Source organism: Oncorhynchus mykiss, chromosome 18, assembly GCF_057628025.1.
Source record: "Oncorhynchus mykiss isolate SJ-2025 chromosome 18, ASM5762802v1, whole genome shotgun sequence".
NCBI lineage: Eukaryota > Metazoa > Chordata > Actinopteri > Salmoniformes > Salmonidae > Oncorhynchus > Oncorhynchus mykiss.
This window is the reverse complement of record NC_143039.1, coordinates 46,600,196-46,724,530: the sequence shown is the minus strand read 5'-3', so window position 1 is coordinate 46,724,530 and position 124,335 is coordinate 46,600,196. Positions and strand designations below refer to the sequence as shown.

The 124,335-nt window shown below is 44.7% G+C and overlaps 3 protein-coding genes across 4 annotated transcripts in view; all 3 read right to left on the bottom strand.

Moving 5' to 3' along the window:
• Positions 1-14,532: 14,532 nt before the first annotated feature.
• LOC110496813 (uncharacterized) lies at positions 14,533-77,738 on the bottom strand. Its single transcript, XM_036952719.2, has 14 exons — positions 77,497-77,738; positions 61,495-62,113; positions 55,868-56,134; positions 50,884-51,215; positions 41,884-41,998; positions 39,931-40,139; positions 36,880-37,048; positions 36,215-36,368; positions 31,905-32,030; positions 31,364-31,593; positions 24,287-24,447; positions 23,584-23,771; positions 21,105-21,337; positions 14,533-20,160 (listed from the first exon to the last, which is right to left on the bottom strand). Exons 1-14 carry the CDS (start codon positions 77,550-77,552, stop codon positions 17,143-17,145), a joined length of 5,877 nt encoding a protein of 1,958 aa, XP_036808614.2. The 5' UTR covers positions 77,553-77,738; the 3' UTR covers positions 14,533-17,142.
• A 29,770-nt stretch (positions 77,739-107,508) lies between these two features.
• LOC110496179 (transcription factor HLF) lies at positions 107,509-119,458 on the bottom strand. Its single transcript, XM_036952718.2, has 4 exons — positions 118,081-119,458; positions 113,570-113,986; positions 110,153-110,421; positions 107,509-108,667 (listed from the first exon to the last, which is right to left on the bottom strand). The coding sequence occupies exons 1-4, from the start codon at positions 118,268-118,270 to the stop codon at positions 108,452-108,454; spliced, it is 1,092 nt and encodes a 363-aa protein (XP_036808613.1). The 5' UTR covers positions 118,271-119,458; the 3' UTR covers positions 107,509-108,451.
• Positions 119,459-121,665: 2,207 nt separating this feature from the next.
• The window catches only part of LOC110496178 (uncharacterized), a 19,660-nt gene continuing 16,990 nt past the window's right edge, over positions 121,666-124,335 (bottom strand). For both annotated transcript variants that reach the window (XM_021571926.3, XM_021571924.3), the window contains one exon: positions 121,666-124,335. This exon is cut by the window's right edge and continues 2,946 nt beyond it. In XM_021571926.3, coding sequence (XP_021427601.3) covers positions 122,836-124,335 — 1,500 coding nt within the window. In that variant the 3' untranslated portion in view covers positions 121,666-122,835.

Sequence of the window (124,335 nt, the reverse complement as noted above, 5' to 3'; positions counted from 1 at the left end):
TAGCCGCAGGCAGAACAGTTGAAACTGGAGCAGCAGCACGGCCAGGTGGACTGGGGACAGCAAGGAGTCATCATGCCAGGTAGTCCTGAGGCATGGTCCTAGGGCTCAGGTCCTCAGCGAGAGAGAGAAAGAAAGAAAGAGATAATTAGAGAGAGCACACTTAAATTCACACAGGACAATGGATAAGACAGGAGAAATACTCCAGATATAACAGACTGAGCCTAGCCCCCCGACACAAACTATTACAGCAAAAATACTGAAGGATGACACTGTATAATATGAGGCAAATTCCACCAAATATCACAGCATGAAAGCAACAACAGTGTTCATCCTCATAATTTGGTCCCACTGTAAAAGATACTGAGCAAGTGTTGATCTCATGTTTCACGAGCTGAAATAAAAGATCCCAGAAATGTTCCATATGCACAAAAAGCTCATTTTTCTCAAATTTGGTGACGTTCTGAGGGAGCGTGCAATTGGCATGCTGACTGCAGGAATGTTCACCAGAGCTGTTGCCAGAGAATTTAATGTTAATTTTCCTACCATAAGCCACCTTCAACGTCGTTTTAGAGAGTTTGGCAATATGTTCAACCGGTCTCATGACCTCAGACCACGAGTATGGTGTTGTGTGGGCGACAGGTTTGCTGATGTCAACGTTGTAAACAGAGTGCCCCATGGTGGCGGTGGGGTTATGGTATGGGTATTCATAAATTATGGACAATGAACACAATTGCATTTTATCGATGGCAATTTGAGTGCACAGAGATACCGTGACGAGATCCTGAGGCCCATTGTCGTGCCATTCATCTGCCGCCATCACCTCATGTTTCAGCATGATGATCCGTGTCGCAAGGATCCGTACACAAATCCTGAAAGTTGAAAATGTCCCAGTTCTTCCATTGACCCATTGAGCATGTTTGGGGTGCTCTGGATTGACTTGTACGACAGTGTGTTCCAGTTCCCGCCAATATCCAGCAACTTCTCACTGCCATTGAAGAGGAGCGGGACAACATTCCACAGGCGACGATCAACAGCCTGATCAACTCTATGCGAAGGAGATGTGTTACGCTGCATGAGGCAAATGGTGGTCACACCAGATACTGACTGGTTTTCTCATCCACGCCCCTCCTTTAAAAAAAAAAGATATCTGTGACCAACAAATGCGTATCTGTATTCCCAGTCATGTGAAATCCATAGATTAGGGCCAAATAAATGTATTTCAATGGACTGATTTCCTTATATGAACTGGAACTCAGTCAAATCTTTGAAATTGTTGCATGTTGCGTTTCTATTTTTGTGCAGTATATAATCACTACTTTGTCGCACATGCAAACTTTGCCAAGCCTTTGGATGACATAAGTAAAGAAATTATAATATGCCCTTCGCAGGAGAGAGAAAAAAACACAAGGGGCACATATACAATCTGGAAAAATGTGAGTTAGCTGTCATACATCTCATAATACTTACAGTACTGGAGATGCTGCACTAATGAATATGTGTATTAAAAAAAGAGAGAAAAAGGAGGTGCATAGTGAACATACACAATCTGTCATACATGACATAGTCATGCACGTACACTACCGGTCCAAAGTTTTAGAACGCCTAGTCATTCAAGGGTTTTTCTTTATTTTTAAAACTATTTTCTACATTGTAGAATAATAGTGAAGACATCAATGCAGCGCTCCATCGCTCTCCTTCTTGGTCAAATAGCCCTTACACAACCTGGAGGTGTGTTTTGGGTCATTGTCCTGTTGAAAAACAAATGATTGTCCCAATAAGCCCAACCCAGATGGGATGGGATTTCTGCAGAATGCTGTGGTAGCCATGTTGGTTAAGTGTGCCTTGAATTCTAAATAAATCACTGACAGTGTCACCAACAAAGCTCTCCCACATCATAACACCTCCTCCTCCATGCTTTACGGTGGGAAATACACATGTGGAGATCATCCGTTCACCCACACCGCGTCTCACAAAGACACGGCGGTTGGAACCAAAAATCGCCAATTTGGACTCATCAGAACAAAGGACAGATTTCCGCTGGTTTAATGTCCATTGCTCGTGTTTCTTGGACCAAGCAAGTCTCTTCTTCTGATTGGTGTCCTTTAGTAGTGGTTTCTTTGCAGCAATTTGACCATAAAGGCCTGATTCACACAGTCTCCTCTGAACAGTTGATGTTGAGATGCGTCTGTTATTGAACTCTGTGAAGCATTTATCTGGGATGCAATTTCTGATGCTGGTCATTCTAATGAACGTATCCTCTGCAGCAGAGGTAACTCTGGTTCTTCCTTTCCTGTGGCGGTCCTCATGAGAGCCAGTTTCATCATAGCACTTGATGGTTTTTGCGACTGCACTTGAAGAAACTTTCAAAGTTCAAATTTTCCGGACTGACTGACCTTCATGTCTTAAAGTAATGATGGACTGTCGTTTCTCTTTGCTTATTTGAGCTGTTCTTGCCATAATATGGACTTGGTATTTTACCAAATAGGGCTATCTTCTGTATACCCTACCTTGTCACAACACAACTGATTGGCTCAAACGTATTAAGAAGGAAAGAAATTCCACAAATTAACTTTTAAGAAGGCACACCTGTTAATTGAAATGTATTCCAGGTGACGACCTCATGAAGCTGGTTGTGTCACACCCTGATCTGTTTCACCTGTCCTTGTGCTTATCTCCGCCCCCTCCAGGTATCATCCATCTTCCCCATTTATCACCTGGGTATTTAAACCTGTGTTTTCTGTCTGCCTGTGGCCAGTTCGTCTTGTACGTTCCAAGTCAACCAACATGGTTTCCCCCGTGCTCCTACCTTTTCTATTCTCTTTTGCTAGTCCTCCCGGTTTTGACCCTTGCCTGTTTTCTGGACTCCGTACCCGTCTGCCTGACTATTCTGCCTGCCCTGACCTCGAGCCTTCCTCCCACTCTGTACCTCCTGCACTTTGAACTGGTTTTGACCTTTTGCCTGTCCACGGCCATTCTCTTGCCTACCCATTTTGGATGATTAATAAATATCAAAGACTCAAACCACCTGCCTCTCGTGTCTGCATCTGGGTCTCTCCTTGTGCCCGTATAGGTTGAGAGAATGCCAAGAGTGTGCAAAGCTGCCATCAAGGCAAAGGGTGGCTATTTGAAGAATCTCAAATATAAAATATATTTTGATTTGTTCAACACTTTTTTGCTTACTACATGATACCATACGTGTCATTTCATAGTTGTGATGTCTTCACTAACACAGTATTCCACAATGTAGAAAATAATACAAATCTAGAAAAACCCTTGATTGAGTAGGCGTGTCCAAACGTTTGACCAGTAGTGTACATACTGTCTAGCAGAAATGAACAGACAACGCACACATATTTATAAGCATATACATATCCACATGGGGACACACATGACTGAACACACAGATCACACACCCCACATTTCCATTAAAAACAGCAACTTCCTTCCCCCCGCGTTGGGCAGAAGCCACAGAAGCCATGTTCTATTGGCAGAAGGTGCAGGAGCCTACAGGGCATTGGCAGTGAACGTGACTGACTCCTCTCCATCTCTCTCTATCTAGAATATCCAGACACATCCACGTGTATCCGATTCTGATGTATTGCCTTAACGCACTTCCATGCACCTGGATTAATATGGATTCAATGACTACATACATTAGGGCTATTGAGGAATATTAAGTGGCTGTTAAGAGTGTTTTTTGGCCTATTGACCCAGTTAGGGACTCAAGTGAGAGGTACTCTGGGAAGCTGTGTTTTTAGCCGCTAGCTACTCAGCTCAGGCACATCTGTGACAGAAGCCTTTTGGACCTCCAACATGTGTTTATGAGGACTTAGAGGCTTGAGTCCTCACTTTGCCATGTGTGGGATTGTGAGGACATAGGGATCCCATGTCCTCATTTCTTGGCATCCTTACAGTGTGTCTTTGAGGACTCAATGACCCGTGTCCTCACTTTGCCATCTGTGGCAGTTTAGGTGTTTACGTTTACTGAAAGCCTTCGGTTACAGTGTGCTTGTGAGGACTCAATGACCCGTGTCTTCACTTTGCCATCTGTGGCTGTTTAGGTGTTTACGTTTACTGAAAGCCTTCGGTTACAGTGTGCTTGTGAGGACTCAATGACCCGTGTCTTCACTTTGATATCCAGTGTGTTTTTGAGGACTTACTGACCCGTGTCTTCACTTTGATATCCAGTGTGTTTGTGAGGACTTACTGACCCGTGTCTTCACTTTGATAGCCAGTGTGTTTGTGAGGACTTAATGACCCGTGTCTTCACTTTGATATCCAGTGTGTTTGTGAGGACTTACTGACCCGTGTCTTCACTTTGATATCCAGTGTGTTTGTGAGGACTTAATGACCCGTGTCTTCACTTTGATAGCCAGTGTGTTTGTGAGGACTTACTGACCCGTGTCTTCACTTTGATAGCCAGTGTGTTTGTGAGGACTTACTGACCCGTGTCTTCACTTTGATAGCCAGTGTGTTTGTGAGGACTTACTGACCCGTGTCTTCACTTTGATATCCAGTGTGTTTGTGAGGACTTACTGACCCGTGTCCTCATTTTTTCCCCAGTGTGTCTTTGAGGACTGAATGAGCCATGTCCTCACTTTGCCGCCTGTGGCTGTAGGTCTTTTTGAAGGTCTTTCATTTAGCTACTGCTCCAATGGTGTATGTGGCATTAAAAATGACCTAATAATTATTCCAACTTTGCAGTTCATTCAAATATTTGGTACGAGACAGTTTCCAATAGTTTACAATTCTTTAAAGGTTACGCCAAAAAGCAGTGCTTGCTACCACACCAGTCAAATACCAACTGAAAATGAACTATAATGAGCTGCAACAGGGACTCGAACCATTGCTCCTAAGGTGCAGAGGCATCTTGTGAACTGTGCCTCCGGGCCGAGGCAGTCAAATGTTACCAAGGTTTTTACCATTTAGATTTCAGGTTTCTGATTAATAGATTGATGTGTCAATGTCATCACATCACAGTGAGCATGAAGATATATTATGAATATGTAATGACAGAGGTGGCTCTAAGAAACGTGAGATGTAATCAATCGTTAGATAACTATCTCGCCATCACACACACGTATGCACGCACGCACACACACACGCTCGCTTTTACACTCACATATCCGACACACACATTATGTAACTCGCTTTAGGTCAAAATGCAAGAGCAATCTGTTCTTGTTAAACACCCCAGCGCATGACTGTTAATAATGGCCTTGTTAGGAGACGCAGGCTCCTTTTTAAAATGAACTTGGTTAATTAAAGCACTGAAGTGTGCCAGCGTTGAACATTAAAGGGGGTGAAACACCTATGAGACCAACGATTAAAAGGTACCCCTCGTTATCTGCCTGTTTACATATATTACCCAGACTACTGTCCCCATATTACGGGACAACAAGGGGTGATCAGTGTTCCCTTCTCTGCTTTCGTATATACATTGTCTCTCATTTCGTGTAGTGTAGTTTGACAAGCCTTTCGTAATGAGCCGTGTGTGTCCACACCCTCGCCATGACACTGACGATGAGTTGTCAATTGCACCTCTTCCACTTTTTAGGGCATCATGTCCTAAATAAATAAGATGGATTTTTGCATCTGAGCCTCCATTTTGGTTTTCTCCTTGTTTTTCGACAGTGTGTGGCTATCTATCCTTCCTACACTCTCAATTTCTCTGTCGTATACAGGACAGGACATACAGTGTGTGTGTAATGCTTGAGTTCCTTCCCAGGACTGCTGACCTGGGACATTAACTTTAAAGGTCAAATGCAGCCGTTTTGATCTCAATATCAAATCATTTTTGGGTAACAATTAAATACTTTCCTGTGATTGTTTTAAATTAAAATGGTTTAAAAAAAAACACAAAAATAACAGGCCTCCCGGGTGGCGCAGTGGTTAAGGGTGCTGTACTGCAGCGCCAGCTGCACCCCAGAGACTCTGGGTTTGTGCCCAGGCTCTGTTGTAACCAGCCGTGACCCGGAGGTCTGTGGGGCGATGCACAATTGGCCTAGCATCGTTTGGGTTAGGGAGGGTTTGGCCAGTAGGGATATCCTTGTCTCATCACGCACCAGTGATTCCTGTGGCGGACTGGGTGCAGTGCACGCTAACGTTGCACGGTGTTTCCTCTGACACATTGGTGCGGCTGGCTTACGGGTTGGATGTGCGCTGTGTTAAGAAGCAGTGTGTCTTTCTTATTGGTCTAATAACTAATTTACAACCCCAGGCAGGTCGAAATTCCATTTCAGGCTGAAATTTCAGGCAACCTTTTCAAACAGCTCTTACGCTAAAATGCCATTATCCTAATTTTCACAATTTCAGAGTATTATTCCAACCCCATAGTGTGGAAATGTATAGAAAACACCAGAAAATCACGTTTTTGACTGCAAAGGGCCTTTTTATTCTGCTAGGAGACATCTGCTACATAAGTATGTATGCTGAGTATTTTGCATACAGAACATATACACTTGGTTTCGGTTTCCGTTGTCTGTTATGTAAATATATCCTCACACACATGCACACACTCACGCACGTGCGCACGCACGCACGCACACACACACTTTCTTTACACACACTGAAGAGTACACACTATCCCTGCCTGTTAAAACACACACATATTTACTTCTCATCATCAATCAACCTCACTTTCCAGCAGCCTCATGCTCATGGCCAGAAACACACTGCACACACTCTCTCTAGCTTGAACACAAGCCCACAATGACTCTCTTCGCCTCTCTATCACATTCACTCTCCTCTGCATAAACACACTCTTTTCCCCCCTTGCCATGTGCACGCACGCACGCGCACACACACACACCAGTGGAGGCTGCTGAGGGGAGGACGGCTCATAATAATGGCTGGAATGGAGCAAATGGAATGGTATCAAACACATGGAAACCACTTGTTCAATAGATACAATTCCACTACTCCGCTCCAGCCATTACCACAAGCCACCAACCTTCTGTGACACACACATACTGTATGCACGCGCATGCATACAATATCCCCCTTTATCCCTCTGCCACATGCACACACACACGCACGTTCTGCGTAAACACACTCTTCCTTGCCAGAATGTGCACTCATTCACGCACTCTCCATATCTCTCATTGTCACATTTTCACACCCCACCATCGTCCTCATTGGTCCTCTGCATCTCATATTCTCAGTGTGGTGCAGTGAGACCCTATCCGGGGGCACAGCACTGGATCGTTCTGTGACTGTTACCATCTGACGCTGTAGTCTACTCTACCTCCTCTTTCCCCCATCCCTCCTGCATAGGAAAACATTTACCTAACTCCAAATGTGTGATCACTTCTGTATCTAAATCGATATAGACCTGGGCCTGAGTCGGCAGCATTTCAGTGGTGGCGTTGGCCAGATCCTTCGAAGGCGTCCAGGCGGCATGGGAATGGGGCTGAAATTAGCCTCATCGCCGTCGTGCGCGGGCAGTTCTCCAGGAATATGCGTATGGTGAGTGATTCATTCCACTGGCAACCGCCACGCTCTGCTGCAGAAGAGGACCCCACCTGCGCCATGGTGGCGGAAACAGAGTACTGCACCCTCCGCAGCGTTTTTCATACATACAAACTCCCAACACCAAATTAAATGTAATGTGTTCGGACAGCACAAGAGCTTTGACGTATCCGAGGTCGCTGGTGCTTGTGGGTCGTGAAGGCAGCCGAAGCCGCTCTGAGTAAAATCAGAGTTCAAAAGGAGAGAGGGCTAAGATAGTAATTACTAATTAGTGATTGAAACACTAATTTGATTTATTTCCGTTAGGTCAGTACAGTACGTGGGGATTCCCTGGTCCCATTCTGGTGGTTCTGCTGCCCTCTGGTGGAGTGAGGAGGACTGTGCTGCAGAACAGCAGACCACTATTATGACTCATACATAGTCAATGACCACCGGCTCGTCTGACCATCACATGTTAATTTCATGTAGTTTCTTTAATTACACTATAAATGATTTACAGTTCAGAGGCCTTGTTAAGGGACTGGATGTTATTCAATTGGTCCCAATTTTATCTCCTCGTATATATTAAAAGAAAGAGGTTAAAGGAGTATATTCAACAGAATATAACATTTTCGTGTGTGAAGTCTAGGTAGAAGAGGAGTAAAAATCTCCAACAGTGCAGTAATGCCTAGCAAGACAAAACAATACACACACAATCCAAAAAGTTAAATTAAGAAATATCAGAATAAACAATGTCAGTCTGGAATATGCACTGCATATAGTTTTTTTTTAACCTTTATTTAACTAGGCATGTCAGTTAAGAACAATTTATTATTTTCAATGACGGCCTAGGAACAGTGGGTTAACTGCCTGTTCAGGGGCAGAACGAAAGACTTGTACCTTGTCAGCTCGGGGAATTGAACTTGCAACCTTTCAGTTACTCGTCCAATGCTCTAACCACTAGGCTACCCTGGTGTGTATCGACAGCATGGACAATATATGAACAGCAAAAGGTGTGTACATTAGCACTTATATAGGATGAACCATGACTAGAATACACTATATACATTTAAAATGGGTTAAACAGTATGCAAACATTATTCAAGTGACCAGTGTTCAATGACTCTCTGTACCTAGGGCAGCAGTCTCAACAATGCAGAGTAGAGTAGAGTATCGGGTGATAGCCGGCTAGTAACAGTGGCTAAGGTTCAGGTCAGTGTACTGGGTGGAGGCCGGCTAGTGGTGACTAACAGTCTGATGACCTGGAGATATAAGCCGTCTCTATGTCCCAGCTTTGATGCACCTGTATGCTCTCTGCATTCTAGATGGTAGCGGGGTGAACAGGCCTTGGCTCGGGTAGCTGAGGTCCTTGATGATCGTCTTGACCTTCCTATGAAACCGGGTGCTGTAGGTGTCCTGGAGGGCAGGCAGTGTGCCCCCGGTGATGAGTCGGGCTAATCGCACCACCCTCTGGAGAGCCTTGCGGTTGCGGACGTTGCAATTGCTGTAGCAGGTGATACAGCAGTGATACAGCCCGACAGGATGCTCTTTACACCTCTCCACCCCCCCCGCCCTTCTCTCCCCCATGTCTCTGAACCCTCCTCTCTGTCTGTCAAAGTCCCCCTCTCCCTTCCTCTCCATGTCTTTCTTGGGTTCTAGCCTTCTCCTCCCCCCACCCTTTTCGTGTGTGTGACTCTCTCTCTCTTTTCCCCCTCTTCTCTTTGTGTGTGACCCTCTCTCTCTTTTCCCCCTCTCCTCTTCGTGTGTGTGACCCTCTCTCTCTTTTCCCCCTCTCCTCTTCATGTGTGTGACTCTCTCTTTTCCCCCTCTCCTCTTTGTGTGTGTGACTCTCTCTTTTCCCCTCTCCTCTTCGTGTCTGACTCTCTCTCTTTTCCCCCTCTCCTCTTCGTGTGTGACTCTCTCTCTCTTTTCCCCTCTCCTCTTAGTGTGTGACTCTCTCTCTCTTTTCCCCTCTCTCTGTGTGTGTGACTCTCTCTCTTTTCCCCTCTCCTATTCGTGTGTGTGACTCTCTTTCTCTTTTCCCCTCTCCTCTTCGTGTGTGTGACTCTCTTTTCCCCTCTCCTCTTCGTGTGTGACTCTCTCTCTCTCTTTTTCCCTGTTCTCTTTGTGTCTCTCTCTCCATTTTCCTCTCTGTCTCTCTCCTCTCCTCTTCATGTGCGTCTCTCTCTCCATTTTCCCCTCTTCGTCTCTCTCTCCTCTCCCCTAATGTGCGTCTCTCTCTCTGTTTTCCTGTCTCTCAACTCCTGTGCACTGTCAGGGTTTACTTTGGCCTGGTTTCTGTTCTAGTTTGTCTAGCAGGAACAGAAGAGTGAACAGGCTGTTCAGACAATATGACAGGTGTTCTGTCATCTATACATAGAATAGAATACATTAACATTCATGACATACATATGTTACACAATAAACACGCCGTGAATTAATTAAGTGTAGACTCCCTCAATAATAGCGGAATTAGTGATATCATTTTAAGTGGTGATATAATTTAAGTATTGCAATAAAGGACAATTGTATTGTATGGTGTAATTGCGGTGTGACAACAATTCTGAGAATTTTAAGGGGCGATTATGGTGAAAGGCAGAACACAAGCACTTCCTGAGACAGGCAACAATGGCAACTCAGGGCGAGAGCCTATCTTCTTGGCAGATCATCACGTCTGCCTCGCCTTGGATCGTGGCTCTCACACCAAGAGTGTCTGCCTGAATACCAAGTCTGTCAGGTGGTTGCATCAGAAAGTGAGGACCTTAGTAATGGAACAGAAATAGGCTACGTGCACATCCATCTCACGGGAGAAGACATTACTTCACGTACAGTGCATTCGGAAAGTATTCAGACCCCTTGACATTTCCCACGTTTTGTTACACTACAGCCTTGCTCTAAAATGGATCAAATAAAAACATGTTCCTCATCAATCTACACACAATACCCCATAATGACAACGCAAAAACAGGTTTGCAGACATTTTTGCAAATTTCAAAAGATTGTAAATAAAAAAAGTACCTTATTCACATAGGTATTTAGACCGTTGACTTGAAATTGAGCTCAGGTGCATCCTGTTTCCATTGATCATCCTTAATTGGAGTCCACCTGTGGTAAATTCTATTGATTGGACATGATTTGGAAAGGCACACATCTGTCTATTTAAAGGTCCCACAGTTGTATATCAGAGTTGTATATTTCAGAGCTACGAGACAGGGTTGTGTTGAGGCACAGATCTGGGGAAGGGTACCAAAAAATATCTGTAGCATTGAAGGTCCCCAAGAACACAGTGGCCTCCATCATTCCTAAATGGAAGAAGTTGGAACCATCAAGAGCTGGCCGCCCGGCCAAACTGAGCAATCGAGAGAGAAGGGCCTTGGTCAGGGAGGTGACCAAGAACCCAATGGTTACTCTGACAGAGCTCCAGAGTTCCTCTGTGGAGATGGGAGAACCTTCCAGAAGGACAACCATCTCTGCAGCACTCCACCAATCGGGTGGAAGCCACTCCTCAGTAAAAGGCACATGACAGCCAACCTGGAATTTGCCAAAAGGCACCTAAAGGACTCTCGGACAACGAGAAACAAGATTCTCTGGTCGGATGAAACCAAGATTGAACTCTTTGGCCTGAATGCCAAGCGTCACGTCTGGAAGAAAACCTGCTCCAGAGCATTCAGGACCTCAGACTGGGGCGAAGGTCACCTTCCAACAGGACAACGACCCTAAGCACACAGCCAAGACAACACAGAAGTGGCTTTGGGACAAGTCTCTGAAAGTCCTTGAGTGGCCCAGCCAGAGCCTGGAGTTGAACCCGATTGGACATCTCCGGAGAGACCTGAAAATAGCTGTGCAGCGACGCTCCCCATCCAACTTGACAGAGCTTGAGAGGATCTGCAGAGAAGAATGGAAGAAACTCCCCAAATACAGGTGTGCCGAGCTTGTAGCGTCATACCCAAGAAGACTCGAGGCTGTAATCGCTGCTAAAGGTGCTTCGACAAAGTACTGAGTTAAAGGGTCTGAATACTTATGTAGTGATGAAGGTATTTATTTTGAACACATTCGCAAAAATGTCTAAAAACCTGTTTTTCCTTTGTCATTAAAGGGCTATTGTGTGTTGATAGATTGGCGGGAAAACGATGTAATCAATTTTATAATAAGGCTATAACATAACAAAATGTGGAAAAAGTAAAGGGGTCTGAATACTTTGCCAGCAGCATACCACTGCTGGCTTGCTTCTGAAGCTAAGCAGGGTTGGTCCTGGTCAGTCCCTGGATGGGAGACCAGATGCTGCTGGAAGTGGTGTTGGAGGGCCAGTAGGAGGCACTCTTTCCTCTGGTCTAATAATATCCCAATGCCCCAGGGCAGTGATTGGGGACACTGCCCTGTGTAGGGGGATGTTAAACGGGTGTCCTGACTCTCTGGCGTCATTAAAGAGCCCATGGCACATATCTTAAGAGTAGGGATGTTGACCCCAGTGTCCTGGCTAAATTCCCAATCTGGCCCTCAAACCATCACAGTCACCTAATAATCCCCAGTTTACAATTGGCTCTCTCATCCCCCTCCTCTCCCCTGTAACTATTCCCCAGGCCGTTGCTGCAAATGAGAACGTGTTCTCAGTCAACTTACCTGGTAAAATAACGGATACATTTTTTAAAATTAAAAAACTTTCTGAATGCACTGTCAAAATGTGAATACAGTAGATATTAGATACGGACTGGAGCACCAAAACAACAAACTATAGATCAATATAAATATATTTGATATTCAGAGGAAATAATGTTTATAAAATATACACTGCCCAAAAAAATAAAGGGAACACTTAAACAACACAATGTAACTCCAAGTCAATCACACTTATGTGGAAGCAACACTGATTGACAATAAATTTCACATGCTTTTGTGCAAATGGAATAGACAACAGGTGGAAATTATAGGCAATTAGCAAGACACCCTCAATAAAGGAGTGGTTCTGCAGGTGATAACCACAGACCACTTCTCGCTTCCTGGTTGATGTTTTGGTCACTTTTGAATGCTGGCGGTGCTTTCACTCTAGTGGTAGCATGAGACGGAGTCTAGAACCCACACAAGTGGCTCAGGTAGTGCAGCTCATCCAGGATGGCACATCAATGCGAGCTGTGGCAAGAAGGTTTGCTGTGTCTGTCAGCGTAGTGTCCAGAGCATGGAGGCGCTACCAGGAGACAGGCCAGTACATCAGGAGACGTGGAGGAGGCCGTAAGAAGGCAACAACCCAGCAGCAGGACCGCTACCTCCGCCTTTGTGCAAGGAGGAGCAGGAGGAGCACTGCCAGAGCCCTGCAAAATGACCTCCAGCAGGCCACAAATGTGCATGTGTCTGCTCAAACGGTCAGAAACAGACTCCATGAGGGTGGTATGAGGGCCCGACGTCCACAGGTGGGGGTTGTGTTTACAGCCCAACACCGTGCAGGACGTTTGGCATTTGCCAGAGAACACCAAGATTGTCAAATTCGCCACTGGCACCCTGTGCTCTTCACAGATGAAAGCAGGTTCACACTGAGCACGTGACAGACGTGACAGTCTGGAGACGCCGTGGAGAATGTTCTGCTGCCTGCAACATCCTCCAACATGACCGGTTTGGCGGTTGGTCAGTCATGGTGTGGGGTGGCATTTCTTTGGGGGGCCGCACAGCCCTCCATGTGCTCGCCAGAGGTAGCCTGACTGCCATTAGGTACCGAGATGAGATCCTCAGACCCCTTGTGAGACCATATGCTGGTGCGGTTGGCCCTGGGTTCCTCCTAATGCAAAACAATGCTAGACCTCATGTGGCTGGAGTGTGTCAGCAGTTCCTGCAAGAGGAAGGCATTGATGCTATGGACTGGCCTGCCCGTTCCCCAGACCTGAATCCAATTGAGCACATCTGGGACATCATGTCTCACTCCATGCACCACAGACTGTCCAGGAGTTGACGGATGCTTTAGTCCAGGTCTGGGAGGAGATCCCTCAGGAGACCATCCGTCACCTCATCAGGAGCATGCCCACGCGTTGTAGGGAGGTCATACAGGCACGTGGAGGCCACACCCACTACTGAGCCTCATTTTGACTTGTTTTAAGGACATTACATCAAAGTTGGATCAGCCTGTAGTGTGGTTTTCCACTTTAATTTTGAGTGTGACTTCAAATCCAGACCTCCGTGGGTTGATAAATTTGATTTCCATTGATAATGTTTGTGTGATTTTGTTGTCAGCACATTCAACTATGTAAAGAAAAAAGTATTTAATAAGAATATTTCATTCATTCAGATCTAGGATGTGTTATTTTAGTGTTCCTTTTATTTTTTGGAGCAGTGTATTTTATATCAGTACCCCTTATAAAACAAAATCCCATTCCTTCTCTTACATTATCTTATACAGATCCATCTAATCCTTTTTCACTTGAACTGTGTGGGTGATAACTGACCTTCTCGCAGTGAGGGGTGATGGGAGAAAGGCACTCTGGCATAAAATGGCAGTCAACCAACATCCATGAAGGTGTTTATTAATGGCCCTAGCAAACTCGTAACAATGCACTGCTCTGTAAATGCTCCAATATCTGTTGAGGGGCTCCATCTCAATGAAATGTGTTATTGGCATTAATGAGCTTCCGTATTAATTGGTATGTGTGTGTGAGTGTTCCTAGTCCAGAGTTGGTACGTGGTAAAAACACATTTGAGTCAACACTTTGGACGTGAGCCTCGACGAACCCGCCTTTCTCTTCTTATTGCCGTTGCATTGTTGAGAGGTGAACCTGCAAGTAAGAATTGAATTGTGTACACAATGTGTTCCTGTGCAATATGACAAATGAACTTGACCTGTAAAATAATTGAACTGGACGTGGACCCTAACCACAGCTGTGTGTGTGAATGAGAACACCTCATTCTATTAGTCTCTCCACCACAGTGTCACTCGCTGTGATAAAACCGTTGCACTTTTCTCAGGACGGACTGTCTCCTGCACAACACGTCCCCATTGATATATGTGAAAAGATGTATCCCTCGCTCCACGTTTTCCCAATCATCCCTCTCGCACCCGCTTCTCTGAGGCCGACACAAAGAAAAAAATGGAAATGGACGGAAGAGGTTTTAATACGAAAATTATTTTTTATTCTGTTCTGCTTGCAGTACAGCACAGTATTGTCTTTCCAGTGGCGCGGCAGCCCAACGTAGCCACTGCGTTCTGCCCTAGTATGGCACATTGATTCTCACACAGTGACGCAGTGCAGGTCCGCCTGGACACAGTGTGGCGTAAAGACCGCGCAGGGTTAGCGGACGGAGACAGCGCTGGACGGGGCGCTACAGTGGGGATTGTTATGGAGGAACACAGTGTGTTTTTTGTTTGTTTAGTTCAGCACGACAGACACAGGTTTGCAGAGAGGGAACACACGACACCGTCCTGGTATGGCTCACCATGGATAGTATACTGCTGCATGACGCAACAAAAAGCCTGTTGCTGCCCGCTAGACCACATTGCGTTTTGGTGTTTAAAGAAGTTGAAATCCAGGCTCAGTTATCTCATTGGTGTTACTGAGCAGACTATGCCCTGGTAAAAAAAAATACCTAATATATTAGAACGGTTATTAATAATGTGTTACAGCCAAGGCCCAAACGTACACTACTACAGTGACACGGTCGTCAGACACACACCTCCATCACATGGCGAATATCATTGTTAACTAATCGTGGTGGATGGTCGGTAAGAACACAGTCAGGTACTGGTCTCTGATTTCACTGGGTTTTGAGACAAGGTAAGACAGACAAAAAGCCAGCTTCCTAGATAATACTGTAAATGTAGTAGACAAACTTAACAGATAAGATCTTATCTTTGAGATATATTATTATATATAGATATGCTATTATTCAGATGAAATAAATATTCACAGATACATCATAAAAAATAGGACGGTTTACAGTTGCAGACACTCACCAACACAACAAATAGACGAGGAGAAGGGACAGAGATTTCGGTTCAATTGTGGCACAAATACCTTAGCAGGTAACATTTCGCCCACGAAATGTTAGCCTCGTCATTGGATTCTTGCAAGCTGTTGATTGTAACAAGCAAAGCACTGCTTCCATTGTGTTCCTGTCGCTCTCGGGTCAACTAGGTTTTAAGAATAAAAACCTATACTTTTAGCAACAAAAAGCGCTCCCAATTTGCGGATGAAAAAAAAGGGAGATATTTCCTTCACATGGAATATTCATATCTTATCTAATGACACTGGAATGATAAACAATATCCCCATATCAAGATGCTAAACAACAATTACTCTAATGCTACCCAACTACACAAATATATATATATATATATGCGATATATATCTAGATATTCAAAGAAATGCAGACAAACTTTACACAACAATTTTGTGTTAACTAAGGTTACTCTTTTTTCTTCTTCAGCTGAAGTATGTCTCAGATGCAGTCACTGGCAGATGAATGAGCTAAACAGACTATATGGAGAAGATGAAACTACCCTTGTGGGTTACTGACAACACACACACAAAAAACTGGCTGATTGGAAAGTACATCTGACTGTGCAGGTATCAGCTTTACCGTCAAATTGCTACGAGCAAGCTAGCTCGTGATTACGGATTTTCAAGCGCAGCTCTGGTAGCATCATTTAGGCACCTATCATGTTGACATCATTACTGGGACACAGAATGAATCCTGGCCACCTGTGAGGCCACATGTCCAACAATTCCATCTAGTCCCCCCGCCCCCCCAAAAAAATGCTACAATCTTATAGTGTCTTCATAGTTGCAGCAGACTAGGTCAGACTAGGGGGGGGGGGGGAGGCTGCCAATGACGTTAGGTAGTTGAAAACATTTTGCTTGTACCCAGTATAGTACAGCACAGTGCTAACATGTTGTCAAAATGAAAACATTTGTCTCAGTTTATAATAACACTATAGTAAAATAACCTTTTAACATATAAAATGCATGAACTGTTGGTCTGCAGGTAATGTATTGCTCAAGAGGGTCATGAATGGGGGAGTACCTGTGGCATCAATGAAACAGCATTGTATGTGAGCTCCACTGAAGTTTGGCACAGTATAAGATCAGTCACAGTCGACTTACCCTGTTGTCAAGAATACAAACACGCTAAAACACAGACACAGAACATCAAATGTGAGTTTGAGAGGGTGAATGGAGAAAACCGAGAGAGCTAGCTACTATTCTATTCTCCCTAAACGTGAAACATAGAACGTACACAACTATGACCCTCAGATCTCACAGGCATGTGAGGTGTACACCGCTTGGTAAAGGAACGTTGGAGGTTCATGTTTCAGGGATGTGAGTCAAATGTTCCTGCATTGGAGCCCTCAGTAGGGAGGCCTATGAACGAGTACCTGAGCCCTCGTGAACAAATATAACTGAACAATGACAACCACTTCACTTCAAGACCCAAAGACGCGGCCGTGTCAGGAGGACGGCCCCATTTCGGAGATCCCACATCTGACACCAGTTTCAGTTCACCAACAATACATGTAGGTCTCACAGATACTCTGACCAGAATGAAGAGAGCCCCAGTAAACATGACATTACTGTGCACTCCCTTTGACTGGACAATGGGGGTTGTGCAAGAGTTACAGGGGGCTGAGATACAAAACTGCAGTGGCCAAACAGTCATGACCCAAGGTTGTCTGAATAGGTCGGTGTTTCCGACCCAGGTAGGTGTCTATGATTCGCCTCACACCTCGCTCTCAACACTGGAGAAGTGTGCAGACCCCCTCCGTGAGCAGAGGCTCTTGGCCTTGAGGGGCAGGTGAGGTGACTGTAACCTTTGGGGCGGAGGCACTGAGCGCAGTCTCTGGTACAGAAGTTTGGCACTAGCAGAAGCCATAAAAGACGGCTGGGGGGCGCCTGGGGTGGAGGATACTACAGAGGGAGACGAGACCGAAGAGGAGGAGTTCGGAGGAGGGATGTGGATGGGATGGGATGAGGAGGGAGGGGCAGGAAGGGCTGGGAGTGTTGGTGGAGGGAGGGAGGGGATGAGGACCTGCGATGTAGAAGGCTGCCGAATGCGGTCTGTCCGCTGGATGCTGAGGTTGGACTGGCTTCCCAATTTGGGTTGATTCTGGGTCCGGTCGGGTTTGAAGGAATGCCGTTTGGAATTGGCGCTGGTCACAAAGCTTTGACAGTGTAGAAATAGTTCCTCCTGGCTAGGAGAGCTCACCTTGGCCAATTTAGAGTGAGCGTGTTGATGTTCGAGGGCAGATTGGCAGTTGCAAGCCACATCACCTCGCCCTTTGTCCTTGTCCTTCCGTCTCTCTTTCTTCTCCTCCTTCACGGGAAGCTTGTCCACGGACCAGTATCTTCGAGGAGCTGGTGGTGTCAATGGAGGTGGAGGCCACTGTGTACCACCTATCCTCCCTGATCCCCAGCCACCTTCCCCTACTCCCTCTGCTCCGCCCCATCCCTCCCCACGGCCCAATAATGAGCCATCCCTACTGTTTATGCTGCCAGCTTTTTCTCTGGCGGGATAAGTGCCGAAAAACCAACCTCCCCCTCCTATTCCCCCAACCGCTCTACCCTCATGACCCTCCCAGTACCTTTCGAACTTTCCAAATTCTCCCGAGGAGCCGTCGTCGTCTGAGTAGATGCCCACCATCTTATCACTTTCCCTTTCGGACTCTGATGCGGTCCTTCGTCTTCTTTCATGTCTCTTCTCTTGCTCCACTTTTCTCCTTTCCTCCTCGGAATCTTCATCCTCATCTTCGGAGTCCCACTCGTGAAACGACAGACCTTCTTTGGAGTGAACCTCCACTCTTTCGTTCCTGCCCAACAGGGGGCGCGTCTCCCCTTCTTTCCCTAGGGCCGCTCTATCTGAACCCTTACTCCTGCGCCTGGACGAGAGAGGGATCAGTGGCAGAAATGCAGACGAAGGAATCTCTGACGATGGGTTTCCCGCTCCCCAGAACTTGACAGCGGTTGAGGGTTTTCTGGGGCTCTGGTACTGCTTGCTGGAACTGGAAGGCCTACCTGCATGCCTGTGGCGAGAGTAAGGACTTCTGTGCCTTTCCTTGCCTCTAGTGTCCTCTCCATCTCTTGCCTTGTCATCGCTGTCTCTCCTCTCTTCCTCCCTTGGAATATCCCATCCGTAACTTCTGATAGAACCTTCACTCTTTTTCCTCATAGAGTCACGCCTCAGAGCCGGGTAGGAGGAGTAGGCCTCTTGCATTATCGCTTTGAGCTGCCCTCTCTGCTCACCACCTCCCTCCTCGTGCTCTGACCGCTTGCCCCGGTCTCTTCTCTTCGCCTTGTCCTCTCTCTTCTTCTTCTTCTCCTTCACTTTACGCCGCTTGCGCTCCCGCTCCCTCTCCTTCTCCTCTCTCTTTTTTTTCTTCCGGCCTTTCTTCCTCCTCTTTCTCTCCCTTTCTCGCTCTTTGTGATGCCGTTTCTCCTCCTTCCCCTCGGCCCTGGTTCCTGTTCCTCTGCGTCTTTCTCTCTCGCCCCAGGAGGCCCACCACTCCTGCAGCTGGGCTAGCTGGCTCCCAGCCCTCTCTCTCTCATACTGCAGACGAGGCTTGCGGGGTGGTACAGGCGGAGGGGGCGGACTGCAAGGCAGTGAGCGAGAGGACATGCGTCGGGATTTGCCCTTTCTCCGTCCTAGCAGGAGGCTAGACTCCTCTGTCAGCTCATCAGAGTCATAGACGTCCTCAACATCCCTACTGCCAGCCCTGTACTTAAAACTCTGTGACGATGTGTATGTGATGGTGGAGGATGAGGGTGAGTTGGAGCGTGAGGGGGAGACGGAAGATGAAGACGAGGATGAACTGGATGAGGTGGAGGAGCAGGAGCTGGAGGTGTAGAGGGCGGAGTGAGAGGGAGTGGTAGGGGTAGTGAGGGCAGGGGACGCGACAGGGACAGGCAATGGGAGTGGGGGAGGGCGACGGCCTCGCCTGCCACCTCCATCCCTTACTCCGTACCGCCCTCCCCCTCTTCTCCCCAAGGGGAGGATGTTCTCATACAGAGGCCCCCCGGAGCCCTTTCTTTTCGGGAGGCTGCCTCTTCTCCAAAATGGCGGTGGATGTGGGGATGAGGGGAGCGGTAGAGGAGGCTTGGACATTAAGTGACCAGGGGGCGGTCCTTTAGAAGGTAGCCGTGGAATTCCTGAGGACTTTGTCCCCCTCTGGTTCATTTTGGGGGTTTGAGAGCCACCTGTTTGTGGGTCAGCATTTGCCCCTAAGCCCTCTGGATCGATCGGGCCATAGTATCGCTTGTATTCATCCAGACTCCCGTCCCCTCCACTGGCTCCCCCAGCCCAATGAGGGGGCAAGCCCTGTTGAAACTGTGCCATGTCTGGGATCCCACCGCTGCCACCAATAGGCTTGTCCGTGCCGGGCTTGGGACGGTTCCAGCGGTCTACCACAGCCAATCTGCGGTCATGGCGAGGCAGAAAAGTGGAGCACGGCATAGGACCCTCCAAAAGGGGACTGTTTGATGGCCCAAGGGCCATTGCAGAGTGCCCAGTAGTTGGAGGAGATCCAGCAGGAAGCATGCTGTATGCTTGCTGCTGCTCATGCTGCTGGTGATGATGCCTCTGCTGCTGCTGCACCATGGCAAGAGTGGTGTTACAGGTTACAGCCGCTGAGATGTGGGACTGGGGTGGAGGCGGCATTGTGGGAACACTCTGATATAGGGGAAGTGTGTTTCGGAGGCCTCCAGAGACGGTTTCATCTTCAAACTTGCAGCAACTGTACATACCCTGTGTAGACATAGAAGGGGAAGCTAGTTAGGATACAGCTAGAAAACTCCACATCCCAGTATCCCTAGACGAGAGCATGGACACTGAAAGTCACGCAAGTCTCGTAAAACTAGGTTACATAAGTTGTGGCAGAAATGTACCAGAAATGTGTCCCCGTAGAGGTCTGCATAGACTTACCTCAGTGTCTGCCATTACGGTGCACTCAAGCTTCAGTTCGACTGATCTTTCTAAATGACCACTCGGGAGCTCCTAGCGCAGTGGTCAAACAGTAAGTCAGAACTGACTCTTTAAAAGAGAATCATTTGTCCTCTCTTTCCTCTCTAGCATAAAACGTGACGTGCAATGAATGATGGCGGATGCCCCTCTATGCAATCTCTCTCTACTTTGTACTCTCGGAGAGGAGGCAACTGACCACAAAATACTAATGAGGGCGGAGGAGGAACTCGTGTTCTAAATGCAGGTCATTTACAGCCTTAAAAGACTGATAGGCTATTGGTTAAGTGTGTTGAATGGGCGGGGCCGTGTAAATCATAACAGCTTTATCACCTTTACTTGAAGAAGATTCATTCAATACCAATATGTCTTATTGAAAATCAAGAGTCATCCCACTGAATCGCAATTAACAGCGGGACAGAAATCCGATGGCCGTGAATCAACACTGCCCGTTGAGCACGTGAATCAACATTCGGTGAAATTGAAAGCGGGAGTAACAGTCGGAGATATCCCGGAACGTTGACGTAGAACGCAGCAGGAGGAGGAAGACACAATGTCATCTGATATCTTGGAGAAAACTAGGTCACTTTTAAAAACGAGGTACGAGGACCTACCTTTTGAACAGTACTGCCTAAACATAGCCTGTGATGTGTTGATGCACCAAGCCCTTTTTCCTTTCACCACCACCAGGGGGCATCGCTTCCATCACTATAACTCAGTCAGTAACTCACCCTGCTGAGAGCCAATAGGAAGTCCATGCCACCGGAACGGCCCAGGCAGTGCCTGATCTTCCAGTACACCAGGTGCTCCCAGGCGAAAACCAGCAGACTGAGCCCCATGGCCACCAGCAGCATGTAGAAGACCCCCGCCATGTTGTCGATGTCCAGCTTGGAGCTCATCACCTCAATCTTGTCGTTGTGACAGATCCCCGAGAGCCACAGGCGCTCGAGCATGTCGATCTCGTCTGACGGTGGGAGAAGAGGAGATGGGAGAGACATTTTTAAAAACAACAAGGAGGGATTATCTGCCGTTGTTATGGGACAGGCATTGTTCTATACCTTAAGGGGGAAGCTGGGAAGGTAACAGTTGAGAGGTCAGGAGGAAGAGGGGTGAAAGTGTGTCTGGCTCAGAGCTGTTGCATGATGGCAAAAAGAAAGCTGAAAATTGAGAAAATAGTGTGTGTGGGGGAAAGGGGAGGTGAGAATGTGAGAGAGTAAGCCTCTGTGTGTGTGTGTGTGTGAGAGAGAGGGGGGGTGGAGGAAAGGGGGAGAGAGAGAAGCCGCATAGCTTTGATGGATGTCGGAAATGGCCTGGATACAGAGTCTCCCGTGTTAAGAGTGACCTCGACAGATGAAAGGCAGTGGACACTAATAGGAGTCCCAACACAAACCATTAGTTCCATATATCAAAAACAATTGTTACACTGGAAAGGGAAAAAATGGAGGAAAACCCAGAGTTTGTGCTCAGCGAAGAGCAGACAACATGTATTGAAATGACAGCCACGTCTTGCGGCTAAAGCACCCTGCATTGTAAGAGTAGCTACTTAAAGTGCGTTTCAAAATCCCTGGTCATCAGAGTTAAAACAGTGAGACATTCAACTATATTAAACTTAGGTCAACTGCCCTGTGTTGGAAATTGTAAAGCCCAAACTACATGGATTAGAAAAACATGAATTAACCATGTTGACTGGAATGTCATAATCCACTCCAATAAAACAAAATAAAAAGGAATCTACCTAATAGAAATATTCTTCCCAGAAAGTGTAGCTAAGAGTCAGGAGCTAAAGTGATCTCTATGATTACATTTTAGTCATTTAGCAGATACTCTTATCCAGAGTGATTTACAGTTATTGCATTCATATTAAAATAGCGAGGTGGGACACCACAGTCATAGTAAGCCCCCCCCCCCCCCCCCCCCCAATGAAGTATCGATCCGCAAAGTCGGTGGAAAAATTCAAGAGCTAGATGACGAAAATCACCATACTTCACCGCCAATTATGTTGCTGTTGTTTTTTTAACAATATATGCTAATTTGCGTGATCATAAACTGTGACAGACTCCTAATCCCACTCATCTCACATTTCAATAAACCCCCCCCGCACCCTTTCACATTCAACCCTTACTCGTGACCAAACTCAGGGCCTCGTAGAGCTGCTTTGAGCTGAGACGGAGCTGCAACATCCTCAGCACAAGCCGAAGGAACAACGCCACCTTCTAATCACAGAACCGGAACAAATGAGAGTCAGTCACAAAAAGGTGTGTAACAAAGTAAGTCCCCGATTGTGAAATTAGCAACGCAACGTATGACACAGTGCTTGAGAACACATATATGGAACCTTTAAGACCTTTTAGGATGTAAGGATTTGTGAAACATTCTGGGGGGTGATTGCACAGAAGACATACAGGTAACTGCCAAAATAATGGAAACACTTGAGTAAATGAGGGACACAAAGAGTCTATTGAAAGCAAATGCTTCCACACAGGTGTGGTTCCTGAGTTAAGCAATTCACATCCCATCATGCTTAGGGCCATGCATAGAAATGCCGGGCAGACCATTATTGTTTGCCAATATTTTGGCCACCATGACTATAGGATGAAAATGCCCCCATCCACAGGGCACAAGTGAAAATCAAAATGAATGGTTTGTTCAGCATGAAAACGATGTAAACCATATGCCATACCCATCTCAGGCCAGATTTCAACCCAATTGAACACTTATGGGAGATTCTGGAGTGTCGCCTGATACAGTGTTTTCCACCACCATCAACAAAACACCAAATTATGGAATTTCTTGTGGAAGAATGGTGTCGTATCCCTCCAATAGAGTTCCAGACACTTGTAGAATCTATACCAAGGTGCATTGAAGCTGTTCTGCCTCGTGGTGCCCCAACACCCTATTAAGACACTTTATGTTGGTGTTTCCTTTAATTTGGCAGATACCTGTAGTATGTAGGTCTACTGTACAATGTACAGTATGCAGGACAAACCGTAAAACCGTGAATGTGAACAGCATTCAACTGAATTAAGCAGAAGGTACTGCAGGAAAGTGGTTCTCCCCCCCCCCCCCCCCACCTCACTTCAATCCACCACTAAAAGCAGAGACAGATTGATGCTGCCAGCCCGCCACCAACAAGCCAGAACATTTATCAACTTCTCCTGCCTGTCCCCAACCCCTCTCCCCCCCCCCCCACACTCCTTTCTCTCTCCTCACCGTCTCCCACCAGCTGCAGGAGGGCCAAGTCCACGGGGCGTTTCCAGCGGGTGTTCTTATGCAGGGCGATGCCGTAGCCCGTGGTGGCAAACACCTTGCCCGAGCCAATGGTCATCACCTTACAGCCCTCGTCTTTCCTCGCCATGTAGTTTAGCACAGCCGCGTCATAGATGAAGGCATCTAGTTTACTGACGGGGAGGGAGGGAGGGAGGGAGGGGAGGGGAGAAAGAGAAGAGGGGATGAGGGTGAGATGATAAGTGAGAATGTGAGGTTCAATAACACGGTACGTCAAGTCCGGGTGAGGACTAAGCTTCTGGTGGCCAAGTCGCACAATTTGTGACAACTACTCTAATAAGTGTGTGTGAGTTTTATCTAATGTAAGCATAATTCATACAGTAGTTTGCACTATAAACCCCGGCAGAGACATAAACACACATACAGTAGGACAGGACTGCATGAGGAGATAACTGTTACTAAGAGGCTGCTATGCTGGGTCATGTTCATTAGGGCACACAACAGAAAATGTATATAAAAATACGTTTTTTGCAACGGAAAACGAAAATGAGCGTTTCTTATTGGACAAGTCTAGGTAGTCCCTCCATGTTTCAGGCTGTTTTCCTCCGTTTGGTGCCTAATGAACATGGTCCTGGTGGAATGCAATGAAATGAACGGGGATGTCGTCTTCGGAAACACACAAACTGACCCAGTCTTGAGGTTGTCGATGGCCTCCTCCACGCCCTTCTGGTTGTTGCGGATCATGAAGTTGTGCATGTTGGCATAGTTGCTGCGGATGTTCTCCTCCGTGCTCCCGTTGGGGACGGTGCCAAATCGGAGCGGGGGGTACTGCTCAGTGGGCTGCTGGAACTGGGGGGATAGAGGGGGAACTAGAGGTTGATGTGGAGATTCAGGGTAAGTGTTGAGTGACAACAGTACATTACAACGTAAATAATGCATGCATCGTGATCTAAGGAAGTCGGACAGTTGGACAATACATCAAGCAACATGTCAAAAATCATAGAACTGCCAAAATGCAAGAACATTCGAAAATATTGGTGCTCAAATCTCCAAAACCAACTCAACAAGTTGAGCATCTATCTTTTGAGATGTTCTTGTGATTTTGGGCTGCATCTCGTGGTGCTGTCCGGTGTCCACCCAACTTCCTTAGATCTCATTTAAAAGACAGTTTCTTCTTCTCCCCCCAAAGAGAACAGAATTCTGCTCTCCTTGCATTTTTATTACAAAGATCTTTAGAAAGGGAGAGAAGTGAGAGGGATGAATATTAGGGATGGATCAATTGTCATGACAGAAGACATGAGATGGATGTTTCATAATACCACACAAATGACTAAAATAAGTGGCTACTCTGACTGACAAACTGAGGACAATCTGGTCTTGAATTCAAACAATCAATGGCCCAGGCCAATGAAGCGACACACAGATTGTACAATGTTAGGAGGAAATATGTATACAGTTAAAGTCGGAAGTTTACCTACACTTAGGTTGGAGTCATTAAAATACATATAGAAGTTTACCTACACTTAGGTTGGAGTCATTAAAATACATATAGAAGTTTACCTACACTTAGGTTGGAGTCATTAAAATACATATAGAAGTTTACCTACACTTAGGTTGGAGTCATTAAAATACATATAGAAGTTTACCTACACTTAGGTTGGAGTCATTAAAATACATATAGAAGTTTACCTACACTTAGGTTGGAGTCATTAAAATACATATAGAAGTTTACCTACACTTAGGTTGGAGTCATTAAAATACATATAGAAGTTTACCTACACTTAGGTTGGAGTCATTAAAACTCATTTTTCAACCACTCCACAAACGTATGGTTAACAAACTATAGTTTTGGCAAGTCGGTTAGGACATCTACTTTGTGCATGACAAAATAAATTTTTCAAACAATTGTTTACAGACAGATTATTTCACGTATGACGTGAAATACGTGAAATACGTTCACTGTCTCACAATTCCAGTGGGTCAGAAGTTTACATGCACTATGACTGTGTCTCTAAACAGCTTGGAAAATTCAGAAAATTATGTCATGGCTTTAGAAGCTTCTGATTGACTAAAATGATGTCAATTAGCCTATTGGAGGTGTACCTGTGGATGTATTTGAAGGCCTACCTTCAAACTCAGTGCCTTTTTCTTTGACATCATGGAAAAATCAAAAGAAATCAGCCAAGACTTCAGGAAAAAAATGTGTAGACCTCCACAAGTCTGTTTCATCCATGGGAGCAATTTCCAAACGCCTGAAGGTATCACGTTCATCTGTACAAACAATAGTGCGCAAGTATAAACACCATGGGATCCCGCAGCCGTCATACCGCTCAGGAAGGAGACGCGTTCTGTCTCCTAGAGATGAACGTACTTTGGTGCCAAAAGTGCAAATCAATCCCAGAACATCAGCAAAGGACCTTGTGAAGATGCTGGAGGAAACGGGTACAAATGTTTCTATATCCACAGTAAAACGAGTCCTACATTGACATAACCGGAAAGGCCACGCAGCAAGGAAGAAGCCACTGCTCCAAAACAGCCATAAAAAAGCCAGACTACCGTTTGCACCTGCACATGGGGACAAAGATCATACTTTTTGGAGAAATGTCTTCTGCTCTGATGAAACAAAAATAGAACTGTTTGACCATCGTTATGTTTGGAGGGAAAAGCTCACAAGCCGAAAAAACACCATCCCAATCGTGAAGCACGGGGGTGGCAGCATCATGTTGTGTGGGTGCTTTGCTGCAGGAGGGACTGGAGCACTTCACAAAATAGATGGCATTTTGGGGAGGGAAAATTATGTGGATATATTGAAGCAACATCTCAAGATATCAGTCAGGAAGTTAAAGCTTGGTTGCAAATGAGTCTTCCAAATGGACAATGACCCCAAGCATACTTCCAAAGTTGTGGCAAAATGGCTTAAGGACAACAAAGTCAAGGTATTGGAGTGGCCATCAAAAAGCCCTGACCTCAACCTATAGAAAATTTGTGGGCTGAACTGAAAAAGTGTGTGCGAGCAAGGAGGCCTACAAACCTGACTAAGTTACACCATCTCTGTCAGGAGGAATGGGCCAAAATTCACTCAACTTATTGTGGGAAGCTAGTGGAAGGCTACCCAAAATGTTTGACCCAAGTTAAACAATTTAAAGGCAATGCTACCAAATACTAATTGACTGTATGTAGACTTCTGACCCACTGGGAATGTGATGAAAGAAATAAAAGCTGAAATAAATCATTCTCTACTAATTCTGAAATTTCACATTTTAAAAATAAAATGGTGATCCTAACTGACCTAAGACAGGGAGTTTTTACTAGAATTAAATGTCAGGAATTGTGAAAAACTGAGTTTAAATGTATTTGGCGAAGGTGTATGTAAACTTCCGACTTCAACTGTACAGTGTATACACTACATGTCCAAAAGTACGTGGATGCTCATCAAACATCTCATTCCAAAATCATGGGCATTAATATAGAGTTGGTCCCCCCGTTTGCTGCTTTAACAGCCTCCACTCTTCTGGAAAGGTTTTCCACTTGATGTTGGAACAATGCTGCAGGGATTTGCTTCCATTCAGCCACAACAGCATTAGTGAGGCTGGACACTGATGTTGGGCCTGATTTAGGCCTGGCTCGCAGTCGGTGTTCCAATTCATCCCAAAGGTGTTCAATGGGGTTGAGGTCAGGGCTCTGCAGGCCATTCAAGTACTTCCACACCGATCTAAAAAAAAAACATTACTGAATGGACCCCGCTTTGTATATGGGGGCATTGTCATGCTGAAACAGGAAGGGGACATCCCCAAACTGTTGCCACAAAGTTGGAAGCACAGAATCGTTTAGAATGTCATTGTACGCTGTAGCGTTAAGATTTCCCTTCACTGGAATTAAGGGGCCTAGCCCAAATCATGAAAAACAGCCCCAGACCATTATTCATCATCCACCAAACTTTACAGTTGGTACTATGCATTTCAGCAGATAGCATTCTGCAGGCATCTGGCAAATCCAGATTCGTCCTGTCAGACTGCCATATGGTGAAGCGTGATTCACCACTCTTGAGAATGTGCTTCCACTGCTCCAGAGTACAGTGGCGGTGAGCTTTACACCAATCCAGCCGACGCTTGGCATTGCTCATGGTGATCTTAGGCTTGACCTGCGGCTGCTCGGTCATTGACACCCATTTCATGAAGCTCCCGACGAACACTTATTGTGCTGAGTTGCTTCCAGAGGCAGAAATTTGACAAACTTGTTGGAAATTTGACGACTTGTTGGAAAGGTGGCATCCTGTGACGGTGCCACGTTGAAAGTCACTGAGCTCTTCAGTAAGGCCATTCTACTGCCAAGGTTTGTCTATGGAGATTGCATGGTTGTGTGCTTGATTTTATACACCTGTCAGCAACAGGTATGGCTGATATAGCTGAATCCACTAATTTGAAGGGATGTCCACATACTTTTGTATATATAGTGTATATACCATTGCCTACAGTAGGCTACATAATAACATTTCCAGTGGGACAATGTCTCACCTAATGATAAAGATTAAGCCATAGGCTACTCACAGTGATGGCCGATGCGCTCATCGTGGCAATAGCCTATCTCATGATGAGCTACTTTGATAAACAGCGCTGCTGTTCGCAAAACAAAATGGGAGTTGTTGAGAAAAATGTGTTTCTATCGGTTTTACAGACAGATCAGACTTTTCAGAAGTAGGGATTTGCTTTCCAAACTGTACATTTTTCCCACAATTGTATTTTGAAATCTTCAAAAAGGCAAAACGACAACCGCAAACAACCATAGAAATATAATCCATAGATAGCAGTTCAAGTCTGGACAGGCATCCATTGCTAGAGTACCCATGAGTTTAACAGTCAATTTGCCAGGGTAAGAAGTTATAAAACCTTTCTATGGATTATATGTCTATGGCCACAACGCAACAAGCTGTATATTTGGCACGCATGCTGGCCAAAGAGCAGCATTCCTGACTGGAGGCATACCGGTAACTGCCAAAATAAAGGAAACACTTGAGTAAACGAGGGATACAAAGTATGTGAATTTTCCTGGCATGGTTTAGGTCCACTTGTAGAATTTATGCCAAGGAAGCTGTTCTGACAGCTCTTGGTGGCCCAACACCATTTTCATTAAGACACTTTATGTTGGTGTTTCCTTTATTTTGGCAGATACCTGCATGTGAGTGTGGTAAAAAATAAATCCACAATCATTTTTTAGAAACTATTGATCCTCTGTGGCAAAATGATGCTCTCTGGTGTGGTGTGATAAAACGATTCAATATTACAAAAAATAACGCAATTTTATATGTGTTTTTTTTTTTTTGCATCTTGGGCTTAGGCCCAAAATATATATACTAATACTGAACAAAAATATAAACGCAAAATACAAAATTTCAACTGAGTTATAGTTCATATAAGGAAATCAGTCAATTGAAATCAATTCATTAGGCCCAAATCTATAGTATTTCACATGAATGGGCAGGGGCACAGCCATGGGTGAGCCTGGAAGGGCATAGACCCACCCACTGGAGAGCCAGGCCCAGCCAATCCAAACAGAAATACTCCTCAGTTTCATCAGCTGTCCGGGTGGCTGGTTTCAGATGATCCCACCGGTGAAGAAATTGGATGTGAAGGTCCTGTGCTGGCGTGGCAAAAAAACCCCGTTGGAGGTGGCTTATGATAGTGAAATGAACATTCAATTCTCTGGCAACACCTCTGGTGATGATTCTTGCAGTCAGCATGCCAATTGCACGCTCCCTCAAAACTTGAGACTTCAGTGGCATTGTGTTGTGTGACAAAACTGCAAATTTGCCGTTTTATTGCCCCAACACAAGGTGCACCTGTGTAATGATCATGCTGTTTAATCAGCTTCTTGATATTACACACCTTTCAGGTGGATGGATTATCTTGGCAAAGGGGAAATGCTCAATAACAGGGATGTAAACAAATTTGTCCACGAAATTTGAGAGAAATAAGCTTTTTGTGCGTATGGAAAATTTCCAGGATCTCTTATTTCAGTTGATGAAACATGGGACAAACACTTTACATGTTGCGTCTATATTTCTGTTCTGTATACATATATACAGTTGAAGTCGGAAGTTTACATGCACCATAGCCAAATACATTTAAACATTTAATCCTAGTAAAAATTCCCTGTCTTAGGAATTAAGAATGTGAAATGTCAGAATAATAGTAAAGAGAATGATTTATTTCAGCTTTTATTTCATTCATGACATTCCCAGTGGGTCAGCAGTTTACATACACTCAATTAGTATTTGGTAGCATTGCCTTTAAATTGTTTAACTTGGGTCAAACGTTTCAAGTAGCCTTCCACAAGCTTCCCACAATAAATTGGGTGAATTTTGGCCCATTCCTCCTGACAGAGCTGGTGTAACTGAGTCAGGTTTGTAGGCCTCCTTGCTCGCACACGCTTTTTCAGTTCTGCCCAAAAATGTTCTATAGGATTGAGGTCAGGGCTTTGTGATGGCCACTCCAATACCTTGACTTTGTTGTCCTTAAGCCATTTTGCCACAACTTTGGAAGTATGCTTGGGGTCATTGTCCATTTGGAAGACCCATTTGTGACCAAGCTTTAACTTCTTGACTGATGTCTTGCTTCAAAGATGTTGCTTCAATATATCCACATAATTTTCCCTCCCCATGATGCCAACTATTTTGTGAAGTTCACTAGTCCCTCATGCAGCAAAGCACCCCCACAACATGATGCTGCCACCCCCGTGCTTCATGGTTGGGATGGTGTTCTCCCCATTTTTCCTCCAAACATAACAACGGTCATTATGGCCAAACAGTTCTATTTTTGTTTCATCAGACCAAAGGACATTTCTCCAAGAAGTACAATCTTTGTCCCCCTGTGCAGTTGCAAACCGTAGTCTGGCTTTTTGATGGCAGTTTTGGAGCAGTGGCTTCTTCCTTGCTGAACAGCCTTTCAGGTTATGTCAAAATAGGACAAATTTTACTGTGGATACAGATACTTTTGTACCTGTTTCCTCCAGCATCTTCACAAGGTCCTTTGCTGTTGTTCTGGGATTGATTTGCACTTTTGGCACCTAGTACATTCATCTCTAGGAGACAGAACGCGTCTCCTTCCTGAGCGGTATGACGGCTGTGTGGTCATATGGTGTTTATACTTGCGTACTACTGTTTGTACAGATGAACATGGTACCTTCAGGCATTTGGAAATTGCTCCCAAGGATGAACCAGACTTGTGGAGGTCTACACATTTTTTGTTCTGAAGTCTTGGCTGATTTCTTTAGATTTTCTCATGGTGTTTCTCATGGTTCTCTTAGTGTATGTAAACTTCTGACCCACTGGAATTGTGATACAGTGAATTATAAGTGAAATAATCTGTCTGTAAACAATTGTTGGAAAGATTTGTGTCATGCACAAAGTAGATGTCCTAACCGACTTGCCAAAACTATAGTTTGTTCACAAGAAATGTGTGGAGTGGTTGAAAAATGAGTTTTAATGATTTCCAACCTAAGTGTATGTAAACTTCAACTGTAAAACATATATAATTGTTTGCTTCCTCTTTTCGCCCCAAGGGGCTGGGCCAAGGGGCTTCAGCCCTGGTAAGCCCCCGCATGAATCCGGCCCTGCCTTCCCCAACGCAATGCTTTTAAATCCATAGACAAGTAATGTGCAAGTGCACACATTGGGAGACGTGTGAAGAATTGAGGCATCACTGTGCTATGGAAAAAGACATTATAGCCATCTTGGCCTTGGATCAGAATGGCCTCCTCGCTCACACACCTTCTTGTCGCTGAGGCCAGACACAGTGTCGATGTACTCCTCCTGGATCATGAAGGCTGCCAGGTTGGCCGTGTAGGAGGCCAGGAAGATGACCGCAAAGAAGGCCCACACCAGCACCATGATCTTACTGGTGGTTCCTCTGGGGTTCTCCACAGGCACTGAGTTATTGAAGACCAGAGCCCACAGCAGCCAGATAGACTTCCCTATGGTGAATTTAGAGCCCCCTGTCTCTGGATAGAGAGAGGTCGGGGGGAAGAGAGAGGGGGGAGTGGGAGAGACAATGAGTGAGAGAGAGAGAGAGAGAGAGAGAGAGAGAGTGAGAGAGAGAGAGAGAGAGAGAGAGCGAGAGAGAGAGAGAGAGAGAGAGAGAGAGTGAAAGAGCGAGAGAGAGAGAGACAGGGAGAGAAATGGACATTGAATGGAATAGAAACATCCCCAGGGTACTACTCACACTGGTATGTAAACTCAATCACGACTACTTCAATAGCTTCAATGGTGATAACCTGAAATAATAATGATCATACTGTAATAAATGACTTACTCTTTGCACTTTGCAGGCTGCGGTTGTAGCCGACGGGACTGAAGAACTCGAAAATAAAGACTGTGACAGCGACCACGGAGAGGCACATGACGAACATCATCACCCACACAGCTGGGCTGTATGGCTCTGAAACATCGCATCAGAAAGACAAGGGTTCTGTTCCAAGGATGTCGCTAGCTTGCTACTTAGAATGAAGCTATTGACGCTTCCCAAATGGTACCCTAAAATGTCCTATATGTGGTTGGGTCCGAAATGATCGACACCCTTGATAAAAGATGAGCAATAATGATTGCATAAAATAAATCATCAGAACCGTGAGCTATATTGTATGCTCCCAAAAATTGGGTAATTCTATTATTTTATACTAATAAAACTGCTTAGAGAAAAATATTTAGTTAGTAAAAACTTTTTTCTCAAAAAGATAGGGGGGAAAATGATTGACACCCCTAAATATTCTTGTACATAAAGTAGTCAAAGGTTTGCTAAAGATACTTATGAATAAAGTAGTCAAGGGTTACTAAACCTTTGACTACTTTATTTAAAATCATATTTAGGGGTGTCAATCATTTTGCCCCCTACCTTTTTGAGGCAAAATAATAACATTACTTGTTAAACAAAATCTCTTTCTCTGAGCAGTATTAGTATAAAATAGAATACTTTCAACATTTTTCTACATTTGATCCCATATTCTACATTGGGTCCCATGTTCCTAGCACACAATGGCTACACAAAGCTTGTGACTCTACGAACTTTTGTTGGAGACATTTTGCATTTTGGTTGTGTTTCAGATTGTTTTGTGCCCAATAGAAATTCATTGTAAATATTGTAATGTGTCATTTTGGATTCACTTTTATTGTAAATAAGAATAGAATATGTTCCTAAATATGTTCCCTTCTACGTTAATGTGGATACTCCTAAATGAATCGTGAATAATGAGGAGTGAGAAAGTTACAGCAGGTCAAAGCCCGTACCCCCCCAAGACATGCTAACTTCTCACCATTACCAACAACAGGGGAGGTTAGCGTTTCTTGGGTGTATGGATCTTTGACCCGCTGTAACTTTCTCACTCATCATTATTCACGATTCATTCAGGATTATCCCTAAACATGGTAGCATCCACATGAATGTAGAAGTGTTTAGAAACATATTATATTCTTATCTACAATAAAAGTGATTCCAAAATGACACAATAATCAACTGAAATGCAACCAAAACGAACTGCAAATGCATCCAACAAGTTTGTAAAGCTTGATGCAGTCCTTGCATGCTAGGATTATGGGACCAAATACTCAACTTTTGACTCGTTTTTATTTATTTATAAGAACCTTTAGGGGTGTCAATATATATATATTTTTTAAATACAATATAGCTCAGTATTTCAATTATTTATTTTATACAATCATCAATCGCTCATATTTATCAAGGGTGTCAATAATTTGGGACCCCACTGTAGTGCACTACTTTTTTGGTAGAGCCCATTGAGCCCTCCGTCAAAAGTAGTACACTACATAGGTAACAGGGTGCCATTGGGACACAGACAATGTATTGGACACGCATTAGACGGTTGCTCGACCTCATCCCTTTAATAAGGCTTGTAAATGGACAAAGTTTCGATCCAAGAGTGGATGCACATTGTGCATTTACTAGCCTTATTAAATATATAAGTGTGTGTGGTGGAGCATTTGTCTATGTTAGTTTTTACATGGCCCAGCAACCCTCTAACAAGTGATGTGTGTTTAACAATACAGACAGATTACAGGCATGCATTCTAAGTGGTATGCTAGCATTGACATTGGAACATAGCCAAGGAGGGAATTCAACAAAAAAAAGCCATTCTCAAACCACTACACTCGTGCCATCGAATCCCCAAGCCGTCAAGGTAAAAATCTGTCGTTCTGCCCCTGAACAAGGCAGTTAACCCACTGTTCCTAGGCCATCATTGAAAATAAGAATTTGTTCTTAACTGACTTGCCTAGTTAAATAAAGGTAAAATATACATTTTTTTAATAATAGGTAAAGATAGGAGGCATTTAAAGGGATTGTTTTGTGGTAACACGATGTTGATTGGATACCTGTGACGTAACTAATTATTCATGTTTATTACAAAGTAATGAAGCAATTGCTCTGTAATTGCATGGTAATGAAATTAAGACGTTTTTGTTATTACACAAGAGGAATCGGGAATGGTCTTTAAATGATTGTTGGAGGTTCAGATTCTGTCTGACCTTAGTCATGGAGGAGTAACCTACAATATCAAAAATATTAAGGTCAAAACAAGATGGTTGAGAAAATGGTTGAAGGTCTCAAGAAAACAGCCTTACAAAAAGAGTCAGGCTAGAAGAGCCAAGATTTTTTTGGCAAGAGATTACCCCTGGGCTCTGGCCAGCTAATACACACTAAGAGCAAACCAATGACCCTTGGGTTACCATCAAATCAGTGACCCTTGATTCAGACTAAATGGCCTTGGGGTAAAAAAATAAAAAAAACTTCTGGGTGGCCATTGGATACAGAACATGTCCAGACTGTCTACTAAATCTTCGTTGACAGACAGATATAAGTGACATGAATCATTCAGGGGGGAAACGACATCCAGTCTGTGTTGTTTGAGTGTCTGAAACTAAGACTACATCCAGCCTGTGCCGTTTGAGTGTCTGAAACTAAGACTACATCCAGCCTGTGTTGTTTGAGTGTCTGAAACTAAGACTACATCCAGCCTGTGCCGTTTGAGTGTCTGAAACTAAGACTACATCCAGCCTGTGTTGTTTGAGTGTCTGAAACTAAGGCTACATCCAGCCTGTGTTGTTTGAGTGTCTGAAACTAAGACTACATCCAGCCTGTGCCGTTTGAGTGTCTGAAACTAAGACTACATCCAGCCTGTGTTGTTTGAGTGTCTGAAACTAAGGCTACATCCAGCCTGTGTTGTTTGAGTGTCTGAAACTAAGGCTACATCCAGCCTGTGTTGTTTGAGTGTCTGAAACTAAGACTACATCCAGTCTGTGCCGTTTGAGTGTCTGAAACTAAGACTACATCCAGCCTGTGTTGTTTGAGTTCATATCTGAACTAGCTCGTTTTACGTCCAGCACAGCCGTCTCCAATGGCCAGATTGCTGTGTACTACTGAGTCATATCTGATGAGCTGCCATTACCTCGGTGCATTTCACACTGTATAATCTAAGATCCGGCTGCAGATTTAAACGTACCATCCTGTCTCAATCGACAGCTGTAGGATTAAAATGTCTGCCTTGTTTGCAGACTTTATTTAACCTTTATTTAACCAGGAAGGGCTCATTGAGATTAAAATCTCTTTTTCAAGAGCGCCCTGGCCAAGATAGGCAGCACCAAGTCATTACAAAAAACTACAGACAGACAACATGAAAAACTGCATGTAATCTAGTAAAAACCATTGAATTCACAAGAGTATAAAACAGCAAATTAAAAACATTGACAGGTCTGGGAATCAGCCTCAAAATCCTTCATCAGTGATTTAAAAACACCAATCGGGACAAGTTCTTCCAGTTTAAAAGTATTTTGTAAGGTGTTCCAAGACGATGGTGCAGAGGACATAAAAGCCCTTTTACCAAATTCAGTTGGGACATTTGAAACAGTTAGCAGGATAAAGTCCAGCGAACGAAGAGAGTACCCACCACATTTCTGAACAATAAAAATGCCCAAATAAAAAGGTAGTAAACCCAAGAGTATACCAGTGACTGAGCCTACGAGTGACTAGAGAAGGCCAGCCAACCCTGGTATACAAAGTGCGGTGGTGCGTAAGGGTTTTTCAGTTTAAAATAAATCTCAAAGTGCCATGGTAAAGAGTGTCAATTGATGTCAAACACTGAGCGGAAGCATTCATATATAAAATATCCCCATAGTCTAGTAAAGGCATAAATGTAGCTGATACTAGTCTCCTTCTGGCTTCAAAAGAAAAACAGACTGAGTCTCTCTACATGGTTGAACAAAGACTAGAATTACGCTAAGGCGATTTGAAATATCGAGGCGTTACCTTAGAGACATATTTTACTCTGAAATATTTTCACCATTCATTACCGAGGAGCGACATAGCCCATTGGAATACTGAATGGGTTTATGGATTTTAGTTGAGAAGCCTGTGAAACATTGCTTGACAACTTTGATACTAAACCAAGAGAGAGAAATCAAGGTTTTCCTTGTTGGTTGGATTGTCAGGTGTTGTGTGTTACCATAGACCCTTCATAGCCCATCAGAAGCCCTTCACAGCCCATCATAGGCCCTTCATAGCCCCTTCATAGCCCATCATATGCCCTTCATAAGCTCTTAATCTGCCCTGCTCACCAAGGAAAGCCGACGGCGAGACGGTGCCGTTGCTACGGGAGACCATGACGCTGATGCCCGTCTCCACGAAGGGCACGGAGAACTCCACAACCTCCGACCTCTCCTTGTTGACGGTCAGGGAGCCAATGGCCATGTCGGCCCGTTTATAAACCACCTGGTGGGCGGGAGGGGAACTGCAGTTAGGAACAGAAAAAAAACGAGCCCATTCACGTTCACAGGCACTCACTTCCAGCTGTCTCAGTAGTGAAATGGTTACGGTAACGAGATCCGAGAGCGAGTTGAGCGACTGTGGAGCCTCGCGGCGAGAGAAAAGGGACACCGGCACCTCGTAGAAGGAGCCTAGCACCCGGTGGCTGTGTAAGTACAACAACACACCCTTAGCCGTGCTGGTATATAACATCCCCTTCTCTGTTAACCACCCGTATTAATCCCGGCCCTCAGAGGGGGATTGGCTTCCCTGGAAATAACGAGGCATCTGCCCAAGACTCCAAGCCAAACACTCCAGTTACTCTTCCATGGGAATACTAATCTATTTGACAGTTCTTAGTCTCATTCTGTCTCCACATTTATTTATAGGGGATTTCGAGGAGGAATTGCATGGTACCCCTTGAATGGGTTTTTGAATACGAAAAGAAAAGGAGAAGAAGAAATGCATGACCCCTGACCTCCCCGACCATGCCATTCCACTGCCCATCACTCCCCCTCTTCCCGTGTCTGCCATTGGTCACCAGGTAGAGGTCATAGGAGAAGCCCACTATTTTGGCCAATCGCTTGAGGACGTCAATGCAGAAGCCTTTGCAGCAGTGCTTCGACGATTTCTCATCCACCGGCACACTGTGGGTATAGAGAGAGAGAGGGGGAGGGAAGGAGAGAAAGACAAGGAGGGAGAGGGTAGAGACAAGAGGCAGAGGAGAGAGAGAGAAACAGAAGGGAGACACAGTAGGGCAAGGAGGAATGTATGAATTATTAGCAAGAGCTGTAGTAGCTGGATCAATACTGCCTGTAGTTGGACTGCTCAGTTTTAGAGCGGGGAGGCACATCAGGACAGACAGGAGGACTGCATTAAAACAGGATGAAATGCTATTTTTCTGTGTGGTTTACCCTCAGCAGGGGACAAGGAGATTTAACAGGACATACGTGGACTCTTTCCAAGCATGTAGCTTTACAACAGGTAAGTTGACAGAAAAGGCCTGATGGTAGATCAAAAGCTACATTTATCAGGGCAAATATCAATGTGTGATCCCTCCCTGTATGCCCACTGTGATAACCCACCAGTGTAGGTTTTAAGATTCGAATGGAATGTTCAAAGTAGGCTGATTAAAAATGGGCCAATCTCCCCGAGCAAATCAAATTGATGGAACTTTCAGCAGGCCTTGTTACCAGGCATCAGAGACAGACTGGCGGAACACACAACACACTCATCAGACCGTTAGAGACCAGGGCAGACTGTGAAACACTGAGTGAGAGTTTATAAAAGAGGACCAGAGAGAATACACAGGATGTCAATAAGTAAAACGGGCAAAGCACGAGTTTACCGGTTAGACTAAGCTGCATCCAAAAAAGTTACTCTCAGGGGAAACTTCAATCAAAAAGTTACACTAAGGGGAAACGTCGATCAAAACGTTACTCTCAGGGGAAACTTCAATCAAAAAGTTACACTAAGGGGAAACGTCGATCAAAACGTTACTCTCAGGGGAAACTTCAATCAAAAAGTTACACTAAGGGGAAACGTCGATCAAAACGTTACTCTCAGGGGAAACTTCAATCAAAAAGTTACACTAAGGGGAAACGTCGATCAAAACGTTACTCTCAGGGGAAACTTCAATCAAAAAGTTACACTAAGGGGAAACGTCGATCAAAACGTTACTCTCAGGGGAAACTTCAATCAAAAAGTTACACTAAGGGGAAACGTCGATCAAAACGTTACTCTCAGGGGAAACTTCAATCAAAAAGTTACACTAAGGGGAAACGTCGATCAAAACGTTACTCTCAGGGGAAACTTCAATCAAAAAGTTACACTAAGGGGAAACGTCGATCAAAACGTTACTCTCAGGGGAAACTTCAATCAAAAAGTTACACTAAGGGGAAACGTCAATCAAAAAGTTACTCTAAGGGGAAACGTCAATCAAAAAGTTACTCTAAGGGGAAACTTCAATCAAAAAGTTACTCTAAGGGGAAACGTCAATCAAAAAGTTACTCTAAGGGGAAACGTCAATCAAAAAGTTACTCTAAGGGGAAACTTCAATCAAAAAGTTACTCTAAGGGGAAACGTCAATCAAAAAGTTACTCTAAGGGGAAACTTCAATCAAAAAGTTACTCTAAGGGGAAACTTCAATCAAAAAGTTCACATTTGAGGTTTTGTTTGGAACCTTTTAATATTTCAAATGATCATTTTATGAGTGTGCAAAACATTAGGAACACCTTCCTATTATTGAGTTGCACCCCCTTTTACCCTCAGAACAGCCTCGATTCCACAGGGATGCTGGCCCATGTCGACTCCAATGCTTCCCACAGTTGTGTCATGTTGGCTGGATGTCCTTTGGGTGGGGGACCATTCTTGATACACATGGGAAACTGTTGAGCATGAAAGACCCAGCAGCGTTGCAGTTCTTGACACACTTAACCCGGTGCGCCTGGCACCTACTACCATTCCCCCTGTTCAAAGGCAGTTAAGTCTTTTGTCTTGCCCATTCACCCTCTGAATGGCACACAATCCATGTCTCAGTTGTCTCAAGGCTTAAAAACCCTTCTTTAACCGGTCTCCTCCCCTTCATCTACACTGATTGACGTGGATTTAACAAGTGACATCAATAAGGGATCATAGCTTTCATCTGGTCAGTCTATGTCATGGAAAGAGCAGTTGTTCCTAAGGTTTTGTACACTTCAGTGTATAAAATAAATTTTTAAGTTCAAAGGCTTTATTATTTATTTACCACAATTCAGATGCTAAGTCTTTACAAATTCTTTCCAATTATTTTCCCTGAATGGCTCGAGGAGAGGGAATGTAACCCTGTGACATCATACTTTTAGGAGTTATGTCCTTTTTAGTTAGTGTGGAGGAAAGCATTGTATATGAAACACACTCTCAATAAACTATATGAATAATGAGGACCAACATGGCCGACCACGATTTTTGAATGAAATTCCCCTTTACACTTATGATAGTTGCAACATTTAAACTACGTTGGTTACATGTTGGTCATGGTAAAACATCTGCATGGTTAGATCACGGTCGGTCATGGTAAAACATCTGCATGGTTAGACCACGGTCAGTCATGGTAAAACATCTGCATGGTTAGACCACGGTCGGTCATGGTAAAACATCTGCATGGTTAGACCACGGTCGGTCATGGTAAAACATCTGCATGGTTAGACCACGGTCGGTCATGGTAAAACATCTGCATGGTTAGACCACGGTCGGTCATGGTAAAACATCTGCATGGTTAGACCACGGTCGGTCATGGTAAAACATCTGCATGGTTAGACCACGGTCGGTCATGGTAAAACATCTGCATGGTTAGACCACGGTCAGTCATGGTAAAACATCTGCATGGTTAGACCACGGTCGGTCATGGTAAAACATCTGCATGGTTAGACCACGGTCGGTCATGGTAAAACATCTGCATGGTTAGACCACGGTCGGTCATGGTAAAACATCTGCATGGTTAGACCACGGTCGGTCATGGTAAAACATCCGCCCCAGTAGCAGGTCTTACTTGGTGGTGTTGAGCGGTAGTCTGCAGGGTACCGAGTCCCGGATGCAGGAGTTGGTGCCTGGGTCGGCTGGCTCCACAATGACAAAGGGCCTCTCCTCCAGGGTGACCACCTTGAGGTGCTGGGTGTCATCCAGCGGCTTGAGGAAGGAGCCGTAGCGTGAAAAGGGCTGAATGATGAGATCCAGAACACCGTTCTGCCACGTGCCAACCTGCAGGAGATCATTCAGAGACACTTAGGAAGTATCTGGAGCGCGAGGTGGAAAAAGGAAACCTTTCTGCGACGCAGTGTCTCTTTTGTTCACCACTCCGCTTTGTGGTAAGTGTGGCATGTACTTAACCCTTTGAGAGTGTTCCAGTGTCTCAGCGGTCAGGCTAACATAGGAGACAGCATACTGGGGGGGAATTAAAACCAGAAGCGACCGCGACCCGTGTTGAAGTGATTCACAAATTAATTGAAGTAAATCACTGTTTTCTGAAGCACCAATTCATCAGTTCTCCTTCTGGGGTCACTTGAAGTCGTCTGGTTCGAATATGACCAGCTACAATGTATTAGTACGTGTACATGTCGACCATGGAATGGCCTACATTTGTATATTATTATCTTCATATTTTGAACGGTGGTTATGATATACTATAGTACTATATACTACAGTAAATTACAGTACTATGGAGACTATGAACGCACTGTAAATCATAAGTGGTCTGACTTTCCCATCATATAATGGTCTGGGGTCAGAAACTGGTCCCAGAGCTCAATCATCCACTGCTTGATCACTGCCCTCACCTGATCTGAGCCCAGAGCGCTCAGTAAATATACTCGGAGGAGATGGGAAATGAACGGAAGGAGCCCCACCGCAGGGACCATGTTATCGTTCAGCTGCAACTGGGTCAGATTAGCCCACCTTGACACTGACAGTATGGAGGCAGTGGTGTAAAGTCATTCAGTTTTTTTTAAATACTTTAAAGTACTACTTAAGATGTTTTTTTGGGGGTGTCTATAGTTTACTTGACTATTTATATTTTGGACAACTTTTACTATACTACACACCGAAAGAAAATAATGTACTTTTTACTCCATATGTTTTACCTGACACCCAAAAGTACTAATTTTGAATGCTTAGCAGGACAGGAAAAAGGACACACAATTGAACATCCCTGGACATCCCTACGGACGATCTGGTGGAATCACTAAACACACATGCTTGGTTTGTAAATGATGTCTGAGTGTTGGAGTGTGCCCCTGGCTATCCGTAAAAAAAACAAGAGCATCTTGCCATCTGTTTTGCTTAATATAAGGAATTTGAAATGATTAATAGTTGAACTTTTGACACTTAAGTATATTTTAGCAATTACATTTACTTTTGACACGTATGTATATTTAAAACCTAATAATTTTAGACTTTTACCCAGTAGTATTTTAATGGATGACATTCACCTTTACTTGAGTCATTTTCTACAAAGACATCTTTAATTCTACTCAAGTATGACGTTTGGGTCCTTTTTCTACCACCGTATGAAGGCGTGTTGAGTATATCACGATTCATGCTGAACAAATTCTGGTTGTTGTGAATGGATATCCATGGAATCGCTAGGCCTTGAGGCAACGACGTGGGTAAACATACAGAGTACTGAAAGGTTAGTTGAAAACAGCAGGAATGGAGTGAACGGAGAGCTGAGGCAAGAGCATTAGACGTCGAGTTAGCCTGTTAACGAAAGCTAACAAGGTTTCCAAAACGTGAAGGAGGGGTACGTAGGCACATCCGATGGACTGTTATAGTGCGGTTAGTGTGGTTAGCAAGGTGAGGGGAGTGTGTGTGTGTGTGTGTGTGTGTGTGTGTGTGTGTGTGTGTGTGTGTGTGTTTGTGAGGATGTGTTAGCAAGACTTGATGGGGTGTGGGATGGTGGTTAGTGAGCGTGTCAGCTAATTAAAGGCTAGCGCGCTAACTCACTGACCTCCTCCCAGCCTTTCCCCTCGGTGTAGGAAATCACATCCAGCACTGGATTGGACAGGTAGCCGTCACTGTTGAACGAATAGTCCCGGCCACTCAGCGTAATGTTACTGAAGAACCTGGAAGACAGGGAATTGAGTGAGAGAATGGCAGAGAGAAATAGAGAGAGGGAGAGAGACAGACAGACAGACAGACAGACAGACAGAAGAAACTGAGAAATGGACAAACAGAAAAACAAAGAAATGGAGAAGCAAGCTTCATTTTTTAGCTGGAAGTGACAATGAAGGCAATGAGGGTGGCAGAGAGAAAGAGAGAGCGAGCACACAGCCATGCAATCTCCATAGACAAAAATTGGCATTAAAATGGCCTTACTGAAGACCTCAGTGACTTTCAATGTGGCACCATCATAGGATGCCACCTTTCCAACAAGTCAGTTCATCAAATTTCTGCCCTGCTAGAACTGCCCAGGTCAACTGTAAGTGCTCTTATTGTGAAGTGGAAACGTCTAGGAGCAACAACAGGTCAGCCGCAAAGTGGTAGGCCACATAAGCTCACAGAACGGGACCGCCGAGTGCTGAATCGTGTAGCGTAAAACAATCATCTGTCCTCAGTTGCAACACTTACTACAGAGTTCCAAACTGCCTCTGGAAGCAACGACAGCACAAGAACTGTTCGTCGGCAGCTTCATGAAATGGGTTTCCATGGCCGAGAAGCCGCACACAAGCATAAGATCACCATGCCAAGCGTCGGCGAGAGTGGTGTAAAGCTCCCCGCCATTGGACTCTGGAGCAGTGGAAACGCGTTCTCTGGAGTGGTGAATCACACTTCACCATCTGCCAGTCTGACAGATGAATCTTGGTTTGGCGGATGCCAGGAGAACATTACCAGCGCAAATGCATAGTACCAACTGTAAAGTTTGGTGAAGGAGGAATAATGGTCTGGGGCTGTTTTTCATGGTTCAGGCTAGGCCTCTTAGTTCCAGTGAAGGGAAATGTTAATGCTACAGCATGCAATGACATTCTAGACGATTCTGTGCTTCCAACTTGGTGGCAAAAGTTTGGAGAAGGCCCTTTCCAGTTTCAGCATGACAATGTCCCGTGCACAAAGCAAGGTCCATACAGAAATTATTTTTTGACATCGGTGTGGAAGAACTTGACTGGCCTTTGGGATGAAATGCCGACTGTGGGGCAATTAGGCCTGGCTAACATCAGTGCCCGACCTCACCGATGCTCTTGTTGCCGAACGGCAGCAAGTCCCCGCAGCAATGCTCCAACATCTCGTCGAAAGCCTTCCCAGAAGAGTGGAGGCTGTCATAGCAGCAAAGGGGGGGACCAACTCCACGTTAATGCCCATGATTTTGGAATGAAATGTTTGATGAGCCGGCGTCCACATACTTTTGTCATTTATCTTCCATGCGTCTTCAGCTGCAAGCTTTGTACTTTAGAGATACAACAAATGGAAGGGGGAGAGTGGCAGAGTGGCAGGGAGGCAGAGTGGCAGGGTGGCAGAGTGGCAGGGAGGCAGAGTGGCAGGGTGGTAGAGTGGCAGGGTGGCAGAGTGGCAGGGTGGCAGGGTGGCAGGGCGGCAGAGTGGCAGGGTGGCAGAGTGGCAGGGTGGCAGGGTGGCAGAGTGGCAGGGTGGCAGAGTGGCAGGGTGGCAGAGTGGCAGGTTGGCAGAGTGGCATGGTGGCAGAGTGGCAGGGTGGCAGGGTGGTAGAGTGGCAGAGTGGCAGGGTGGCAGGGTGGCAGAGTGGCAGGGTGGCAGAGTGGCAGGGTGGAAGAGTGGCAGGGTGGCCGGGTGGCAGAGTGGCAGGGTGGCAGAGTGGCAGGGTGGCAGAGTGGCAGAGTGGCAGGGTGGCAGAGTGGCAGGGTGGCAGAGTGGCAGAGTGGCAGAGTGACAGAGTGGCAGGGTGAGAGACAGCAGGCTGCAGGTGGGCTGTTAGGCACTACACTAGAAATCTCTATGTCCCAAGCTGCTTGTTATTATGTTCCAGCCATGTACAGTTACAGGCGACGTGACATGAAACAAATCAAGGAGTTGATGAACCACACATGTGAACTTGCCTCTCAAGAGAGGGCTTTAGATTAACCAGAGTTCTACAAAAAGGCAGGTCGTTTCTGAATATCACATGGATACTGTGCAGTGTGACTTGCAACGACTGCGGTATGCAGAGAGGTATGGTAGGCAGGCTATTTTCCCCTAATCTTCAACGCATCTGTAACTCTTTGATATCGAGAGTGCTAATGGCTTCCTAGCCCCACTCTGATAATCAGGGGTACAAGCTATAAAGCAAACCACACTAGTTGTTGGCTTTCATGTGGAATATTTTGCTGTTAGGGGTAGTCTGTCTGTTGCAGAGTCTGAGATGCTTCTGTGTCACCATGACAACACTGCACCTAAAAAACCCATTCACAGAGGACGCCGCCAGTCAGATAGAATGTTAAAAAACCCAACACCGGTTTTGTTTTTCTCTCCTGTCCTTTTCGAAAGGCATTTGGAATTTGTCGGCAGCGCTTTCTTGTTTTCATGATGCAGCAATTGTTGATTGAAGATGCCCTCATTTCATTTTCCACTTTCCTATTTATTTTGGCCATTATTTATACGAGGCTGTCACATAAAAAGCCTACTACACAATATGAGATTTTTTATTTACGCCTTAAACACTGCCCTCTCGTTGACTTCCCAAGAGAAATGAGCTGAACTATGATTTATAATTGATGGGTTTTTCAATATCATACAGTCGGAGGAATTATACGCATCCCGGCATATGGTCAGACTGGCTGGAGCCCTATGGTGTGGCTTTGGGCTATGTTGGTTTTCATATCCATCCTGTTGCTACTGTACATAAAACGGGCAATGATGGCATGCAAAGTAATGCAATGCAATACAAATGAGCTAGAGGGCCTTATACAGGAAGAGCTGTGTGAAGAAGACATAAAGGGTTTCATTACCTTTTTTTAACGACCCATACCCTATTACACACAATCACGGTCACACGCGATTCGTCAAAGCAAGCCCACGAAGAGAACACTGACCCAAGCATAGAGAAATGAACGTAGGAAACGCCCTTGGTCTCTATTCTACATTCAAATGATCCTTTAAATGGCTTGGGGAAAAAAAAGAGATGCCTTAAAAAAAAATCTGCTGACCAATATGGAACTATTCATCCCACCGTATGGATGTTGCTTTTCTTATTTGAGGAAAAAAGACAATGTTAATATTCACTTCAACTCTGCAATGCCACTGATCGCTCTTGGTGAGTGCCATGTTGTCATGGCGACACACAGTCATTGACATTACATGTGTTTCCTCTGATGCCGAACATTGTGAGGTGAACAAACAACCAGACGCTGCGGACTATTTGAATGTAGATTTGTCTCCCGTGACGGAACAAAGACAACTCATAATGGCTAATGCATTCAGACAGAGGGAGAAGGAGTCAGGGATAGAGAGAGCGACAGAGAGAGAGAGAAGCCAGGAAAGAGAGCGAGAGGATAGGCAGAGAGGGAAAGAGAGTGGAGAGAGAGAGAGAGAGAGAGAAGGGATGGAGGGTTTGGGGGGGATGACTAGCTGTTTAAACATCAGACAACATTCAGTCGGATTTTAATGTACTCTCTTTTGAGCTACATTAGTATGTGCCCTCTTTATTAGATTCTCCCATGCCTTACTGATGCCAGCTTCTTCATTAGAAGGAAACTGGACGGGCCTAGTGGTGGTGGTGGTGGGGGGGGGGCTGTTCGTGGCTGTGTGTAACCGCCTTCGATATTTCTACCCTGCATTACACCACCATAACCAATTATCCAATTTACATGTAAAACGATGCCGCATCAGATCCCTTTTAGAGTCGGGCCAAGGGAAGAGAGAGGGGGGGAGAAGGGGGAGTGATGAGAAAAAGAGAGCGAGCCAGGGAGAAAGAGAGGAGAGAGAGGGCTGCGAACTGACAATAAGATGGGAGAGCGTGGGAGGGAAGGAGCGGGGATGGGACGGAGGGGAGAGGGAATGAGATTAGATTGAGGATGAAATTGAATGGCGGAATGAAAACAAAGCATAAAGAGCAGAGCAGTGGGAGAGACAGAGGGAGGAGGGAGGGGTGAAGGGATAAGAGAGGAGCAGAGAGGTTCAGAAGGGGATGCAGGAGAAATGATTGTAAGATAAAGAGGGGAGAGTGGTGGGAGGTAGATAATTGTAGTATTACCCTGCCTGGTCAAAGAAATGCATTAAAAGAGACCCATTATAGCTGATACGTTAACAATGAATGAACAGTAAGTGGATATTCCTTTTTTTGGGGGGTTACACTTTATTTGGATAGTCCATCTGTAGATGCTCTATAGACTATAGTGCCTTCAGAAAGCACTCACACCCCTTGACTTTTCCCACATTTTGTTGTGTTACAGACTGGATTTTAAAATGGATTCCATTGAGATTTTTTGTTGTTGTTGTAATAACGTCAGATTTTCGGTAATAACGTCAAAGTGGAATTGTCAAAGCTTAAATGTCTTGTCGATAAGTATCCAACCGCTTTGTTATGGTAAGCCTAAATTCGTTCAGGAGTAAAAATAAAAAAAAACACTTAAAAAGTCGCACAATAAGTTGCACTCTGTGTGCGATAATAGTGTCGAACACGATTTTTGAATGATCGACTGCCTCATCTCTGCACCCCACACACACAATTATCTGTAAGGTCCCTGAGTCGAGCAGTGAATTTCAAACACAGATTCAACCACAAAGACCAGCGATGTCTGCCAATGGCTCGCAAAGAAGACCACCTATTGGATAAAACATTTGATAAAAAAAGGCAGGCATTGAATATCCTTTTAGGCATCGTGCAGTTATTAATTACACTTTGGGATGGTGCATCAATACACCCAGACACTACAAAGATACAGGCGTCCTTCCTAACTCAGTTGTCGGAGAGGAAGTCAACCGCTCGGGGATTTCACCATGAGGCCCATGGTGACTAAAACAGTTACAGAGTTTCGTTACAGAGTTGAACGGCTGTGATAGGAGAAAACTGAGGATGGATCAGCAACATTGTAGTTACTCTACAATACTAACCGAATTCACTGAGTGAAAAGAAGGACACCTGTACAGATTACAATTTTCCCTAAACATGCCTTCTGTTTGCAACAAGGCACTAAAGTAATACTGCAGAAAATGTGGCAAAGCAATTCACTTTTTGTCCTGAATACACAAGCGTTATGTTTGGGGCAAATGAAATACAACACAATACAACCACTCTCCCTACTTTAAATGATAGTGGTGTCTGCATCGTGCAATGATATGCTTGTAATCACTGAGGACTGGGTAGTTTTTCAGGATAACAAATGAACGGAGTGGAGCTAAGCACAGGTAAACCTGGTTCAGTCTGCTTTCCACCAGACACTGGGAGATGAATTCACATTTCAGCAGGACAACAACCTAAAACACAAGGTCAAAATCTACAATGTAGTTGCTTACCAAGAAGACAGTGAATGTTCCTGAGTGGCCGAGTTACAGTTTTGACTTAAATCTGCTTGGAAATATACGGCAAGACCTGGAAATTATTGTCTCGCAATGATCAACAACCAATTTGACAGAGCTTGAAGAGTTTTGAAAAAAGTAATGGGCAAATGTTGCACAACCAAGGTGTGGAAAGCTCTTAGAGACTTACCCAGAACGACTCACAGCTGTAACTGCTGCCAAAGGTGCTCCTACAACGTAATAACTCAGGGGTTTGAATAATTATGTAAATGAGATATTTCAGTATTTCATTTTCAATAACTTTGCCAACATTTTGTCAACATTGCCAACACTTTGTCATCATGGAGTAGGTTGTGTAGATGGGTGACAAACAATATAAATGTTGAATTGAGGCTGTAGCGCAACAAAATGTGGAATAAGGCAAGGGGTATGAATACTTTCTGAAGGCACTGTATCTACAGACTATCAGTTCAACTAACAACCTACTAACCCTAACCCTGACCCTAACCCTGACCCTCTCTTTTCAACTAACAACCTACTAACCCTGACCCTAACCCTGACCCTCTCTTTTCAACTAACAACCTACTAACCCTGACCCTAACCCTGACCCTCTCTTTTCAACTAACAACCTACTAACCCTGACCCTGACCCTAACCCTAACCCTCTCTTTTCAACTAACAACCTACTAACCCTGACCCTAACCCTGATCCTTAACCTAAACCTGACCCTAACCTAACCCTGACCCTAACCCTCACTTTTCAACTAACAACCTACTAACCCTGACCCTAACCCTGATCCTTACCCTAAACCTGACCCTAACCTAACCCTGACCCTAACCCTCACTTTTCAACTAACAACCTACTAACCCTGACCCTAACCCTCTCTTTTCAATTAACAACCTACTAACCCTGACCCTAACCCTCTCTTTTCAACTAACCCTGACCCTAACCCTGACCCTGACCCTAACGCTGACTCCTACCCTGACCCTTACCCTAACCCTTACCCTAAACTTAATCCTAGCCCAGTGGTCACCAACCGGTCCCAATCGACTGGTCATCTCCAAGGAATTCCTAGTTGATCACTAAACATTTCTGTAAAAAACAATAATAAAGCCTTGCGTTCTTCAATTTGTTATTTGTTTCGCGCTATTGGTGGTAGGTGCACTTGATTCAGCAGCCCTAGCGCCGGGAAGGCAAAGTGTTCCCATTTTGAACCATTTCATGTGTCTGAAGGTAGAACTCCGCCTACCCGGCAGGCCCAGGGAGCAAATCAAGTGCACCTACAGGCCTACCACTGGCTATTCAGATAGCTCAGATCACCATGTCTGCACAGTTTCCTCGAGCCATAGACTGTAAAAAGAAGAATACAGCAAGAGCTGATGTTTTGATGAGTAATTTCATGTTTAAGTTATTCAGCACTGTCAACACTTTTACAAGCCACAAAATGCACAATCTTCCTACTTCCACTTACGCTACAACCAGCACTGCAGCTGCAATTAACGAGTATATCAACGTGTTCCGACTTTCTCTGGTCATAGGAGTAACAACATGAATTGGCGCATGAGGCAAAAAATAATGCAGTGGGACTTGAGTTTTGCCATCAGCTAGAAGGCTGTGTCAGAATCAGGCCATCAGTCCAGTAAAAAATTAAGAAGCTAATTATTATGCTGTGCCTCACAAGTAATACAACAAATTATCATATGATCATATACCATTCTTTTTTAAAATATAATTTCAAATTGGTCTGAGAAGAACAACATTGGCAGGGCAATTCAAGCGTCTTGGGCCTATAGCTTACTGCACAAACCTCATTGCAAAAGAACTGGATTAAAAAAAATGTGGGGGGGGGTGTATCCCCTTTATCTCCCCAATTACAATCTTGTCTCATTGCTGAAACTCCCCAACGGGCTTGGGAGAGGTGAAGGTCGAGTCATGGTTCCTCCGAAACATAACCCACCAAACCGCACTTCTTACCACCCTCCAATGAACCCCCCTCGGCCAATTGTGCACCGCCCTATGGGACTCCCGGTCAGTTGCGACACAGACTGGGAATTGAACCTGGGTGCCTCAAGCACTGCGATGCGGTGCCTTAGACCGCCTCACCACTTGGGTGGCCCCACTACAGAACTGTTATTAATAAGTTAACGTTGCTTACGTTGCTAAACTCATGTTTAAAAGAAATCTAGCTTGATTCACGTAGAAAAGTCACGCATCTTCAACTTGATTCACATGGACGCAAGAAGTCATCTTTAACTTGATTAGCAGGGACTCAACAAGGCTTGCATCTTCAACTTGATTAGCAGGGACTCAACAAGGCTTGTATCTTCAACTTGATTAGCAGGGACTCAACAAGGCTTGTATCTTTAACTTGATTAGCAGGGACTCAACAAGGCTTGTATCTTCAACTTGATTAGCAGGGACTCAACAAGGCTTGCATCTTCAACTTGATTAGCAGGGACTCAACAAGGCTTGTATCTTCAACTTGATTAGCAGGGACTCAACAAGGCTTGTAATCTTTAACTTGATTAGCAGGGACTCAACAAGGCTTGTATCTTCAACTTGATTAGCAGGGACTCAACAAGGCTTGTATCTTTAACTTGATTAGCTGGGACTCAACAAGGCTTGTATCTTTAACTTGATTAGCAGGGACTCAACAAGGCTTGTATCTTTAACTTGATTAGCAGGGACTCAACAAGGCTTGTATCTTTAACCTGATTAGCAGGGACTCGACAAGGCTTGTATCTTCAACTTGATTAGCAGGGACTCCACAAGGCTTGTATCTTTAACCTGATTAGCAGGGACTCGACAAGGCTTGCATCTTTAACTTTAAATGAACAAGGTTCATGCATTGTTAATTCAACACAGGAACATGGCTCATTACTTTATTCTGACACAAACTCTATATGGATGGACACGGACATACAGCATGTACACATGGCTCATCTCTCTTTCAGCCAAGTGTACTGAATGAATGACATGAGAGGGACTTGGAGGAGTCAACTATGAGACACGGCTGACAGGCAGCAAAAGACAGACAGAGGGAGATACAGCGACTTCTCATACACAACCGGGAACCAGTCATGGAGAGAGAGAGAGAGACAATGAGAGAGGGAGAGAGAGAGAAAGAGCAAGAGAGGGGTTGAGGTGTTCCAGCTGTTGATGGGGAGAGAGAGGCAGACAAGGGGGAGAAACAGAGAAAGAGAGAGAGAGAGGGGGGCAGAGACCGACAGAGAGAGAATCACAGATGACAGAGTAAGGCAGACCGAGAGAGAGAGGAAGAGATGGAAAGTGAGAGGGGGGAGAAAGAGAAGAGAGAGAAGGAAAGGCATAGACACACTGAGGATAGAGAGAAGCAGATGGACAGAAAGAGGCAGGCAGAAAAATAGAGAGAGAAGGAGATGGCGAGAAAGAAGCAGAGAGCGAGAGAGCGAGAGAGAGAGAGGAGCAACCAGCAGTAGCAAGTGACACTCCTCCTCCACAGAGGAGAAGTTCTGAAGGAGAAGTTCTGAAGGAGGTTCTGAAGGAACATATAACTCTGTCCTCACCTGATCCTGTCTGGCACCCTTTGCGTCTGGTTGCCATCTGTCTGGCAGTTGCCTGCGAAGTAGTGTGGCCCTCGGGCCCAGCCGTACTCCTTCCTCAAAGCCATGGCTCCGTGGATCAGCACAGACACCCCTTTGGCAATCCTCCGACGGGGCTCGTCTCTCCAGCCCTGCGGCCGCACTGCGAACAGGGCCTTGGGGAGGCCCTCCAGGCCAAGGCCGGACAGGGCTGGCCCCACGGCGAACCACATGTGGGAGTGTCCGGCCTGACCCGAGGCCCAGGCCGCCTTGAAGATCAGCGCGGCCTCCTCCTGGGAGCAGTAGAGGAGACGCACCTGGAAAGAGCGGGGGAGGAGGGAGAGGGGGAGAGAGCGAGTGGTTAAGTGGGAGTCTTGTTGCACCGAACTGGGTCAAATGATGTCAGTCACACTGTGGCAGTTTTGGGGTTGCTGACCCCATTCACTGCCTTCTTTGAAAACATCTCAACTCAGACCATTTCCCATTCAGGCTGCAGCAGTGGACAGTGTTTGGCATGAAATGTTATATCGTTACATAATTTCTGTTTCTTTTTGTCCATTCTCCGATTTCTTATTTACATACACTATATATACAAAAGTATGTGGACGCCCCTTCAAATGAGTGGATTCTGCTTTTTCAGCCACACCCATTCCTGACAAGTGTATAAAATTGAGCACACAGCCATGCTCACTACCGAGTTCCAAACTGCCTCTGGACACAACGTCAGCACAAGAGCTGTTCGTCGGGAGCTTTATGAAATGGGTTTCCATGGCCGAGCATTCACACACAAGCCTAAGATCACCAATGAGCAATGCCAAGTGTCGCCTGGGTTGGTGTAAAGCTCACCGCCATTGGACTCTGGAGCAGTGGAAACGCGTTCTCTGGAGTGATGAATCACACTTCACCATCTGGCAGTCCGACGGACGAATCTGGGTTTGGCGGATACCAGGAGAACGCTACCTGCCCCAATGCATTGTGCCAACTGTAAAATTTGGTGGAGGAGGAATAATGGTCTGGGGCTGTTTTTCATGGTTCGGGCTAGGCCCCTTAGTTCCAGTGAAGAGAAATCTTAACACTACAGCATACAATGAAATTCTAGGCGATTCTGTGCTTCCAACTTTGTGGCAACAGTTTGGGGAAGGCCATTTCCTGTTTCAGCATGACGTTGCCCCCGTGCACAAAGCGAAGTCCATTCAGAAACGGTTGGTCGAGATCGGTGTGGAAGAACTTGACTGGCCTGCACAGAGCCCTGACCTCAACCCCATCGAACACCTTTGGTGATGAATTGGAAATTGCGACTGCGAGCCAGGCCTTATCTCCCAACATGAGTGCCCGACCTCCCTAATGCTCTTGTGGCTGAATGGAAGCAAGTCCCTGCAGCAATGTTCCAACATCTAGTGGAAAGCCTTCCCAGAAGAGTAGAGGCTGTTATGGCAGTAAAGCGGGCACCAACTCCATATTAATTCCCATAATTTTGGAATGAGATGTTCGACGAGCAGGTGTCCACATATTGTTGGTCATGTAGTGTATGTCAAAAACACCATCTACAGCTGGATCTCAATTACATGTGTTGCAGGTTTTTTATTTTTTTCATTTATGTTCTGAGGTTGGACTTTAGCACGTAGGGTGCACCGATTGGTGTCACCTCGTTAGTCAGTATGTTTTACACCTGTGCTGGTTGCCGTCTCATTAGTGGGTAGGTGTTTCACCTGTGCTGGCCCAAGTGCTATTTAAGAGTGGTTAGCCCAGTTTTCCTGTGGTCTCGAGAGACATGGAGGGTTAACACCTTTAGTTGGATCGCCCTACTGCTAGAAAAACAATCCTTTATCTGATCTTCCCTGTTTTTGTTTGGCTCCACTTTTATGCTTGGCTTCCTGACTTTAAAAGTCTGGTGTGAGTTTTGTTTGCCTCTAAGTGGGCAGATTTAGTGGGAGCTCGTGGTGAGTGTCTTTTAGGTTGCAGTTGTTGTTGCTAGACAACTTTCCGTGGACACCCTCATGAGTGTCTTTTTGAACCCCTCCTAAATCCCCACCTGGGTTGGTTGTTGTCGGTGACTCTTTGCTAGTTCCCTTTTTTGAGCAACAATTTTTGTTTTTCTTGCTGGGGAATTTAACAAAAATGGGGGCACATCCAGGATCTTGTTTCCCATGAGTATGGTAGTCGCTCTAATCACCTACTCTGAAGCTCTGCTGTGTTCAGAATAGCCTTTTGTGGTAGCGTTTCTGTCACTGCCATCCACCCTGAGGGGTAATGAGAATGGTAGAATCCGTTTGAAAGTTGCACAAACACACCGGCTTATAAAACTAAAGCCATGGACTGTAAGTTGCAAGTCTTTGTGGAAAACAATATGAAATACTAGATAAATGTACAAAGGTGAATTTGCTCATCATTGCAAAGCATTATGCCAAAGTGACATCTGGCGATCCAAAAGCAGTAGTCAAAGAGTTGATTGGTACTGCTTTGGTGGAGGAGGTTGATGAAAAGGGTCCTACGGGTGGCAGAGTACATCCCGTAGATGTGCAACTAAGAGAGAGATAAAACTAAAGGCAAAGTTGAAGCAACAGAAATTAGAGCGTGAACAACAGACATTCGAGCTTGAACGACAGACATCTGAGCGTGACCAACAGACATCTGAGCGTGAACAACAGACATCTGAGGGTGAACAACAGACATCTGAGGGTGAACAACAGACATCTGAGGGTGGACAACAGACATCTGAGGGTGAACAACAGACATCTGAGGGTGAACAACAGACATTCGAGCTTGAACATACATTAGTGCTTGAACAACAGACATTTGAGTGTGAACGACAGACATTCGAGCGTGAACGACAGACATTCGAGCGTGAACAACAGACATTCGAGCGTGAACGACAGACATTCGAGCGTGAACAACAGACATTCGAGCGTGAACGACAGACATTCGAGCGTGAACGACAGACATTCGAGCGTGAACGACAGACAGAGCGTGAACGACAGACAGAGCGTGAATTGAACGAGACATTTGAGCTTGAACGACAGACATTCGAGCGTGAACGACAGACATTAGAGCTTGAACGACAGACATTCGAGCTTGAACGACAGACATTAGAGCTTGAACAACAAAAAGTAGTGCTTGAGCACAAATAAAAGGACCGTGCAGGCAGACTAGAGCAAGAACAAGAGGAACGTGTGCATGCCATTTGATTAAGAGAGATGGATCTGGAAGCGCTCCCAATCCAGTCAGGCCATCCCGCACCCTCCACAGAGTTTAATCTTGGTCGGAACAGCCGGCTTGTACCGCCTTTCAACGAAAAGGAGGTGGATGTATATTTGTGCTCTGTCTGAGCGGATTGCCACGTCCCTAAAATGGCTGCAAGATATTTGGTCACTGCTCCTTCGAAGTGTTCTCGTGGGAAAGGCTCAGAAAGTGTCCGCCGCTTCATCTCTTGACCAGAGTTCAGATGATGAAAAGGTTAAAGCAGGTTAAAGCGCCAGGCTTACGAGTTGGTCCCAGAAGCACACAGACGACAGTTCCATACAGTTTATACTGCCCTGAGAAAGGACACAGGGTCTCTGTGTCCTACGTTGAAACAGACCAACGAGAGGGAGAAAAATACATTTAATTCTCGTGAGAGCACTGCAGCCCATTACGTCCCTGGTTGAGACTGGTGTCTCCTAAACAAGATTTGGTATCAGATGTGTACGAACCCTTTGCTTCAGACACGTCCGCGTCTCTGCAGAGTGGTGCTGCTGTGAAGCAGCCGGTGAAGACACAGCGAGACACTGGGGCAGGCAGCCCAGTCCTTCAAGGGTGTTTTTACCTTTTTCTGACACTTCAGCAACTGGTTACAGCGTGTTAGTACAAGGTGCGGAGATGGGTTGCATGGAAGCTCCTTCGTGTAATGTGGATCTCGAGTCTGATCTTCATTCTTGTTCCGCCGTCACTGGAGTGAGGCCTAGCGTACCGGTGAAGGGGGGTCTCTTTCATTTTGGGAAACGATTCGGCTGGGGGGGGGGGGGGGGGGAGTCGTGCCAAATCCTGTGGTTTGTACGGACCCCAGATTAGAGGAACCTGATGGGTTATCAGAAGAGTAACATAGAGTGCTCCCGTGTGCCGTTACACATTTCGTTACACGTTTCGGTTGTTGTCGGTGACTATTTGTTAGACCCCCCCCCCTTCTGTTTCAACAAAATGTTTGGTTTTCTTGATTGTTAACGTAACGAAGACCACACTGAATTCAATGTCCCAAATCAAACTACTTGAGGTACGCCAGGTATCTTATTAAGTTGTTCCTAAAGATGGGTGATTGAAGTGTCTTTCAGGTGATTGGCTACCAAGACAATACTGTACTAATCAGTGTCAAATCATTTCTCAGCAGGGGGGGGGGGGGGGGGGGATCCGGCATGTCCCGCACAGCAGGGTCCCCGGGAACACAGAGGAGAAAAACTGTCCTGTAATACAGGTCCACTGCAATGACGGGACTGCAAAGACGGGACGACGGCCTGAAACACAGGCAAGGTCCCACAGACCTGGGGCTGGCATAGCGGGGTCGAGCTACCATCTGCAGCACATCCATACAGTCCGATGGTGCGGACCGGGAATGTGCAGGACTGGGGCGTAAACACAACTGCATGTTTACCCCTTCAGTGTGGGATCAAATCCCAGTCCCACAGCTATTCGGTATTCTCTCCCTGTCTCCCTTCTATCCTTAAATCCTGTCTCAATGAATAAATGATTAAGAAGAGTGAATTAAAAGATCCCCAATGTCGACTCCTTGGTCTAGTGGTAACAAACCCACTGCTAGTACATATACATACCTCCCCACCAGAAACCTGGGTTCAACCCCCCCCCCCCCCCCCAGTGTCTGTCCTTCCTGCTGTGTCTCCCCTCTTCATCAGTATCCCCCTCCACTTCTGTACCATCAGACAAAAGATGGTAAAGCATAACAAGACAGCTACTACCCCCCCCAAAAAAAAGACGGTCTCACCTGCGCCTCGTTCTCCTTGAGCAGCCTGCTCGCGCGCGTCCCTCCCGGGTCGTCGGAGACGTTGAGCATGACCACGCCCTTCTTCTCCCAGCCGATGAAGGATCCGTCCGTCAGTGCCTCCACCATGGCCAGGAAGTCCTCGTAGCCGTGGTGACGCGTGGCCACCACGGAGAAGGAGGTCCAGTCGAACTCTTCCAGCACCTCAAAGACCACGTCCAGCTGCATGGCTGTGGAGCAGGTGAACTGGAGGTAGATGGAGCCGCTTTCCTGGGGGAGGAAACAGTTTGTTAAGGAGTGAAATGGGTTTTCAGGGCAGGGAGGGGTAAAGAGGGAGCGAGAGAGTGCAGTGAACTGAAGGATGGAGGTAGTATCTGTCCATAAGAACACAGAATTTCATTTTCTGCTATAAAAGGAGGAATCCAGGCCTCATATTCACAGAGTCTCAGAGTAGGAGTGCTGATCTAGGACCCGTTTTGACTTTTAGATCATAACGCGTAAGATACATGGACAGGAGATCTGATCCTAGATCAGCACTCCTATGCTGAGACACTTTATGAATACAGTGGGGTCAGAATTGTATTTAATAGGGAGAAAACATTTTCTAACAGAGTTAAACGGCAAGGTGGCACCTGAACTTGTCGAATGAGAACACAGATTTTCCCTACTGAACACGTCCAATGTTAGGAGTAACGTAAAATTCGAATGGCAGTGTGAGCCTAATCCAGGCCTACACACATTGCTGTGGCTTAGTCTGATGAAGGCCTATTTAGACCATAACGTTGGTTAAGAAAGATACATTAAACTTGTGGTGCATCAAGTTTCTTACCTATTCAGTGGCTTACATTCATGCCATAGCAATATTACCCATGGTTAAATAGGCTTATAATTACACAATGTCTCAGGGTACTTATAAACTCCTTGGGGTAGCAACTTCCTGTTTTCAGAGTAAGAAAAGCTTCCCGCCTTCAGAGTAACAAAAGCTTCCCGTTTTCAGAGTAAGAAAAGCTTCCCGTTTTCAGAGTAAGAAAAGCTTCCCGTTTTCAGAGTAAGAAAAGCTTCCCGTTTCCAGAGTAAGAAAAGCTTCCTGTTTTCAAAGTAAGAAAAGCTTCCTGTTTTCAGAGTAAGAAAAGCTTCACGTTTTCAGAGTAAGAAAAGCTTCCCGTTTTCAGAGTAAGAAAAGCTTCCCGTTTTCAGAGTAAGAAAAGATTCCCGTTTTCAGAGTAAGAAAAGATTCCCATTTTCAGAGTAAGAAAAGCTTCCTGTTTTCAAAGTAAGAAAAGCTTCACGTTTTCAGAGTAAGAAAAGCTTCCTGTTTTCAAAGTAAGATAAGCTTCCTGTTTTCAGAGTAAGAAAAGCATCCTGTTTTTAGAGTAAGAAAAGCTTCACGTTTTCAGAGTAAGAAAAGCTTCCCGTTTTCAGAGTAAGAAAAGCTTCCTGTTTTCAGAGTAAGAAAAGCTTCACGTTTTCAGAGTAAGAAAAGCTTCCCGTTTTCAGAGTAAGAAAAGCTTCCTGTTTTCAGAGTAAGAAAAGCTTCCCGTTTTCAGAGTAAGAAAAGCTTCCCGTTTTCAGAGTAAGAAAAGCTTCCCGTTTTCAGAGTAAGAAAAGATTCCCGTTTTCAGAGTAAGAAAAGATTCCCATTTCAGAGTAAGAAAAGCTTCCTGTTTTCAAAGTAAGAAAAGCTTCCCGTTTTCAGAGTAAGAAAAGCTTCCCGTTTTCAGAGTAAGAAAAGCTTCCTGTTTTCAAAGTAAGATAAGCTTCCTGTTTTCAGAGTAAGAAAAGCATCCTGTTTTTAGAGTAAGAAAAGCATCCTGTTTTCAGAGTAAGAACTTCATGCCTGGGTAGGAGTTTTTAAACAAAGACAGAGGAAACATCGATATGGCCATTTGTAATTGAATTCCAGTCTCAATACCATCCCTTTCTTTTTATTTTCCCTTTGTCTGTCTTGTCTACTGTGAAGGCTTTCCAGTAGGGTCCACCAGCACGGTCCCAAATGGCACCCTATTCCCTTTATAGTGCACTAGTTTTGACCAGAACCTTATGGGCCCCTGGTTAAAAGCGGTGCACTATGTAGGGAACAGGGTGGATTTATGGGACACACCCGATATGTACGTTCAATTATTCTTTATTCACTGTGCAATTATTTCTATTTTTACTACATGTTTTATCTTATCTTTATCTCCGTATTGTTAGAAAAGGACTGTTAGTCTACACGTGTTGTCTGTAAAGCATGTGACAGATCATTTTGATTTGAGATTCTGTATTGCACTGTAGACCGTGATTTTTTTTTTTTATGAAAAAGACTAGCCTTCCTCTCCATGTCTCCTCTCCTTCATCTTCCCTGATCTGGCCAGACTGGAAAGCCTATGCTTGTTCAGTTATTTTAGATTATATTAGGATAAAAACAGATAAGGGAATGGAGAGAGGAAAGGGAGATACTCTACTGAAAGGTTCATGTACAAGTAGAGGATACGATTTCTAGAGTCGTATACATAAGACAGACAAGATAACAGACACAGAGATGGGCAAAGATACTTTTAAAAAAATGTCTTGTTACAAAAAATATATCTAAGTAAAATATGAAATACTCTTGCCAAGTCATGTATTTAATAGCAATACTTGCAAGTAGCCACCTTTACTGTAACTACAACAACATTGTCAGTAACAGTTACAGAAACATTTGACTTGCTATGACTGTGATGTGGTTGGTTATCTACCTTAGTTGAATGCTCTGGATAAGAGTGTCTGCTAAATGAACTAAATGTAAATGTAAAAAAAAAATGCACTTGCACGCTGGGTATTATTCTAATGAGCTCCACCCCCAAACAATTTGTATTTGAATAAAATGTGGCCTATTGTACTACGCAAGTGTTCATTTTCCAATTGACATTTTGGTCATTTAGCAAACGCTCTTATCCCACCATAGTGCCATCAGACTTCTGATACCAATGCCGCAAATTTGGGGTGGTAGGGGGCCACAAAATTGTGAACCACTATATTTTTTTTTAGCGGAAAAGTATTTTGTATTTTGAAAATACACAAATGTAGCTCTCTAAAGCAGCATTTCCCAAACTCTGTCCAGGGGATCCCAAGGGGTGCACGTTTAGTTTTTTGTCCCTAGCACTACACAGCTGATTCAAATAATTACATCTTGATGATTAGTTGATTATTTGAATCAGCTGTGTGGTGTTGGGGGGGACAAAATGTGTTGTTGGGAAACACAGCTCTAAAGTATCTTGTTACAAAATACATTGGATTGTAGTTCAGGCCAGTGAAGTACAAATTACAAAAAAATTATAAAGGTCATTTAAATACGTATTTCAAATACATGGAACAGAAATACTGCCCATCTCTGAACAGAAGGATACAATGTAGATGGAACTATATTATGCACATGTAAATGCCCACCGTTGAACTCCCTCGCTATATTAATTATTCAGTGAGCGATGCACAATTAACAAGGCCAAGTGAGACTTGAATGGGGCCTGTAATTGTAGAAACGTTCACAGTTGGATATGTGTGCAAAAATAGGTTAAGTATCAAATGACACATTTGTGTTTGAGAAGAAAGGACTGATGAAAGGCGATAGAACTGAAGGGGTTGGCTGTATTTATCCCCAATGAGACTGTGTGGAGAATATAAGTATACAGTGCATTGGGAAAGTATTCAGACCCCTTGACTTTCTGCACATTTGTTACGTTACAGCCTTATTCTAAAATGGATTAAAATCAAATCTACACACAATAACCCATCATGACAAAGCGAAAACAGATTTTTAGAAATGTAAAAAAAAACAGAAACCTTATTTACATAAGTATTCAGACCGTTTGCTAAGAGACTCGAAATTGAGCTCAGGTGCATCCTGTTTCCATTGATCATCCTTGAGATGTTTCTACAACTTGATTGGAGTCCACCTTTGGTAAATTCAATTGATTTGACATGATTTGGAAAAGCACACACCTGTCTATATAAGGTCCCGCAGTTGACAGTGTATTTCAGAGCAAAAACCAAGCCATGAGGTCGAAGGAATTGTCCGTAGAGCTCAGAGACAGGATTGTGTCAAGGCACAGATCTGGGGAAGGGTACCAAAAAATGTCTGCAGCATTGAAGGTCCCCAAGAACACAGTGGCCTCCATCATTCTTAAATGGAAGAATTTTGGAACCACCAAACTGAGCAACCGGGGGAGAAGGGCCTTGTTCAGGGAGGTGACCAAGAACCCGATGGTCACTCTGACAGAGCTCCAGAGTTCCTCTGTGGAGATGGGAGAACCTTCCAGAAGGACAACCATCTCTGTGGCACTTCACCAATCAGGCCTTTATGGTAGAGTGGTCAGACGGAAGCCACTCCTCAGTACCTTTTACAGAGATGGTGGTCCTTCGGTAAAGGTTCTCCCATCCCCACAGAGGAACTCTGGAGCTCTGTCAGAGTGACCATCGGGTTCTTGGTCACCTCCCTGAACAAGGCCCTTCTGATTGTTCAGTTTGGCCAGGAGGCCAGCACTAGGAAGAGTCTTGGTGGTTCCAAACTTCTTCCATTTAAGAATTTTGGAGGCCACTGTGTCCTTGGGGACCTTCAATGCTGCAGAAATGTTTTGGTACCCTTCCCCAGATCTGTTTCTCGACACAATCCTGTCTCGGAGCTCTACGGACAATTCCTTCAACATAATGGTTTGGTTTTTGCTCTTACATGCACTGTCAACTGTACACCTTATACATACACCTTATACAGGTGTACAGGTGTATGCCTTTCCAAATCATGTCCAATCAATTGAATTTACCACAGGTGGACTCCAATCAAGATGTAGAAACATCTCAAGGATGATTAATGGAAACAGGATGCACCTGAGCTCAGTTTCGAGTCTCACAGCAAAGGGTCTGAATACTTATGTAAATAAGGTATTTCTGTATTTTTTAATTATGCATTTGCAAACATTTCTAAAAACCTGTTTCTGCTTTGTCGTTATGGGGTATTGGGTGTAGATTGATGAGGATTATATTTTTTTTCACAGAGTGTTCTACATGGAACTCATAATAGTTCTACCTGCAACCAAAAAGGGGACATCCGAAGAACCCTTCTGGAACCCTTTTTTCCCGGAGTGTAGAGTTGCACAACTCCAGTCCTCGAGGGCCACTCTCTCTGTTTTCGGTCTTATCAAATGGCCTTTGGAAACCAAGTGTTGAACCTTCTCAGCAATCAGTGACATTAATTGTTACATTAGAGTAAGTGCCAGGCAGACACAGAAAGCAGCAGGACTGCAGCCACTCGAGGACTGAAGTAGTGTTCTCCTACTCAGACCACACCGCAAAGATGACATCCTCATACTAGTTGTAAATGGAGGAAGTTTTGTAAACATCTTTTTAGCAACCAGATAACAACCAAAATACAACGTCTTTCCCATGACGTTTTGAAAAAAAGACATCTTTACCTGGTTGTAACAGAGACCAGCTGGTTGCAATCTGGTTTTAAGGCGTCTTCTCAACCAGAAACCCAGTTTCCAACCAGAAAATGAAGACGTCATGTGCCAAATTCTGCCCACTGGGTAAGATGAGGCTTCCAACACACAGTAACTTAGGACTGATTCATTACTTGAAATCCATTAAGAAGGGAAAGTTCACAGCCAGGTAGTTACCTGTGGCTCCCTGCCCAGGCCGGCCCCTCCTCCCACGGCCACAACAGGCACTCCGGTCTGGGCCGAGACAAACTCCAGCATGGGGGCCAGGGGAGCCTGGTCGGGTGGCGGGGGCCTCTCCTCCTCGAACACCAGCCCCTGGAGCGGCGTAGTGGCCAGCAGCTCACACAGCTGCAGCAGAAGGCTCGCTGGGCTGCTCTCGTTCACCGTCAGGTAGATCACGTTGGCTGGGCCATACTGCGTCATCACGCTACCGCCCACCAGAGCCGCTGACGCAGAAGCCAATGGCGCAGACGCCGCCACCATAGCCAATGACGATGAGGCCCCCCTCCCCTGAGGACCTCCCGGCCCGTTCGTGGCGCCCGTTCCCCCAGCAGCGGCCGTCTCCGGGAGCAGGGAGGAGCCCGAGTGGACCACAGCGATGTTGACTACACCCAAGTCCCTCTCTCTCTCCCGGGGGCGGAGCAAGAGGGGAGGGGAGGAGCGGGCGGGCCCCGTGCAGGCCAACACGGCCAACAGGAGGGAGAGGGCGGGCTTGGCTGCCATGTGGGGGAGGGGAGGGGGGGCGCAGTTCGGTGGGCAGAGCAGCGACGGCGGCAGTTCACAGGCAAAGAAGGACCTGGAGTGGAGAGGAGAGGTGAGAGAAAAGGATTCAGGGGGGAAAAGTCTGAAGAATGAAAGGCCTGTAAGTAAGTGAGGAGAGGAGCAATGATACGCATAGAAGTAAGTAGGAGCTACAGTGGCGAGGGATACTACTGAAAAACAATCAAGTGGAAGAGAGAGGGGGGGGTAGGCGTAATGGGAAACGGGGTGCTACCCACTGAGCCTCATTTAAAATGAGCAGGTTTCAAAAGGAGAGAGAGAGAGAGAGAGAGAGAGAGACTGGGGAAGAGAGATTGCACTAGACAGAGGGGTGGATGGAATGGGCCTGCATCACCTACCATACAATCAATCAACATCTTAAGGTCAGTGTAAGCGTAAAGCCAAGTACAGTGAACTACAGAGGAACATAAGCCCACTGCTTGGGGACTAGAGTAGGAGTGCTCACCCCTTGAACTCAACACCCCCCCCCGCCCCCCCCAGGAGCAGGAGCTGATTCATGGTTTGATCCCACATCTTTGGAGAGCTTTGAAGCTGAGCTATAAATCTTTGCAGCCATAAACCACCAATGGGTACTGTACATCTAAATGGACAGGGGTAAATCACAATACAAATAAAACTGGGGACGGGTGGCGAGTTTGGTCGAGGTAGTTGTGTGTATGCATGTTATGATAAACAACTGTGGTTGAGGTGGGGAAATGCTCTGTGCAGTTGAGTGACGCTATGGGACTGTACACGAAATGTAAGGAGATGTAACGCAAGCAACACTTAATGAATAATTTTGAAGTCGCTTAGCGTGCCAACCCCCCCCCCTCCTTCTCATCCCCCCCTTTCCATTCACTCTCTTTAATTAACCCTCCCTCTCCCCCTGGGGCACACACAAATAGACACAGAATCAAAAACCCACTCTCTCCGGGTCACTAACACACAGAACAACAATCGGTATCTGTCACTCCCTCTCATATTGCCCGTTTTCTCTCCTAGCGTCCGTGGCTAATGTCATTGCTTTGAACCAGAAGGCTTGCTGATGTAATGTCCTCTTCACTGCCCCAAACAAACAGCTTCTTCCTGCCTTGTTCTCTCTCTCTCTCTAATTCCGTTTTCACATTCCTACATCGCTCCTTTTGACGCCGAGTTATCATCTGAGGAAAAAATAGAGGGATTACGATGACGAAAAGTGCTCAATTTGGGGGGAAACGGGGGGGGGGGGGGGGGCTGTAGACAAATTAAAAGATACTGTGGCTGTCGGGGAAGACAGAGAGCAAATAGGGGATTGAGCCAGTGAGCCAGATAGCCACAGCGGCTGTAAAGTGGGAAAACAATAAAAGTATTGAGAGAGGATATATGAAATATATTTAAAAAATATATATATATTTTATTGTCACATACACCAGATAGATGCAGTCAAATGTGTTGTTTTACAGTGTCAGCCATAGTAGAATGGTGCCCCTGGCATTAATTAGGGTTAAGTGCCTTGCTGAAGTATATCTAAGGGGCGGTAGTATGGGGTAGGCAAGAAAGATAAGTATTTAACATTGCCCTCAATATACCATTCAGACAAAGCCAGACCTCGGCTTGAATGGCTCATCCGAGCCCCGTTGCATAATTCAATTGGATATTACTACCTCGGTTAAGCCTATGGGCAGAGCCCGCCATGGAACCTAACGGCCTCAGCATTTTTCAGCGTGAGAAAGACTGGAATGGCGTGCGGCTTAATCCGGTTCAGACTGTATGAAACAAATACAGATCTTATGAAACCAGTACAGACCACACAGGTTCTGTACTCAGTTCGAAGGACATACAGCTGAATCCAGTACAAACCGCACTACTGACGATACGTACGGGTTCCGGATCAATCATTCCAGGCTAGCAGTCCATCCGCTGGCCCTGAACCACTCAGCTTGTGTTGTCACTTCCCAGGACTCTCATACTCCCCAGGGCTCTCATACTCCCCAGGGCTCTCATACTCCCCAAGGCTCTCATACTCCCCAGGGCTCTCATACTCCCCAGGGCTCTCATACTCCCCAATGCTCTCATACTCCCCAGGGCTCTCATACTCCCCAGGGCTCTCATACTCCCCAGGGCTCTCATACTCCCCAGGGCTCTCATACTCCCCAGGGCTCTCATACTCCCCAGGGCTCTCATACTCCCCAAGGCTCTCATACTTCCCAGGGCTCTCATACTCCCCAGGGCTCTCATACTCCCCAGGGCTCTCATACTCCCCAGGGCTCTCATACTCCCCAGGGCTCTCATACTCCCCGGGGCTCTCATACTCCCCAGGGCTCTCATACTCCCCAGGGCTCTCATACTCCCCGGGGCTCTCATACTCCCCGGGGCTCTCATACTCCCCGGGGCTCTCATACTCCCCAGGGCTCTCATACTCCCCAGGGCTCTCATACTCCCCAGGGCTCTCATACTCCCCGGCGCTCTCATACTCCCCGGGGCTCTCATACTCCCCAGGGCTCTCATACTCCCCAAGGCTCTCATACTCCCCAGGGCTCTCATACTCCCCAGGGCTCTCATACTCCCCAGGGCTCTCATACTCCCCGGGGCTCTCATACTCCCCAGGGCTCTCATACTCCCCAGGGCTCTCATACTCCCCAAGGCTCTCATACTGCAGTCTTATGGTCTTCCCTTGATATAGTAGTGCATTGTTTGCTGCCTATGTTAAATGGGCCCTGCGGTATCATGGCCGTGGAGTGGTATAGTGGTTAGGGAAATGGCGTTGGGAGAAGACTGGTTAGTAGTTCAGAGTACAGGTCAGAGGTTACTGTAAAACACCCAGCTGGGTGAATGGATTATGCGTATCCTGGCTGACGGAAACTGTGTCAGCTGTACAGTCCTGTACGGGAACTCTGTAGCCATGTTATCTATCCAGGCATTAGCATAGAGGCTATACATACTTGAACTCCTCCCCCATACCTATTGGTTGTCAACGGCTTACTGGGTAATACACCAGGAACAGACGTCCTCATACAGTATTTTCACTCTAAAAAAAAACCTGCATCTTGTGTGAGGGGGTTGTATGGCACATTCAGCTCCAACATGAATCTTCTGTGATGATCATATAGCACGGTCAGCGCAAAACCCGATCTGGACAACGGGATAACCAGTAGGCAGAAGTAACTGTACTGACCATGAGGGAGACAGAGAGTGATTATGTCGAGTCTCTCTTTATGGCCGTCTAAGTGTTGGCAGACTCTCAGAGCAGCGCGAGAGTCATGAGGAACTGCCTGGCCCTGTCTTACTCCAAGCGGTATCCGCTGGCGCTTTGGCACACAGACACCATAAGCAGGAGTGTGATGGTATGCTCAAAATATTTCAGTCCCATGACCCAAAAGTCAGGGCCCTCCTGACTACCCCTGTCACACACACACACACACACACAAGGACACACACACACAGACATTCACACACACGCACGCACTCACACACGCACACACACTCTCATACACACGCAATCTTATACACACTCACACAGAGTAAGAATCATTTCAATTTTGTCAAAGCCAACTGCTTTTCAAGGCACTCGGTGACTCCATGTCTAACAGAAAAGGAATTCCACGCAGTTAAAGAGGTCTTCCTCCCACTACAACACCTAGTGTAGGTACAGTTTGAAGCACTTGTAATATATACACCGAGTGTACAAAACATTATGGACACCTGCTCTTTCCATGACATAGACTGACCAGGTGAATCCAGGTGAAAGCCATGATCCCTTATTGACGTCACTTGTTAAATCCACGTCAATCAGTGTAGATGAAGGGGAGGAGACAGGTTAAAGAAGGGTTTTTAAACCTTGAGACAATTGAGACATGGATTGTGTGTGTGTGCCATTCAGAGGGTGAATGAGCAAGACAAAAGATTTAAGTGCCTTTGAACGGGGTATGGCAGTAGGTGCCAGGCGCACCGGTTTGTGTCAAGAACTGCAAAGCTGGTGGGTTTTCACGCTCAACAGTTTCCCCTGTGCAACAAGAATGGTCCCCCACCAAAAACGACATCCAGCAAACTTGACACAACCGTGGGAAGCATTGGCGTCAACATGGGCCAGCATCCCTGTGGAACGCTTTCGACACCTTGTAGAGTCCATGCCCCAACGAATTGAGGCTGTTCTGAGGGCAAAAGGGGGTGCAACTCAATATTAGGAAGTTTTTTTTTTTAGTTTTGTACTCTGTGTACATTGCCAGACAGACGGTTACTATTTATTACAGTGCATTCGGAAAGTATTCAGACCCCCTTCCCTTCTTTTTACACATTTTGTTACGTTACAGCCTTATAATAAAATTGATCAAATACTTTTTTTCCCCCTCATCAATATACACATCCCCCATCATGACAAAGTGAAAACAGGTTTTTAGCAATTTTTACAAATGTATTTAGAATAAAAAACCTAAATATTGTTTTTTTATACACATTTGCTACATTTAAAAAAAAATGTATGTTTTGTTTTGTTTGTCATTATGTGAAGATTGATGAGAGAAAAAAAACGATTTAATTAAGGCTGTAACGTAACAAAATGGGGAAAAAAGTCAAGGGGTCTGAATGCTTTCTGAATGCACTGTATCTTCTTCTATTTCTACATATTCCACATAGGATAAATCCCCTTGAGGTGATCTGTCTTGTTTCCAAAGAAGTGCCAGGAGAACAACAGAACCGATACAGGACTCCTTGAGCTTTAACCAGAAAGATTCCCTCACAGTCAGCACAGCAGTTGGTTATACGGAGCTACTTTCAGGAGGCTATTTAAGATAAACTGTATAAAGTATTTGCCTGGATGAAATGCAATCATTACTTTATACATTTTGTTTTTCTCTTTCAATTTTACACCAAATAAGCACAAACAAGAAGCAATATTTGCCACTTCCTACTATACCTCCAAATCACCACTGATTGTGTGGCTGAAAATAAGGAATATCGCATTCCAATTTATTGGGGGATGTGATGCTTTACCTCATGCATCGTCTTCGCATGAAAGTCATTTGGTGGCGAAAATTGTACTGGGATCAAACTTTGCCCAATAGCACTCTGCATACAAAGAAGCAATATCATTTATAGAAATAATTGCTACTCTAAAAATACATACCACAATGCATTTGCTGACGGTCATTGGTAGCATTCTTCATTTCCCATATGCTGCGGCTATGGATGGTGGGAGGGGAAGGAACGAATGAACGCGGGCCTGCTCGGCTCAGCACACAGCACCGAGGAGGAAGCACAGAGGTATTTAAGAGCATCTGCTCTCTCTGCAAAGAAGTAATCAACAGGCTGGCCGGTGACCTCGCTAATAATGTTTTTAATAAACATGACCTTCATTAGATTGAAAGAGAAGCTGGTGAAGGGAGTTACGGATAAAGGGGCAGAGGAACAGATTTCGGCTATATTTTTTCAGGAAATTAGAGATTGGGAAGAAGGAAGCATAAAAAAAAACAGGCAGTGAGAGAGAGAAAAGGGGGGGGGGGGTGGATTAGCTAATGTCATGGTCCTTTGGAGTTCAGTTGGCAAATCATGGCACAGATAACACCAGGGTAGTAGGTTCGAGTCCCAGTACCATCCATATGTAAAATCTTTGCGTGCGGGACTATAAGTTGCATTGGATAAACGCGTCTGCTAAATGACTTTTCTATGAAGGAGAGACATGAGGACAAAAAATGAGCCGCGGAACGGATTCCATTGGGCACAGACGTCAATTCAACATCTATTCCATGTTGGTTCCATGCAATTTCATTAAAATGGTGTGGAAATTACATTGATTCCACCAGTGTGTGCCCAGTGGGATATAGGATTCTGAGGGTGCCTGATGCTCCCTCGACCCCCCCCTGGTATCTTGCTCATGTTTGTTCTGACGCCTTCTATCTCTCTCCCCTCTATCGACCAGTTCATCTCCCTCTCCCACTCCCTCTCTATCTATCCCTGGCCTGTCCCGCTCTCCCTCTCTATCTATCCCTGGCCTGTCCCGCTTTCCATCTATCCATGGCCTGTCCCGCTCTCCCTCTCCCACTTCCTCTCTATCTATCCATGGCCTGTCCCGCTCTCCCTCTCCATCTATCCCTCTCCCTCTCCCACTTCCTCTCTATCTATCCCTCTCTATCTATCCCTCTCCATCTATCCCTCTCTATCTATCCCTCTCCATCTATCCCTCTCCATCTATCCCTCTCCCACTTCCTCACTATCTATCCCTCTCCCTCTCCATCTATCTCTCTCCCTCTCCCACTTCCTCACTATCTATCCCTCTATCCCTCTCCCTCTCCCACTTCCTCACTATCTATCCCTCTCCCTCTCCATCTATCCCTCTCCATCTATCCCTCTCCATCTCCCACTTCCTCTCTATCTATCCCTCTCCCTCTCCCTCTCCATCTATCCCTCTCCATCTCCATCTATCCCTCTCCCTCTCCCACTTCCTCTCTATCTATCCCTCTCCCTCACCCTCTCTATCTATCCCTCTCCCTCTCCCACTTCCTCTTTATCTATCCCTCTCCCTCTCCATATCCATCTATCCCTCTCCCTCTCCATCTATCCCTCTCCCTCTCCATCTATCCCTCTCCCTCTCCATCTATCCCTCTCCCTCTCCATCTATCCCTCTCCCTCTCCATCTATCCCTCTCTCTCTCCCTCTCTATCTATCCCTCTCCATCTCTCCCTCTCCATCTATCCCTCTCCCTCTCCCTCTCCATCTACCCCTCTCCCTCTCCATCTATCCCTCTCCCTCTATCCCTCTCCATCTATCCCTCTCCCTCTCCATCTATCCCTCTCCCTCTCCATCTATCCCTCTCCATCTATCCCTCTCCCTCTCCATCTATCCCTCTCCCTCTCCATCTATCCCTCTCCCTCTCCATCTATCCCTCTCCCTCTCCATCTATCCCTCTCCCTCTATCCCTCTCCATCTCTCCCTCTCCATCTATCCCTCCCTCTCCCACTTCCTCTCTATCTATCCCTCTCCCTCTATCCCTCTCCCTCTCCATCTATCCCTCTCCCTCTCCATCTATCCCTCTCCCTCTCCATCTATCCCTCTCCCTCTCCATCTATCCCTCTCCCTCTCCATCTATCCCTCTCCCTCTATCCCTCTCCATCTATCCCTCTCCCTCTCCATCTATCCCTCTCCCTCTCCATCTATCCCTCTCCATCTATCCCTCTCCCTCTCCATCTATCCCTCTCCCACTTCCTCTCTATCTATCCCTGGCCTGTCCCGTTCTCCCCCTCCATCTATCCCTCTCTATCTATCCCTCTCCATCTCTCCCTCTCCATCTACCCCTCTCCCTCTCCATCTATCCCTCTCCCTCTCCATCTATCCCTCTCCCTCTATCCCTCTCCATCTATCCCTCTCCCTCTCCATCTATCCCTCTCCCTCTCCATCTATCCCTCCCCATCTATCCCTCTCCCTCTCCATCTATCCCTCTCCCTCTCCATCTATCCATCTCCATCTATCCCTCTCCATCTCTCCCTCTCCATCTATCCCTCTCCATCTATCCCTCCCTCTCCCACTTCCTCTCTATCTATCCCTCTCCCTCTCCATCTATCCCTCTCCCTCTCCATCTATCCCTCTCCCTCTCCATCTATCCCTCTCCCTCTCCATCTATCCCTCTCCCTCTCCATCTATCCCTCTCCCTCTATCCCTCTCCATCTATCCCTCTCCCTCTCCATCTATCCCTCTCCCTCTCCATCTATCCCTCTCCCTCTCCCTCTATCCCTCTCCCTCTATCCCTCTCCCTCTCCATCTATCCCTCTCCCTCTCCATCTATCCCTCTCCATCTATCCCTCTCCCTCTATCCCTCTCCATCTATCCCTCTCCATCTATCCCTCTCCCACTTCCTCTCTATCTATCCCTGGCCTGTCCCGTTCTCCCTCTCCATCTATTCCTCTCTATCTATCCCTCTCCCTCTCCCCACTTCCTCTCAATCTATCCCTCTCCCTCTCTTGTATCTTATTCTCCCTATTTATCTCTTTCTCCCTCAGTCTCTCTTCCATTATCTCTTCCCTGTCCCTCTTTCCCTAACCTCTTTCTTCCTCTCGCTCTCCTTCTAAAATCAAATCCAACTAAATTGTATTGGTCGCATACACATTTCGAAGATGTTATTGCGGGTGTAGCGAAATGCTTGTGTTTCTAGCTCCAACAGTGCAGTAATATCTAACAATTCACAATAATACACACAAATCTAAAATAAATATTAGCACGAGCAATGTCGGAGTCCGTGTGGGTGGGTGGGTGGGTGGGTGGGTGGGTGGGTGGGTGGGTGGGTAGGTAGGTAGGTAGGTAGGTAGGTAGGTAGGTAGGTAGGTAGGTGTATAGACATTATGTGAATAGAATATTTAGTATATCTGTAGAATATATAGGATAGAATAGTATTATATACAGCATTAGTTGAACAGGATGGCATTTACTAGAATACAGTATATGCATATGAAATGAGTAAAACAGTATGTAAACATTATTAAAGTGACAAGTGATTCCATGTCTATGTACAGAGGGCAGCAGCCTCAATGTGCAGGGTTGAGTAACTGGGTGGTAGTTGGCTAGTGACAGTGTCTAAGCTCAGGCCAGGGTACTGGGTGGAGACTGGCTAGTGATGGCTATTTAACAGTCTGTTATTTAACAGACAGAAGCTGTTTTTCAGTCTCTCTGTCCCAGCTTTGACGCACCTGTACTGACCTCGCCTTCTGGATGATAGCTGGGTGAACAGGCCATGGCTCGCTCGGGTTGTTGATGTCCTTTTGGCTTTCCTGTGACATCGGGTGCTGTAGGTGTCCTGGAGGGCGGGTAGTTTGCCCCCGGAGAAGCGTTGGGCAGACCGCGCCACCCTCTGGAGAGCCTTGCGGTTGGGGGCGGTGCAGTTGCCGTACCAGGTGGTGATACAGCCCGACTTGATACTTTCAATGGTGCATCTGTAAAAGTTTGTGAGGGTCTTAGGGGCCAAGCCAAATTTCTTCAGCCTCCTGAGGTTGAAGAGGCGCTGTTGCAAAGTGATGTGTTTGCCGAGAAAGATTTTCACCTTCTCCAATGCTGTCTCCTGAATTCCACGATCAGCTCCTTCGTTGGTCTAGGGTGTCAGGTAAGGTGGAGGTGATATGATCCTTAACTAGCCTCTCAAAGCACTTCATGATGACAGAAGTGAGTGCTATGGGGAGATAGGTATTTCGTTCAATTACCTTTGCTTTCTTGGGTACAGGAACAATGGTGGACATCTTGAAGCAAGTAGGGAAAGCAGACTGTGATAGGGAGAGATTGAGTATGTCCATAAACACTCCAACCAGCAGGCCTGTGCATGCTCTGAGGACGCGGCTAGGGATACCGTCTGGGCCGGCAGCTTTGCTAGGGTTAACACGCTTAAGTGTCTTACGTCAGCCACGGAGAAGGAGAGTGGACCGCGTCAGTGCCACTGTGTTATAACCGCACTGTCTGTATTCGATCATATTCCCAGTCACCTTGCCGTGATTAAATGTGGGGGTTTGCACTTTCTGTTTTGCACGAATGCTGTCATCTATCCACAGTTTTTGGTTTGGGTAGATTTTTATAGTCACAGTGGGAACAACATCCCTTATACACTTCCTGATGAACTCAGTCCCCGTGTCAGTGTATACATCAATGTTATTCTCAGAGGCAACCCGGAACATATCCGCGAGGTCAAAACAATCTTGAAGCATGGATTCCGGATTGGTCAGAACAGCGTTGAATAGACCGTAGCACAGGTGCTTCCTGTTTGAGTTTCTGCCTATAGGAAGGATGGAGCAGAATGTAGCTGTGATCTGATTTGCCAAAAGGAGGGCAGGGGAGGGCCTTCTAGCCATCCCGGAAGGGATAGTAACAATGGTTGAGAGTTTTTGAAGCGTGAGTACTACAGGCAATATGTAAATAGAACTTCGGTTGCGTTTTCCTCAGATTTGCTTTGTTCAAATCCCCAGCTACAATAAATGCAGCCTCAGGATATGTGGTTTCCAGTTTGCACAAAGCCCAGTGTAGATCCTTGTTCCTTGAGGGCCGTTGTGGTATCGGCTTGAGGGGGAATATACACAGCTGTGACTATAACCAAAGAAAATTCTCTTGGGAGGTAATATGGTCTGCATTTGATTGTGACGTATTCTAGGTTGGGTGAACAAAAGGACTTGAGTTTCTGTACGTTATCACAATCACACCAAGGGCAGTTAATCATAAAACATACACCTCAGCCTTTCTTCTTTCCCGAGAGTTCTTTATTCCTGTCTGCGCAATGTACTGAGAACCCAGCTGGCTGTATGGACGGGGACAGTATATCCGGAGAGAGTCGTGATTCCTTGAAACAGAGTATGTTACAGTCCCTGATGTCTCTCTGGAAGGAGATCCTTGCCCTGAGCTCGTCTACCTTATTGTCCATGGACTGAACATTAGCAAGTAATAGAACTCGGAAATGGTAGATGGTGTTCAATCTGGGATAAGTTAAATTGCCTTGGAGAGTACGAACAAAGGATCTGGAAATTCTGGAAAGTCATATTTCTGGTCAAAATGCTGGTTATCGCGGTTCTGATACCCAAAAGTTATTTCCGGCTGTATGTAAGAAATAACACCAAATTTGTTTTACAAATACTCTTGCTCCCACTCCCTCTCTATCCCTCTCCCTCCCTTGTGTCTCCTTCTCCCCTCTCCTATTTCTTGCTCCCTCAGCCTCTCACATGCTTCTAAGGGTTTTATTTCTCCAGAGCCCCATTTGGCCAGGCCTAATGAGTTGGTATTTAGCTGGCTCACGATCCTCAACTATGACCCCAGGGGAGCTGGCGGATTACAGGTCTCCTCCAGTGGGTGTTTAGGTTGTCACACCACAGTAAAGAACTGGCAAAGGTGCCTATCTACATGCCCAATGCGGTGCCACTGCAGATTAACGACCTGTTGCATTCCCGGGCACAATGGAAACTCCCAAATGAGCGGCCATATTGTTAAACAAAGCTCTATGACCAGCTTTATTAAATCCATGTGTCTGACAGTAGGCCTATTTATTTCAGATAGAAGTATGTAAAAATCCCTTGGCTGTTGTTTTGTTGTTGGATGGTTTGGTGCTAAGGTGGAATAAAAGTTAACAGAGTAAACAGAGACAAAGAAATCGTCAGGGTCTGTACACAAACACAGCTATTGCAGGGAAGGCACGCCTGGGATAAACGAAAGAATAGAGAAAATAAAACAAAATGTATACCAGAGGCAACGCACAAACGTCAACTCTTTATTTCGGTCTCTATACACTGTCTTTCTCTTATGCCTCATTCAGCTCCCTCTCCCTCTATTCCTAGACATGTACTGCACATACTGTACAGGGGTTTTGTGCCAAAAACCTGCCTGTGTGTTAAGGTCCACAGACTGATTCATCAAACGGTATTCATCGGCTCTGTCAGATTCGTCCAACCAGCTACCAATCAAGCAACTGAACACTAAACCTGCCTGTCAGTAGAACTGACTCAGAAAGAAATACAAAAACACAGCTGATCCGAGATGTGTAATCATTTGTGTCGGTCAGAGTCGTAGTGTAGTTGACTGAAGCTCAATTGCTCTCCTCAGAGGAAGCTAAATGAAGACAGACGTTTCCGGTTGCACTGGTAGAAGAGACTGTGGCCTAGCAGGTAGAAGCAGTAACTTCATCAAGCCAAAGGGTGCAAATGCAATGTCAATTTACATTTGATCGAAAGGGATTTACAATCGATGCCATTAGCCAAACGTTAGCTCTCTCTGCTAAGGGAGATGGAATTTATGACCCGATTAAAACGCAATGTTAACAGAAAGCAAAGCAATCCGTTCCACGATGTCCACCAAGCATTATCGCTAGCATTATATATTTAGAATAGTATCAGCCCCACCATAGTCAAGTACAGAGTCCCTCCATGTCCCTTCATACCAAACTGTTTGCCCAAGCCTAAAAAAAGAGAGACAAATTAAATAAATAACCACCAAGGTTATATGGCCCCCGGAATGTACTAGATCAAGACGACAGCCGACGGACGTTTCTTTTAACCTGAAGACTTTTTGGAAAGAGCGCTCAGCTCACAGTAAAGGCAAATGAGTCACCCATGAACATTCCGCCGTTCCTCATCGTTGGGACATTGTCAGGTTTTGTGCTTTAGACGTAGAGTAGAAATGGCAACACCGACACCATAGCCGTGATATACCACGGGCCTATCTGCAACGGATATACACTGGCTGGCTGCACTGTGGATATGGAAACAGTGACACAAAGGGCACCGTTAAAACACCAGTTCAGTGAGTCGCCGAGGAAAGAAGCTTGAGTCGGTTATCATTGCAGCCCTCATTTATTTATGACCTGCCGAACTACACAACAGCCGATAAAAAACAGAAAAGGAGCATTTCTTTGTTTTGAAAGTTCATTGGAACATTTGGACATATCGTCTCCCAGATATATGCTTGTGATAAACGAGGGGGTCGCCTTCTTTGGTCACTGCGCTCTGATACGGAGAATGATAGCCTTTATGCCTACCTTTAGCCTAGCATATTGTAAGCTATCTGAATAGGCCAGGGGTATTCAACTCTTACCCTAAGAGGTCTGGAGCCTGCTGGTTTTCTGTTATACCTTATAATTAATTGCACACACACCTGGTGTCCCAGGTCTATATCAGTCCCTGATTAGAGGGGAAAAACGAAAAAAAATGCAGAACTGGCTTCGAGGTCCAAAGTTGATTTTTTTTTTTTTGAATTTGACCCCTTTTTCTCCCCAATTTCGTGGTATTCAATTGTTGTAGTAGCTACTATCTTGTCTCATCGCTACAACTCCCGTACGGGCTCGGGAGAGACGAAGGTTGAAAGTCATGCTTCTTAACACAGCACGCATCCAACCCGGAAGCCAGCCGCACCAATGCGCCGGAGGAAACACTGTGCACCTGGCCACCTTGGTTAGCGCACACTGCGCCCAGCCCGCCACAGGAGTCGCTGGTGCGCGATGAGACAAGGACACCCCTACCGACCAAGCCCTCCCTAACCCGGGCGACGCTAGGCCAATTGTGCGTCGCCCCACGGACCTCCCGGTCGCGGCCGGTTACGACAGAGCCTGGGCGCGAACCCAGGGACTCTGATGGCACAGCTGGCGCTGCAGTACAGCGCCCTTAACCACTGCGCCACCCGGGAGGCCCAAAGTTGATTTTGAAGGCTATGCAGCAGTCCCAGCTAGGCTAATCCAGACAAGGACGATAGAACACTTGGAATGAAGATATGGTTCAGAAGTTTCAGAGTGGCCTTCAAACAGGGTCTGGGTGTGTCGAAGGCGAGGTTCGGATCACATGATTCTGTCACGTACATTCAGGCGGTCGGTCGTCTTTGGATGTAACCTCGCGGCAGGCCTCCCGCCTCCAGCTCACTACTTTAACGTTAAGTTGGATCGAAGGCTTCAACCCATTTTTTTTCCCCCCAGCCAGGAAAGTTGAGCAGGTTTCATGGCGGCTCCCCCGGCGTAGCCAAACCAACCAACACTTTGACCACCATTACCATAGAGGAAAGCCAGGGCCACTTGGCTTGTCTCTAAAGAAGATGAAGCTAAAATGGCCTCAGTTCCCCCTCTTAACAGAACAGGGGATTTCAGTCCAAGGCTGCCAGCGTAACTGATAATGTCACGCAGCCAGCAACCATTCGTTCATACACGAACGACTCAATGGAACACCTCAGACTGAGTGCAATTCTCAGGGATGAAGAATCACCCTTCTAAAGGAGCTCGATATGAAAGGAGCATCAGGCATCAAATGGAAGAAAACAGACAAACAGGAAGGAACTACCTGGACTTGTCCACAAAGAAAAAGGTTTTCTGTTGCTTGAAAACATTTTCCCGTTGTGTGCCCGAATGAACACAACCCACCCTTAACTGGAAGTTGGAAGCACAGAGCTGAATCCCAATGTGACGCTACAGGTGCAGCCCTTCTCCTCCACCTCCTCTGTCTCCTACTCAGTGGACCTGCACTTCTGAGTGTCACATTAGTCTGATGATTTAATGGGACACGTCCCCACAAGTCCAGAGTTACTCAAGAGCTGAAACAACGGCCTGAAAGAAGCTTCGCCTGAGCAACTTGGGCCTGTCATTGTCAGATTTGTTTCCCTCCATAAAGGAATCGCTCAGAGATTGCTTTGCCGAAGTCAAAGTAACACGTGTTTTCAACATCCTTCCAGGATTAACTGGATGAAATGGTGCATTTTGGATTAGGACGAGTTCCACAATCGGTTTCACTGAAAATGACCTGAATAAGACTGTATGGCCCTGTTACACATTGTGTGTGTGTGAAAACGTATGACACATGAAACTAGGTCCATTATAATCCAATTGCAAATCCCACCCTCTTTCGTGCTCACAGGTCCAGTCCAGAACAACCGACAAAAGAAAACATGTATGGTACAGTGTCGTCAACTGAACAATGGGTTTTCAGGCAGACAGTCTGGAGATCCCATGCCGTCAAGCACTTGAGAACCCCAAACATGGAGGGTGTCCCTTCAAGGCTATATATTACATAATGATCCTTGAAAAAAAAAAAACGTGTTTCAACTTGCTCTAGGATAGAATTAAAAGGCCTGCAATATTGGTTTTCAAAAGAATCAGAATATATGCATGGACCGATTAAGGATGCAAATATGATTTAAACATGCCACCAGCCTATAGATAAGGTATTTACTCAATATACACCCAACAGTGCACGTGGGATAGTTTTGCCGAAGCAATTCTGATAAGATCAGAGCAAATTACCTTCTGCACAGTTCAGAATTGCAATTCAAAGAGCTGTCTTCCAATAAATTCACACAAAGTCGGGAGCACAGCTGACAGATGGGTACGTACAGAAAGCTCAAGGATTGATTCAACATCTGAAAGCTGCCTTGGGCAAATACCAAGAGATGTGTCATGAACAAAAAAAAGAAGGCTACAACGTGTTCTCCGTGGACAAGAAAACAATCGAAAGGGACAAATGCGCATAAACCGGTTTCAAACGAAGGCAATGTGTATCACTAACGGCGACTGGTAATGTACCCAGATTAAAAACGCCGATTGGGGGGAGATAAAAAAAAAAAAAAAAAAGGTCCACATTTCTTTCATCACTAATGTAAGTTATGTGTGGTGACTCAGAACGTGTGTGTGTGTGTGTGTTTGAGTGTGAACAAATGCCCGTGCCAGTGTGTGTATGTACAGTAGGTTATGCCTGTGCAGTGTTCGTCTGGAAATCAGTCAGAGCACTTGGAGTATGCAAGCGCATCAATGACAGAGGGGTCAAAGCCTCGCTCACCGGCCCGGTTGTTGCCTATCCATCAAACTAGCTGCCAATATGAACACATTTAGCCTCGAGAAACACCACGCCACTATTCCGGTCCCCCGTGCATAACATTCAGCACATTTTTGAAGGGCAAAGCTTGGAACACTTCTTAAAGGAAACCTAAACATATCACCCTCACAGCAAGGTGTAAAATACTCACTGTTTTTCAGGAGCCCAAGACTCTCTTCTCCCCTCGTCTCTCCATCCACAATACATCCATTCCTCTCCTGGCCATATCCTGCGGGTTATCTCCCGTTGTGTAGCCTATGTATTCAAATGTTGCACCTATACACAGTATCGACCTTTTCTTTACTCCGCGAGTCTACATGTTGCTGACTACATCTCTCTCCCTCCCTCTTTCCCCTCTCACCAGTTATTTTGTTAAAATTCAGTATATACGCCTCGTCACCTAGCAACCTCCCTCTTCATCACTCCCGCGACACGTGTTGAATGCTAAACTTGTCGTTGTGGATTTTTTTATTTTTTTTGTTACGATGGAGTGGAGGGATACACACTCTCAGTGGTGTATCAGTATGCTGTCAAGATATTTATTAGAACTCTCCCTCCCTGTCTCACTCCCTCCCTCCCTTCCCTCTCTCTTTCCCCCTCCCCTTAAACCCATCTGTAAACCTATATTCCTCCTCCTTGCTCCCTCACCCACATCTCTTCTCTCTCTCTCCAAGCAAAAAAAGAAGTCAGTTTATAAAAAAAAACCTTTATAAAAAAAATAATAATAATAAAACAACACTAAAGAGAATTCAAGCCTTGCACTTTGCGGTTATGTGTGCCTTAGGGGAATACATGATCATTGCAATTGTTTATAATATTCAACTCTGGGCTGAACTTTTTCCACTGTAAGGGAATTTTGGGACTTGAAACTGTTACACACGGATAAATAACTTATTCATGCATATGTTAGAGACACACCTTTGAAGGATAATGTGTTTTTTAATTACTGTAATCCTGTCTGCGTTGATCTGGTAATTATTTGATGTCACAACATTAGGCTTTTGCAATTGTTCTACTTCTGTAAATAGGTGCTATAATTAGCCCTTACGGGGAATAACAGAGGAAAATCCTTTTTTGATATTTTCTGCTGAGCACCAGCCATTTTGTCCTCTATGCTGGACATAAAATGTTTGACTGTAGCAGAGAAGAAGAGAAGACATGCGCCTCTGTACCATGCACATCCCTTTTATCTTGATGTAATCATTAAGGGAAATGGTGTGTGTGTGTGTGTGTGTGTGTGTGTGTGTGCTGGGGCGCGCGCGTGCGTGAGCCTCTGCCTTCTGTGTCTATGTCTCCGTTATGTTTCAAGTGAATCCACTGGTATTTTTCTAGAGGCTTGTTTTCCTGCGTAAATATAGAGCTGCCACGCCGCCGATCGGTTCTGTGAAACATTAAAAATAGTGCCCAATTAACGGGAAAAGTGGACACTCGTCTTGCTTGGTCACCCTGTTGTTTTGTAATTGGAAGACCAGGGCACTGACCTCTTCGTCGTGAGGTCAGAGCGAGAGTAATATGAGGAATATTGTGGTGAGGGATAGGAACCTGAAGGAGCCTTTCATGAATCTATTACAAATCGTGGAACAGCTGAAACAAGCTGCCAAAGGTAAAACAGTACTAAGTGGCTATAAAACCACATGGCTGTTACCCTACAAGCTCTATCATTTCTGTACAGTCACTGCTTCTGAGTGTGTTATTAAATACCTCAAGGAGATCCGAAAGCTAACCAAATCCTCCTAAGCTAACCAATCTATTCATCTCAGAGAATAATTACAGGCAAATTGTATTGGAAAGCCGCCATGAAGAATTCACTGCAGTTCTGCACACGTTTGAAGGCGGAGCCTCAGTACTGGAATGGCACAATTAAAACAGCATATTCATTCTTTGTTAATAATTGAGTTTAAAAGCAAGCGATATTCTCAGAGAAATATGACGGCACACTTTTAATTTAGTCTACGATAAAAATGTAATGTCAGAATTCTCCCTTTCTCTGTTCTGACTGGGAATACAATGGACTTAATTGCCTTGACTTTTTCTATTTTTAAAAAAACCCACAAGCAATTGACACGTTCATTTTTTCCCCTCACAGCAGAAAAGGAAAGTTGAGGCAAAAGGCATGAATGAAGTGGTAGCTTGACTGAATACAGTGAAGTGACAATACCATTTTCTATTTAACAAGGCTATAACTCAAAGTTTGTCCGATGCTTTCCGAGCTCAATAGTGGTCTGATGTCAAGACGAGTCGTCAATCCCAAGTAAATAGAGACGATGAAAATAGAGATCGAGGCGCATATAGCTGAATATGGATATAAAGCTGGAGCAGATGGCACGGGGCCGTTAACCCACTGTGGAGCTCTAAAAACATCCGGCAAAACCTTGATTTTGGAGCGAACTATCACTTTAAGTCTTGTGACACTCCTTGTTCCCGAAAATAGACCAATTTTAAGCAACGACAACAAAAAAAGTCACCTGAAAAACAAATCAAATCTAATCAAAATGTATCAATAGTGCATTTTCACCAAACATGTCTCTCTCACCACCAAATATCATGTAGATCCAGATCTGCAACTTGGCCAGGTGAAGGAAGCCTCGAAGCTAATTTGACAGGAGACATTACCAGATCATTGGGAGGATGATTTGTAAACTCCCAGCCTTGGTGAGAGGGAACCTAATAGAGGTGCCCAGACAGAGACATCCACGGCATGTCAGTATCTCTGCAGACTTAACAATGGAGACGTGCAATACACTGAATACGTATAGCCTTGATAGGAGCATTCGCTGATAACATGTATGTTACTAATGACACAATTAAGCAAAAAAAAAAGTGCAAGATCCCTCCTTCACTCACTCATTCCCTGGCTCATTAACTCGCTCACTGTTCCCATAACAAGCTTGTTATGTGTGCATCTCTTCAGTATAAGAAGACCAATGAAGATGTGTGTTTATGTTGCATAACCTTAACCCTACCCACCCATTACCCGTTAATTGTTTTATTTCGTTTACTTCTAGCGTTTGGGGTTCCTGCCTGGTGTGTCAGGTGGGTGGGGGGTTGCCCCTTTGGGACAATTCCATTGAATCCATTGCACCAGGCAAGCTCAAACAAGCACAGCTAAAGTATTTAAAAGAAAATGTACACTATTTGAACCCAGGTCTGCTATGTTGACAACTGTAGCGAGATTGCAAGAAGTCCGAGAGCAGTATGTCATACATTCAATTTATTACCTAGAGTTGAACACTTCGAGGTTTAGGGGGAAATGGGGAAAATAACAAATCAATTGACAGTCTATCTATCAGCAGGCATTCCAGCCTATAACCACAGCTCAGCAGAGCTGTGAGAAATAGTCTCTCATTAAGAGCTCTATGGAGGCGCTGTCCAAGCTAAAATGAATTTAAGGCTTTAGTTTGTTTTCTCTGTCCATGGTGCTGAAATATTTCTAATGTGGCATCACATTTTATGAGTCATTTCTTGCTCAAGTGTGTTGCTACAAAGTGCAGCGTTAATATACATATGAGGACTGGTCCAAGGTGCTGAAACTGTGTTTTAGCACTGGTTTAGCATTGGCTATGCACCGCTTGCTACGCACATAAAAAATGCATCAATACTAAAGTTCAATGTAAACCCGTGAGTGTTTCATATAATACAACAGTCTTACAAGCTTGTTAAAATATACTGAATATCTCATATTGGAATAACACATCAGCATTCACCTTGAGACGGTCACTATATATATATAATTTATTTTTAGTGCAACATTGGTTTTTGGCCAACAAAACGGATATTAACGATTAGCTTAACTTTGCAAAAGCTTTAGGAATCTCAGCCTGTCTGCTTTCTGCAGATCACTTTTATACATTCCCTCTCCGTGATTAGGTCACATTATTTTCATTCATCCGGAATTGCTTCTTACCACAACCAATCATTGAAATGCCATTTTTCAGACCTCCCAATCGCAGAATCTCAACATCTCCCTGATAAGGGAGCCTGCAATTTCTTCGGTTCCCGATCTGAAATAGAAATTTCACCAAAAGTCAAATCAGTGTCTCCATCCCTTGAATGTATGTTGAAATAAAAATAATTCAATATGCATTTACCGTATCAATTCTGTAGCCCTGTTTTTGTTTTTTTCAAGTGCAGGCAGACAGACGGACAGACAGGTAAAAAAAGAGGTAGACAGGTCAACAGAAAGTCAGCCAGTCAGAGAGACAAACAGGTTGAGAGATAGACCGATTGACACCCAGCAACTCTGTAAATACAGCCGATAACCTTTGACCCCCCCCACTCAGTTGGCGAAGGGGTCCTAATGTGGCGTGAAACTGTAATCTCTAGAGTTTTATAGTCTCGGTGAGTCTAATCTTTGTGCCACAAACCCACAACAATCTCCTTTTTATTTGCATGGTTGACTCTATCGTTGGACATCGTTTATCTCCTGGCGGGTTTTCTGCTCATTAATCATAATGAACATCATGTTCGAGTGGAACCAATAGAGGCTACCTCTGTGCACCTGTGAACCGGAGTACATCTCCATCTATTCCCCAGACCCAAATAAGTGGCCGTAAATGTAGAGAAGTCAAAGAAAAGAAAAGTCTAATCAGACATCTGGTCAAAACTATCCCAGAGTTCTTTGTCATGAGTCAGAGGACTTTTCCGTTCGCCACAAGAGATATTGGACTGTGGCCTGAAATGACCTACAGTCAATGTACCAAACTATGTATGTAGTGTGTTTAGCCTATGGGTGCGTTAGTAGTTTGGGTTAGATTAGCTACTCCCAAACCTGGTCCTGAGATGCCCTGTACATTGCTGGTTTTTATTCACACTAGGCTGGAGGACTCTCATAGGATGACTGTGAGATCATTATCAAGATCCAATGTGAAAATCAGTATCACATCTTGAATGTACACTGAGTATACATAACAGAACATAGACTGCCCGGGTGAATCCAAGAAAAAATATGATCCCTTATTGATGTCACTTGTTAAATCCACTTCAATCTGTGACAATGTGCGTCTAGGTGGTAGGTGTAGGAGTCAGACGCAGGAGAGCAGGGATGTCTGAGAAGCGTGTTTTTCATAAGAAAGACCACCAACACAGGAATGGCACAATCAAAGGGTACAACGCCCTCGACCACAGAGAAGCCGTGCAAACGCACGGAGGAACAAACAAAGTTCCGACACACTTACAGTGCCTTGCGAAATTATTCGGCCCCCTTGAACTTTGCGACCTTTTGCCACATTTCAGGCTTCAAACATAAAGATATAAAACTGTATTTTTTTGTGAAGAATCAACAACAAGTGGGACACAATCATGAAGTGGAACGACATTTATTGGATATTTAAAACTTTTTTAACAAATCAAAAACTGAAAAATTGGGCGTGCAAAATTATTCAGCCCCTTTACTTTCAGTGCAGCAAACTCTCTCCAGAAGTTCAGTGAGGATCTCTGAATGATCCAATGTTGACCTAAATGACTAATGATGATAAATACAATCCACCTGTGTGTAATCAAGTCTCCGTATAAATGCACCTGCACTGTGATAGTCTCAGAGGTCCGTCAAAAGCGCAGAGAGCATCATGAAGAACAAGGAACACACCAGGCAGGTCCGAGATACTGTTGTGAAGAAGTTTAAAGCCGGATTTGGATACAAAAAGATTTTCCAAACTTTAAACATCCCAAGGAGCACTGTGCAAGCGATAATATTGAAATGGAAGGAGTATCAGACCACTGCAAATCTACCAAGACCTGGCCGTCGCTCTAAACTTTCAGCTCATACAAGGAGAAGACTGATCAGAGATGCAGCCAAGAGGCCCATGATCACTCTGGATGAACTGCAGAGATCTACAGCTGAGGTGGGAGACTCTGTCCATAGGACAACAATCAGTCGTATATTGCACAAATCTGGCCTTTATGGAAGAGTTGCAAGAAGAAAGCCATTTCTTAAAGATATCCATAAAAAGTGTTGTTTAAAGTTTGCCACAAGCCACCTGGGAGACACACCAAACATGTGGAAGAAGGTGCTCTGGTCAGATGAAACCAAAATTTAACTTTTTGGCAACAATGCAAAACGTTATGTTTGGCGTAAAAGCAACACAGCTCATCACCCTGAACACACCATCCCCACTGTCAAACATGGTGGTGGCAGCATCATGGTTTGGGCCTGCTTTTCTTCAGCAGGGACAGGGAAGATGGTTAAAATTGATGGGAAGATGGATGGAGCCAAATACAGGACCATTCTGGAAGAAAACCTGATGGAGTCTGCAAAAGACCTGAGACTGGGATGGAGATTTGTCTTCCAACAAGACAATGATCCAAAACATAAAGCAAAATCTACAATGGAATGGTTCAAAAATAAACATATCCAGGTGTTAGAATGGCCAAGTCAAAGTCCAGACCTGAATCCAATCGAGAATCTGTGGAAAGAACTGAAAACTGCTGTTCACAAATGCTCTCCATCCAACCTCACTGAGCTCGAGCTGTTTTGCAAGGAGCAATGGGAAAAAATGTCAGTCTCTCGATGTGCAAAACTGATAGAGACATACCCCAAGCGACTTACAGCTGTAATCGCAGCAAAAGGTGGCGCTACAAAGTATTAACTTAAGGGGGCTGAATAATTTTGCACGCCCAATTTTTCAGTTTTTGATTTGTTAAAAAAGTTTAAAATATCCAATAAATGTCGTTCCACTTCATGATTGTGTCCCACTTGTTGTTGATTCTTCACAAAAAAATACAGTTTTATATCTTTATGTTTGAAGCCTGAAATGTGGCAAAAGGTCGCAAAGGCACTGTATTTCAGAACCCGTGAAAACAGATAACGGGAGAACCGAACCGAGCACCTCACAATAAAAGACTAATCCCGTAACAAACTTAGGCAGGCAACAGGTTACCATTATACACACAGAAATTAACGCAAATGAAACCAGGTGTGAAAAATATTTTTTTATGAATTTATTTGCAAATTATGGTGGAAAATAAGTATTTGGTCACCTACAAACAAGCAAGATTTCTGGCTCTCATAGACCTGTAACTTCTTCTTTAAGAGGCTCCTCTGTCCTCCACTCATTACCTGTATTAATGGCACCTGTTTGAACTTTGTAGACCTGCACCAGGCTGGGAAGACTGAATCTGCAATAGGTAAGCAGCTTGGTTTGAAGAAATCAACTGTGGGAGCAATTATTAGGAAATGGAAGACATACAAGACCACTGATAATCTCCCTCGATCTGGAGCTCCATGCAAGATCTCACCCCGTGGGTTCAAAATTATCACAAGAACGGTGAGCAAAAATCCCAGAACCACACAGGGGGATCTAGTGAATGACCTGCAGAGAGCTGGGACCAAAGTAACAAAGCCTACCATCAGTAACACACTACGCCGCCAGGGACTCAAATCCTGCAGTGCCAGACGTGTCCCCCTGCTTAAGCCCGTACATGTCCAGGCCCGTCTGAAGTTTGCTAGAGAGCATTTGGATGACCCAGAAGAAGATTGGGAGAATGTCATATGGTCAGATGAAACCAAGATATAACTTTTTGGTAAAAACTCAACTCGTCGTGTTTGGAGGACAAAGAATGCTGAGTTGCCTCCAAAGAACACCATACCTACTGTGAAGCATGGGGGTGGAAACATCATGCTTTGCGGCTGTTTTTCTGCAAAGGGACTAGGACGACTGATCCGTGTAAAGGAAAGAATGAATGGGACCATGTATCATAAGATTTTGAGTGAAAATCTCCTTCCATCAGCAAGGGCATTGAAGATGAAACGTGGCTGGGTCTTTCAGCATGACAATGATCCCAAACACACCACCCGGGCAACGAAGGAGTGGCTTCGTAAGAAGCATTTCAAGGTCCTGGAGGGGCCTAGCCAGTCTCCAGATCTCAACCCCATAGAAAATCTTTGGAGGGAGTTGAAAGTCCGTGTTGCCCAGCAACAGCCCCAAAACATCACTGCTCTAGAAGAGATCTGCGTGGAGGAATGGGCCAAAATAACAGCAACAGTGTGTGAAAACCTTGTGAAGACTTACAGAAAACGTTTGACCTCTGTCATTGCCAACAAAGAGTATATAACAAAGTATTGAGATAAACTTTTGTTATTTACCAAATACTTATTTTCCACCATGATTTGCAAATAAATTCATTAAAAGTCCTACAATGTGATTTTCTGGATTTTTTTTCTCATTTTGTCTGTCATAGTTGAAGTGTACCTATGATGAAAATTACAGGCCTCTCTCATCTTTTTAAGTGGGAGAACTTGCACAATTGGTGGCTGACTAAATCATTTTTTGCCCCACTGTAGATACTTTTGTACCGGTTTCCTCCAACATCTTCACAAGGTCCTTTGCTATTGTTCTGGGATTTATTTGCACTTTTCGCACCAAAGTACGTTCATCTCTAGTCGACAGAACGTGTCTCCTTCCTGAGCGGGATGACGGCTGTGTGATCCCATGGTGTTTATACTTGCGTTCTTTTTTTTTTCTTTTTTATTGTTTGTACAGATGAACGTGGCACCTTCAGATGTTTGGAAATTTCTCCCAAGGATGAACCAGACTTGTGGAGGCCATTTTTTTTTTTCAAGCAAAGAGGCACTGAATTTGAAGGTAGGCCTTGAAACACATCCACAGGTACACCTCCAATTGACTCAAATGATGTCAATTAGCCTATCAGAAGCTTCTAAAGCCATAACATAACTTTCTGGAATTTTCCAAGCTGTTTAAAGGCACAGTCAACTTAGTGTATGTAAACGTCTGACCCACTGGAATTGTGATACAGTGAATTATAAGTGAAATAATCTGTCTGTAAACAATTGCTGGAATAATTACTTGTGCCATGCACACAGTAGATGTCCTAACCAACTTGCCAAAACTATATTCTGTAAAACAAGTAACTTGTGGAGTGGTTGAAAAATTAGTTTTAATGACTCCAACCTAAGTGTATGTGAACTAGTTTTAATGACTCCAACCTAAGTGTATGTGAACTAGTTTTAATGACTCCAACCTAAGTGTATGTGAACTAGTTTTAATGACTCCAACCTAAGTGTATGTGAACTAGTTTTAATGACTCCAACCTAAATTTATGTGAACTAGTTTTAATGACTCCAACCTAAGTGTATGTGAACTAGTTTTAATGACTCCAACCTAAGTGTATGTGAACTTCCGACTTCAACTGTATGCGCCTTTGAACGGGGTGGGGTCGTAGGTGCCAGGTGCACCGGTTTGTGTCAAGAACTGCAAGGCTGCTGGGTTTCTCACGCTCCACAGTTTCCCGTGTGTATCACGAAACCACTGCAAAGGACATCCAGCTTACTTGAAACAACTGTGGGAAGCGTTGGAGTCAACATGAGCCACCTTGTAGAGTCCATGTGAAGGCTGTCCTGAGGGCAAAAGGCTGTTCAACTCCATATGAGGCAGGTGTTCCTAATGTTTTGTATACGCAGTGTATGCTTGCTTCATTGGCAGATCAAAGTTAGGATGAATACCAGTGTGCACAGGGGGCTCCCAGAACGTAACTCAGGAGAGACAGCTTTAGATCACGTAGAACCTCAATTGTACCTGGTTGTATCTGTTCCCTGTCTCCTGAATACCATGGATTTATGGATTTTCTGGTTTGGTTTATTGTTTTGTGGCTAGTGTCATGGTTCCATGAGACAACATTTCTAGGACTATGATGATTTCGGTTTGCTATCGGGAATTTCTCTGCATGTTTGTCGACTTTGCGGTAAAATTATGAGATTTTGTGTTCAAGGACACTCTTTGGTAGGGTCTGAACTCCGGTATAGGTGACCTACAGTAGCTGTTGTGTTGAATTATATTTCAATCAGACCACTTATTTTCTCACTGGATGGATGGGGATGGGAGGATTTGGCTTCTATAGAACTATTAGAGCTAATATGTCGTAACAAAGTTTTGTGAACCTCAAACTTTATATTTTACTGAGGTAAAAATATTGGGGTCACTGGTCAGCGTAATACTTCTGTATGGAGAGGAAAATCAAAATGGTTCCACATATACAGCACAATAATGATCCTCAAGAATGATTCATTCAACTAATGAATAGTCTTGTCACAGACACAAACCCCAATGAGCAAATTCACAATGTAACTGAAAAATGTAGTATTGGAAAAAAAGTCCCAAGTTCCAAGAACTATTTGTAATCCAAAGTTAAAACCCTTAAAAAAAAACAAAAGCAGTAACCTCAGAAAATGTAAGGTCCAAGGGATGCGGATGGCTCTGAACCACTCTGTCTATTTTCCGCTAAAAGAGGTGTGGAATCTAGAGAAAAGACCGCTGGGGTTAATTCGTTAGTCGGATTCCGTTGCAAAATGTTTGGTCGGCTGTAGAATGTTTTGCAACGGAAACAAGAGTTTCTATTGGACAAATTCAGGTAGGCCCCTCCCCGCTTGATTGTGTTTGCTGTACATGCTTCCATTTGGTTCCTAGAGTATATGGTAAGCAGTTTCCGTTGCAAAACGTTTTGCAACTGACCAAGCGTTTTGCAACAGAATCCGACTAATGAATACACCCCTGAAATCCCTCTTAATAGCAAACAATGGTGCTGCAGCCTGATCAAATATGGCACCTGCAGCCTTAAAGCCTACTGCATGATAGGCAATTATTAGCACAATACAGTGTGCTAACGTAGTACAGTACATACTTTGGCACATTATTTTTGTGGTTTAATCATTTCTTTCAGGGGCACTGTTTCCATTTCATTTTCACTTCATTCTTTCATGTGACAACGTTCTTGTTAAATGAGCGCTTACAAAACAATTCAGAAGGTTGACACGTTATAAACTCTCAACTATTTCGGGAAATAACTTTTTGGAGCTACGTTCCTCCCTTAGGATTCCCAGAACCCAGAAATGTGCTGATCTTCATGGTACGTGAATGTGGAATGTGACGGAGGCCGTGGGGCCCAATACGTAAGCTTATTAAAGATCGGGGGATACTATCCAGAGCAGTGTGCGGTTTCCTTTTTCCTTCAACGTGAATGTGGAGAAAAATCAGGAGTCAATTAATTTGCAATGGACATTATCTAGGGATGATGATCTCATTTCTGGAGGAAGATAATCTTCAGCTCTCCTTTCTATCTCCCACCTCACATCTCAGTCAAACCCATCTGCTGTTTGAGTTCAATTGGAATTAAACATTGCTGCTATCACACTAATTTTGCATTCCACTGGCTGTGTTGGTATCTTGGATGAATTAGGCACTGATTATGTGATCATATGGAGTGAATTCCAGCATACAGAGTGTGTATATGAACTCATCTGAGATACAACAGCCTGAATATCTTGCCCTTTTTGTTCTCACCTGTTTTTCCCTCACTGGAATATGGACTGAATATGGACCTTGTATTTTGACTTCCTCTTCCTCGCTGATACACACTGGCCCCGTTCACCTGACACTCCATTTCTAATCAGGGATAGGACCGCAGGGACAGGATAAAGGAAGGGTGCATGTTTAAAGAATTTGAACGGGGCCAGTGGTTGCAGTTCTGTGAGCAGTGCAGTGCAGTCCATATCCCGAGGACAGGGTGTACCCTGTCTGCCTCTGGCAGTCTGTTGGCACCAGTGCAGTTGCACTTACTGTATCAGGCCACAGTTACAGCTAGTGAACAGCAGGTGGCAGCACTGTGTTGCAACATATTTTTGGGGGGCCCTGCAGGCTGTCCTCTCAGCGTTTGATAAGTGAGTGGAGCTATGTGGCTTCTCATGGGCTTTCATGTAGTCACACAGACACAGTTCCCCTCTCTATCTCCCGGCGTATACTCACCGCATAGACACTCATACACGTATAAATGTCCATGCGCACACGCGATCTCACATGTTGTACAGGCATCCATAAATGCACATACATGCGCACTCACACAAACCACATACACGCTCACACATAAGTTCCCATGGGCATACACACACTAACACAAAGTCCCGAACACAAATACACAGGTATTTCCATTTACCCTAAAGATCACATGGGTGCACGTGCATTTGCACAGACATGATCGAACGTAAATTCTCATGCACACAGACACATTTACAAATTCCTGTACAAGCGCACGCACGCACGCACGCACGCACGCACGCACACACACACACACACGCACACACACACACACACACACACACACACATCCCACATTCACACATGCCCCCCCTCTCTCTTCCCCTCGCTCTCTCACTCAATCAGTCTCTGTCTAACAGATGGGGCGAGGGCACTGCCAGATCCTGGTCCCCTGACAGAGTCCAACAATCTGATATGTGAGAGAGAGAGTAGGAAGAAAGGATGGGATTTTATGGTGACACACAGGGCTCAGAAGACCCCAGACAGACAGACAGACTAGGAAAAGAGAGAGAAAGATGGAGATGAGCGAGAGAGAGAGAGATATAGGAGAGAGAGAGCAGGTAGAGATATATAGGAGAGAGAAAGCAGGGAGAGATATATATAGGAGAGAGAGAGCAGGGAGAGATATATAGGAGAGAGAGCAGGGAGAGATATATAGAAGAGAGAGAGAGCTATATAGGAGAGAGAGAGCAGGTAGAGATATATAGGAGAAAGAGAGCAGGGAGAGATATATAGGAGAGAGAGAGCAGGGAGAGATATATAGGAGAGAGCGAGCAGGGAGAGATATATAGAAGAGAGAGAGCAGGGAGAGATATATAGAAAAGCGAGAGCAGGGAGAGATATAAAGGAGAGAGAGCAAGGAAAGATATATAGAAGAGAGAGAGCAGGGAGAGATATAAAGGAGAGAGAGAGCAGGGAGAGATATATAGGAGAGAGAGAGCAGGGAGAGATATATAGGAGAGAGAGAGCAGGGAGAGATATATAGGAGAGAGAGAGAGAGCAAGGAAAGATATATAGAAGAGAGAGAGCAGGGAGAGCTATATAGAAGAGAGAGAGAGCAGGGAGAGCTATATAGAAGAGAGAGAGCAGGGAGAGATATATAGAAGAGAGAGAGCAGGGAGAGATATATAGAAGAGAGAGAGAGCAGGGATAGATATATAGGAGAGAGAGAGCAGGGAGAGATATATAGAAGAGAGAGAGCAGGTAGAGATATATAGAAGAGAGAGAGCAGGTAGAGATATATAGGAGAGAGAGAGCAGGGAGAGATATATAGGAGAGAGAGAGAGAGCAAGGAAATATATATAGAAGAGAGAGAGCAGGGAGAGCTATATAGAAGAGAGAGAGCAGGGAGAGCTATATAGAAGAGAGAGAGCAGGGAGAGATATATAGAAGAGAGAGAGCAGGGAGAGATATATAGAAGAGAGAGAGAGCAGGGATAGATATATAGGAGAGAGAGAGCAGGGAGAGATATATAGAAGAGAGAGAGCAGGGAGAGATATATAGGAGAGAGAGAGAGAGAGAGAGCAGGGAGAGATATATAGGAGAGAGAGAGCAGGGAGAGATATATAGAAGAGAGAGAGCAGGGAGAGATATATAGAAGAGAGAGAGCAGGGAGAGATATATAGAAGAGAGAGAGAGCAGGGAGAGATATAAAGGAGAGAGAGAGCAGGGAGAGATATATAGAAGAGAGAGAGAGCAGGGAGAGATATATAGAAGAGAGAGAGCAGGGAGAGATATCTAGAAGAGAGAGAGCAGGGAGAGATATATAGAAGAGAGAGAGCTGGGAGAGATATAAAGGAGAGAGAGAGCAGGGAGAGATATATAGCAGAAAGAGAGAGCAGGGAGAGATATATAGAAGATAGAGAGCAGGGAGAGATATATAGAAGAGAGAGAGCAGGGAGAGATATATAGCAGAGAGAGAGCTGGGAGAGATATAAAGGAGAGAGAGAGCAGGGAGAGATATATAGCAGAGAGAGAGCAGGGAGAGGGGGGGGGGGTCAAGAGGTGTTTAGCGACTGGCTAATGGCTTTGAAATGACAACCTTGGTGACATATTCATGAGATGTTTATTTTGCACAGTTAGCAATGCAAATCAGTGGGCGACGAGGAGCGATAATTTACATGCTAATACGTTCTCGTTTATGTGTCGAATGTTTTACATGCAAATATGCATTTTTGAGAGCTCTTCTGCATGACGAAGGCTGTCTGGGTCTGAAAAAAGCAAAACGGTCATAATGCACAACTTTCTAGTCAGCATTAGTCCCAATTTTATGTCAAAGGCTTGTCGCAGCAAATTATTTCAAAAAAAGTAAATGTGTGTCCCTGTTGAGATGCAGAGGAACTGTAAAAAAAAAATTTTTAATTAAATAATATATCCATGTTTTTTTAAGTATTTCATTTGTCAACTTTGATTCATTTTATGGTTATCGAAAGTCATACTTCTATGAAAATACATACGGTCTGTAAAGTATATCCCAGGGACCAACCAGCTTAGCCTGCTACAGCTTGATAGTAGACTATCCTATAGACCTGTTGTGTTCAGATTAGTCATGTAAATCACATTTCTTCATTTTTTCCCATTCATTTGAATTGAAGAAAATTTAATTTGGGAAATGTGTGTGTGTGTGTGTGTGTGTTTAGGCGGAAAGGAGTCTCTGTTTCTCCTTCTCTGTCAATATCAGGATTTCCTTTTTCTTCTAAAACCTTAATGAACCACATTAAGACCAATCTACAGTATTGTCAATGTTTTCCGTGTGATTCCAATCCTTTTGGGTGTGTGGATCAGGTATGAAGCTGTGAGATTTGGCATGACTCATGATAGGATTGGAAAATAGCATGAAGGGTATTTAAAGGATTAGTGTAATGATGACTGAAGGTAAACAAATCACATTGAATCAGATCTGACTGGCTCTCTATCTCTGACGCATACACACATACATGCACACATGCACACACACACACGCACGCACGCACGCACGCACGCACGCACACACGCCGATATGAGAGAAATCTGTCTAAGCCCTCTGCCTGAGGGAAGGAGATAATTTTAGAGTGTGTGTGCGTGTACATGCAGGCGGGCATGTGTCTGTACGTGTGTGTTTGTGTGTGTTTACATGTGCGTGCAGGCGTGTGTTTAAATCTCCGAAAGCATTGTGAGAAATCACGGCACAGCTGTGCGAGAGGGTTAGAGACACATCTGGAGACATTGGGCAATACCCTCCACATGGCATCTTCATTTTGGCAATAGCGGGGCACACTCACAGCCTGACTGACAAATCTTCTCGGCACTCACACAGAAACAGACATAGAGAGGGTGGGAGAAAGAGACAGGGACCGGAAATGAGTGTGCAGGAGAGAAAGAGGAAGAGGGAGAGAAGGAAAGGAAAGAAGAGATACAAGAGTTGTGAAGTGATCTAAAAGGAAATGAATGCACTTTGAAGATAAGTGCTGTTCGAAAGTTTCGAGGAGAGGCCCCACCGCCACACAGCCCACCATCACTCAACCAAAAAAATGTCGATGTTGTTAGCTTAAGCAGGTCTGAGTATAAAACCCAGCAAGCCAGCCACATGAACAGGCACAAGGCAGTCACACGAGGCTAACGTAGCATAGCGTAGCATAGCGTAGCATAGCCCAATTAAAAAGCAGTGAGCAGGAATGCGGTCGATGCTACATGCCGTACCAAAGAGATATCAAAGAGATCCTAACAACTACGTGGTTGAAATAATACTTTGATACTCCGAGGGGGTGGGGGGGGGGGGTTGAAAGGGTTCCCTCTGGCTTATTTCAAATATGCAACATTACAGGAATCTAAATATAGCACTTAGAGTCTGCTATTTAACAGATTAAAATGAACTAAGCTTGCTTTTCCTGGCTCCAAAAACAGAAATGAAAAACTGTAACAGGGTCATGTTTCATCTCAGATGTTTTTTATGTACAGTCGAGAGAAGAGAAGGTTTGTGAAATATCTTTTCCTTTCCAGACATTTTCTGTATAGCCTACAACCACTGTTTTTGTTTATACCTCACTAAAATGGGCAAAATGGTGTTTCGGTAGATTTTAGATAATCAGGTCAATGTTCTACATGCTGTTAAAAATATCAGGTGATTTAGGCCATAACGGGAATACAAAGGCCACAATTTTATGATATGCAATCTGAACGGATTTCAAATGCTTCTCATTTCACAGTATGTGGCTTACTGGTCATCTGGCTATAGCTTGTTCTAGCTGGTTCTAGCCAGCATGGCAACAAACTGCTAAGCCGCTCACAGCAAGCTGCTTTCAAATAGCCCCTTACAAAACGTGTTTGAGCCCAGATCGGATTCGGACTCTGTGGCATTTAAAAACCCAACAAGCCACCACAGTCAGTAAAGACCTATTAACTAGGGGTGATGCAGTGGCTCTTCCTTTAAAAGTATATTCAATCGCCAGCAAGCATTTTGGGAAATTCTGTGGCCGTTAGCTATCCGACTGTGGTAGCAAACAGTACAGTTCTATTCCAGCACTACTCCTTTGATGCAACACACGGAATACACACACCAACACGTCTGTGTCAGGACTTTCCAGCTGCAGTACTGCGAGCAAGACGAGACAGTGCAACTGCAAAAGGAAGATATTGGAGTCTTTTTTGTGTGCAAAACTCTTCTCTTTTTCCTTTGATGTAGCAAAAAGACATCATGACCTGGAGCCAACTACTGTTCACACCTACTGTACAATCATTTACTGGGAGATGCATGCAACTCCCAATGACTGTAATGACTGGGACTGCTCTAAATGGGGGTATTAGACCAGTACAGAGAGATATCCACAGCTATACAAAAAAATGTAAAAAAAAAAAAATGTGGAACGGTGTACTGCAATACAGTGTGCACTTATATAATAGGCCCTATTGATTTAAGATATAGGCCCTATTGATTTAAGATATAGGCCCTATTGATTTAAGATATAGGCCCTATTAATTTAAGATATAGGCCCTATTAATTTAAGATATAGGCCCTATTGATTTAAGATATAGGCCCTACGTGATCACATCTACAGTGTCCATTTTAGGACGTTCATCAGCCGTCTGTCTCCAACAGACCTCTGCCCCTCGATTTGGGTCATATGCCTCTCTCTCTCTCTCTCGCGATAATAGATCATAAACAATTCAAATTAACAGTAAACATTACACTCACAGAAGTTCCAAAATAATAAAGACATTTCAAATGTCATATTATCTCTATATACAGTGTTGTTACAATGTGCAAATAGTTCAAGTACAAAAGGGAAATTAAATATGGGTTGTATTTACAATGGTGTTTGTTCTTCACTGGTTGCCCTTTTCTTGTGGCAACAGGTCACAAATAGGATGGCAGACTCTGAGGTCATATCTGTGATGGCAGACTCTGCGGTGGCAGGTAGCCTAGTAGTTAGAGCGTTGGGCCAGTAACCGAAAAGTTGTAGGATCGAATCCCGAAGTTGACAAGGTAAAAATCAGTTGTTCTGCCCCTGAACAAGGCAGTTGTTCCCCGGTAGGCAGGCATTGTAAATAAGAATGTATTCTTAACTGACTTGCCAGGTTAAATACAAACTGTGGTATTTCACACAAAATTGGATTTGTTTTTGAATTCTGTGTAATCTGAGGGAAATATGTGTCTCTAATATGGTCATACATTTGGCAGGAGGAAGTGCAGCTCAGTTTCCACCTCCTTTTGTGGGCAGTCTGCACATAGCCTGTCTTCTATCGAGTGCCAGGTCTGCCTACTGCGGCCTTTCTCAATAGCAAGGCTATGCTCACTGAGTCTGTACATAGTCAAAGTTTTCCTTAAGTTTGGGTCAGTCACTGTGGTCAAGTATTCTGCCACTGTGTACTCTCTGTTTAGGGCCAAATAGCACTCTAGTTTGCTCTGTTTTTTGTTAATTCTTTGCAATGTGTCAAGTAATTCTATTTTTGTTTTCTCATGATTTGGTTGGGTCTAATTGTGCTGCTGTCCTGGGGCTCTGTGGGGTGTGTTTGTGTTTGTGAACAGAGCCCCAGGACCAGCTTGCTTAGGGGAGACTCTTCTCCCGGTTCATGTCTCTGTAGGTGATGTCTTTGTAATGTAAGGTTTGGGAATCTCTTCCTTTTAGGTGGTTGTAGAATTTAACAGCTCTTTTCTGGATTTTGATAATTAGCGGGTATCGGCCTAATTCTGATCTGCATGCATTATTTGGTGTTTTACGTTGTACACAGAGGATATTTTTTGCAGAATTCTGCATACAGAGTCTCAATTTGGTGTTTGTCCCGTTTTGTGAATTCTTGGTTGGTGAGCGGACCCCAGACCTCACAACCATAAAGGGCAATGGGTTCTATAAGTATTTTTAGCCAGATTCGAATTGGTACGTCAAATTTTATGTTCCATTTGATGGCATAGAAGGCCATTCTTGCCTTGTCTCTCCACAAAGCTCTCTTCACAGCTTTGTGGAAGTTACCTGTGGCGCTGATGTTTAGGCCGAGGTACGTATTGTTTTTTGTGTGCTCTAGGGCAACGGTGTCTTGATAGAACTTGTATTTGTGGTCCTGGCAACTGGACCTTTTTTGGAACACCATTATTACTGTCAGGGCCCTGGTCTGACAGATTCTCTCTCTCTCTCTCTCTCTCTCTCTCTCTCTCTCTCTCTCTCTCTCTCTCTCTCTCTCTCTCTCTCTCTCTCTCTCTCTCTCTCTCTCTCTCTCTCTCTCTCTCTCTCTCTCTCTCTCTCTCTCTCTCTCTCTCTCTCTCTCTCTCTCTCTCTCTCTCTCTCTCTCACTCTCTCTCTCTCTCCCTCCCTCCCTCCCTCCCTCCCTCCCTCCCTCCCTCCCTCCCTCCCTCCCTCCCTCCAGTCCTGTGCCTGTTGACTTTGAGCCTTGCTCCAGGAGAGGAGCCAAATCCAGGGTGCTGGGTTGCATCCCCCCTGCAAGCAGCCAGGAGCCAGGGCTCCAGATGAGCTGAGCTGCTCTCCAGTGTGTAAAAGGAGCAGTCACACAAGAAGCTTTGCCTCCACTGCAGCTGCCACCCACACAGCGCATTGACACACACACACACACACTCTACCACTTCACTTCACTGTAGCCTGCCTGCAGACATATGATTAGAGTTAAACAAAAGGCATGTGTACAGTGGGCTGAATACAGAAATATAACTGTAACACACACTCACCGGATAGTACACATTGCTGGGTAACTAGGAGTGTGGAGAATGCCCTCCAGAACAGGCAGCTAGACCAGCTGACAAGCAAGAGCCTCATTACCGCCTCTACTTCACTCACACACTCTCTCTCTCTCTCTCGTACAAACATATTGTACACAGCATGCATGCACACACACACACACACACACACTTCACACACACACACACACACACGCACACTTCACACACACACTTCATACACATTCTCACACATGAGCGAGTTTCACATCACTAGCCCTCCCCACAGCACTCCAGCACCAGTCTCCATAGCGACAGCCAATCCAGAGCTGGGGGGGTCTGTCATCTTCGAAGCAGAACTGGCAGAGGAAGTCCAGGAAAGGAGAGGTGCAGGAAAATATGGAGCAGGAGAATGAGGAAGCAGGGGGGAGAAGGCGGGGGAAAAGGCTCTGGGGCAGGGGCCAGAAAGAAAGAGGTCAAATTTAACCCGAACAGAAGAGAGGGAGAAGAGAGGGAGAAGAGAGGCGAGAAGAGAGGCGAGAAGAGGAGCTCTTGGGGTGTAGAAGTGAGAGGTTGCCGTGAAGCTTTGCGGGATAGGTAGAACAGTTTTCACTTCCACACCCCACACCACTGAATAACTGTCAAATCTCCACATGTGCCTACACTGTCCGTAACTGTCAGCATGTTATGAAGGCCTCTGTAGTGTAGACAGCCTATACCTCCTTCAGGGTAAACATTACAGAGATTATAGTCAGAACCTAAAGCACATGACCTTAGGAAAGAGTTGGTTTCCACCACTTAGTCAAATTGCCTGTTGCCAGGAATCAATTAAAGCGCAGTGTGACAAGCGTACTGCAATTGACTTTTAAAGGTCATTTAATTTACTTCACCGTGAATGCAATCTCCGTGAATGCAATCTCCGTGAATGCAATCTCCGTGAATGCAATCTCAGTGAATGCAATCTCCGTGAATGCAATGCAGTTTGCTTGTGGACAACGCATCTGATTGAATCCTGGCCTGTGTGTAGGCTAAGTGAAATGGTGATGTCATCCTGAGAGTATGGAAAGTGTCTCTGACCCAGCAGGCCTATGGAGGGATGGTTATAGAGATTGTACAGTTGTAGCTAGCAACACGTCCTTTCAACAATATTCCAGTAGAATCTGGAAATTTCCTGGTGTTCCTGGAAACTTGGCCTCCTTTGACGCTTCAGGGTTTCAGGGACCAAACTGAGAGTCGCTCCCTCACGTTAGGGGTTGGGTTAAATGCGGAAGACACATTTCAGTTGAATGCATTCAGTCGTACAACTGACTAGGTATCTCCCCTTTCCCGTTCCATTCGTTTTCCACCATCCCATTGAGAAGCTGCAATAGGACAATAGATTTTAGTCACAGTGCATTCAGAAAGTATTCACACCCCTTTACCTGTTTAATTCTAAAAATGGATTACAAAAAAAAAGTATCTGAATAAATCTACACATAATACCCCATGATGACAAAGTGAAAACAGTTTTTTAGACATTTTTACAAATGTATTTAAAAAAAACAACCAGAAAAACCTTATTTACATACGTTTTCAGACTCTTTGCTATGAGACTCGAAATTGAGCTCAGGTGCGTCCCGTTTCTATTGATCATCCTTGAGATGTTTCTACAACTTGATTGGAGTCCACCTGTGCTAAATTCAATTGATTGGACATGATTTGGAAAGACACACACCTGTCTATATAAGAAGCCATGGGGTCGAAGGAATTGTCCGTAGAGCTCAGAGACAGGATTGTATCAAGGCACAGATCTCTGGGAGGGTACCAAAAAATGTCAGCAGCATTGAAGGTCCCCAAGAACACAATGGCCTCCATCATTCTTAAATGGAAGAAGTTTGGAACCACCAAGATGCTGCCTAGAGGTGGCTGCCAGGCCAAACTTAGCAATCAGGGGAGAAGGGCTTTGGTCAGGGAGGTGACCAAGAACCCAATGGTCACTCTGACAGAGCTCCAGAGTCCCTATGTAGAGATGGGAGAAACTTCCAGAAGGATAACCATCTCTGCAGCACCACCAATCAGGCCTTCATGGTAGAGTTGCAAGACAGAAGCCACTCCTCAGTAAAAGGCACATGACAGCTCGCTTGGAGTTTGCCAAAAGACACCTAAAGGACTCTGACCAGGAGAAATAAGATTATCTGGTTTGATGAAACCAAGATTGAAACCAAGATTGAACCCTTTGGCCTGAATGCCAAGTGTCACGTGTGGAATAAACCTGGCACCATCCCTACAGTCAAGCATGATGGTGGCAGCATCATGCTGTGGGGATGTTTTTCAGCAACAGGGGCAGGGAGACTAGTCAGGATCGAGGGAAATGATGAACGGAGCAAAGTACAGAGAGACCCTTGATGAAAACCTGCTCCAGAGCACTCAGGACCTCAAACTGCGGCAAAGGTTAACCTTCCAACAGGACAACAACCCTAAGAACAATGCCTAGACAATGCTTTGGGACAAGTCTCAAAATGTCCTTGAGTGGCCCAGCCAGATCCCGGACTTGAACCTGATCTAACATCTCTGGAGAGACCTGAAAATAGCTGTGCTGCAACGTTACCAATCCAACCTAACAGAGCTTGAGAGGATCTGCAGAGAAGAATGGGAGAAACTCCCCAAATACAAGTGTGCCAAGCTTGTAACGTCATACCCAAGAAGACTCGAGGCTGTATTCGCTGCCAACGGTGCTTCAACAAAGTACTGAGTAAATGGTCTGAATACTTATGTAAATGTGGCATTTCAGTTATTTATTTTTAATACATTTGTAAAAATATCTAAAAACCTATTTTGCTTTGTCATTATGGGGTATTGTGTGTAGATTGATGATTAGTCAATTTTAGAATAAGGCTGTAACATGTGGAAAAAGTCAAGGGGTCTCAATACTTTCCAAAGGTACTGTACACTACCGTTCAAAAGTTTGGGGTCACTTAGACATTTCCTTGTTTTTAAAAGAAAAACACATTTTTTTTGTCCATTAAAATAACATCAAATTGATCAGAAATACAGTGTAGAGGGCCTCCCGGGAGGCGCAGTGTGCGCTAACCAAGGTTGCCAGGTGCACAGTGTTTCCTCCGACACATTGGTGCGGCTGGCTTCCGGGTTGGATGCGCGCTGTGTTAAGAAGCAGTGCGGCTTGGTTGGGTTGTGTATTGGAGGACGCATGACTTTCAACCTTCGTCTCTCCCGAGCCCGTACGGGAGTTGTAGTGATGAGACAAGATAGTAGCAACTAAAAAAAACAATTGGATACCACGAAATTGGGGAGAAAAAGGGGTAGAATTCAACAACAAAAAAACTAAACTAAAATAAATACAGTGTAGACATTGTTAATGTTGTAAATGACTATTGTAGCTGGAAACAGCTGATTTTTAATGGAATATAGCCAGCCGTACAGAGGCCCATTATCAGCAACCATCACTCCTGTGTTCCAATGACACGTTGTGTTAGCTAATCCAAGTTTATCATTTTAAAAGGCTAATTTATTATTAGAATACCCTTTTGCAATTATCTTAGCACAGCTGAAAACTGTAGTACTGATTTAAAGAAGCAATAAATCTGGCCTTCTTTAGACTAGTTGGGTATCTGGATTAGTGTGTTCGATTACAGGCTCAAAATGGTCAGAAACAAAGAACTTTCTTCTGAAACTCGTTAGTCTAACCTTGTTCTGAGCAATGAAGGCTATTCCTTGGGAGAAATTGCCAAGAAACTGAAGATCTCGTACAACGCTGTACACTACTCCCTTCACAGAACAGCGCACACTGGCCCTAACCAGAATAGAGAGAGGAGTGGGAGGCTCCGGTGCAAAACTGAGCCAGAGGACAAGTACATTAGATTGTCTAGTTTGAGAAACAGATGCCTCACAAGTCCTCAACTGACAGCTTCATTAAATAGTACCAGCAAAACACCAATCTCAACGTCAACAGTGAAGAGGCGACTCCGGGATGCTGGCATTCTAGGCAGAGTTGCAAAGAAAAGCCATATCTCAGACTGGCCAATAAAAATAATAGATTAAGTTGGGCAAAAGAACACAGACACTGGACAGAGGAACTCTGCCTAGAAGCCTGTAATCGAACCCAGAAATGCTGATGCTCCAGATACTCAACTAGTCTAAAGAAGGCCAGTTTTATTGCTTCTTTAATCAGGAACAGTTTTCAGCTGTGCTACCATAATTCCAAGAGGGTTTTCTAATGATCAAGTAGCCTTTTAAAATGATAAACTTGGATTAGCTAACACAATGTGCCATTGTAACACAGGAGTGATGGTTGTTGATAATGGGCCTATGTACGCCTATGTAGATATTCCATTAAAAATCTGCCATTTCCAGCTACAATAGTCATTTACAACATTAACAATGTCTACACTGTATTTCTGATCAATTTTATGTTATTTTAATGGACAAAAAAATGTGTTTTGCTTTCAAAAACAAGGAAATGTCTAAGTGACCCCAATCTTTTGAATGGTAGTGTGCATTGACATGTGACGCATCCTCTATATTGTCCCACTATTTTTTGTTGTGTATAGCCAGGGGTGCAACTTTGGTTTTAGAAGTGGGGGGGGGCATAACTTATTATTAGATGTTTTTTTGTCTAGTTGCATTGTCACGTTCTGACCTTAGTTCCTTTGTTTTGTCTTTGTTTTAGTATGGTCAGGGTGTGAATTGGGGTGGGCAGTCTCTTTGTTTTTCTATGTTGGTTTCTGTGTTCGGCCTAGTATGGTTCTCAATCAGAGGCAGGTGTCGTTAGTTGTCTCTGATTGAGAATCATACTTAGGTAGCCTTTTTCCACCTGTGTTTAGTGGGTGTTTATTTTCTGTCTTCCGTGTCAGTGCTTGTTGCCACACGGGACTGTTTTGTTTATTCACGTTTATTGTTTTGTTCCAGTGTTCTGTTGTGTTTTGATTAAACATTATGGACACTTACCACGCTGCGCATTGGTCCTCCGATCCTTCTCGCTACTCCTCCTCAGGAGAGGAGGACGAGATCCGTTACATGCATAGACACTCCAAACAGCCTACCCGACCGCTCGGAAGCGTCCGCATGGTCCTAAAGCACACAAGTTGCCTCGTTTTGTATCACATTCCAATGATATAACTGGGGGGGGACGGACAAAAATGCTATTTCAGAATGTGGGGTCCCCCCCCCGACCCAGTGAAAGTTGCACTCCTGTATACAGCGATAGAGTAATGATACTTATACATTGATGTGTTCCACACCAGTGCATTGATATGCTGTGCCTGAGCTTGAAACTGAACTGTACAGTCAAGGTGAACTTGAGAACACATTCAAGTCCTGTTTCATCACTCGTGTCTCTCCATAGATATCGCAACGCAACCTCCAAAGCAAATAGAGACATTTGCCGTAACTGCAGGCAACAGAGATTATGGAGTTTGTTGCCCTTTTTTAATTTACTGCAGTATAGATGTACTTAATCGTGTTGATACTTACAGGAGAAAGGGATTCGCAATGATTTACAAACAGTTTGCAAATGGTTAATAAGCTACTTATAACAGTTAATAAGTAGCGTATGACCTTCCTGTCCGTGTCACTTGGTTATTCACCAGTGTCTTCTATATCCCACCCCTCATTACTCATCGCTCACTTTGCTGTCAACTCTGCACTGCAACCTAAACTACGAAGGTCAGGGGTCATATATCTTGACAACCCTGCATGTCAGACAGGCTTGCACCATATATATCCAGCACACTGGTGATCACTCACACTGCCTTAATTACATTACAGCCTGGATTGAATAGGCACACATCATCAGTGGGATTTATGTCTCCAACTACAACCGTCGCTCATTAATGCTGGGCGGCCTTCGAATCTGATTGCGCACGGAACTCGATACCACCCGGAAACAATTAGAAGGATGATTCGGTAATCAGTATGCCCGTGACATTTGGCTCGCTCATTATCGAGACAGCTTTTCCAGACCTGTCAGATATGCCAACCTCCCGTGCCACCGCCGCAGAACCGCTCTTCAGGCCATCGGCACGCTCAGCTACAGTGGAGGAGGAAGTGGGAGGAGGGGGTAGGAGGTGTCTGCGTGCGCTGTGCGAGGCCATGCCGAGACAATTTGGAGTGACATTCTCGTGCGGCGGCTCTGAGTCTCTGGGCTATGATGTGACAGGATACCCAGCTTGACCCCCCCCCCCCAACACAAACACACACCCAATCCTATAGCATTACAGGTTGGTTTGCCAGGGAGATGGAAAAGGGAGGGGAGAAGGGAGGGGAGGAGGTAAGGAGAGTACAATCTGTCTTCCTTGGCTGTCAAAATGGCTATTGAAGAAAACTGTAGGGTGAAAGAGAGAGGGGGGGGGGTGAGGAGTTAGTGGGGGGCAGGGGAGTGTCCAGTAGGCTAGGGGGTAAAGTGAAAAAGAAGGGGAGAGAAAGTGAGAGACGTAGGGGTGTTTGTGGAGTTTTGACTATGGGAGAAAAAGAGAGAAGGAGAAAGAGGATTGGGGAAAAGTGAGAGGGAGGAAAATAGGGGCAAGGAGATGGGGGTACATAGAGAGATAGCGAGGTGGGGCTAGTAGCCGAAAGGTCGCTGGTTCAAGTCCCTGAGCCGGCTAGGTGAGCAAGGCACTTAACCCTATTTGCAGCTAGCTGTATGTTGCTCTGGGATAAGAGCATCTGCTAAGTGACTTAAATGTAAAAGTGAGAGGGTGGAGAAGAGATGGGCACCGCTGGGAGGGACCTGACATTGAGGCATGGCACATAACACAGCCGTAATGAAGGGAACCTCTCCTCCAGTTCCGTAAGGAGCTGAGCGAGGCTTTGAAGAGCGCAGAGATAGACATTCAACAAGTAGAGACATTACACTGCCACACTCTCAAGCAAGAGCTCTTTGTCTCCCTCTTCAATTCTCTCCGGCTCAAACTCTTGCACTTGCACACGCACATTCTCTCTTTGTCAGCTACTAGACTAATTGTCTTCTCAAAGGTTCCCCCACAAACAGTTTCCACCCATCCCTCCTTGCTGTAAAACAATAAGTACAATTATTTCCCTCAAGTAATCTTCCTGTTCTCTACCATCTATGATTTCTTTCACACAGCGCAGTACTTCTTCGGGTATTTCCCTAGCTCAGTGACAACACCTGAATAACACTCGGTACTGGTTTAATCAGTAGCAGGCCAAGGCCTTGATACCGCGGTCAAAACACTGGATGCGTCTTAAATGGCACACTATTCCCTTTATAGCCCCCTCCTTTTGACCAGGGCCCTGGATAAGAGGGTCTTGCTGAAAAGTAGTGCACTAAAAAGGGAATAGGGTGCCATATGGGACACAAAAACAGTTGCCTCCCTCCTCTCAATGGAAGGAAACCCGTTTGCCCCCCCCCCCCCCCCCCCCCCCAGCAGTGTTGTCAAGGACACTATGAGGCCTTGGTAATTGAAAGGGTTGCAGTGTGTCCGCCAATTAGTCACCGCTCATGATCACTGCTCTGAGGGACAAACTTGGCTTTGGCTTTGCTCCTATCGAATAGCCTCATACGTTTGCATTCCTACCTTGCGATAGTGATACTGTGACACATGCTCTGCTAGATGATCAATGACTTCGTCTAGACTGTTTTCCTACTCAGACATTGTCTGCATTGCCATCACATCATTGTAATGTAATGGCATCCAGTGGTTGTGGACGGTTCCTTGTCGTCACACGTGAAGTCAACCTGCGCTAGTGTCTTTCATGAACTACAAACATCCAAAATGGTTATGTACAACCTAATATTTACTTCACCTGGGCAATCAGATGGAGGTTTATCATCTTTTCATCAAGTTGAGCCCCGAAAGTCTAGCAAAGTCTAGCAAACCTTCCGTGGTGAAATGGATACTGTGGTCAGAAAAACAGATGCTCTGGGAGTCCGTGTGGATCTATCATTTTAACCCATGTTAGTTAACACCTGTGTGGTGGTATGTTGTTGCTGCTGCTACTGATTGGACAGATGGCAGATGGGGTTACGTGGGGGACTGCTTGACGCAATCCATGTCGACGAACAGCTGAACCAGCCCACTGGTCACAGGTGGCATTGGGAGCGTCGGGCCGCCATTTTATGATGTCTAATATGGTCTGGAGAATAGCGCCATGTTAAATGGGCCTTAGTGCCCCCCATTGGAGCTCTGTTGTACTTTCTGATGCTGTGTGACTTCGATTCACTGCAGTTTCACACAAAGAGAAGATAGAAAATCACGACAACATACAAGACACCACAAAAGCGTTCTCAATGAGTAAGGATGAGTCTTTATTGGTGTTTTCGGGAAAAGCCAGATCACATTCCTCAGCATCCTTATAGGCAGGATAAGTAGACATTACTGGGGCAAATGGGTAGTGGTGTGCTCATGTGACTTGTAGTTTATTTATAACAGTCACAACAGGGAGTAGTTTGTAATCCACATGGGGAAGGGAAAATATCCTGTGCACATTACCCGCAATGCCGTTTAGTAGCATACCATCACTGTGAGGATGGGCTACAAATGCCCACAAAAAGTTGCAGTATGCATATACAGACACATAGAAAAATATCACTGTCAAAAGTTTGTTTCTGCAAACAAGTTCCAGGTATCAAAAAGTTGCTTCTTTGTCCATCAAAAGATGGACTGTGTTAGAAGCCTGCTGCTGGGAGATGTAGTCTTCCAGGGTTTCAAGTCCATAGTTTGTGGTCGTTTCAGCTTTTGTTCAAATACAAAACACACGGACAAGCCTACAGTCCCCACAGTGCACCTGGAGCTTTGTACAGTCTCATTGGATGGTGCCGATAGTGAACAGGCTCATAGAAAATAAAGTCGAGTAAAGATGGTCTTGAAAAATACAAGGGAGATAAAATGAGAACTGCATTCTCCCTTAAAAGTTGTAGCAAGGAAAATAAATATAAGAGTAATAATAACAACAACAACAACGATAATACTAGCAATCAGAACTGTAATAATAAGAATCATTTAAAAAATAACATTGAATGCTATGTCTGAAATCAACAAAGACCTTCAAATCCAGAACTGGTTGAACTAGAACATCCCTCCCAAGGTGAGTTGGTCGTACGCAGTAGATTTCCATCGAACTCTACATAATTGTACTGCCAAAATGGGCCAGCTCCAAAATGGGCCAGCTCCAAAATGGGCCAGCTCCACAATGGGCCAGCTCCACAATGGGCCAGCTCCACAATGGGCCAGCTCCAAAATGTATCCGGACAACCCGGAGAAGAAAAATAAAGTAAGAATCACAACTTCTGTCATCAAAGTTAAGATTTATCGTAAGAGTTTGTTGTTGGTTTTTTTTGTCCCCCAGAAAGCCTGAGAAATTGACAATGATTCCAATCATCTTATACTGCATTTATATATTCAAGCTATGTGTATTATTACATCTATAGTCACGGATATATCATATTATATGATCAAGGATATATTATATACACACACACATATCTAGTGAGAGAATAGCTGTAGTATTTTATTGTACATGTGTATGGTGCATAAGGGTGCATTGTTTCACTGGGTTAAGTTGTGTATGGTGCATAAGGGTGCATTGTTTCACTGGGTTAAGTTGTTTATGGTGCATAAGGGTGCATTGTTTCACTGGGTTAAATTGTTTATGGTGCATAAGGGTGCATTGTTTCACTGGGTTAAGTTGTGTATGGTGCATAAGGGTGCATTGTTTCACTGGGTTAAGTTGTTTATGGTGCATAAGGGTGCATTGTTTCACTGGGTTAAGTTGTTTATGGTGCATAAGGGTGCATTGTTTCACTGGGTTAAGTTGTTTATGGTGCATAAGGGTGCATCGTCTCACTGGGTTAAGTTGTTTATGGTGCATAAGGGTGCATTGTTTCACTGGGTTAAGTTGTTTATGGTGCATAAGGGTGCATTGTGTCACTGGGTTAAGTTGTTTAGGAGAGGTATAGACATACTCTTTTGTGTGTCACTCTATACGGGACTTACTCTTACAATACGACACACAGAATAAAGAATAAATTCAAAATAAATAAAAGGCTATAGGCAGTTCAGTTACTGTGTTGGGTTGTGTATGTTCAGATGGAGGAACAGGTTGAGCACCATATATAGTCCACAGTAATAATCATCATTATAATCAAACTCGGGGTGTGTTAAGTGGCAGCATGCTCCGGTTCATGCTGAACACTGCCAACTTAACCTGGGCAATCCATTCTCAACCAGTTTCACACTTCACAATGGATCAAGGATGAGGGAGAGAGAGAGAGACAAATTCCCAGCATATGCTGTGGAAAGTGATGAAGTGTTATTTGCCTTGACAGGTTGTGCGCTATCGTACACCAGCCCTGTGTTTCAAGGTCCAGCTTTCTTTCAGGGTCAAATAGAGGACTGGTCACCCCTCATAGCCTGGTTCCTCTCTAGGTTTCTTCCTAGGTTCTGGCCTTTCTAGGGAGTTTTTTCCTAGCCACCGTGCTTCTACATCTGCATTGCTTGCTTTTGGGGGTTTTAGGCGGGGTTTATGTACAACACTTTCAGACATCAGCTGACGTAAGAAGGGCTTTATACTTGATTTGAAAAAAGAGTGTGTGTGTGTGCGCGCACGTACTTGCAGGCGTGCATGTGTGTGTGTGTAATGTGAAAATGCATACGTAGTCACTGGTCCAGGTTATGGCACCGTTTGTCTAGTCCTGTTTGTTTGTGGTGTGTGTCTGTCTGTGTTTGCGCCAGAGCCAAACATATTCACCCATCGAGATGAATACCTGGCAACACATTTGACCAATATTTATTCACAAACATCAGTGCGTATGCAGCTGTTCTCATGATGGATCACCGACTGCAGCGTTTCAATAAATTCTCTCTCTCTCTCTCCCCCTCACTGCCAGACACACAATTAAATAGGATTTCATTCAAGAAAGGAATCAAAGAGAAGATAACTCCGCCACTTTTCATATTCATCCTCTCCGGCACCACCCCAACATCAACATATGTGAAAATTGCGCGTTTCTAAAGATGTGTTTCCTCCAATGACATCTTCGGTGTGCATCGTGTGATTTTTAACCAATTATGAGCAGGCATTGCCTGACTGGTTTCTGATCTAATTGGAAACACTTAACTTCCTCTATTTATTTTACTACAAAAAATAGAAACACGCCATTTTCACATATGTTGATGTCGAGGTGGTGCTGGGAGTGAGAAAAAAAAAATCCTTTAAGTGCTTGAACAAACCCACAAGAACACTATTTAAACTATACAATGTTTATTTAACCTTCGACCTGTTCATGTCCACAATCATTTACTAAGATGCATCTCCTCTCTCGCCGCCATGTTATCCCTGGATACAACCATTATACATTCTCTATTATTACGACCTCAGAAGGGTCAATCTTAAAAACCTCTTCGGGATCAATGTCCCTCAACCGGGATGGTTGTGAACAACTTCTAAATTCAAAATATATAATTTATCAATCTACCCTGTTGTTAAAACATCTTCTTATAGCCCCCCCCCCATCTCTCTACTAAACTCACCCATATATAAAATATACAAAAGATTATTTCCAAAATCTCCTCTGAGCTGTCTTTGCAAATATAAAAATATACAGTTTTCCTATGTTGAAATCTCTTTGCTTTCCTCTCTTCTGCCTACCTCTCCTCATCCTCCTCCTCTAGATTATAGCTCATCCTCTGTTTTCTAGTTGGCCCATGCCTCCCTCCCTGCTCAGTACAGTTAAAAGATACACATGTTTAGTCATAGAAGAAAAGTACACATCTGTCCTCCCCTGGCTTGTCTCCTTGCCTTTAGCTTAAAAACATTAGTTGTCTGTGATCTGTATGATTTGAACACACCCATCTGAATGGGTGCGCGTATGGCCTGAGCATTACCCCGAAGGAAAAAAAAAAAACCACTGCAACGCACCTGATATAAACACTGAATGACATCACGACGCAACCTGTCAAAGAGACACGGGAAGTGAAACCTGCATAGCACAGATACACAAAATGAAGGCTGCACTCACTACAACACTCCGGGTTACTCACAACACGGATGCTTTACGCCAGGTGTCATACAATGCTCACGTCACGTCTACGTAGGCCGTACGCGCACCCCCTCAACTAAAGTGCTGCCAATGTTGTGGCTGCCTTCTAACCCTCTCCCTCCTCCGCCCTTCATCCTCTTCTTCTTCCTCACAAGTCTCCGTGTCGGCTCTCGAACTTGTTGAGGATGTTGCGGCAGCGGCCCAGCTCCTTGTGCATGTCGGCCATTTCCTGTCTGAGAGCAGCGTTCTCTCGCTCCAGGAAGGCGGCGCGCACCGTGATCTGGTTCTCCTTGAGGCGCCGGGCGTCACGTGAGCGCTTGGCCGCCTCGTTGTTCTTGTAGCGCCGGCTCCAGTACTTGTCGTCCTGCGGGTGTCACGGCAAAGTAGAGGCGTGTTGTGGGGGTGTGTGGGGGGGGGGGGGGGGGGGGGGGAGAAGGGCAAGAAGGGTCAGTTTTGTGATGGGAAGGGGGAGGTGTCAAAGCTGAGCATTGTAGTTGCACACTTGAAGCATGTACAGTTGAAGTCTGAAGTTTACATACACCTTAGCCAAATGCCTTTAAACTCAGTATAACAGTTGAGAGAATGATTTATTTCAGCTTTTATTTATTTCATCACATTCCCAGTGGGTCAGAAGTTTACATGCACTCAATTAGTATTTGGTAGCATTGCCTTTAAATTGTTTAACTTGGGTCAAACGTTTCGGGTAGCCTTCCACAAGCTTCCCACAATAAGTTGGGTGAATTTTGGCCCATTCCTCCTGACAGAGCTGGTGTAACTGAGTCAGGTTTGTAGGCATCCTTTCTCACACACACTTTCAGTTCTTCCCACATATTTTCTATAGGATTGAGGTCAGGGCTTTGTGATGGCCACTCCAATACCTTGACTTTGTTGTCCTTAAGCCATAGCTTTGGAAGTATGCTTGGGTTCATAGATACTTTTGTACCCTGGGATTGATTTGCACTTTTCACACAAAAGTACATTCATCTCTAGGAGACAGAACGCGTCTCCTTCCTGAGCGGTATGACGGCTGCGTGTTCCCATGGTGTTTATACTTGCGTACTATTGTTTGTACAGATGAACGTGGTACCTTCAGGCGTTTGGAAATTGCTCCCAAGGATGAACCATTTATTTTCTGAGGTCTTGGCTGATTTTTTTTTTATTTTCTCATGGTGTCAAGCAAAGAGGCACTGAGTTTGAAGGTAGGCCTTGAAATACATCCACAGGTACACCTCCAATTGACTCAAATAATGTCAATTAGCCTATCAGAAGTTTCTAAAGCCATGACATCATTTTCTGGAATTTTCCAAGCTGTTTAAAGGCACAGTCAACTTAGTGTATTTAAACTTCTGACCCACTGGAATTGCGATACGGTGAATTATAAGTGAAATAATCTGCCTGTAAACAATTGTTAGAAAAATGACTTGTACAAAGTAGATGTCCTAACCGACTATAGTTTGTTCACAAGAAATGTGTGGAGTGGTTGAAAAACGAGTTTGAATGACTCCAACCTAAGTGTATGTAAACTTCCGACTTCAACTGTACAGAAATATTTTCATCAAAGTGTGTTCCTTAATAACAATGCCGTCACAATTAGCTACTCCACCGATAGCAATATGAGAGTTTCTTACCTCGTTATTTATTGCGTGCATATCTACACGCCAGTTCAAACTTTCCACTTTTGCCCCTCCCCAATGTGTGCCCTTCCTTGAGGCATGCCCCCATTGTCATTCACTTGAGTAAGCAGGAAGTTGCCCCCGCTACGTATGACGACATCATATTGCTAACTTTACCTTGAAGCTTCTCAGGGGAAAACTACGTGTAAAGCCAAGAATCGCAAGAAATGTAGTACCTTCTGCTCATCTGGGACCAGCATCTTGCGGGCTTTCTTGATCATGGGCTGTGGCTTGAGCTCCTCGTCCGAGAAGCGGTGCCTCCGGGGGTCGAAGGCCTCCTGGCCCGGCACGCTGGACAGCGCCACGTCCGCCGGGTCCGGGTCAAAGTTCACCATGACGTCAGCGGTGCCGTTGGCGACCAGTGAGCCTCCTGGCGGCCCGGGGAGGCAGGAGGAGGAGGAGGTGGTGGAGGAGGGCGAGAGGTCTGGAGGCATGACCTGGCCACCTATAATGAGAGAGGCCAACAAAAGCAAAACTTTTGGTTGGTCACATGCTTCACACCGTGGCGAGGGTGAAGGGTCAAAGCCTCCAGCATGCAGAGAACAAGGTAAAGGGGATTTGTTATTTCTGTGTATATGGCAACATCACTCGTTTATAAACTGGCTGCTGCATGGTGGCTGCAGTGATACAGATCGTCCACCAGGTGGAAGCATAGGCTACATCAATCAGTCAGTCATGTGGTTGAGCTGGCTGATCCAGGATAAGACGACACCAAAGCCCAATCCTAATAACAACCATTTTGGGCAAAAAAGTTGAAACTGATCCAAGAACAGTGCTGCTGTGTAAACAACCTTCTACACACAGCAATGAGCTTGCGTATGGCCATTGCTCTCGCTCTCCCCTCTTTAACCTTTGATCAATGTCATACATATTTTACTAACTGAGGGAAATATAGTGTTATCTTTAAAGGAGTAGTTCAATATTTTACAACTTGATGTTAGATGGTTCATCACCCTGAAAGTAGTCCATGTAATCCAAGGTTTGGTTTTCTTTAGAACAGCCACTAAACCCTTCAGCTATCCTTAGTCACCACAAGCTAAGAGTGAATGGAAGTGATGGGGGGGGGGGGGGGGGGGGGCATGTGAGCATGTTTACAAAAACTAATGTCCAAATCCCCTGAAATCAATTTAACATCCACTCCATATTTAGTTTGCTGTTGCTTAAAGGGGATTTTGCCATAATAAAATAAAACACACATGCTCCCATTACTTCCATTGATTGTTAGCTTGTGTTGTCTAAAGTTAGCTGAAGTTTGTAGTGGCTGTTTAAAGAAACCTGATTACAGTTTCTCCTGGCCCATAGACTACTTTCAGGGTGAGGAACCATCTATCATCAAGTTGTAAAATAGTGAACCAACTCCTTTAACATACATTTGATAGCAACACATGTTCATTTTCCAGGTAACACTTCTAAGCAGGATTTTAAAGCGTTCATAATCCAAAACACACTATTAATTTGTTATTATTTTTTCACCACTCCACTTTAACCAATGAAATTAGACAGCAATTTATTAGGCCTTCACTACATTGTTTTATTTCCCTGAGGTGTAATATGAGCTATAGCTATGGCCACAGCAGCTTTTGGTCAAGGTTATAGCCTAATCAAGACCAGCTGCTCTCTGGAAGTCAACCAATACATTCCCTATACATCCATAAATTAGCTATAACATAGCCATTTCATTTTACATTTCAATTAAATATTGGTCTTGGTGTTATTGATTATTGCATTCTCTGGGGAAATCAGTCTTGTTGGCAACAATTGTTTGATTGTGCTCTGTCTTTCAAAAACACTTGAGGAAATGCAATGCTGAAATGGAATGTAGGAAGTGTGTTACATAAAATCCATTCCCCAGTCCCCTTGCTCCATAGCCACCACAAAGACAGTTCCCTACAATACCCCTCCAACCCCTACCCCGCCCAACATACCACCACCTCCCTCTACCTTATATTTAAAATATACACAGAATTCTTCCTTCCTAAGTATCCATTGGACAAACTACCCCCCCCAATCACACACAAACAATACACCTCACCTTTCATTTCACAGCAGTGTTTGCCTCAGTCCTTGTCAACAACATGAAATGTTATGTCACAATGTTGCTCAGTGTGTAAAGACACTGGTATGGCGACATGGTGGCGTTATCTCTGCAATGTAAATCTCTCTGCTTCTTTATGCTAGGCTAGTCTTATGCAATGCTATCTATCTCTCTCTCACTGCTTTACTCCCCCTCTATGTCTCCCTCCAACCCCTCCCTCTTCGTACGCCCCACCCTTCCCATCTCTCACTCCATTGCTCTCTGCATCGGCACGTGACGTGATGCCTGCACATGGCCCAAGCGTGTGAGAGAGGGAGGGGAGAGAGTGAGGGAGAGAAATGACAGCTCTCTTGCTCTCTCTCTCTCTCTCTCTCTGTTGACTGTACTGCAGAGTCTTCCTAAAAATAACCCTTTCATCTCCACATTTCATTCAAATGAATCCATGTGGCAAAAGAGGGGAGTTCTTACGTTAACCTCAACCATTTCTACGATTGATGCATTTGTTTATTTCTCTAAGCTACGGTGTAACTCTGATGGTCTTTCCTGTTCTCTAACTAATCCGTGTAGGTTCTCGTTATAAATGTAGTGTGTTTGTGTTACACTGATTTAGCAGATCTGTATTTGTAAACTCTGAGCGGTTGTCGTGGACCCAGTACCAAGATCGGGCAAGAATGTTTTGTCAGAAAATAGAAAGTAGCATAACTATTTGAGGGCTACAGTCCTTGTCTTTTTGGAAAATCAAACTAAAATCTTACTGCTGGCAATGTCATAAGAATCTGCCCCTGCAACCCATGGAGTCTACAATATAGGTCAAAGTGCAAACATTTAGTATGCATGGAAAGGGTACACCTTGATGGTTATTGTAGCATGTGCTTGTAGTTTTGAAAACTAAAATGTACTTTATGCAGGTAGTATACAATATTATGCGTTGTTGAGAAAATGCCACCAGAAGGCGCTAGAGTCTCAAAATGAAAGGGCAGTGAAAAGTCTATTGGACTAGCTTGAGACGATACCCTGTCTTTTTATATAGCTTCTGCTAATGTAACATCTTCCGCCAGCATCATGCCACCAATTTCACACTAGACAAATAAAACACAAAGCCGTTCCAGTGGCTCTCCTATATACTTGCTTTTGCCTTTGAGCTCCACAAACTGCCGTGTTTTCCTCCACCAACCAATGCCGACCTAGGTCATGTTGAGGAGGGTGCAACTACCGCAATGACGGTTCCAGTCATCTTGCAACATTGTCGATCTTCCACACACAAGATTTGCTCCGTTTTGTGTGCGTTTATTGTTGTGAAATTGTTAGATATTACTTATTAGATATTACTGCACTGCTGGAGCTAGAAACACAAGCATTTCACTATACCCGCAAAAACATCTGCTAAACACGTGTATCTGACAAAATAAAATGCGATTTGATTTGACACACCAACGAAAAACATGAAAACATATGGTCAAAAAGAAACAAAACACTCGCATGGACACAATCAAACACACACACACATACCTGGACCCCCACCCACACCCTCCCCTCTTTAACCACACACCCTACTAACCACGTAGGCACTCGGGCCCTCCCATCATGCCTGGCAGTCCGTTTGGTGGTGGCGGCCCGTTGTCCAGGCCCAGCAGCGAGGAGGAGGAAGATGAGGAGGACATGGAGGATGATGAAGAAGAACATAGCGGAGGGGAGGACGGCGGGCACTGGGAGCTCTGGTTGGGCACGGCCGACTGCAGAGAGCTCTGCGAGGGCACCTGGGCGCTGGCGCTGGAGCCATTGCCACCTTTGCTGTGCATGGCCATGCCGTTCTCAGTCAGGAACTCCTCCAGGTCCATGTACTGCAGCTGGAAGAGGCCACCGTCGCTGCAGGGTAGCGTGCGCTCCCACAGATGGGGCCCCAGGAAAGCCGACTGGGAAGGCCGACCGCCTGGGCCCCCACCCATGGTGTCCGAGTCCTGGGGCTTGTCTTTGTCTGTTAGCGGGAGATTGGGAGGAAGAGAAAAAAAGATGGAGAGAAGAGAGATGGAGAGAGAGCGAGCATGAAATAAAGAGAGAAAAAGAGGGAATAAAAGAGAGAGAACAATGAGGAGAAGAAGAGATAGCGAGAGAGAGAGAGAGAGAGAGAGAAGGGCCATTGAGTGCAACAATCCAGCCTCTTCAGTGTTCATCACTGATGTCTCTTATCATCACATAATCTGCCTGCGAGCCTCATGCCCTTATCAGCTTTGCAGGCAACCAACCGCCATTACATGGATGCATCAGCAACAGTGGCAGCAGTCTTCCTATTCAAACACAGGCTGGCTGAATAATGTGAGGAAGGGAGTGAGATGCTATGCAAATATCATGAAGGTGGACTGAAATGCTACTCTGACATCATGAAGAAGTGAGATGCTAAGCTAACATCATGAGGAAAGAGTGAGATGATATGCTAACATTATGAAGAAAGAATGAGATGCTATGCTAAAACTATTAGCAGAAGTGGCATCGTCTGGCGTCTCAGCCCTCAACCCCTTGAGTTGGAGGGGGTAATAAGGGGAATCAGATTAATCAGATTAATGAGCAAGGAGAGGGGGCCCAAAAATGGAGGATGACCATCAGTGGGACCCCGCTGAGAGCTAGGTAGAGGGTTTCACAGAGACATGGTAGAAGCGGTAGGGGAAAGGGTGACAGGCCTGATTGATAGTGTGACGATCACACCCGGGGCTGTACTGGTGGCTCTGGACAGCACAGCACATTATTGTCAGCACGCACACACACGGAGAGGGACATGTAGGATGCAAGAGAGAGAGGAAGTGGAGAAAGAAAAGGGGAATGCAGAATAAGAAAGACTGACAGGAGAGAGGATAGAAAAGACAGGAGAAATGAGAGGGGAGAAAGGGAAGGGAAAGCAACGTCAAATCAGAGAGGGGGAGAAGGAACAGAGGAGTAATGACAGGGAATGGAGACAGTAAAACGAGACAGAGGGAATGAATATAAAAGGAGATGGGTTGATAAGGGAGAGGAAAGGGAAGAGGAGTGGAGATTAAAGAGATTCAAATAGGAGGAGAGATGGCTGATAGGGCGATATTGGGGGATGAGAGGAGATACAGCAGATGATAATGAAGGGTGAGGAGAGAAATAAGAGGGAGTGCAAATAGGAGGAGGGGTGATAATGGGAGAGGAGAGAGAAGGAGAGAACAGAGAGATGTGCAATGCAAAGAAAAAAATATGGATGAGAAGAGACAGACGTGAAGGGGGAGTGAGGGAGATGTGAGAAGTGCAAGAGGAGTGAATGAGGAGATATGGTAAACGTGCTAGAGGATGGCGAGGAGAATAGACGAGGGAGAGAGAGGAGAGATGCGTACAGCGTGTGGGTGTATACGAGGGCGAAGAACAAAGCATGCCAGGGAGAGGAATATACAGTTTTTTTGTTTTAAGGGAAATGTATCATGCATTGAAGCCACAGGCAACTAACTCTCTCGGATGCAAAAAAGACTCAAGACTCCATCTCATGTAATAAAACCCTTCTCCATCCCTTAACATTAGTGATGCACCACGACTATGCATGTTCTGATGGTGAACTTGATGCTGGTAGGCCCTTTGTGCTCGGACTCCATCGGAGGAGCTGTCAGTCTTGATCAGCATCATCTCTCACACAAAGACCATCCATGTAAATGGTGGAGGGACGTTGTTCAACTACATAGCCACCAGGGGGAGGATGTTAGCCAGACAGATGCTGCCTGAGGTTGTGACATCCATTCAACTGAAACGTTAAGTCCCCCTATTTAGGGGGTTTTGTGTGGTTCTGGACCGGTTCCGCCCGTCATTGTTGTGTACAGAGCACTCTGTGAACGGCGTAACATCAATGGCTGTGCACTCCATGAAAGCTCTGGTTGTCCCGCTCCGCATGCTTCTCTCCACTCTCATCTGAGATGCAGTATGTGAAAACCAAACACCATCATTTGCATTAGGGAGCGACACGTCACATTTTCTGGCCTATCCAGACAAAGGATCAATATCCTCTGGCTGTGAGCCTTGTAGCTCCACTTCCAATGAACACGACATACGAAACGGGAAAGCCTTAGCGATTGCAGTAAAAGCAGTAGCGTCTCGCTGCGACTTACAAAATAATTTTGTAGAACTTAAAAACAGGGCCACTTTCAATTGCTGAAAGAGCAACTTTGTGCTTATAGCTTGAAGTTTGTAACGAGTTAGCGGGCGTTTAAATGGCGTCTCTGCTTTGCTGGGCAGAAACTTTTCCGTAGTCATTTATATGAAATGGTGCCAATTTTTGTACTGTCACTAAGTGTGATCATATTTATTTCACAGTTATAGGAAAGGTGGAATATTATAGGGTCAGGAAATTTCTCAAGCCGTCCTCTATCAGCGGCGCAATAGTGGGGCCCTAAAATCGTGATAAACCCAGTCATTCTGGACAGAGGCTAACGACTGTTTAGTGTAAATTACAATATAGTGCCTGGAAATACGATGGCATTGGTAAGGTAGTGAAATGTTTAGTAGGAAACAACTTTGCCAGCATTATCATGTCGCCAAATGTATTTTAGACAGATGGCAATGTTGTCATTTGCAAGCAAAGTTCATCCCAAAAAATAGCTAGCAAATCTAACTTTAGGTAGCTAAAAATCAGGTGACCTCCCCTCAATTTTAGCTAACGTTGTACTGCCTCTAAAGTCAATCTGGCGACATCAAAATGATGACAAAAGGTTTTCCTACAAATGAATTGCCTCCCTTTGAATGGCATTGTATTTCCAAGACAATGTAATGCACTTATGATTAAATCTTCAGCGCTCATGGACGATGCATTGAGTAGAATGCTCAATTGGGCATCAGTACAAAGCAAACGTTCAAAACAATATCGTGACGAAACATGCAACCCTTGAATTGGAAAAAAAATGATACATGATTTTTTATATTTCCATCATAAATGTACTGTAAATTTGAGATTGTGTCCTCAAAAGTAACTACACCTCAGCAATTTATAAAAAAAATAATTACCAGAAAGGGGAGACTTGAATCTTTCTGGCAGTATAAGAATTAGTATAGAATTAGGTATTGCTTATGGCACTTATGATAAATAATACTTTTGGGTATGTCTATTTAGGCAGAAATCTCAAATGTGTACTTTACATTTAACAACAGCGGCGCTTAGTTAACATTTGACCACTTAAAATGGCTCTAGTGTGAAAATCAATGTTTGTTGGATTGAGAACTGGTGTTAGACATCTTTATACACTGAATGTACAAAACATTAAAGACACCTGCTCTTTCCCTGACATAGACTGACCAGGTGAATCCAGGGGAAAGCAATAATCCCTTATTTACGTCACTTCAATCAGTGTAGATTAAGGGTAGGAGTCAGGTTTAAAAAATAATCATGTTTCAGTTTTGAGATTGTGTGTGTGTGTGCCATTCAGCAGGTGATTGGGCAAGACAAATGTAAGTGCCTTTGAACGGGGTATGGTAGTAGGTGCCAGGCGCACCCGTTTGAGTTGGTCAAGAACTGCAACGCTGCTGGGTTGTTCACGCTCAACAGTTTCCTGTGTGTATAAAGAATGGTCCACAACCCAAAGGACATCCAGCCAACATGACACAACTGTAGGAAGCATGAGTCAACATGGGCCAGCATCCCTGTGGAACACTTGACACCTTGTAGAGTCCATGCCCTGACGAATTGAGACTGTTCTGAGGGCAAAAGGGGGTACAACTGAATATTAGGAAGGTGTTCCTAATGTTTTGTACGCTCAGTGTACATCAATATCATGAGCTATGACCTTATTGAATCTATTTGTTGAAGGATAAAATCTGTGTGTGTGGTCTTGTTGCTGTGTTGTCTTAAAAAATATGAACCTATTTCCATAAGTAATGCATGATACAAGTCAAAGCAAGAATTGTCAAACCGATACGCTTTATATTTATAAACATGAATTCAAGCCAACAGAATGAAAACAAAGATTGCAGGCCAGCCTGTGTGTGTGTATTTATTCATTTTAACATTTGATATGCATGAACTTTCCGCTTCCTTCCCTCCCTGCCCCCACCACACACACACAAACAAACAAACCTCACCTTTCATTGCACAGCAGTCTTTCGCTCGCTGGTCAGCCTTGATGGGCAGTTGTAGGAGAGTCTTGAGGCTGGCCATGGAGTTCAAGTGTCCGCCGGTCAGGACACTGCCCGCGAGGTTACCCGTACTGAACTGTGGGCTCGCTCCGGCCGGGAGGTCAGGCGGTAGGAGCTGTGTGAGCGGCCTAGACATTGGTACGCCGTTGATTCCCACCGTGGAATGAACTCGGAATTTATCCGATTAATCCACAAACGATTGACTGGCTGTCAACGGGTTCACAACACAGTGACGTGACGATTAAAAAGGCGGACAGCTGGATACACACTGCTACACCGACTGTTATTTACCTCATTCGAACACCGACTGATAGTTTATCTAAATATGAATTAAGAACGTGCTAGAGAATAATAGTGACATTCGACATATCAAATATAACTTGACATCAACAATAAACTATTGCGCTTCCAAATGTCCATGAAGAAATCAAAAGTGAAAATGATGTCCTCAAAGAAATGTCCATGGTCAAATAAGTGTTCGATTCAATAATCTTGCCAGATGCAATGGGCCCTTTAATAAATCTCTTATCCCAGCCTCTATCTTTGAGATAAACAAAGTTGGACATCAGCGCTCAGATTTCGCGAAAAATACCTTGCTTTGATGATTGTCCGTTTATTTGAGGATAATAGGCATCGCACGGAGTTGATTTTCTTCTTGACCTGAACAAAAATATTCCGCGAAAAATGATAATTGAAATGGATTTTTGGAGAAATGCCTATAATATAACGGACAGCATTGGATGTGTAGTCCTACGTAAAGTCTCAAAACTCAAAGAAATCCAATAATAGAGAAAGTTGAAAATAAGTGTATGTTTGGGGGTGGAGGGGGGGGGTAAAGGGTGGGGGGTGATAAGGGGGAAAAAGGCTTCGTCAAATAATATCCAACAACATGAGAGTAGTATAGATGTTGATGTCCCTTGTTTTCCTCTCCCCACTTAGTCGCTCTCTCTCTCCCTCCCTCTTTCTCTGTCGTTATTTTTGTCGTTCACCTTCACCCACTCCCTCCCTCCCTCCCTCCCTTTCTGTAAACTGCCAGCAAGGAAGCAACCAAGCGCGGCGCGGCTAGAGTCAGCTGGAATGAACACGGGCCGCTCCCATGACATCACCGCTCACTGTGGATTGGCGCTGGGGGAGAAACTGATCAATTTTTCATGATCCACACCTACTAAAACGCCCCAAACAACATTAATGAGCCCCTCCCCTTCATACGCAAAACAGTCACAGAAGGAGTTGTTGATTACTCTTCTCAAACCCCAACCACCATAGCAAGTCGCCTCCTGCATAATTTGCAATGGCCGTTCTGGTGATGGAAACGATGGAACACGTGGTTGACTTTACTGTCAGTCAAAAAGCTAAACCAGTAACCACGAGATTAGTGGACCAACATACATATCTGTTTAATTGATTATGATCACAGGTCCTGTAGCCAATCCTAAATCAACACAAGAATGGAATTGCTCTGCAATGTTCAGTAGCCTCATTTATTTTCAAAGATTTTACCAATAAATTCCTTGTATGCTACTTGGTGTGTGGGCTATCTCTGTCATTTAAAGGATTCGGATCCCTGTCGTGATTTTGTGTGACAGTTACAAATTAAACAAATCATTCAAAATCATTATCAATATTATCACATTTACTTCGGTCCAAAAGGTCAGTGTTATGGCCGCAACAAAACATCTCCCTATCACTTTAAGAACGATTCCTGCTCTCCAAAGCGAGCACATGGCCATGGCACGCTCGAGTGGTGCCTACCGGCAGCCTTGTCTCGCTGCGATTGGTCCAAATTAGGTCAGTCTCTGCCCTTTGCCGAACGCTATTGGACAGAAATAGGTCATTGGCTCCGCCCAAAGACTTCCCCATGGTAGGGCCGCGTGAGACAGAAGTAAAAGCGTCAAGTGAGGCCAGAGAGATTGGACGGATTACTGTTGCATTTAGCAAGATCCAGATACTGAATTTGCTTTGACATGTATTAAAGTATTTAGTTGGTGACCACCCTACAGTGTAATAGTTTGGCTTGATAATTTTCCTTATAGCTTACCAATAATGACAATAGGCTATTAATACTTGGCCCTACTAATAATACAATGTAGCCTAATAACCATCAATACCTCAAATATATATATTTAAAAAATGTACTTCTCCACACTACCCCTCCAGCTAATATTTTCTTTGAAAGTTAAAGTATCTTCATAATCATAATTTACCGTTTATGAGTCACACACTTCAGAAGTACAACAGCTTATTTGATGTGCCACCTTAAAAAGTGCTTAAAAACACTCATGTATGCATTAGACCTACAAGCCACTAGATGGAGGCAATCGTGCGGTTTTTAAGAGCAAAAATATCCAATGACACAATCTACACATTTAAAACACGGACAAATATTCACACAGATGAATCAACCCTTGATTTGTGAATATGGTGCAAATGTTATAGCACGGATACCTTTAATGTGCATGCATAACTTCGTTTAAAAAAAATGTAAACTGCAATGTTTCTCACACACAAAATATTCCTCTCCCTCTCTGGTTAGGTTTCTGTAAGCATTCATAAAAAGGGCCTCACATGGCCATCTAGAGGACACTGAATAATATTACCCCAGTTATTTTCCAACCACATCTGCATGCCTGCCCATCCTCTCAACAGAAATCAAATGTTACTAAGAGTTTGATGTGTATCACACCACTGACCCTATGATAATCTGACTGAAGTGTTAAATGCAGGCCCTGCCAAACTGGTGACCAAATACAGTATATTATAAAATAAAGAACTTTCTGAAAAGTGAATTCAAGCAAATGCACCAATATATACAATCTTCCGGATACAGAGGAAAACTCTCAGAGCAGCCGGTTGTGAGCCTTTGGCACTACACAGCCGTACTCATCTACTGGGCTTTTTATCCTCCATTTATAATTGAGTGTGGCACTGCACAGGGCATGTGCCAACACATGAGCTGTAAACATCTCTGCAGTGTAAGGTAAGTACAGCGCAGTGTGGAACACCTTGCAGTTTTGCCATTTATTTGATCCTACTTAAATGATCAACATATAGGAAGGTAAATATAAACAGTGAAATGTGTAGGAGCGATCATTTGTGCATTGGCAAAAAGAAAAGTTCAGAATAGCTCTAGATTTAAATCAGTGGTATTCAAAACTTTTTCAGCGGGGACCCCATTTTCTTCGCCAGAATTTGACGACCCCCATCCCAAATCTGATTACAACCTTAAAATGTTTTAAAAAATGTAAATAAATCGGTATATTTTGATTGTCACATCAACAAATTGCCTGCAATTACATTTATTTCTATCAAAATTAAGAGAATCAGGTAATACACATTTATTCAAATGTTATTTTTCTAATTATCTTTCTCATTAACATGAGTATATGTATTTTTTATATGATCTTTCTCAATAACATTTGTATATTGTCCCAAAAATAATCTGTAATTTTTGCCCACTGCATTTCCTCCGCAACCCCACTAGGGGGAGACTTTGAATACCATCAATTTAAATAATAGGAAGGGAAAGCATGATGACATTTTTACAAATGTTTATTTAATTTTTAAGGGATTCAACAATTCACTTTAGGCAAAGAAAACGATAGTTATTTTGTAATAATATTTCATGTTTTAGTTTACTGAAAGGAAAACACTGGGGGACAGGACCTAAGTAATGAACAATGTGTCCGTACACGTGTTACGGGATAGGGCTTAACTAAGGCATAGGGTTGGTAAATGGGGTAGGGAAGAAAAAAAATAAATTGTCACACTGATACATATATTCATCATCCTCCCATTGTTTTACAAAGATAGTCCCAAAACATATTCCCACCCACCCATACAATAGCAACAATGACAAAATAAATGATACTTGGAGTAAAAAAAAACAGCAAATAATCAATATATAATAAAATATAATACGAATTGTACAGTACACTCCGGTTGTTCCCATTATCCATTCCTGACACCAAAGTCCCATTGTTTTCCACTATATATGATGGAAGTGTACAGAAAAATGGTCTCTTTCATTCCATTCTGATCCATTCTAACCTGTTCAGCTAGCCAGTTTTGCACAATTTTACCGATTGTTTGACAAGATACGTCTAGTTACACTAAGTGATTATTCAATTCAGTGAGTCAAGTTTCATAACAGGAGTGACTAATTGACAACTATCTTTTATCGGTTCAAATAGCTTCTTAGACTGGCTTGCTTACCAGACATTTTTTTTTGCTTCAGGCCAAACATCTGTACGAGAAAAAACATCTCTACAGGGAACAAAAGAAAAACACTTAGTACAGAACAAAAGACAAATACTATTACTGTTTAACTGTGAATAATGACAGAAAACATAAAACATCAGTACTTTTGGTACTTCACTCTTACTAGTATGCATTCATAATCCCAGACCAAACACAGCTAACAAAAATGATACTGTGGTTGAATGCATTTTAGAAGAAAAGAGATGCTACTCAAACACTCACATGATCTAGTATCCTCTCTCCGCTTTGGGGAAGCAAAGACAGATGGATGGTGCTTTTGATGTTGACCTTTAAAAAGTCCATGTTATCTTACAAACATCTCTGCTATAGTAAGGATTGTATGAATGGGATATATGGTAATTCTACTAAGCCTGTTGCCCACATCTTTAAAACTTGCTAGTTCTTGCTTGCTTTTTAGTTTAAAAATCCTAGACTATAAAATAATTAGTGGCTGTATTCAGTCACCACTGTTGTTCTCCCAGGCTGGCCCTCCTGAACCACTTCTTCCGCTGTCTTCTCAACAACCTCTCTTGGGGGCAAGTTCACGTTCAAGCCCCAGCTTCCACTGCCTAAGAGAGATTGACCCCGGCAAGCAACCCTGTGCCTCTCTAGGAGAGATCCATTCCAGAAGCGGGAGCGGCATTTGGGACATGAGAACCGCCCTTGGGAAAGGTGACGTCCACGATGAATGAGGGCTTTCCGTAACGTCCGAGAACGCTTTCCGCAGACAGAGCACTTCAGACGGGCCTGGCGGCCGTTATTTCTTGGAGGGTGCCTCACACAACGATGGATCAAAAGTTTGGCCTGACTGGCGAATGTGGTGCTGGGGCAGTACTGGCATGGAAAACGTTTTATGGGGACTTCCATAGATGACAGCCCACTGACCTTAACCACACCTCCGCACCATTGTTTAACTCTATACCCTCCTCTCATTCTCAGGAGCTGGGCGAGCAGTTTCTTTTGCTTAAGCTTCTCATGCATTATTCCTTTTTTCCGCTTCATCAGTTTGAGTCTCCTGCTCGTGGCCTTATTCAAGGCAACCCCTACTAGTTGCCCCCCTCTCATTATACTTTGATATTCAACCCTCCTTTTTTTCTCTCTTTTTCTCTTGCCACCAACCCATCCTTCTTGGGACTGGAACTGAAAAGGGCGGTGTTGACCTTGGGAGGATTGGTTTGGCATGTAGGAGCCAGACGGATAAGTTGAGGGGTGGCCTGATTCAAAAAGAGGGATGTACTCAGCTGCTTGGGAAGGATGTTGGGTTCCACCAGCTGGTGGGATTGCCGAACCAGTGCGGCCCAATCCATGCTGCGATTGCCTGTGCCTGGACAAGCTGTTAGAATAGGCGAAAGCCTTCCCGCATACCTCACAGCAGAAATTCTTTTCACCTCTTATTCCACCACCATGGACAGTTTGTTGATGGGCTGTCAGGTGGAACTGATGGCGGAAGGATTTCCAGCACGTTGTGCATGTATAGAGCTTCTGAGAGGGCTGAGTGGACGAGCTGGACCCCTGAGACTTATCTTGAGGGTACGGATAATAAGATTGAGAGTTTGCTTGATTTCCATCTAGATTATTAACCCCTCCATGGCCCTTAGCAATTTTTCCTCCTGGTGTACCAACCAATTGTCCTTTTGTGTGTAATTTTCCATGTCTCACCAAGCTCTGAGCATAAGCAAACTCTTTACCACATAGGTCACATTTGTAGTTCTTCTGCCCAGAATGCACAGTGGAATGTTTAGTAAGATGGAAGTACTCCCGGAACTCTTTCCCACAAACATCACACCGGTGTGGCTTTTCACCTGTGTGAACACGGTCATGCCGACGTAGGGTCTCACGTCTCCTGAACCCTTTACCACATACTCCGCATGAATATGGCCGTTCTCCCTCTCCACGACTTCTTCTTTGTCTAACTATGATTCCATCAGGTCCTGGTTCTCTCTT

Excerpts from the sequence above, each read along its gene's own strand:
- LOC110496179 (XM_036952718.2), bottom strand. The coding sequence starts at position 118,270 with ATGTCTAGGCCGCTCACACAGCTCCTACCGCCTGACCTCCCGGCCGGA. Across the intron at positions 113,987-118,080 it reads AGACTGCTGTGCAATGAAAG|ACAAAGACAAGCCCCAGGAC; the intron begins GTGAGGTTTGTT and ends TCCCGCTAACAG. Across the intron at positions 110,422-113,569 it reads AGGGCCCGAGTGCCTACGTG|GTGGCCAGGTCATGCCTCCA; the intron begins GTTAGTAGGGTG and ends CTCTCATTATAG.
- LOC110496813 (XM_036952719.2), bottom strand. The coding sequence starts at position 77,552 with ATGTATTGTGGATGGAGAGACGAGGGGAGAAGAGAGTCTTGGGCTCCT. Across the intron at positions 37,049-39,930 it reads CTACCGCTCAACACCACCAA|TGTGCCGGTGGATGAGAAAT; the intron begins GTAAGACCTGCT and ends CTATACCCACAG. Across the intron at positions 32,031-36,214 it reads CTCGCCGTCGGCTTTCCTTG|AGCCATACAGCCCAGCTGTG; the intron begins GTGAGCAGGGCA and ends GCGATGTTTCAG.